Below are 121896 nucleotides of genomic sequence, written 5' to 3' on the forward strand. Positions count from 1 at the left end.
TAATGAATATTTATGTAGTATGGAACCAACGCAAGACATTACACAAATTGTTCTAATGAAATAACAATCATTAACTGTAGGTAATATAAAGAAAATGTTCCTTTAGAATTCAATTTAACGCCACCTTGTAGGAACTGAAGATTTACGTCTCGTTTTATTGCCAAACTTTTAGTTCTCTCCACTACAATAAGTTATGAATGAATTGAAATTATGTATGAATGCAATTTTATTATTTATGTGAATACTTCGTTACGATTGCAGTAGGTACGGTGCAGAATAGTGCACAAGTTGAGAAAATACCTTTTTCAATTTGTTTTATGTGGGAGAGAGGAAAAATATATTGGCATTTTTCTAAATTGAAATTACGCTCGTTCTATTACAAACAGTATTTTGACTTCTATGCAAACATTGTTAATGTAATAAAGTCGAAACTTTATTTGATTAAGAATATTGTACATACTTATAATAAGAATAATGGAATCTTGCCAAGTTTTATAGGTATTGCAATGTACTTTATACAAATAGACTTTATAAAAAGTCGTCTATGTAGATGTGTGTGAATCGTAATGGTGAGTAGTGGATGGAAAACTCATTTCCCGCTATTTAAGTTACTTAAAAAAGAGAATGTAGTTGTTATATCCGACATTTCACCAATCTAATTTATGACAATAAAAAAATAATGTGTAATCATGATCTAAAATCAACTATGTGTTAAGTTTGACCTTGAGGCATAAGATCTTCTTCAGTTTAATTTCAAGAAGTTCGCGATCACGGGTAGTAATGCCATTTTTCGTATCTCGTTTTTTTTTTTGTTGTTTGAAGACATTCTCTTTGATACGAAACTAAATATTCAGATGCTTCGTGGCGGAAAAATGGAAAATAATACAATACCAAGATAATACATATTAGGTAGGCCTGCGAGGCTTGCGAATGAAAAGTAAATTGTTAATTTTAATATAGACATTTAACCATTTTTGCAAATTACATAACACTTATCTCCTATTGGCTGTTGGTTTTGGTATACTATTAATTGAAAGAGTTGGAATACCTATTTCAATATATAGCTTTAATCTTAACAACGAACGGTCTTATTTTTCGAGTGTACAATAGGTAACTAACCTAATTAGTCTACCGTTTAAAATTTTTGTTAGGGTTATTTATTAATGTAAACATTACGGAATATTTACCATGACAATATTATTTATGAGCTCCCGATATTTCGACGGTAAAGCGCTGTTACAAACGTTTTAGTGCAAAATGTTTAAAACTGTGTTTATCAAACTACCGGAGATATACAACATAATATCGACGTCATCTTGAACAAATGCAGAAATAAAGATTTTTTTACGGAAGTCAGATTGTTTTGTTTTTTATGTGGTCCAAAAAATATAAAATTGTTTCAGTACATATAGAGGCTATAAATAGCACTTCTGAAATAGACCGTAATTTTATTTGCATATTACAATTTTAATTACTTTATTATTTTGAAATTGAAAGGTTGCTTCGTATAATATAACAAACATTAATTTTAAATCACTTCATAAAGTAAAAGCTAAGCTTTCAAGTTAAATTAAACAGCAAATATTATTTCCCCCGAGATTGTACTGTACTAGGGAATAAGCACCTCGTTTTGAGTTAGATACGCTAATTTAACTAATCTTTGATCCTAATTATGTCAATTTTGTAATATTAAGATTGTTCCCCAATTACATTTGGCTTAGCAATGTATTTATAGTATTTGCTCTTTAGTATTATTCTGTACTACCTACTTATTTCTTTATGGACGAAAATTACTATTGTATCTACTTTAATTCTTCATTATTATGATAGATACTATAATTTTATATCAGGTCATATTTTGTTATATATATATATATATATACTATATATGTATATATATAACTATTTTTTTTGATTGATACTTGATACCACGCTGATTATTACTAACGATAATAATAATTTCTCAGGACAACATCATGCACCATACCTTAGCTAAAGCTTGTGTTTTTAGATCACAAATACATAGATAGTAAATACATACTTAATATTGATACCACGACACAAACAATCTGATTATTACTAACGACCATAGCGGTATGCATATTTTTTAATATCGTATAAAGTAACGATACCTACGATAACCTACGATACTAATTGTGAGAAATTTAAAAAATAAAAGAACTTTATTTAAAAAGTAAGATATTATCTTTAAAAAATCCAATTTAGCATATTACCAGTCCTGTCATTGTGTAAAGTAATAACTCAAAAAGAGTATTTTAATAGAACATGATTATGTAAATTGCGTATCCTTTATAATGAAAAATGCACAAGCGTCGCTGGCAGACTAAAAAGAAAGTTATTAAAATGCTAATTGTTGTGTGAGAAAGAGTAAAGATTTAATATAGAGTCATGGACATGAGTTTCTTATTATATTTTTTGTTCAAATTTTATTTCCATAAGTAGAGTGAAAAGTTTGTTTTAATAAAAACATTTAATCGCCTCGAAAGTATAATTTGCATTGTGATATAATTATTTCCATCGTCAGTCGTGAAATGAGTAATAATTCTTATTCACGAATTTTCTAAATGATAAGTAAACCAAAGAAATCAATCATTTGATGACCGTATCTTCGGTTTAGCACTTCTGTGTATAATAGATAAATATACCTAATTCGCATATTTATTATAGCATTAGAATAGTGTTAATCTATTTACTATATTGTCAACATTCTAGGAATTCAATTTCATTGGACTACGAGTATGTGCAGTTCTTAGAAAGTGATTGATGAACAAAAATCAAAACATATATATATATACATATGTTTTGATGTTGTTCGAAAGAGGACTAACTAATTATAAATATTAAGTAGTCCCGATCCTTATTATTCAAACAATGGATAATCTGAGCATCAAAATAATTAACAACTAGCGCATTGCAGTAAATGCAATTGAAAAGAAAGATTTTTTTCTTTTCATTAATTCAATAATGTCAATCGCGTAAAACACTAATTATCTTCTAAATCCTAACTAATCCTAAATTTCATAGAAGTTGATAATGTAAAATAAATTTATGACCACACTAATATGTGTCTATCAAACTGGAAATCAATAAATCTATCAAAATATCTACAATAATAAATAATAGGTATAGGTATAATAGACAAAAATCTAAATAAATAATAACATACTTACTTACCAACAAACTTCGACTACTCCCCTGAGTCTTTTTGCGTGTCTCCCCGAGCGGTTATATATTTCTTTTCCGTGATGTTTGCACTTATGTTTTTGGTATACTCAGTTGAATTCCCATACCTTGATTTATTTAGGTTAACAAAACAATATTAATTTTGTGTGTTCTATATATCATTCATGTTACTTTCGTTATATAACAATAATAGGTACCTAGAATAGGCTTATATTACAGAAAAATTCTGAGCCCATGAATCAACTAACTGCCGAAGAAAGGTATTTAGTAGTTTCTAAGTATATCTTGGCTAGAATTGGACGAATTAAATTGATACTTTTTACAATTCATGTACGTTAATCTCGTATAGATTTTATTAGGATTGTTGGGCATTGTAGCATTAAATATAGGTATACTTACGGCTCATTAGATGTTAAAAATGGAAGTTGAAAGTATTCATTATGGTATACATTTTAATTAAATCATAAAATATTATTATTTAAGGTTATGTAAGTAATACAAACGAACATAGTCGACGTTTATTTTAATGTTGTATACGTACGTAATTCTGTAAGGAATGCCGGCCGGACCACAAATTAATGTGCTAAAACACATTACCCACCATAATTATTGTATGTAATACAAAGGTAACAGGTACCCATAAAATTTTATTTGCTCTGGCGTTCATTAAGCCATTTCGTTGGGCAATACACGTAAGTATGGTTTTAACAATACAATTTATTTATTACAAGCTGTATCCCGTAGTTGCTTTGCTCACGTGAATTAATGTAAAAAATAATATATGTCTGTTACTTTATAATATATGAGTAATATTTGTATTACGTAACATTCAAATTTGGTCCATAGTTTAAGCTTGTATGAGTAACAATAATAAAATTAAATTTAGTACATAAATAAAGAAGTTTATTACACTACGACTAATAATAATAACCCTGAATATCTAAGTAAATAATAACAAACAATGGCTAATGAACTTAATTTCATTAATAAATTAGTAGCTGAAACAGATGTAAATGAATAATGTCTAGATATAGCCATGACAATTCATATTCTGAACATTTAACTTATTGTAACTGAATTTATAAATTGTACAAAATTTTCGTTCCACTTAAGTGGTTTTAAAGTGTTACTGCCATTAGGAACCTTTTTAAGAGTAGAATTTCTGAAACCATCTGTTGCTTTTTATACTTTTCTATTATTTGTATTACGACAATCGGACACAAAAGTAAATCCAATTTAAACAAATCCTCATACAAATAGTCGAATTACGCATAAAACACGAAAAATTAACTTTTAATGTCATTAAGGTCAGAGGCTTTGTCGGTCTACATTGAGATGAGCCTACCTGGTATGTTGGTAGGTAATTAAATAATTTCGCAAACAAAAAGCCTCTCCACTTCTCTTGAATAAGTTATCATTACATCACGAAGTATTTACCGACCTTTTTTGCTTGCACAGTATAAATTTTGACAGTAAATTTACCAGTTTATTAAAGTGGCATTAATAAAAATATACTTATTTCTTCTTCCATTAATTGACAATTAAATTCTAAAATAATTTCAATTATTGTTCGAGTGAGAATCTTTTTCGGTCAATCAAATTAGTGGTATAATGCAATCTATTTTTTTATGCAAGATGTAATCTACGAAATTATCTTTTCGACACTCGTTTTTTTTCTATTAATTTGTATATTCAACCAAATATTCTCGTATCTTCAACCTCTATCAAACATTCGCATGTTTCTAAATCTATATTTCGATAAATACAACCTAGTGTATGTTTCTTTTAATAAATAACTAAACTAAACTAAATAAATAATCTATTGTCTGATTTTCCATTGTTTGCGTTTCGAAAAATACTGGGTATATATTTTGCGTATCTGATATAAAACAAAGTCTAAATAGAAAAGATTCCGGGTCCCGTCCTGATTTATTCAGGCTGTCATATGATAAGGTAGCCGAGGCCAGGTGTTCACTGACTAAGCATCGACTCTGGATTAAAAGAGTAGCATTTATTTATAACTTCTGCCAAAATAATTTATGTTTGCTCATATTGACTGATGCGTGCAGGTAACAAAGTAGTTTATACTCGTATATATAGAATATGACTATAGGTTTTATAACTTTAGTAAACAAAGCGTTATCTACTCATGTGTATAGATTACAGCAATTTATTCATTCATTTATATGGCATTTTAATTAAATTAAACTTATTATATATATGTCAATTTATCATCTTTATCTAAATATATTATTTGTAGCCCTTTTATTAAAATATTTTTATTTTATATTTATAACAAAACGCAGTTTACGTTTAGTGTATTATTATTTAGTAAACTTTTTAATAATAGGTACGTATACTCAGATAATATATATAAAATTAGCATTTATAGCTGCTATACCCAATAATTACTTAAAGGCAAAAAGAGACTTCATGAATACCAAAATACATTAAAATTACATTTTTCTCTATTCGGCCGTCGAATTACAAAAGGACCGCTTTACAGATATCTATATAATTTGACTATTCGGTTCATTCTCATTCATCAGGTTTGTCGCTTGTTACAAGAATAAAAGTGCCTTTGTATTGTTAGGAGTTTCGGAATCTTATAACGTATATAAGTTGGAAGAAAATAAGGTTTTAGGTCAAGTTATACGTATACTATATATTGGAGGAGGAAGAAAGTATGAAGTTAAAGAATTTGGACACATTAAAAAAATAAGAATAATAAAACATATTCATCTTAAGAGTCACATTATTTACATTATAAAATATTTTTTTAGGTGAATCAATTTATTACACCATTAAGGACATTATTTAACAGTACGAGTTTTGTTCTCTTATAAATTAAATTAATTATTTTTAAAAGATGTGAAGAACACCTTATGTAAAAGATTATATTGAAAATATTATATCTATTTATATAATTATATAAATTTGCTTGTACTGATTGATTTATAGCAGTACAATCACAATCACCAGATTTATAAACTTTTAATTCGTTGAAGAATTTGTAATAAGTTGTAAGAATGCTTATTATTGAATGAATTAATAATTATATTGTAATATGAATACGTTATATTTCAGTCCTACCAATAAAAACGTTAGTTTGGCTGGAAGAGATCTATTTCCGAGATAAGCCAACCCTTGCTCACATTCTTTCCAATATTCATGTACTATTTTAAGTTACAAGTGATTAAAGTAGTAGTAAGTAAGGATCATATAGATAATATTTTACATTAATTAACATTGGCCGATTTTAAAGTTATAAATAGTCACAGAACAGAGAGATCTCTGTTCTGTGTACGCATATATAGTCATTACTTACCCGTGCGTAAACGGGACAGGTCAGCTAGTTTATTTATAAATTATTTTAAATGTTAAATAATATTAATTATTATACTAATTATTATTAAATGTTGAATAGCTATATGTTACCATATCTATTGATCGGCGGCCTTCCAACGCATTAAGCTAATCAACAAAACTTATATCCTGGATTGCATATTAGACAAGGAATTGTATCAAATCGTTGGTTATTAAATTATACAATTTTTGAAATAATAAATTTTGTAAAAATATTAATATGATTTTTTAATAAGTATTTAATTTTTAAAATTTGCTACCTTAAAATGCAATTCAGGATACAAGTTTTGATGATTAGCTTAATGAGTTGAAAAGCCGCCGATCAATATATTTGCTTCCAAGAGATGATTAATGGTAATGTTAAAACACTGCCTACAAATACATTATTTTCCTTAAGTTATGAATGACGTAGTCGTAAAACTGGAGAGTTGTTAATTCCGAACATCAAATGGAGCACCTGGGCTCTTTGAAATGTGGATGGTATTAAGTGTTTGGCAGCGCCGTTGTACTCGCCTTTGTTTTGAAGTTTACTTTATTGTTTACTTTTTATCAAAGCCTCGCTTGATGACAACCGAAGTCATCTTACTTACTTTCGCTTTACGTTTATATTACCTTTCTTAGAGATTTAGCGTAAGAGAGATGTTTGTGTTCGCTCTATATCTCAGGGTGGATTAAATTCACTCTCATTTCCTACAGTTATATTAAAAACTAATTAAGTATAAAATAAAGTAAACAGGTATAAAATTATAATATACTCGTTTCAGTAATAACATCTGCCTGTAAGTTAAGAACACCAAAGTGTGTTTATGTTTGAAATAATTAATTAGTTAAAATTAAATAAACATTGTATACTTGTACGTTGTTGTAAGTTACCATATTCTTGTACATGAGAACTTCTTTTGAATATATTTTGGGAAATTATTTTGTATTATATTATTTTTAAATCTTGAGTTATTTTTGCACTAATACTTTATCACTATGTATGATAATATAATGTGTGTAAATATAATGAAAAGCTAACTGTGTTTTTAATCTTTCGAGAGATTTCACACTGAAGTAGACTTCCGTATAAAGTCAAAATAATTATCGCGAAGTCCGGATAAACGTAAATATATTAATGTCATTAATTTACTGTTCATACTTATAAACTATTGTTTTACGTTATTAATAAAATAAAGTTATAAACTTTACTTAACGCCTTCGCACATCATAAAATTCAACTCTTTTTGCTTGTAAACTTAACTCAAACTTTCTAAATTCAAATCTTTCGAAGTTGAAAAGTCCCTAAGCCATTAATAGATCTTTAGTTTATTTTTTAATGGAATAATTTCAGTTGGAAGAGATTTTTTTTAAAGATTAAGCCTAGGTTTGCTCGTAAATTATATTCATTATGCTGTCAATGCTCTTTTCAAATTCAATAAACAATGTTTTAATTACTTTTTCTGGTCGTGTGCTTGTTACCTAATTCCTCCTAAACGACTATATGGTTCCACCATTCCACATTATGGTTTGTACGACGTATTGTATAGATATATATTCAAATGGGTTTACAGACGATTTAAAAACACAAAACGTGCTTGATATTGTAAATTCCTAATTATTTAAAATTAAATTTAATATTCTTTTTGGTATTTAAATACCATAAAAACTACTAAGCATTTTATAAAGGAATATTTAATTGAATATTCTTCATGTGTACAATAGGTCACAGGTTCATGTGTGATAGGTCTTGTAGGTAAAAGTGAAATAAATTATATATATGTTTTATATAAAGGCACTGAGAGTTAACATATGTGTTCATTATTACATTAATTTCCATAACAACGTTATCAACATATAAATAAAGCCAAACAAAGGCAAATAAATATGGAATCCAAGGCAAATAGCCAGAGAATATTTACATTCGCATTTCGTATGACTTTTTGAAAAATATGGAAAATGCACCTGCCTGATTCTCTGATTTAAATGCAAAGCCTTGCAATGGAATCGCGTCCAGGCGATCCAATCATTTATCCATTTTCCACTTTATCTCTATTGTCATAAAACCTATATATCAATTGACGCTTCTTGTAAATACAAAATATTTTATTTGATATACAAATTTGGATAAACAGGTTATTTGTGTTGTTTAGCTTAATACTATAATTAAAGTTCGTTTTAAAACAGAACTCAGTGCATTCATATGTAACGAGGTAAGTAAAACGCTCGCTAGATATCGATATATCTATTCCCAGTGTGACAAGATTTATTGATATGAAATTTACAAATTACATTTGGTTTTAAATTGATGAGGTACAAAGACTTATTAGTAAACTGTATTATAGATTGCATTACAATTTTACATCTTCTATTATATATAGGTACTTACTTAAATATCAATTGAATATAATTTGTAAGCGTATTACTTAAGAATAGCTTTACCTGTTTGGCAAAATTGATGTAGTTAATCAATTTAGTTTTTCTTTGTTGTAGGCATTTGTAATTATTAGAATAGTGACAGAAACTGTTTAAAATAGTTTATAAAAAAGTTATAGGGACATATATATATATGAATAAATAAAAATATCTCTATTAAAAAACTGGTCTCATTTTCCCCATTACCCGTAATACGAGTTTATAAAGTGTTACGTATTTTGTTAAACTACTAGCTAGTAGAACCTTATTAGATATAGGTAATCCTAATTTATTACTCAAACAGTAAAACCTGTGTAGATTTTGTAACAGAATTAGGAAACATTAGTTTTCAGAATGCTACCCATAAAGGCTAAGAAGATTGAATCGCAACATAGTGACCCTCCAAGCCATTTCTGAAGCCAATCTAAAACGTTTAGTGGGTTACATACAAAACAAAATGGACAGTAATGGACACATAAAGCTCTGTCAACCTTCACGCACAGATTCGTTGTACTTCATTAACCTGAGGCATTATATCTTGTTTATTGCGCTGTACTATTCATACGTAATTATAAAAAGAGTATGGCAACAGTTTATCTTTTTTCAGTGTATTTACAATGGCAAACAAACTATGACGGTACATTGGATGGTAAGTGGTAACTGTCGCATACATACGTGAACGCCATCACATCGTCTTGTGATTGCATAGGTATCATACCCTGGTTTATTCGAATAAACACTAGTAATATTAATCTTATAAGCCCTTATCAAGTACACTTACTCTGTTTAATACTTTTAACATAATGAGAGACCATAGCAGGGATGCTATGGCTATTTATTACAATATACAAAATAATATTCCCCATAAACAAAGCTACATTATACTCTGAATTACTCTGAATGGAACAATAATAAAATCATTCATAAAAGTTATTTATATCAGCAAATGAAAATCATGCCGCTTTTATCTCATTGAAAATTCTTTCTGAGCTTAAAATTCAGACCATGAATAATGTAATTAACGAAGCATAATGTGTTGTGATTAACGTCGTGATATCCAGTAATGGTGGTTAACCGTGTTCCGAATTTGTGATGAAGGGAAAAGGACTAAAAGCGTTGCACTCGGCATAAATTTGGGACGATCTCACACGAAAGCAACCCTTATCTCTAAGAGGACAAACTAATAAAAATTGTAGGTGGAAGCCATTTTAGAACATTCTCTATTTACTTTATTTAAGAGTAGGTATGGTTGCGAAAACATGACCCGTTAATATTATAGATAGATTCTTGTCGCAGTGCCATTAATAATAACAAGTATTTTTACTTATTATTAATTTATTATTATTATGACAAAGTACAAGTTTTAATATAATTAACGCTTCTTATACTACAGTGTCTTATATTCATAGTTTTACTTAACGTTTAGATATGATAATTTTATTGTTAAGTAGATATAATTTGGTGATCTACTCGATTGTTAAGGTATACGGTGAATATTAAATAGAATCAAGAACAAATACTCATGTATCTACAATATTTATAACAAAGCTCTTACCGATTTTTTGTGGGATTAAAAACATCTACTTATTTTTTATTGTCTCTCTCTAATTTAATTTTGTAATTGTTAAACTGGAATGATAAACACACTAAAAAAACAGAACTACTACTATATCACGTTATCATGTGATACCATTTATGAGTTACATTTAAAATATTTAAAATATGCCATTGAAACGAAAGAAGAAGATTTAAAATGACATGCCTCGGGTCCTTTAATTTTAAACGGCTATGCAAATATATTAATAAAATAAGTAACCATAAATAAAATATACAAGTATAACGAATCTGTGATGATTGGAAAACAAGTGCCACTAGTCAACTGTAAGTTGTCTGATGTAATGAACGTAGCACTCGACATGACCACGACTGGATGAGCACATTTGAATTCAGCGTAACTGGGAGCGAACCCACGTCTGCTATCAATTTGGTTTTGCAACACTACAAAGTCAGTTGAATTTTACACTTTTTTTTTATAAACTAGTTTGTAGCAACGACTCTACTTCTTATATTCCGGATATATAATCTGATTTTTATATTATATAAGTCGGGATATTTAAGTACATCTCAATGTGAAATTTTGTGGTGACTAATAGTTGATACTATAATGACCTGTTTGAACAGGTAATAAAGAAATTTAGATTGACATTCAACATCTAATTTATTTACACTAACTTTTAACACACATTTAGACATGTATAAGATTTATAATTTAATATGAAATTTAATATTAATGTAATAGACCGTGTTTTTGTTATATTTTCACGGCTAAGCGGATAATAATGAAATTTAATATTAAAATAGATGTATCACGAACATGGGCTATCTTAAAAATAGCAGGCCAAATCGCGGGTGACAACTAGTATTATATCTAATATTTAAATTATTCTATATTATACATTTTTATAATATTTTAATTTAATAATAATTTCAATTTTATATAACCAGTGCAAAGTTGGTTTAGAAATAGTCGAAGTAAGAATCTTCACTTTTATATTTTTATATTATGAAGAGATATTTTTCGAAACGTATGTATAGATGACAATATATATAAGTAATATTAGAGTTTCATTAATATGTATACATAATGAACATATATAGCTTTACTCTATTATATAATTATTAAAGTTCAATAAAACCGCTGTAAACTACTTTTACTAGAACTGAAACAGGAAAAAATCGTATTCTCTAGTATTAGAATCCACTTCGCACCTTCTATAACTGTATTATGAAAACTAATGTAATTATCAGATTGCATCAGACAGCGGAATGGAAGCAAGACATAACTTACGACACTTGGTCTCTGGACTAATAAATGGCTCGCAATCTAATTGAATTATGTCACCTGGCTACAGTTGGGGATCCGTCTCAATTTAGTGTAATTTATAACTAAACCACACCTCGACGTTCCTGACTGGACATCCCGCCGTGCTAAACATTGTTTTGATCTTAATTCCTAGAGTTATTTTTTGTTTTGTAATTTTAAAAATATTGAAATTTATTTTATGACTAAAATATTATTATATAGAACAATTGGCAGTAATGTTTGATGTTTTATGTTTTCCTAGTTCCTTAGTTACTTTGCTCCTCCCTCTTAAAGTAGTTCAATTCTATTCTGTTGAACGATTTTTTAATTACTATATCTTTCTAGATTTAAGAGAAAGTAACAAAATACACTAATAATTGAAATAGATTTGTGGGATATTTTAGTTTCTATTACTTCTTATACCTTCAATAATACTTTACCTTGAATATAATATGTCATGTTATATACCTACAAGTAACTATTGTTTAATTTTTCCTTCCTTGTCATGACTTTAGATGGTCATGGGTTTAGATGAGTCATCTATCAACGCACAGTACAAAGCACTGGAACTAGAAATTTATTTTTTTATGTAAGTTCATTATAAGTGCTAAAAATGTATTATTTGCTATTTTTACGGGAATCAGAAATAAGAAGTTACTATGGCAGAGTTGCACTAAACACCTAATAAAATAAATTAAAGTATAGTCCTAATTGTATTTTACTAGCTGTTCTTTCATGTCAAGACTGTTTATTATGGTTACATTTTTATAAATGTACAATAGCGTACATTTTTAATTAAGCAAATATCAAACGGTTTCATAAAATATGCATTGTATGTACTATAGATTGTAAATATATTTGAAACTGACACTTGTTTGATAGTAATGAAATAACGTTTTCAATTCGAACTACCTGGCAATATTGATAAAGCCATCCCTTAAGGGCACTGTAACTTTGTTAACAGTAAAGTATATAATGTAGGCATATAAATGACTTAATACGGAAAATCATTGTTTGATCTTCATCCTACGAAATACATAAGGTTAATCTAATTATATATCTACATCAAGCCTGCATATCGTAATGTATAAAATACTTACTCTTTAATCTATATGTAATTGGTAGACAGCGTAGAGTAGCCAGTATTTAAAAATCGTTTTCAAAAAATTATAAAGTGACATATTTACAAAATTCTGATTTAACATTAAAATGTAGGTCAACAATATTTATCGAAACTCAAATTAAGTTTGTCGAATCCGCACGCACCATATTCGGATTGCAACTTGATTGAATAAAATTACTGTGTGTATTTAACAGTATAAATATATTTATTTTACTATAACATTTGGTTTGTTATGATTTTATATTAGTACTAATATTTGCAGTTCTAATGTCCTAACTAGGTATTTACGAGTAGTTATTTATATTTTATTTTATTTGAATTTTTATTGTAAAATAAAGAAAACAAATGACATGTAATATCATCTGTGATAAGCATAAATAACATCTTTGTAGACTATTTAAATTTTCTTTATTTATTTACTACATCTTGTCTGTTGTCTACTGTTGGTATACATCGTTAGATATTTTAAATTTCAATCACAAATCGCTCCCAAATCATACCATAGTTACCATAACATCATTTATGTTATGTCCTAATTAATTATATTTATACAAAATGTATTATCACTCGGTGGTGATAGCTAACGTATTATACGTACATATATGAACACCAATATTATTTGTTCAATTCTTTTCACGAACATATATGTTACTCGTACATGGAACTATACTTTGAATAATTCTATGTACTAATTCTACTAAATATTCTACTCTCTATTATTTTAATCCGATCTTCCTAAATGTCCGTGGCAAATTATATCTTCATTAATTAAATCATGTATGTATCAGTTTTTTTTTAATTAATATACTGATATGACACTATACTAACTTTAAATGACATGAACCACATCATAACACATTTCAAAGTGAAACAGTTAATTAGTTTCGCTACTAATTATACCAGTTGGATGAATATTGAAATCGTGCTAAATAAATATTAAAATACAGTTAGCTGCTAGTAGTGTGACATGTACTCGACTTTCCATGTTTGGTATTTTGTATTCGTATGATAATAAAACATGTTTCGTAACTTTTGTTCAAAGCAGTTGCTAAGTAGCCCATTTTTCTTGGCTGCAAACTGTATTCTGAAAGTGTTGGTAGAAGAAAAATTCAATTTAATTTTTCGAAATAGTTTAAAATTTTATTAGATCATTTCTTTTATGCAATTCTTATGATGCAAGGAATGTGTAGTAAGTTATGTAGTAAGTGACGTGCAGTTTCCCTTCACCAATTCAGGCGCTGGGTTCGATTTCCGGAGCTGCTGTCAGTCCAATTTCAAGCTGTTACATCAATCTGTAGAGTTATATCTACTATTGCTATAAGTATGAACTTGGAAAATTAAAATTACTATTCCTAAAGTAGGTAACTCTAATATCTAATATCTTATATGTATCTGCAGTAATTTATAAATATATTAGGTCTTTATTTGTTTGGTTATTTTAACGGGCTTGCTACGAACGGTAACCTCTGAAACTACCAATCGAATATGATTTTTTCTCTATTTGATACCCCAATTCTGGAAGAAGTTTATAGGACATTAAACATCACACTATGAATTAAACGCTAACGCTAACGCTAGGACGTTGAACAAAACGCTATTAGAACCTAAGAGAAAAATAAATAAGTTGAATTTAACGCAACGCGTTTTAATTTAACTTAGTTTTACGAGTCACAATTGCGCGAGTAGGTTGCTGCAATGCAATACTGTGAGTCAAGAGACGAAGATAGGAGGTTTCTTTTAAATTAAACGGCATATAATTGGGACAGTATGTGTTTTCGTGACTTCGTCAATTCATCTCTGAACTCGGTGAAATCCACCCTATTTGTATATTTTTTATCAAAGCATTCACATAAACTTCATTCTAAATATAATTTTATTATTTATTAAGCTTCGCTACTTTCTATTATTTTTACATGTCTAATAATTGCAAGTCAATTTATTCAAAAGGCAGTTCAGTTCAGATATTTGTGAATTGTAACACAATTTGACAAGTTGAAATTTAATGCAATCAACATCAATATATAAGACATTTTCATAAGCTCACTGTATCTTTTGACAAGCTGTTTTGCGTGATTGTGCACTCAAACGGAAATTTGTTTACCAACGTTCAAAAGCTATTTCTTCAACATGCAAATGTGCTGCTTTATTTGCTACAGATATTCTAACCAAAAGTTCCTTTATGTAAATAAAAAAATACGTCTTTCTTTAAATATATAATAATATTTCGTTAGTATCAGCATATTATACTTGCTTCTTTTTAAAGAAATGTAAATCATCTCTGTATATAAGCTTGCATATTTTATGGATTATAATGTAAACGTCTCATTTTTTTAAATACATTTCCTGTAATTTTAATTACTGGTATATTTCTATTAAAAAGACATCTTCACCCTGTGGTTATGTAACTATGTACATGTATTTCCAAAAAAGCTTTTCAACCTTGTTCTTTCTTTGTGCTTCAAATTGTAACTTTTGCTCTTTTTATGTTAAAAATCTGAATAATGTTTCTATCTACTGTCGACTAAAATTTAAAGTCATCTTCCTTACTTTTGAAGAAAATTCCTCATATCTGATAACCAAAAATTTAAATATAATATTTTTATAACAAATTACTAACTTATTTTACTGAAAAAAATGCACTGTGTTTTTTGGCAAATAGTTTCAAAAGTTTGCTTATTCAATACTGAATTCATATTAGTATAACCACAGATAACATAATATTACGTATAACACAAATAAAAACATTTTTCAAGGTACAATAGTAATCAAATAATTATAGGCTATTGTTAGGATTTAATACCATGTTTTTTCAATGTTCTTGTGATATAAGTGAAAGTGAAAGAGAAAGTGCTACTGCCAAAGATTTCTTTCATCAATTTTAGTATAGCTATTTTACAGCTAGTTTTATTAGGTACTAGCTCGATAAGCTAAGATAAGTTTAAGCAGCTAAAGTACCTAAACCTATTAAAGTTTGAAAGACTAATTTCAAAATGATGTTCTTAAAAATACCACAGATAACATAATATTACATATACTTTAATAGTTATCTTTTTTACAAAAGGTTTAAATAATATGTCAATTCTTATATTTGAATTTTATTTTAAATTAAATGTTCTAATTATACTTTTTCCTTCTTTATGAATGTAAGCACGATATCTTCGCCTAAATTTGTTATAGTTGCTAACCCTGAAACATATCTGCGCCTCACAATTTGCTTCTAGTTTCGTATAATTTACTTGCTGATATTATTATGATCTCTAGCGATAATTGATCGCCTTCGGGCATTCACTGGAAATGACATACACATTATTTCTGGAACAAATCTCTCCGCCACTCTTTTGGGCGGTGGGGGTATTGTTTTGAAGTGTAATACATAGGACGCTCTTTGAAAACAACGTTATTGTGAAAATATGGATATATTATGTAGCGGTACCAGATAAATTACATTGTTTGCAAGATTTGTTATGAATAGTATACAACCTACCTAACCTTGAAGGTACGTAAGTTAAAAAGAGATTTTATAAAAAACCGTCTACGTGGGTACTTTAGATCACCTGTTACAGCCGCTAAGCAGTTTGCCTTGGCATAATAAAAGATAAAAGGAATAACATTTTAGTCCTCTGAAATAGTAACTCATGAGTGATATCACGGATTCATTCATCACAAATCATCATGATCATTAGTGATACAACATCTGTAATATAGAAGTGCTGTTTAGGCTGTATGTAACATCCGTGATATCACTCACGTCGCCTATGTGATGGTTACTGTTGACTATCAGAACCGTCAGCTTGTTTGGCATTCTAATAACATAAAAAAGGGGGGACTGTAATTAATCCAATTGCTGATACTCCGTTTGTGACTAAACTGATGGCTCCAATACCGTACCGTAATGGTCTTCAATTCTGCTGGAGAGTCAAATTTTCCAATACAATATTTGACATACGAGTTACTTCAGATAAGGCTATAATGTACGTCGACCATAAATTATAGTATTAACGAGAGGGACCGCTGATAATTATCACTATCCTACTTACGGTTTATACTTCTAACAATTTACATTTACAGCCTCTCATTATATTTTCAACAATACCGTGCATGTTTCAGCCCGCAGTGGGTTGTAACCAATGTAATCCTATTAACAATAGAAGCCTCTAACAAGGCAATGTTTTAGATGTTTACGGTATCCGAAAAATATAATTAAGTATATAGTTACAACATAACATATAAAACTGTATTTTTATTTTATTTTTATATTTATAAATTAACTACCCCACTAAATAAATCAACTATGAAAAAGACTACAACAATTATATTAATTGTTATACAATTATAATATTCATATATATCCATGATAAAGCTCAATAAGACATACTCGTAAAATGTCATATCTTTTATGATACAAATAAGCGTAGGTAATAAACGCGTAAGTGAATGTTCTTTGTTTTATTACAGAAAAGTTGTTTTATGCAGTAAACATGAAATCATCTCCGGAACGTACATGAAAATAAAAGCGAAGCATATCTTGGTTGTTATAATTCCTATGTATTATGTGTTTTTATGTGTCTCTTGCAAAACTTTTACAACTGTTTACACGTACGAATATAAACATGAATTATCTATACAATAGAAACGCCAATAAATGTAAAGAATAATTAAATCTCACTGAGATTATAGTCTATAAAGTAAATTTATTGAAATAATTTAAAAATTTAAGAGATATGATTATTTATCACAAGGATGAAAATATTTTATATTTTGACTAGAAAAGTAGACCAAGTTGCGAATATTTATAGCATACCTACATACTACAGTTGTTCTTTACACAAAAAGTATAAAAATTTTATTTAATCGTAACGTTGTTTTTTGATAATATACCTAGTGTCTGTAAATTCATATGTTTTATATGACAATGAAACTTTGTTTTCGACATTTCATTCAAAACTTCTATCAACGGGTTAAGTCCGTGTATCGTCTTTATTGGCGCCCTCTTCTGTATAGAGGCCTTACAAACTTGGGCGATTAAGCGTCGTATTCGGCTTGAATACGCCTGCAACTTGCATTAACCGTACATAATGACTTGATTTGCTGTTTTGGGCTGTACGTCGTATATAATCTTGAGGGATTTTCTTGACTTTAAAGTTTACTAATTGAATTTACTCAGAATCATTAATTATTACAATATTTCAATTACAAAATAAGTTTCCTTTTAAAAAACGTTTATATATAACCTTTTATTATTATTAATTATTTAACCCAGTAATTTACTTCTTCTAATTATTACAATACTGTGATCTGTGAGAATATATAGGAATAGATTTTGGCTATATTTACTTTGTTAGACTCCAATCACTGAACTATTGAATTCGATTAAAAATTATATATAGAATAATTTAATTATCTAAACTTTGCTAGATAATACTTACCCGAATTTACGTCAGCCGCACAACGGGATATAAAGTAGTAATAAACAATTAAATAAGATTATAGTTTTATATACTGTTATTATTATACAAATTATATCTACTTCCTATATAAAAAGAACTTGTCCTTCTCTATACATTTTGTCCCTACAGTATATATTTATATAATTATATCCAAAATAAATCAAAATCCAGTTTAAGATCCAGAAAAAGACCTTTAAAATTGAATGTTCTACCATTAATCGTAACTACAAATCCACTTATTGGTCAACAACCATGAAAAATAAATTTAAACAATCATGGCCACATAAAAGATACAAAATTAGATTCTACTCAATGTTACATAAATGATTTTACCTAAAATATTATATAAATATTTTGGATATAATTACATTATTCAACATTGAAATCAGATAACATACGACATTCCAGCAGGCAGCAGTGGTGTACCACAAACTAAATTGCGTTTTGGTGTGTTCACGATATGTGGTGGCACTAACAATAGTGCGCTTGTAGCGCACTATTGTTAGTGCCTTATTAAATTGCAATTTCATGTACACGCAGTCACGTCAAACAATGAAATTTATAACATTATACAAGAGGTAATACATTGACATATGATGTTTAGGTACTAGGTATCGGTTATCGTTTACTGAATCAGCCAAAATAACATGAAACATTGTAAATATAAATAAGTAAAAAATGACGTCCTTTTTTCATTCTTAACTTATTAAGTTATATTAAGCTTTTAAGAGTTATTTTCTTTACTTGAAATAATAGTGTAAAACACTTCTGATAATTATTGAGTTTGTACTATTTATTGGAATTTTATAATTGAGTAAGGAACAGTTTAAACCTGTGAAAAACAATCCATCATATATTATTTTATGTATAAATATTTAGATTTTACTGTGTCTTACTAAGGTTTTTTAATAATATGTGTTAAATTTATTTAAAAAAAACCTTGACCTTCATGTTAGTATGTCATGTACCTATGTTAGTATTACCTACTTTTATATAATGCAACCAATTGGATTTGGTGAGATGCCACAAATCCAGTAATAGGCAGAGTGCTAAGGCGTACCAAAAGCACACCTTGTTTGCCAAAATCCGATAAGTAGTTCAGAAGCTAAGGGATAGCGCTGCATTATAGCATAATGATAATCTTCCACAGTGAGATAAGATTAAATTTGTCTATTGTATGTTATACTAATAAAAGAACAGATTACATATAGTTTTTCAAAATAAAAATTAGGAACTACCACGATACTTTTTTAATTACAAAAATATTCAATGAATTAAATTTCATTGACTTTCTAAATCAATGCTTTTGATTTCTGCTAAATCCACACATATATTTCCTATCAATTATACTGTTGTTGTTTTACTTCTAAAGCCATGCTGAATTATCTAGTTATTCTGAAAGAGCTTTATTTTAGAGATAATTTTACCTATTCAGATATCTAAAAGTTAACACTTTTGCACACTACTACATATATATCATTACATAGTATAAAATAAAGTCGCTGTCGCTGTCTGTCCCTATGTATGCTTAAATCTTTACAACTACGAAACGGATTTTGTAGCGGTTTTTTTTTAATCGATAGAGTGATTCTAGAGGAAGGTTTATATATGTAATACATGTACAGTAATGTACACCCGTGCGAAGCCGTGGCGAGTAGCTAGTATATATATATTACCTGTGATATTACACTGGCTAAACCGGCTACTGAATAACTTTAAACGACGTGGTACAAATCTGTATGTGTTAAACTAGCACCATAATTCAGAGTTCGACGATATTTATAGCCTAGTTGCGAGGCTTAACACGTTCGTAAGTTTGCGGTAACATCAATAAATTCTGTATATATATATATTAGTTCATAAAACTTAATTGATTAATTGTTGATATTATAATCAAATTCATACAACAGTTACTGTATTAATTCATTCTTAATAATCTTAATTAATATATATCACTTAGGTGTCTATAATCACAGATTAGTAATAAGAGTGTTTGACCTTAAAATTGATATATTATTTATTATATATATTATTGATATGGTAAAAAAATAGGATATAATAAAATAATAAATTTTCCAAAAGTTTCATTCCCTTATGTAGGTACGTTTAGATTGAGATGTTACAAGATTATATTATTTTTTTACTATTAGTTCTCATAGGAAGACGTAGTTTCGTTGATAAAATTTCTGAAGGAATATAAAATCTAAAGTTAAACTGCAGTTCACCATAATTCAGAATTTCTTTAAGCACTATTTTATATAAATAAACATTTGTACGATCATTTATAGCCTGAAAGTTATGGACTAGAATGCATTAATTGTGAAATCTCACAATTCTTTTGATGCTTTAATCCCATCAAAAACAGCCGAGTTTAATATTCGATATATACCTTGATTCTTGACTTCTACGACAAAAGAGATGAGATCTAAATGGGTGCCAAGTTCAATGATCTGTCCTGAAATGTATTTATAACAATATAAAATCTTATAACTTAGGATAATATACCGTAGCCTAAGATCTAACTGGCCAGTTCATTATTACTTTCTATTGCTAGTTAGTACTAATATTAAAAAGTTGTGTTTTGGGGCTGCATTCATAGTTCATAAAACTTAATTGATTAATTGTTGATATTATAATCAAATTCATACAACAGTTACTTTTTGTGTATTAATTCATACCAAATTATTTTTGATAAATTCTGTAATTAATATATATTGTCTTTTTTTGTGTTATTTTCTATAATCACAGATTGCCAATTAGTATAGGAATTTTTGGGAGTGTTTGACCTTAAAATTGATATATTATTTATTATATATATTATTGATATGTTGAGAAGAGGACTGCTAAAAAAAAAATAGTAATAGGATATAATAAAATAATAAATTTTCGTATTGATAAAAGTTTCATTGACTGTTATCTATTGAATGTAGGTTAACTATACATTCCTACTTACAACTATACTAAAATTGTTATTAGATTGAGATGTTACTAAAATAAGATTAATATAACCACAAATATATTTTTTACTATTAGCATAAATCTCATAGTTAGAAGACAAAACATTGTAGTTTCGCCTATTATTTAATAATTATTGATAAAATTTCTGAAGAAACAATAATATAAAATAACATAATAAAAGAAATGTAAATTAAATGAGTAACATCTGCAGTTCGTAGAACAATTTACATAACTTGAATTCTAAACGAATTTCTTTAATGCACTATTTTATATAAATAAACATTTTTACATATTTTGTAGGTTTATTAGTTACATATTGATCGTGATAAAAATGACGATTTTTGGACATTAATATCTAAAAAGTTATAGAATAGAATCACAAGTATGAACCAAATTTGTCATTAAGTTTTTGTGAAATCTCAAATGGTTCGTGTAAAATTCTTTTGATGAAACTTTAATTTTACTTCAAGATCTATCCTTTGTTTCGAGTTAAGATTCATCTGCATGCATTACGATGAATCCATACTAATATTGTAAATGCTAAAGTGTATCTGTCTGTTGCTTTTTTTACGACAAAACGGTTCATAGTATCATAATGAAATTTAATATAAGGATAGAGTGTATTATGTGTACCATGAGAACAGACGTAAGCTATCTTTTATCTCCAAAAAGGATAGAAAGTCGCTGGTAATAGCTAGTATTTCATGTTATTCATATAAATATAGGCACAGAATGGTTGATAATTAATTACTTCACGTACTCGTATTTGATTTTTTGTCTAGTGATATCTGCTGAACCCTTATCATACTCAAGAAGAGTTTTTTTCTCAATGACGCCGCTGTCAATATTTATTTTCAACAACGTGTTTATTTATCTAGGTATACAGTACATAACATGTATCATATTTACCATCATTTCATTTAATGTATATTTTGAAAGATCCATAGTTTTGATTGTGTTTTTATATGTTCAATTTTGTTAATAATTCCTAGTAGTTTAAATTGCATTTTAATATACAATCACAGCACCATGTTATCAGTGAAAACTAATATTTACTTATAGCAATACATTTACAGTATTATATAGATAATGTATAGATAGTTATAGTTATAGGTATTATACTATAGTTACATAGGATTTCAAAATGTGGAAGTCACTCATTCAGCGCATATTTATGGGTGAAAGCTTTTCTTTATGTAATAAGGGACCCTAAAATTTCACCCCGAAAATGTCTGACTCCAGAATTTTTTGTCCCGCTCCACCCTTATCATAATTTGTCACATTTTTCTTCAGAGTTTGTAGCTGCAATTACAACAGACAAACCTTTATATCTAAGCGAGTAATACAATATAGCAGGAAACTTAATAGAACCCTCATAAGAACTGTCTGGGTATTATTTTTATAAAAAACTTTAATTTTAGCAACATTTGTCATCATAAGTAGACAAACTTTCTACAAAAATTTAAGTTTATAACTTAATTATATTTCGATAAATAGTCAAAATAGGACTTAAATTGGTTTCCTCAATATATTAATTAAACTTTAAATATATTGTTATTGTACTCAAACATCGTAAATTGAATTACAAAGTTTCTGCGATATAGTGATACTTGACGTTCTTTTACGAGTTCAACTCGCTTAATTAAAATATTTTTATCGGATTCTACTAATGTCACAGATTTAAGGTAACTCAGATAAAAACAAGTCGTGAATTAAACTAAACTTGTTCTATTTTTAAGATAAAAATAATTTGAATTGGGAATCTACTTGCCTTTTGTAATCGTGGAGTGCTAGGTTCTGTTTACATTTTTGAAAAAATGCATTTATATGTTTTGACTAGATAAGATTTACCTAATCGAAACATTTGATTGTATTCTCTTATACTAAATCAAAACTACTTAATATTACTAAGCCTGGTTTCACATTAGGTTTATTTATTGTATATATTATTACATTCACTTTTTTAATTCAAATATGGAGTTAAGAGTTCTTTCTTGACTTTATTACTGTGTATGAACCTATGTATTTCATATGATTATAATATTAATAAGAAAATTTGCGAATTCGTAAATTTACTCCAGTTGATCAGCTATTCAGCGTAGTATTTAGTATTCCATCACCAATCACATCGTTTCAACGAGGCCGCTCCAAATACTTCATTAGCCTACTTCACGCCCTTCCCCGCACTCTGTATCCTACCACCCATTAAAGGCCAGTTCTGACGCTCAAAGTAAATTATTGTACATCTAAAACATTCTATAGTGACCTAATACAAATATCAAGTAATGGGTTTTTGTGGTAGAGAATATCTGCTTGTGAATAGATCTAGTTATATATTATCAGCTACAGATAACTCGTAATTTATTTATTTATAAAAGAAAGTAAGTAATGAAAGTAGTTTCTTGTAGCATTACCGCAATTCAATTCAGTCAGGATGCGGAACATAATCATATGACACAATTCATAATGATAATTTTGTAGAGACGACATAAAAAATTTGCACATACAATGACACTCTTTTTTCTCACCTTTTTAGCCCTTAATGTAGTATACTTTAAAAGTTACTTTCCAGCATATATCGTAGCTATAGTAGACATTACGAGACATGACTATTTAGTCCTAAAAATATATGAGTTAAAAGAGCTTTAACATACATTAGACTATACAATCAAGGATATGCTATTCATGTCTATGGGGACGGTAACATATACTATAGATTTCATCAATTAATTCGTCAGTTTCTTTGCAATTGCAGGTTGTAAAAATACGATCCAGTATGATTTTGCCAATCAAGTCTTTCAACTTTTTTTAAAAGTAGTGATGCTTAGCCTTAACGGGGATTGAGCTTATTTGAAGCAAATAAAATGTAGCCTGTCGGAGCTTCCAATTCTAAATGCAAAGAGTGGGCCCTTGTTTACAATCGAAGACAAGTTAATTGAAGTGGATTGAGAGCGATTGATTTCTAACCCAATTGTTAGTTGCATTTTATCAATAAGCCTTCTTATTCAATATATATAAAAAAATACAACAAATAAAAGTAAACACAATCGAAGTATTATTATATTTTACAAGAACAAGGGGCCAACAATTAAGGGGCGTTCTATGATGTCGCATGAATGTCTGAATAGGTTAGTAATAAAAAATGATTTGCCCACCGACCTCTCTTCTCTTCAGTTATTAAGTAGTTATATAAGTAGATTGCTATGTATCTATTAGTGCAACTGCATCAAAATATGCACATTTACGTTATTTACAATGACAAATTTTACAAAAATTTTACAAAAATAATATAATAATAATATATTCAGTACTAGATTTATCAATACAATTTGCTTTTTAAATTGTATAGGTCTGATATACAAAATATAGTATAAAAAGCAGCTATATTAAATTATTTTCTTTTTAATGTTTATATAGATTCACTTCACTTACACTTCACACACGTATATCTGTATTACGATCGTATATTACTTAAAATATTTCATTAAAGTCTAAAAATGCAACAATACTTATTTCAATTTTCTAAATACACATTGTTTAAACAGTATTCATACCCAATTTAGTCTCTATATATTATTAAGCTCATATAAAGTTCAAAGTACATTACGAACATGACTATAAATAGATACATGTAAGCCGTCATACAAAAGATAAGCGAAATCCTACAGTAATAATAATATAATGTCTGTACTTAGTATTTCAGAGTCATTAAGTAACACACTAAGTATGAAGTTCAAGAAGCTCTTATTACACACCTAATGTGTATTACACGTGGGCTGAATAGAAATTACAGAATATTTGTGTTAAAAGCTACATCGTTCCGATATTTATCCAACTGAATTTCATTAGGTAATCTTATACTGTAGCGCTTCCGATTACAACGACAAGTTATTGTTACGATGGAGAAAACATCGCTCTCTTATTCTAATTTGACAAAAATTCAAAGATACATTTACGTTGTTGTAGATTAACGTCACGGTTACGTTTCTAAAAACACAGGTACCTATACGAATGGTATTTTATATTAAATTTGTTTGCGTTCCCAAAGAAGAATTCAGATTGTAAGAAAATGTATAGTGCACTAGTAGTACTGTAAGTGCGAGCGTATAAGGTTGCGCTAAAGATAAACAAATATTTTAATACATAGGTATTTCTTAGAGAAGTGCTCACGCACTCCTTACTGGTTAAGCTTGTAGGCTATCAATCAATTTACTGTCACAACGAATACATAACAAAGGCACTTTGCGAATTAAAACTGAGACAAATGTCCCCATTGCTAAAGATATGCTCTACTAAATCAGGTAAATAGCCTGACTACAATATACCAGACTACAATATATTCTATTACATAGAACTCTCTATTCAGAATTAAATAATTTAAAATATTTTAAAGCGGCATGTTCTACGTAATTTTTATACAGGCGTTCCTCATATCAGTACCAAAAGTTTTTTTTCTTCATTTAGAAATCTTGCTATCAGTCACGTGGACCATAAGCATATATGACCTCAAGTAAGGTGCTCCTTTCCTAAGGGAAAATGTGACATGATTGATTCAGACACATTGGCAAATATTATATACTTAGTTAGCCATTCTTCTGCATTGTTTAAGTTTTTTTGTAAGAATTAAAAAAAAGTGGAATCTAATAAAGTCGTAACATTAGCAAACGTTGGTGTTATAATTTCAGTAATTTGAAGTACATAGGTTAGAAGTATATAAAGTGTATAAGACAGGCCCTAGTACAGAACCTATAAGGATTTCATAAAATCCGGAGGTGCAGTCTCACACCTGAAATAACTTACTGGATACATAAGCGTTAAGCTTTAATTAGGATGTGTGTGGAAGTAACCATTTTATTTCATGTCATAATAAAGTACCAAAAAAAGGAAAGAATAAATACTTATCAATTGTATGACAACTAAATAATCAAATAAAAGTAACAACTAGGAAAACGGCCAGTTTATTATTAAATTTAAAGTATTATTTATTAATGTGAATCTGATATTTGGTCTGTGAATTAAACATTAATACAAGGCATTTATTTCTTTGCTTGAAATCCATTTGAGGATTCAATTAGTACAACAAAAGGTAGTCAAAAACTTTCATGGCTTATTAATAGATGATGAAATTAATTATACCTCTGTGTTAGTTTCAGAATAGATTAAATATAATAGAACTATCTCGTACTCATATTATCGTTAATGGTCTCGGCCGACGTTGTTTTGAAAGTTGCTCTGAAATAATAATACAGAATCTAAGCTCTTAGGATGCGGTCCAAGCAACAAAGAGAGATCATATAATCAGGGATTACTGCATTATATAATTTTTTATACAACTGCACACAATACCTGAAAATAAACATACCTATTTAGAAATTCTAAAACTTAATTCATATAACTTAAATAAATCAGCAATTCGTTTTATACTCGAAGTTACATACTAATATATATTATTAATATGTAACTTTAATTATTCAACGCAGTTGCTAACAATTACCCATTGTAACAGATTAAAATCGACAGGTTTGCGATTAACTATTAACCATTTAAGAGTTGCTGTTACGGATGTAACGTATATAAGATATATAATTGAAAAAGTTAAATTTTTCATAGATTTTATTCTAAAGTTCCTAATAACTGTACTGTATAGTAAAAGCATAATTATAAAATAGTTAGATATTTCTTAACATACTCTTTAGATTTAGAAATATTTATTAATATTTGAACAGAAATATTACCTACATGCAAAAAGATCTACATTAGATACATTAGATACACCTATTTGTAATAAAAGTAGTTTAGGAACAATAATTTTTAATTAATATTTTTGGTTTTACTTCTTATCCCACCACCCAATCCAGGTAATAGTTGCAACCAACGATTTCATTTTGTTCAAGCCGATTATATCCCGTTGTGAGAGTCTTGTACAATCTCGTTCAATAAGAAAAGCTCTCTGCATTCAACACGTGCGATCGTTTGGAAACATTGTTAAATATACGTACTTTATCCCCTAAGACCCTCTTCTGTATGCTGTATGATTCAATAAATCTAAATTGAATTTCACTTCAGCTACGGATCAATTAAGTGATGGTACAACCAAAAGCAAATAGTGACATATTTATCAGAATTTACACAATTCATCGTAACAATTCTACATAAGATTTTTGTATTAATTGTAACTAAATTCGTTTACGCTTAAATTATGTCTATGTCATTGCACAAAGATATTATTTTAAATCCGTCCTATAATATTTTGATTGTGTATCATCATCATCTGTTATCCCATTTATTTGGGGTCGGCGTAATATGTTTTTCTCTTATTCCCTTTTTGATTGTGTATATGAAATTCAAATATTATATGTTGATATTTTTAAGAATATTGAGCAGGTAAAATATTATAATTATTGTAATGACTTGAAATAATAAATACCGTATTTCAATAAAATGACTGTATTAACAAAATGTAAATTTACACTTTTAAGAGACTTAATGTTTGAAGTCGCTACTCGGCTCTATTTTGAACCGTTTTTAATTGGCTTGCTTTTTGAAACCCATTTAATAGGTAGTCTATCTTTTTAGTCCTTTCAGCAACACATAAGCCGTCTGATCGGTCGTTTACGGCGCATTCGCCCCTAGCCTCGTTCTTTTTATTGCACGATGGTCTGAATCCTTCCCTATATCTCTACGAGTACATTGACTCAACCCGTATTACATTGGATTTAGTACAAAATTAAAAATTATAAGCCTAGAGATTGTTACGATTAGTTGCAGTATTTTACGACTTGCAATTTAACTGGTTCGTCTTCCACTAAATCTATCACGATCTAGTTCTACTCTTTGTTCTATTAAACAAAGAGTAGAACTAAGAATAAATAAAATTCTTAAAGAAAATGCACTATGACAAATATCAGACAAATGTGTATATTAGTATTCAAAATAAATTCTAAATAAAGGAGTTCAGAGATTTATTAATTAATGGTTTTTAAAAAAATTACGATCTAAATCTACTTACGAATGTACATATAGTTAAATAAAATTTATGAAAATTTTAACTAATAATAAATACTGAATCGTAAGATCTACAGGACTGAGAGATCATAAAAAATATATTCAGTTTACACAAACACAAAATCAAGTTTACTTTCGCATCTAATAACTTCCTTGCCTTTACCGTTTAAGTCCACAAAATTATTGAAACGTGCGAATGAAATATTTGAGCCGGATTCATATTATTCAGAGATAAAACCGTATTACCATAGCTTTGAATTAATCAAACGTCATCGAAAGCCTTTTGCATGTCTTCCAAGAGTTCAATAGTGTCTGCCACCGCTGCCAGTTTCAGAGAATTTTCTAAGGAACCATGTCTTCAAACGTCTACCCGCATCAAAGGTGATATTTACCTACAATACTGCGAGCAACATTGCTATTTCTTGATTTTTATTTTACCCTTTTCACATAACCATGTAGTCCTGCGGTCAAATTGACTTTAGGGTTGACTGAATTCTTAGTATGTATCAAATCCTCCTCCAATTTATCTTTTTAAGATTTCGTTATCCTTCTTCAACTGAGTATAAATAACTATTTTACTGTTGTAATATAAAACAGCATACCTATAAATAGATACTTATAAATAATGGTAATGAATGAAACCAAGAGACACTATATTCGAAAAGTGAATATATTAAATATCTAATTATGTCTAATTTCTATACTAAAAATGTTTGAATAAATAAAATTTCGATACTTTTATATTTAATCTGCAAGCGCTATGTAATAACAGAAATATATAAAAATATAGTTCCTTCAGACCATTTTTAATGTATGTACAGTACGCACAAACGAGCATTGGCAGTAGTTGTTCATGTATGATTTTTTTTCATATAAGTATTCCATGTAAATAAACTGGCTTTAAAAAAACTAATTTAGTTGAGTTTCTTGCCAGTTTCTCTCAATTGAACGGTACATTAAACTGGACAGAGCACAAAAAATGTATCATAAAAACTTGACGTGCATAAGAGGATAAAATATCCTACATGATAATTGATTCTTTATTTGATTTGATTAACACACATTTTGATAAACACTGATCTGATCAACTGGGCCCTATTAAAATATGTAATTATTATTCACTAACAATATTTCTCTAAATAAATGTTAATCTTGCTTAATATAATGATATATAACTACATAAATATAAATTTTAAATTTGAATCAATTTTATTCCTGACAATCTCTATATGAGGAGGAAATGTAATGAATTTGTATGACGTAGAGATAACGCGTTTTATTGTCACAGTTAGTAAATAAATTCTGTCGCATTCACGAATCATGTACAGGGATCACGTAGCACACCAACCCGATGAAAGGTATAATCCAATCAATTATTACACTCGTGCCCCAATTCTGCATCAGTCACACGCGAAGGGAATGATTTAATTCTGAAATTTCGAGTGATTTTTAATCATCACAATTCATTTTACAGAATTCTAAGAATATGCACTTACTCGTATCATTCGATACTACAAATTCGTAGCTTAATTTTTGATCTGCACGTTTTTATATTGGTATATGGGAGCCATATGTTTTGTTATTAATTACACATTGATGATAGTGTACGTAGTAAAAAACCCATATGATGAATTAGCATGTTACTTAAAGTTTTGCATTTTTGTTATCACAGATAGTGAATAAATATCTTAAGGCAACACACACAATGTCTAACAAAGTAGACTTTGTACTATGGGTATTAGACATGATAAATCATGAACATACTAGCGTATATTTTTTGTAATTATTATGTATGTGTGTATATATATATATACAACATAAAATGTAATTATTAGTATTGCAGTCATACTAAGCCGCTAGATTATCGAGAACATCATTAAATTCAATGTTTATTAGACGCTACTAATTATTTTGGGTGAGCAGAGAGAGTAATGGTTTGATGTGATTACTGACTCGTTTAGAGTATATATTTTGAATTCACAAATCAGTAAAACTTTCAGTAACTGATTGGCGAGTCCTTCCACTGTTACCAATCAAAAAGTTCTCCGCCAGAGAATGTTAAATGAAAATTAAGTGAGTGCCTGAGTCCCGCACGATAGTTAAATGAAGATGAATGTGTTTTGATAATAAATGGGTTTCCTTAACTATACAGTTAAGGACCAAATTCATTTCATATAACTATATCATTCCCATTTTATTTATTTGTGTAAACTAAAAATTAATTCTATAGTTTATCTATCTTATAGTATTATTACGAAGAATAAAAAATTGCTGGTTTGTATTGGTAGAACTCTAATGCTATTAGATGTCCCATTTTTAAATTCATATCACTGTTTAAACTACTTAATTGATACTTAAATATTTAAACTATATAGGTTAAATTATTCTTGTGAATCTACAGTATACTTAGTTTTATATATTGGTAATATATCCAAAACTCAAAAATTTACGAGCACCCGGTAGAGGCTGGGAGATATGTTTAAATGGCATAAAAAAAAACTAGGTTATACCTCGATTTTCAAAAATCTATATCTATATTATAAAACTGAAGATTTTGTTTATTTGGTCCAAGTAATTAATTGCTTGAACTACTGGCCCGAATAGGTTTTATTACGAAGGAAACCATTTACGAAAGAAAATATAACATTACGTTACATATTTATCGAAAGTATTATTTAAATTAAACGTAAGTGTCTATTGGAATGGGTACTGTACGTATAGATAATGTTTTCAAGTAGTTTATTAAAAATAAAACTAATCTCATTTAGTTCTGTTTTCACTATGCCTCGATGGGACACGTTTTCCCTCTTACTTACTTAAGTGTATTACATTACTATTTCCTAGCACTGTAATATTATAGCAATAATTTATACTGAAATATTAGATGATAACATTGGTTTGACACAAACAAATCTAACTCCTCGCAGACAGTATAGGGAAAAAAATGGAGTTAATTACTTATCTAAGAATTATTAAAAAAAACTGAAGTCTGTGTAGGTATCACATTGAATTGTAGGTCACTGCTCCCAAAATAATGTAGATAAATGATTCTCACTGTTGATGTAAATCTAGGTAGGTACCTATATTAACAATTAAAAAATCTACAATGAAAAATGACTGGAAAAGGGAATGAACAGTGATTAAAAAAGATACTGTAATATATATTTAAGAACAGGAATTTATAAGTTATAATATAGAACACAGCATTATCAAGTATAGATGTTAGGATTTTTTAGAAGTGAGTTTTCTCCTATTAGTTATTCATGATTAAGATTTTTCGAATGCATGGCACATACAATTTTATTGTTCTATGTATACTATAAGTATCTACCTAGATTTGAAATTTAAATTTTGAAAGTGTCTATAGTCATTGAGGATCTTTGACGTAATAGTAAAGGAAATTTTCTCTCTAGGAAAATTAGAAATAATTATATAGAAGAAAAAGTAAAGTAAACTCGCATTACAGAAAATCTTCTTATATAAGAGTTCATCTACGAAGAATTTATCGACTTACCCTCAACCAACGAAGCAAAAATCTTTCTAATACAGAGTACATACACTAAATAAACGGTATCGTCTTCTGACACACGTAACACGGGTCAGCAAGACAAGCATAAAAGATATATTAAGGCTGTCCAAACAAAAATATTTGCAAATCTAATTACAGGGAGGAAATGCTGCTAATATTCTGAAAGTTCCCGGAAAATGCGGAACGTGACGGCACTGTTCACGCAGCGAAAAGAGTTTTTCAAGGAAATGAGTTAACTTTCCCAGCTGGCGAGCTAATTCTACGCATGGTTGTTGTAAATTGTGGTTGTTTCAGGTCCCGTTAGTGCGCGACAGACGCTTAACTGTAATGACTGCAGGGACAACCCCTTTCTTAGTTTCATACTATACAATATTATAGGCGTTTCTAAGTACTCCTTACGAAAGTCAGCAATAATAATAAACATTTATGTTTATGGACTAATTTGAGAATGTCTTACGAGTTTAGTTTTACGAATTAATTATTTTATTAAAAAATATACATTTAAAATTTTGTTTTTTTACATAAGCAACAAAATAAACATTTTTATTCTTGATATTTGTGCAATATAAACTCGGACATGTCTGTACAAACATTTCTTTTTTTTTTTTATCTCAGGACAATTCACACAGCGCCATCTAGACCCACGTTAAGCTACCTAAAGTTTGTGTTATGGGTACTAGATAACTGATACAAGTACATAGATATTTTTTTTTCGTAAATACATACATATTATACATGGAATACACCCAGACCGATACAAACAATCATACTCATGAATACAAATGTTTGTGCCGTGCGAGGAATGGAACCCGCGACCATCGGACGTAAAGCGGTGTGCTAGACCGCTATACCACCGAGGTCGTCAAATTTCTTCTCATGACCATTCAAAATAACATAAAATAAACTTTTAATATTAATTAAGTGATTAATTTTTTTAACATTGTTAGGTATTACTATGTAATATTATGTTATCTGTGGTATTACATTCTAATATCTTTAGTAATATAAGCCATTATCATATATAGTAAAGGTCATATTAAAATTAGAGTTTTATTTGAAGAGGAACTTGTAGATGTTGGACCTTGGATCACAAAGCTTCTTTTTTTACCTCTTTGTCTTTAAAATATATTTATTTGTTTCGGGCATAATCTGTCTTGGATCGCTAGGAGATGCAACTAACCCATTTCAAGGGTGAGGATGCCTTCGTAGTCATCTAAATTAGCCCATGACTGATTTTTGTACCGTGATGCAATAACATTTTAGTTCATTTATTTTTTCTTAATTCTCCATTTAAAATTAATAACCATTTCAATTATATCCATTATTTCATTAACTAGTAAAACAAATTAACATTTTCTCATTGATCACTCCAATGCCATTTAAAGTCCAAATTGTAAAGGTTCATTGTGTAGTAATGATAGCTTTCACGTCAGTAAATATTATAAATTTCATCAATAATAAAATAAACAAGTCGCAACAAAGTCGTTGCCTTCCAATATCGCGATCTTATTTCATCACAAAGAAAAGGAACACAACAGTAAATTATAATATCTGTTCATAACTTCTGCAAATTTTCGAATCCTTTCAGCGAACTTGATCAAACTTTATTTGAACACAAAATAACCGTATTTGTTCCATACTTATGTAGAATTCGTATTATATAATATGTAGGTATAATTATATTCTCAAACATATCACAACATGGTGTTAATAATGATAACGATCACTGCAGATTTCAGCGTTCATAACATCACGTTTTTTATCCCAATATGCGAGTACAGAGTAATGTAAGCACATCAGTATATGGTTGTATTATCAATCCGTAACTACTGAAAAAATATCTGTAGATACATATACATTTTCAACACAACTATAATACTATAACAATTAAACAAAGTGGGTGTATACTAGTAGTAGTAGTAGTCTTGAATTTTTGCACCCGTGTTTGAACATCACAACAACATGGAATCCGTATCGCTTGTTACTGAAATTTGTATAATTTTTAAAACTGTACGTGATTGCGTGACTTTGCATCTGATCGGTAGCGTATTCCATTTCTATAACGATCCTAAAGATTTGATGAAAACTAAGTAATTATAAACTTTTGGTTTGGTACTCTCAAATCTTACCTTTAGAAATCTTCCATGCATTACTTGCAAAAAGGAGAGGTTGCAGAAATATGACACATAGCTAAGAATAGTGGCCCCTTAATCTTAAACTAATGGCAACTGTACTCATTTAAATATTACGCTCAAGCATTGGCATTCCGGTAGACTAAGGTGTTATCCATTTCATCCTAGAATTTCACTGCGTTATCTCACTCTTCAACCTCTTACTTAGCAAGCTGTTTGGCAGCTAATATAGGTGGGACTGAGGTCCCTATGCAGACTAATTATTACAAAGTCGATCTCGATGAATTTTATCAAAACATTCGCTTTATTAGTTCTGTTTCGTGAAACCAAACATGTCGCCAAATAATAATCGGATTTATTTAAATTATAAAAACTCGCGCAAAGTAAAAATGTTTAAAGTATTATATATGAATATAATATATTATATGTATTATGAAAATAAATGTTTACATAAGATTTTCTTCCTGAAACTGAAATAGTTTTTTTCTTATTGAAGGGTTTGCACTATTGTTTTGTAGTATTGCGACGTGCATTGATCTATTGTGCTCGCTTTATATTTCAAAGATCGCTATCTAGACCCGTTAAGGACAAGATTTGAAAGACATTGTTGGGAGCGATGGTTTTATCTCCTCGGGATGGAATGTATAGTTTGCAAAGGATATTTCTCGTTTATGCGTATCTTCAACATGGCAAAATCTGCAGATTATTGTTAAGCTCAGGCATAAGTTTGCCATGTATTTATTCAATTTGCAGTGACCAGTGAGGAGGGTTCTCTTTATTATTGATACTTTAAATTAAATTACTACCAATCGAAATTAACATTATTATTATTGAATAATTTATTGAAAAAAATTGATATGATTATATCTGGCTAAACAAAAATGTACGTTTTTATAAGATTTTATTGAGTTTCCTTAAAACATAATTTACAGAACACTATTAAATACTTACCAAAATTTAAATTTTACAGTAAGCCGAGTCATTAAAGTATAATACACAACTAAAGCTAAACTAAACCAAACACGCCAAAGTTCTAACATACGAGAATAATAGAGATCGACCCTTTACTCTCCTTAGGAGTCGTAGTAACCAACTTGCATAGCCATTAATACTATTCTACATGAAAACTTGCAAAGTGCAATGTTACAAATTGCTTTTGTAATAAATTGCAAAATTGAGAACAGCGCCCAATTTAAAGCAAAGAAAGAGAATCCATGTCTTCGTAATTGATTAGGTGGAAAGACCCCAGTGCAACCTATCCCATTAATTGTGGAGCTCCATTGCGATCGCACCTTTGAAGATATTAACAACCCACATAAATCCTATTGGGATATACTTTATAACTAATACAGTGGGGTACCGTGGTATAGCATTACTCGTTAAACTTAATTTCATGAAACTAAAAGTTTAAACTAATTATTATATGTAGTGTAAACTAATTATTTGTAGCAATTAAGGCAACTGATATTAAACTCACCTGCTCCTTTTGGAAATCTATTCTAAATACAAACTACACCAACTTAACATTACGTTTAAATAGAAATAATCTTTATTCAAATTAATTCAATGCTTGTATTGAGTTAATTTGAATACTTTTGAATAGTTATACATTTTTAAAATTTACATTTATATTTATTATCATTACATAAAACCCATAGGTTTATACATACGATGAAGTATCGCAATATATTTATATATAAAATTCAGACTAACTTTACTAGAAAGTCACAGAAAGAAACAGGAAATAGTTATCTACGAGTTATATAAAATAAGCAGTAGCTCATAAAAGTAGTTGTACAAAGCGAGCCTTCACTACAACCTAAGTTTCTTCTAACCTAAGTTGTGAGAAATAGTATTATGTAGCTATAGATAAAATCAATAAATCAATCTTGCTGCAAACTAAAATATTAGACTCCTAAAGCAATATTTTTAACTTTAAATTAGTATACGGCACTCATTAGAGAGCGGAGAGCAATAAAACAGTAATGACTTCTAAAAAAATAGTCAAAAAATTACAAAGACATTTTATAACACAGTATGTACTGAAACCAACATCGTCTTTATGTAGTCCGTTAAAATATATTGTTATTCCATTTTTTTTCCTTTACATATAGATTTATCTATTATTCTAGATTTATCTATAGGATGTTGCAAATGACTACAAGATAGCCACTTTTTATTTAATGATAATAGTGCCTGCCTGAGTTATGGATATTCGCTGACAAGGCAGCAAGGAAGGATGATAGGATGAGCATGAAGTCAGATCAATTAGGTCATTGTAATGAATTCACCAGGAATGAAGGACTGACTACGATAACACTCGAACACTTACACAAATTGACGACCAACGGATAAACCTTGTTTGTGGTTCGAATTGTCTAATAAAATTTATTGAAATTCCGTTCATATGTACCCTTATATCTACATATAACACACAAATCAATTGGTAAAGTAACTGAAAAACATAAACAAAGCAAATATTATGATAAAAATAATGTGGAATACAAATGTTATCTACAAAAAACATGTTTTACATTTCATGGCAATTTATTCTGTACAATTTTCACATAAATGTCGCATTTTTATACACATCCGTGAGCAATCTGCAATATAGAAAGCAAATAGCCTCCGGTGTCAGCTGCTCAACAAAAAAAAACATAAGTACCTACTCCACAACTCCATTCTCTAAAATGAGCCATTGAGCCATTTTCAAACCGGAAAAGTTGCCAAAGAAAAAAATGTTTGATGCAGTGAGCGCGGCACTTTAGCCGATTAATTTAGGAGACCGAGTGTGAGGGGCTGGTTTCCCAGTTAGATATGCTTCTACTATAAGCGATTTAGCAGTATACACATAACTGGTAAATGGAAAATATGTGATGATTTTATTAATGAACTGTTTTATAATAATAATAATTGTTGATTGTTCTTTTAAATATATTTCAGAACATTTCATAAAAACCATAATTTGAGAATGAAGGAGTCAATTAAATTTATTTGTTGTTAAAAAATACGATCTAATTTTGTTTTTTTTTATAAGACGAATTAATTTAAGTACAGCTATTTGTTATAGCTGTATACTATAACAATAATACCTACAGCAGTAACGGCGTAGAAACTTCTAGTTTTCTTAAGCATAAAGGATTTTGATAGATAGATATTATTATAAATAGGTACATGAATATGCCATTGTCTGAAATTTTGTTTGTTTGTTTTTATATCTTGACATCGTAATGATTTGTCTATTATAATGAATTCGATATATAATAAAATGAAATATATAAAAAGCTTTTTCACATTACGTGTCAACCTAAAAATAGTAAAAGAAATATGTAATTCAAACATCAAAATAAGGTAAATCAGTATATAATCAATATTAGCTCCATTCTCATAAAATATTGATTAACTTATATTATATTATGATATATGTTCATACTATTTCAACTTCTACTTTGTTCTAATTTAGAAAATCTATGTTGCATCTAAAGTTAGCAAAACAGTTCATAAGGTCGGCAACAATGGCGCGGTGCGGACAAAATGCAGAAACTTTTCATTTTTATTCGCACGTATATTTTCAGACAGATATGACCGACTTTTAGTTTTAGCATCATATGTTTATGTACATGCAGCGTTCATAAGATATTCATTATATGTATCACTTTATTCTCGGTAGATTTAGATCTAAAGTACTTATTAGATATTGGTTTACTAAGTTACCTGAAATATTTTTTTAAGATTATAAACATATTATTCTATTTCTACACTTTAAAATATTCTTATTTTAAAGTGTAGAAATAGAATAATATGTTCATTTTTGTGATTTAGATTAGTCATTTATATCTTTCGAGTTCCATTTACGGAGGTTTATTGTATAAGATTATTATCAGATAGGAATCATTTAATTGACTTTTTCTAATTTCACTGCTGTTTGGATATGTTACTCAGATAAATATCCTTACTAGATGTACTTGTATGTCACGATGTTGTTTACCTGTAATAGTGTGTTTGACTCGCTGAAAATACATAATAATTCTAATACTCGTATATGTGAATGACTTTCAAAATAGTGTTTTTTTTTATCTATAAATTATTATTTATAGATAAAAAAAAGAAATTTGATTTGTTATATATTTGTTAATAAACAATTTTACTATCGGTAGGTCAGATACCAGTTCATACTTAAGTATTAGGTAGGGGCCACAAATTAAGTAATAATTACAAATTATCTGTAAACTCCATTCTTCCCACCCCAAGGATATACACTACTACAATAAAATACGAAAATAATACGCAATTTCTTTATTCTTCCAATAGAATAACCTATAAAAGACTATGTCTTTAAATACGTAAAAATATCTAGTGGATACCAGTTTTGGTAGATACTAATAAAATCTCTATAATATATAAATTGCTGAATATCTACAAAAAAAATATTTTTTACAGCGCTTTGGTTTACCTTAAGTAATGCAAAAAAATGTAGATCTATTTAGATTGTATTGCAACACAACCATAATCCTTACATTAAAGAAAAGAATACTCATTAACAATAAATTAAATTTTCAAATCCTATATCATACACTTTTACATTATGTTCATAATATAATTAGGAATTTTTAAATAAAAAATAATTGAGTAATAGATATTTTGATTATATTTAAGAAAAAAATATATGGCACTTTCAAATCCAACGCTTGTAATAAAAATATCCCTTCATACAATACTAGTAAACATTTATCTTTCCTATATTATGATATTGATATGTTGATATATTATATCTATATATATAAAAAACAGGGCAATTAAGACATAGAATCTAATGATACCATACCATACGATTTTTATAGTATTCCCTTATTTTGAAATTATATGTTATAATTCCAGAATAAGGGAATACTATAAAAAAAACGTAACAGGCAAAAAGACTATAATTAAGAAATAGTATTGTATTAGTCCTTCAAAGCCTCTGGAGGTCTTATACCAGTGCCTAAATAAAATAAAAAAGATCAGCTAAAATATAAAAATGCCCATCGAACAACCGAATCATTTTACATAGATTTTCAATATATATTTTTGATAAAATTATTACACTACAACAAAACTTATATGATATACATTGACTTTAAACAGAATTAGATAATATTAATTCAATTTTACACTTTTTGTAAGTACCTACTTAAGTGCAATTTTATTGGTTCAGCAATTAGTATTATAATAACGTTGCTGACTAAAATGATACTATTATCTGATGGTATTAAAAATAATATCATTATATAAATATAAAATGAATTCATGAGTAAATTATACGGACAGGTAATTACAAATCTGCCAAGAAATAATTTGCAATTTGGTTGGCAATTTGCAAAATTGGTGGCATAGTAGTGTGTATGGATATAGATGCGTAAAGAAATTATTTATATTTATATATATAGGTATACATCTAAATAATTTATTCTTTACGCATCTATATCATAATAAAATATTTTTTCCTCTCTTTAATAGGCTATATGTATATATATACACATATATATACTGAAATTATGGAGTTTTAATTATATATATTGTATAAATTTGAATTTAGTCATGTTTGAAATAAGGATACAAACAATTTCATTATTACTTAATAACTACAATAAGAAATTTTGTTACATATTTACATACCTACAATGGAATGAAAGAGAATTATTTGAATACTTATCTAAATGAATTTCTAAATACATTTCGACTAAAACAAAAGTTCAGTGAAAATCACAAAAATCTCACAAATAACTCATAAAATAAATCTAAGACAAAGTATCTACTGCCAAAAATATATTAGTTGTTTAGTTTGATTATTTGTATATATGTATGTATATTGTTTACTTGTTACATGTTTTGAGCACATTGTATCATTTTCATTTGACACAGAATATTTTATTGAAATTTTAATAAAACTAATAAAGGTAAAAATATAACAAAGTAAATCATCAATTATTGTAATAAATGCATTACAAAAGGTTCTATCTTTTTGTGTTGGATTTATTACAATAATATTGACTATTATCATTATAACTATAGATATTACAATAATCATGGTATTACATATTCTTAATAATTCCATAACACATAATTTTTGAGCAAATCTTGAATTTTTATATATGACTACAACTTTACAATGTGCATAGTGCAAATGTCCATTTTCATATAAATGTACTCGAATAATTTTACAACAACAATACAATATCCAAAGCGCTATGTATTGTAAAATATTCTGCAGGTTTTTCTTCGAGAAAACAACATTATAAGAATATCCGGTAATAGAATAACGACAATTATAATGACTTATCATTATAAAAAAATGTACTTAAACAAAGATAAGATTTATACACTGAAATAACATTCTTACTTAAATTGATTAAAAACAACTATAATAAATTCACAATATGATAAAATTAAATGACCCCCTAAAATACCTTACAATCTACCTACGTATGGACGAAGAACCAATTAATAACAAAAGTCTTTTATTTTCATGTGAAATATCAATATCACATACTTATTTTTACAGTTTTCTTCAAGTCTTTTATCATTTGTTTTGAAAAAGACTAGATCATGAACATGCATTAGACGTCTACTCAATCTGGCACAATTCGACTAATTAAGAAAAGGCTAGGTTTTTACTTCAGTTTGAATGACAGTTACTTGATTAATTCGAAGTTACCTATACATAATATATATTTAACAATATTTTAGTTTTACACAATTTAACAATACTTATTTCAATTTGATAATATTTCATAACCAGCACTAATACATCGTAGTAAAAGCATAATATTTTTTGCACTAAATATGTCTACCTACTATTAATAAATATAATTTGAAGACTACACACAGTATCAATACAAAACATTGCAAAATTGCACTCATCGACATAAATTATTCACGGTTTAGTGCGCATTGCAACTTTACAACAACTCCTGCCACTTTAACTAACTTATTGCCAACAGCTACACTTTTAGGTGTTACTATTTCGAATATATTCTACATGACACATTACGTTGGAACTAATAATTTTGACAAGTACGCAACTGCTAGATTTGCTAAAATGGCAATGCTGATTGTTATCACTTTGTGGTCCGACGCTCTACTGCCAGAATTACACTCTGCTCCGCGAAATTCGAGGCAATAGTTCTGCAAAATAATAAAAAATAAATAGATAGATCTCTATTTTTTAACATTAGAAGTAAGTAAAAGAAAATTCCAAATACTAATCAATTTAAATTGTGTGTAATGTTGAAAAGTTACTGCACACATCTGTCCGTACGTAATCAAACCTTTTTGTTAAATTTTACAGTTACCCGTCGGACAAAGTTTACGAAACTTCGCACTTATACCTAATACATAATTTTGTACTTTATTTGAAGCAAGTTGAATTATGTTATGATATCAAATTATATGTTATAAAAAGTTCCTTGTAATTCTAACCAGAGTAAATATTGTTGCACAAAAACTATCATAAAGTAATAAGAAATAATATTCATTTTATGTAGATATCCCCGCAGAATTATTCTGTCATTTTGTGTAAATATAACTTACCTTTATAATGTTTGAAGCCATCCTCTTAAGAAACGCACTGGTGAACAGCGCCGCTTCATCACCACATGAACTCTGCACTGTCAGCTCAGAGCACTTCAGATATTCTTGAAAGGAACTGAAAAATAATAAAGAGATATAAAACCTACACGATTACAGTTTTTTATTATTTTACACCTATTATTGGTTTTTTCTTAGCTTTTAATGTACCTACATACATACTTCAACGTCATAGTCAAATTTATACAGTTTTATTATTACATTAGTTTATTTATTGTATTCTGGTCTATCAGGTTTATTAGGTATGTGTATCATCATCTTTTTTGGCCAATTACAGTCTAATGTTTAACTGAAGTGTTTTTTATGATATACTTACACAAATAGAAGTTTACTAACATTCAGATAAAAATAAATATTATATCTAAATATGTACCATTTAAAATACATTTTCTCAAAATAACTTTTTTTTAAAATGTGCAAAATCAAGGAATGAATAGGTATGTGTTTTAAACTATGTGTAAATTTAGTTCACACAATTTTATTCAGGTTGGCGTCCCGTACTTTATCCGCAGAAAATAAAACTGTTTTTGTTCTTCTTTCCATTGTCAGTGCATGAGCAGCGATGTATGAATCCTGTGATAGTGCAGGTGTATTTTTAACAGAAACACTGGGCACATAACCTTGATATTTAATTTTTATCTTTTTGAAAATGGAAGCAAACCATTTTGTCTACAATAAGAAATGTTACACGATATATCTTTATATTTTTGTTTACCTATATACCTACTTATAAAGGTATTCGATTTTATGATCGGCTATGTGAATCATATACCTACAAAGAAATATAAATTATATATCTGACGCTTTCAATAATTCTTCCTGTTTACTTTTTAATATATATTAACCTAATCATGAGAAATGTTATAAAGTAATTAAGTTATTACGTATCTACAAAGATTAAAATCAAATTCATGAAAAAAATGGAAAATTTAAAATTCAATTGTAAAGGCGTGGATAACGAAGTCATTAACACATCGAAAAAACCTTAAGTGCGTCACTTAATCCGATAGAATTCAGGCAGAATCTTAAATAGAGCTTAATGGTGTAAGAGGGTAGAAGAAATAGACGGCCAATTCGAATAAACCCCTAAAATTTATACACGAATGATAAAATTAATGAATGAACATTTATTGGGGTTATTATTTTATAATAAGTCCATTCATGTTATTATAAAATTATTTCGTGACATTAATTTCTTGTATACTTTAATCAGGTATTTTTGGATCTAGTCTCACCTGACCTATAATACTGAAACAATATAAATATAATTACCATTAGAAAACCGATTTTCTAATAGTATTTTAAAATTTTAATGAGACATCAAATATTGTACTATAATACAATGTTGTTACATTATTATAATAGATAGATAGACATTATATTCATATTTTGATTATACATTCATGTTCTTATAACACATCATACATATACATCATCACTATTAATTGAATTATGTCCCTTATTCTCTATATTTACTTGAAACAACAGTCTATTGTAATACGAATCTACTACACTCTATGACTCGAGTATCTTTATTAATATCGAATTATATTAATTAAATGGATAGGTAAATAAAACTTTTATTAGACCAATTTTCATCGAAAATGTCTTATATATATCACAATGACACCATGACACCATGTAACGCTGTCACCTGTACCATCATGTATCACCATGACCGACAACAAATGCTAAGACTTAAGAACAATGGACTTGCTAAATACTTCTATAGGGGAGGATGGGATTGTTATTATTGTGGATTAATATCCCAACGCTAGATTGCTAGCATTGGGATATTAAATATTACATTGGTACTAGGTAAGGTTGACCTCCACGCTTTCCCCCTGGAAGCCTTTAGCCACGATGGGCAAACTGACCTCAACTCATGTTCATCTTATCATCCTTCACTAGTACCCCGCCAGCGTATACCGTTAGCGCAGGCGGGTACACCATTACATAAAGATCCATTACAAAAGATACTTGTATTACAAATTTCACAAAATTACTAACTCTAAATTAGTAGTATCTAATTAATTGTTTCTCATTAAATTATAATTGGAATTTTTAGGTCAAATTTATTATATATTTAGAAAAAAAAAATAAGACCAATAATAAGAACAACATCCCAAGTAACATTTTAATAGTGTTAGATTCAATACAAGTCATAAACACAAATTGTTGTGTAGTAAAATATAGAAGACTTATTTTCATTTCAAACTATTTAGTTGCTATACAATATATGTCAAGATTTACTATTACCTGATTTATTTATCTTTCGATATTAATAAAAACTTAATAACTAAAACAAGTTAATATTGAAAATATGAAAAGACGCCGTAAAACAGTCGGTAACAGGTTGCATTAATGTCTTGTTTGAAGTGTTTTCACCTGAATAAGTTGATCGTAAAAAATGTTTCAAGCCGCATATGAATCAAGTTTTACCTATAATTTTTAATATAATATTTTAACAAGTATATTGTCTCATACATAAACTATATTGATGATATTAAAATAGCACATATACTAATACAGTAGCATAATAAACCTTTTTCTATTTTGAGGCCAAATATATATATTATTGTACAGCAAAGTTCAAAGGAGAATTGAACAAAAAAATTTCACAAATAATTCTATTTCATCACTTTGACCCGCGTTTCTATTTCGATCTCTAGTTACAGTGTCCACGAATTGGTATTCGGAAATTCAAATTAACATTTCTTATGTCACTAGGCAATTTTGAAGTTTCGGTACTCAAGTTGACCTCTAGAACTAGGAATTCACTAGGTCGTAACTCAAACCCTCAGAATTATAATGACTTTTTAGTTTGAATGATATTTTTAAATACTTTGAAATAATAATTGAAAATCTATTGTAATTTCAAATTAATTAAATTATCATTGTAAAATCTTATTCGAAAAAGGTTTGTCATACAGGTAAAATAAAATTTTCAAAATAGCAAAATAGAAAGTAATAAATAATCTTATTTCACTAATATTCCATTAATTACGACACAGGCTCTAAAATCTTCCCCGTCTGCTGCTGAAACTAGACATACATCATCAGTAGAAATAATGAAAATATTCAAACAGCTTAATTAAAAAAACAGAGGAAATTTCAACAACCGCTTTTTAAATCTTTTTTATTTATTACGCTATATGCTCACTAATTTCAAATATTGATTTTTTATGAAAAGATAGTGTGTCATTTATATTTCCATGTTGATGTTATGACGAATGTATTTAAGTGTTATTCCTTTGTTAAACAGAATCTTAAATTACATAACTATCTACTGATTACTAGACTAGGTTCATAAAAACTTATTATCTCTGTCATTAAGATAGGTGTATCATACACATATCTAGAACCAATTTTTTATAAGTATCATAGATAATTAGTACGACACAGACAAATTCGATTCGTTGAATATTTTATTAACAAGCGACCTATTCAATAATTAAAGCTCACTCGACTTATTGAGTATCTCTCTAGTAGGTACTCTTAAAATTACTGTTGTAACAGTTTAATTTTCAGGACTTTATTATTTATTACAATAATAATGTAATATTTAATAACTGATATAGCTACTCATCTCTCTAACAGTTTAATTTTCAGGACTTTATTATTTATTACAATAATAATGTAATATTTAATAACTGATATAGCTACTCAAAGTGATCTTTAGGGAGGGATACAATATAACGTATGGTAAAGTATAATACTAGTTGCTTTCTTTTCCATGTTTTAATTCATAAATTATTGTCCTACATAACTACTGCAACTTAATACCACTAATAATGGAATCAGAAAAATATAAACAATAAAAAAATCTATAGTCTTTAAATAAATATAAAAATATAGAATAGTCAGTTAGTGTTCTTGTCGGCCTGCCACCAAACCTGTGACACCAATACTCGAAATGACTATTTGTTGAATGAAATTTCTCTAAAACCTCATTAAAGGTTCTCTCTGCTGGAAAAATACATATAAAAGAGCTGTAGTATCACAACAAAACTAAGTAGTCGTAATATCATCTTATATACAGTTGACATTGCATTGTACCTTGTACATGCTAACTATTTATAAGTAATGTGTAAAAATGTTTGAAAATCTCAATAATGTTACTGACATCGTACTACAGTATATACATGCATACAAAGCAGGTGACTGTGATCTGTACATATAAATACATTTATAGTACTCACCAACAAACTATCCTAAGATAATCTTCACGGTTCCCCAAAGCAAGAGCCTCCCTCCTATCAGTCTTATACTGCTCATTGACCTGATGATTGCTCAGTTCACTTAATCCGGTAAGGGTAACTTCATACTTATGACTACATTTTTCGTACTCCGGCCGAACGTTCTTGACACAGTTCGCGTGTTTCAGATACTCTTCTTGATATTTGCCGCGGGTACAAAGTTCCTGAACAACGTCTGTTATCCCCGCATATATTTTGCGGAAGACGATTTGCTCGTGTTTCTCCATACATACTTCCGTGTAGTTGTCTATGCATTTGATTCCAGCGCGAAGTTCACTGAAAAAGATAAGAAATATTAAATAAATAATACGTAAATACTAATACTATAGAAATACAGTAGAATTTGGCGAAGGTGATAGGGTACTTTGTATTGCTTCAAAAGGTAAAGAATGAACTAGTGGACATGTACATATTTGTATGAGGAATCAATAATCTTAAAATCAAGATAATAATAACACTGAGGTCATAATGTTCTCTAAATAAATGAAAACTTGTAAATACCTTTCAATTACGAATTACGAGTAAAATCGCAAGCTCAAAATATCTTAGGTCATTAAACTAAAAACAGCAAAGAACTCTTGCTTACGTACACAATTTGATTGATATTATTTTGATAATAATCAGTTGAATAGGTACCCAATCATTCACCAGGGTATCGAATGAGCAGTTAAATTCAATACCGAGTCGAATAAAATCTAACACAGGACACTTTCGTGACTGGAGCCAATAGATCGACATTTTATAAACTTAATACATATAAAAAATTATCTATACGTAGAACCACCAGGCCGATAATACAGAAATTCATTCTCATTAATACAAATGTTTGCACTGTATAAGGAATCGAACCAGCGAATTCGGAAATAAGGAGGCGTGCTAAAAAACATTCTATACGTTTTAGTCGGAAAAATAAATTACTTAATTCAGCTGAATTTATTTTGGACTGGCAAAAAATATATTATGCAACTTTATCAAAACTATGCAGGCTAGTGTTGAACCTCATGTCCAACATACATATGTAGTAATAACTAAAGACAGTGTTATTTTTGGAACCACTCATTGAAACTGTAAATTGTGCAGTAAAATTACGGTCCACTATACTATTTATAATCCTCGGAACTGGTAAGCATGAGGTTCTCTATTTTTTGTAAAAAAGAAATAATTACACATTATGTTCACATAATGACACTATTAAATTTTAAATCTTTCATTTTTTGCTGTTGTCAAGTAAAATAAGAGTATTATAAATCAGTTATATTTCCTAGTACTTACCTATCCTCTAATGTAGGCATTTGGTGAATATTATATAATGCCTAGTTTACAGATATCAAACAAGAGTGGGTAGGTAAATTAATAAATAACATTCGTTAATAGGTCTACTTTCTCGAATATAAATGGAGAGGCCTTTCATCTGTTCTCCAAATATTTGTCTAGTGTCTATTTTCTAAGTGTTCTGTTTTAACCATTCTGATATCTTTCAGCGATATAACATTTATATAAGCTAAGCCAATAATAAAATTGTATCAAACAAAAAGACTTGTAAACGTAGAGAACACTTTAGTAAAAAAAATATATAAATAGTATTTCTCCTAAGAAATCATTTAGGTCCAATTTCCATGATAACTTATTCTTAGTGCTTCTTTCACTCTACAATTCATGTATTCAAGCAGTGTTAATTATCAATTATTCTGTGACTCTCAACAATCGTCAAACTTTTTACCTTTAATATGTATTTATTCCCTATGTGGCTCTTCGTGTGCATCTGAAATTTTCAGCTTCCCTAAAGAATATCAATAATAACTACACTTACTAAAATCGTGCTCTCAAATAGTTATGTATAGCAGCTAGAGAGCATATTTTTAATATCAAATAACGAAACAAATTGTAAAAAATCACAAATAATTATATTTTCTACTATCAATATTTACACTATTATTATTTGAAAAAGTATTATTATTATTTAAACGACTTCGAGTGAACTACCATCGTATACCGGTAAGTATTCGGTTACTAGTATTTTAGATGTACATTGAGTATATATTATGTTTAAAATTTAAGCCGGGATGAAATGGCAATGGGCTGTCAGTCCCTATAAGACTAAGTGTACACGAAAGTTACAATAATTAATTTCTAAATATACACGCATGGTCCGACGTTGCCTTCAATATGATTTGCACTAATTTCAGTAGAAACACTCAATGAAACGTATTCACAAACAAATTTATATAGTAATTGGCAACAATAACATTTGACTAATATATACCTATATATATATTAATGACCAACATACAAATAAAATAACAAACTGTCTTAGCCTCCATGGCGATAAAAACAATACGTAAACCCTACTTGATACTGGTGACGTGCCTGCAAACTCTCATATGTGTTGGTTATTTAGACATTTTTCAGTTTTATAGGAACGGAGCTGAAGTGGAAGAAGCAGCTGAATCCTGAAACCTATCAGTTAGAGTCGGTAGTGTCGAGTTATTCTCATTTCAAGTTTAAGTTGTGACAGTATATGGATATCCAATAAAAAATGCAGATATCACATATTAGTGAAGACTGTGACTTGAACCAAAGCCCTAATAAATTAATCTATACCATTAATGAATTAATCTACATATATTTTAACTTCCAGGTCGAGGCAAAACTTCGCCTTAATTCAACCATTTATTGAGTAGCATTTTTCTATTTAAATAAATAACGTAGACAGGATATCATCTAGTAAATTCCTCGACAGATACTATTAAGTGGTTCATTGACTATTCAGTACTATATTATCTCTGTCAAGCGCAGCGCGAAGTTCGCAGTCCAACAACTAGTTTCAAATTGCTATTTACCGCAAACAAGAGTACCAAATTGAGATGAGCTAACTGCGTCAGAAGTTCGTTTCTGGCAAGTCTTAGAAGTTATCGAGTTTTCGCAGTTTTACAGAAAAATAAACATAAAAATGTATAAAAGAAATAAGTAATTGGCAAGTTAACTGATTATATATTTTATAGGTATTCTCATTAAATATGGTTATAAAAACAAATCATTTTAATATTCATATATCTTACAGTTTTCTGCATAAACACACTCTTTTTGGGGGTTTCTCGCCTTGATACTTGGCATACAGTTAATGTATATATATATCTTAAATAAAAATACTCGTATAGGATAATCGTCTAATTCGTGTTACTTTAATTAATATTAAAGGCAAATATCCAATTAATAAAAGCTTTAGAAGAACAAATCACGTTCTCTTATTCAAATACTCTTAAAGTAATCTAGTAGTTTATGCGCAATTGGGTGACAAACACTGAAACAACTATTTATTTATCGTGTGGATGAATAAGTAGTAACGTAGGTACATTACAAAATTACACATTTGGAATTTTTTATCAGTATTTGGTCTTCGTTCGTTGAAGATCGAGTGAGATGAAAAGTGCAGTAAAAGTGCAGTCTCTTTATATTTATTGAAACAAAGTTACTTTTGCTATTCTAATATTATATACGGTTATATTTTCATTTGTAACTATTGAGTATGATGTAATGATATTTGTAAACATAGATTCAAAGGTATAAGCGTCCTTAGTTAATACACGTACGTACCGATTTATAGTTCATGACCATAATAGTAAAGAAATCTGATTGAGGGTACAATTAAGATTGTTATGATACCATAACACAAATGATAATAGGTGGGTCATTATCATATCAATTAGCTTGCCATCCGAGCAAGCAATTCCTTACATAACAATTTTAGCTCGTACGTACGTACCGGAGCAAACAAAATAAGACGCGCAGACAAAATATGATAAGGCAGTGATAGGTATATTATAGTAGTAATGATTCAATATATCACATAAAAATAATATGGCGGAAAAATACTACTACATAGTACGTACTATCATTTTTTTTAAAGATCAATGTGGAATGATGTCTCCTTATATTTTTAACTGACTGGTCTATACTTATGTGGAACCTGCTAGGTCTAGGCTAGGGTGAGGATGAAGCGAGAATATACCACAATGATGTGCATAGTGAACCGCGTAGAAGTCAACCTGATATTATTAACATTGCTATTAATTACTAGATACATTATTAAAAATCCCTTCTCACTGAAGTACTCAGTGCTATATATAGGTACGATGAAATGATAAAGTATACAGAAGTTCTGAAAACAGACCTTTTATAAAACTGATTAGATTACGATGAAGTAGTCTATCATAATATTTAAACATTTTGTATTACCAACCAATAATCGATATTATTTCTAACTTTCTCACCATTAATATTTTTTTTTATTTAACAGAAATGGCACTCGAGCTTTCGGCCCACTAGATGTGATTTCATCATGTGACATCAGTAGTACTCCTCCCATGGATCCTCCTCCTTGGATGTATCATGCGTCTGGACCGTGTAATTTAACTGCCAAATGTCGCGCATTAACCGAATGATGGCCTAAGAAGTAAAGTGCTGGGCAGCTGAAATAGATGAGACAATGGTCCACGCAGATAATTACATACAGGGACTACTTCGGCACCTTTGGTTGCTATCTTAAGTATTATTTAAATAAACTTAAATTTTCATAATGATTTTTTACATTTACCGTAATAACAAATTGGTATTTGTTACATAAGATGGACCGGATTGTTACTCCATTCACATACATAAAATTGAGATGCTAAAAATAAGACATTTTTATAATTGGTGTCTTACTATTTGATGACGACATCTTCATCACCATAAATAGACAAGTCAATCATTGTTACAGATTGAGCCATTTTATTGCATATCTACCTAATGTAGAACCAACTGGTAGATAAAATTACACTCGGTTTTCTTATAACATACGCTATATTCCGGGTTTTAGCCTAGTAATCCAAAAACTTATATTTCTCAATTATACTGTATTTTTGGTAACTAACAAAACTTCGTCAATTGTAAACTAATTAACAATTATTTTTATACGAAAGGATTTACTGCCTGTTGGCCTTACCAATGATTAAAAAAAAGTTTTATAGAGTATATTGTTAAATAATGTGAATATTAACTGAGAACAAGTGACCTCATTTATAAAAGACAAAGTATCGACTACTTCATTACATCATCATCAAAATAAACCAAATAAGCTATAATATGATTAACAAAAGTATGATAAGAGGACAATCATACTTACACACAGCTCTTATCCAATTCTTCTTGGGTCAGTGCGAATGATATCTCTGGCGAGCTGAGTACGGGCAAAGACACAGAACATCTCTTTAACAAATCCTCTTCCTGGCTGCAGTGAGCTTTTATTGCATCTGTGGACAAATGTATAAACATAAATACACAAATTTAATTATTCCCTTTTAATTACTTCCGGTGTTTCATCTTTACGTCTAGTAATTATTGTGACAAATCCCATTCATTACCCAAATGTTGTCGGATTATATTATTATTAGTTCTTATGTTATATTAATTCTTATTATATATTATACCTTTAATCTTCAGCGTCAGTCTAGCTCATTATGACTATAATACATGCTAACGTTATACATGCGAAAGTTTATCTTTCTATCTGTTTGTTAACTTTTTACTACTAAAGGAATCAATAAATCATATAGGATAACTTTGAATTCAAAATAGAAGACAAAGTCTCGAGTTACAGCAAGTATAACATTAATATAACAGCAATATAACATTATTTAATATTTATAAGTGAACTGGTAAGATGAACAGCAGATTTGCGTATAAATCAAATAAAGCTAGCAATAATAAAATATATCTACTATTAAACAGCGTTGAACGTGTCTCCCGCGCATAAAACTGCGTCATTTACGTTAAAAGTAATCAGTCAGTTATGATAAATTATTTGTTTAATTAGTTAGGTTGGTATATATAATTTTAGATAAAGGAATGAATTTTTTCAGCTGCTAATAAAACTTCCATATTTACATTAATTTACCCCAATTATCATTATTGCGGATGAGTACTTTTACTTTTTTTACGTTTGTCCACCCTGTAAAATATCGTTGATGCTGAATTCCGAAACGGTAAAATTTAAAATTTCAAGCAGTGATCCAGATTTTATGTTTATCTTACATATATAGTCCTGTAAAATTTAAGTTTCTAACTCAATTTTAAAGATAGTGAACGGATAAGTTTCTTATAATAGAAACATTCATACTCGTAGTCTAGTCGAAGATTGCCTGATATTTTTTCCTAATTAATTAAGCATTATTAAAAGCTTCATCACCAGTCGGTTTACATAGTAATTGACAAGGTTGCAATAGCATATGAATGTATTATGTAATTAATAAATATATTTAATTACGAAAATATCTCAAATTCGGATTCTTCGAGATTGTATGAAACACTTCAATATCTTTTAAATATCTTATGTATCTTTTATGTATGTATGCTATAACTTGTGGAATTGATCCATAGGTCATACCATACTGCTGTGTCTTTAACGTTTTCTCCTAGTCAACCATAGGGCAGAAATTTATGTTGGCAGTACATTAAAATAAATTAAAAATGCTATGAATGAGATTAAATATATACATAAATATTATACATATCCATAAGCACATATGTATTATATTTATAAATATAACTACATACTCATACTTGTAATGCATATACATTCAAATAAATTATACAAATCAACAGTTAATGTTCAGATTCTGTTTCTAGGTATCTTCAAATAATCGTTATTTATTGAGGGCTACCTTGTAATTAATTATCTACTCGTTTGTACTAACTTTTTAATTAGAGGGGCCGATTATGTAATTTAAAGGTGCCGATGGTACCATTATCTGTTTGTCCGCCTTTATTATGCGCCTAGAAATATCAAGATCAAATCTATTCTATCTTTTCTAACAATACAGAACAAAGTCGCTGTTTCCGTCTGTTTCTCGCCTTACTTTTTGAAAGAACAAGATGAATTTTGATGTAGTTTATAATAATTTTAAAATTTATTTCTGTAGATTACAGATCCGACTTCCATAATATATGTCCATATACCATACGCCTATATGAAACCAGTGTGGGTGTTGTTTAATAGTAATATGTCGTATAATGTAATGATAATCATGTATAAATATCATACAATATAAATAAGACATTCAATTCTCCCATACAGGTTTAAAATGAATTTGTTTTACTATTACATTATACCTATGGTTCACATAGGTATAATGTAATAGCAAAAACCTATTTGGATTATTGGTTCCACGGGTAATTAGAAAATGAGAATACACCCATTTTTTCGAAGGTATAACTTTTGCTACTTACAAAATACATATCGTGGTATATGGGATATCCCCAGATACCCTACTAATACTTTACAAACTCCAAAATAATATCAGTTCGAATATAATCTTAATACTTTTAATAGTTATATCATATCTATGTAATACTCGTACGATTTGAGATATTTTTATAAATACGCATAGGTACGCGTCAATGCGGCAGATCGTGAGTATGTTGAAATGACGAGATCAGCTGTTTGCACATACATGTACATGTATAGTATGTATGTAATTTTAACTTGCAGAGCTGTGTACACACGTCTGGACAAAAAATATTATAAATAATCGTTTTATAAGAAATGTTGGAATCATTAATAAGTCAATAGTCAATTCCTTTATTATTTATGTATATCATATCTAGTGGTACCCGCGATTTCGTACTCTCCAAATACAACACTAATTAAAGCTTCAAAATAATGTACTCTTTTTTAATGAATAAGTTAATTCATGAAATTGTAGATGCACGTATTGAAAATTTGAAAACAATAATTATTTTACTCTTTTTAGGAAAAGAGCAAAATAATGAACAAGTATGGCTAAAAAAAGTTGGTAAAAATAGGTTTTTACCAACTTTCTTTAGCCATACTTAACACATATTGTACGTAATTCCATTGTAATTCTTGCAGCGATACAGAAACAATATTATTATATGTAAAGATTAATATAATAAAGAAGAATGTATTAGCAAGAGAGACAGGAGATATAAATGTCTTACTCCATGTAGAAACTGCGTACCTAGAATGTTCAATCCCATCACAAACCATTATATATTTTATGTTATTGTAATAAAGTACAAATACACCTTCACGGTACTGCAGAAATAAAATTATACAGAACGCAGAACTAGAATTTATTTAGATTGATGTTAAAATCTGATAAAAACCACCCATGCCTACAAAATATATATTATTCCTTATAAAATAGACTGTATTATGAGGACGGATATACGGTTTTATTTTAAAAAATAATTTGGAAGAGTTAAAGTCAGGGTAAGGTAAGTAAGGGATGATTTTTGTGCAGTTAGAGTCGCGGATAAGAGCTAGTTAGAAAATGTAATTATTATTGTACACTTGAAATTATTCATGGACAGAGTAAAATAGATTTGTTTAAGTGTCATGAAAATATTTTTATTTCAGTCTGAAACGAATTTGTTTTCATATAATTCCGCATTAATAAATAAAATGGCAACATAAATGTATATATTTAATTTAAATAATCTGTTTCACGATATCTTGGCAATGGCCTCGGCTGACGTTTCAGTTGTGACTGTGTGACGGTGCGTGTGTCCTGCTGTCAAACAGGTAGTTATTTTTAACAGTGCTGTTCTAAGAACGTGCATTCCGACATTGTGGTGGGGAGGCGAGCCCACCATGCTGTTTACTGTCATTGGCTGCTAGAAATCGTACGATGTTTTTGCATGTATGTGTGTCATACGAATACGTTACACGCTCTCGTACAAACAAAACATAATCGAGTATCAATTTATGCAGCATCGTCGGGAGAACGTCAATTGACTGATTAGATTGGTCCAATGGATGCCATAGCAAGACAATATCGCCTTGACACAATGACGTTACCAGTTCTGATTAGTCATTAACCTTCCATTACGTCAGTTGTTAGTCAGTGAGTGAGCAAAATAAGAATGTTATTGTTTATATACCTCGATCAGCAAAAAGTGGGAAAAGATAATTATTTGGAATGGGGACGATAGACCCATTAGTTCGCATCAATTTCAATCATTTTTATCATCTTTAAAATTGTGTGTTTTAATATTAAAATTAAAACATTAAGTCATAAAGTATTTGCTATAATTGGCACTTTTGAAAACGAACAAATGAAAATTTCTATAGTTTATTTATTTACCGAATTGTATAAATTACAAGCCTACAAAACACTAAAACTACCTGAAAGCAGGGCGTAGGCTTGCGTTAGCCGTCATCCGGATCAAGCAAGAACATGCAAAACATAGGTGTACGACGCAGAATACCTCTAGGCACAAGGAAAACTAGATCTAATATGAGACATGAAACGGCTGGTGGTTTATACAGTGTAGTGAGAGTGTAGCAAAATTCAATATGTAGTTCATATCCTCCTATTATTCGAAAAAACCCGTGTTGATAGGGCTAACCACACTATTTTCAAACGTTACAGCCGTTTTAGTACTAGTTTTAGTTCAGCTTTAGCTGATGTAAAAAATCGGTAACCTTAAATACAGTACAGGCCATATAAAAGTTATACTTTGAGAAAGGCTTTTAGCCAATATTTTTCCCTATTTTTAGCTTAAAGAACATATCATAAGATAAAACGTCAACTGTAAATGGATTGCTTAAAATGTAACTGAATTGATAAATAATCTTTCTTTTCTGTCTGATTTATTTGTAATTTTTATGACTTTATTTTTATTGTATTCTTATTTATATACTTTATTACATACAGAAAAATATTAAATAATATAAAAATTTCAACTCTCCAAATTAAGTGAAACTTCGCTTTTAATTTACCGGTTTGTAACACAATATTAGTCTCATAACAACTAGTGAAAATGGAACAAAGATACCTTGTAAGAGGAGCTTTAGGGTTACAAGAGAAGGGTCCAGTGTGACATACGTATATTATAATACCTCTAATGAGGTATCAGATGGAGATAGTAGGTACTGAAGTCACATCTAATTCTGTCAAAAGCAAGTTCAATCAATAAAGTTTATCAAGTTAGTACGAGACTGATATGAAATTTCTATACATCTGTAATAATAATCATTAAGTGTAAAATACGAAAATAAAAGTTGCTAAGAATGATTTCGTATCGAATTTATATGTAGATGTATACTAAAACAACACAGTTTAAAATACACCAATTGAACAAACATCTATTATAATTTTTCTTCGTTCAATGGCAAAGTAATGAAGGAATGTTTATATCGTAAGACTATTAGTAATATATTATGTAAATGACACCACAACTAGGTAGGTATTTTAGGTAAAGGGGAACCCTGGTCAATCTACTTTTGGTATACGGTCTAATATTTGACAATGAAAAAAACATTTTTAAAAGTTAGATATATCGTATTAGCAAAAATATTTGAGGTAAATTTTGTTAAAAATAGAAGATACTTTGTTAATTATTCATGGTTATTGTCATGATAATAAACATTGAATAGCCCTGGACATTCTAAGTCTAGATTGGAAAAATACGCGCAACGAACCAGTAACGCAAGGTCAGTGGACGTTAATGAATACGAAACAATCACTACCTGATATAATCAAAAGATCAACGTAGATAAATGGCTAATTCCATAAACAGGTAATAATAATAATAAAACATAAAATAATTAATAATAATAATAGTAATCAGAGGTGTCAAAATAAGTTAAATATAGATTTTTTATGTTATTAAAACAACGCTGACGACCCTTATATGAACAACACCAAGGACAACACGTTATCTTATGAGCCCCGTGGTATACCTCATTCGTTGCCATTTCAGAGGACGAAGATATTCCCCATACCCTGCACTTTCACAGCCATTTTGTCACCTTTCAATGGAAATGCAGCTTAAAAAGCGAGCAACTGGACTGTTGAAATATGAGGGAGAAGGTACTAACATAAACGACACATTTGTACAAAGTATAATTCGGTAAAATATAATTAAGAACTTGCTTCTGCTTAGTGCTTATTGTTCAATTAGTTTAAAAAGTGTTAATATTTTAAAGAAATAGACTAAAAGTATTTTAATGTTTTATGTAATTATGATACCTATGTATATTTCCCCTTAGAAATAACTTTTACTAACGAATGTAATATTTTATTAACTGTATTTAATATAATCCTTGATTTGAATAGAACCCTAATAATTAATTGAATCAGTTTAATTTACACAGTATGTACAATCAAATTATCTAATTAAAAATTTTAAGAAAAGCTATATCACTGATGACCTTTAACTATAAACTATCCAATGTTTTAATATTGCATTAGCGATAAATTATTTTAGTATAAGGATGTTATAAAAATTCGACTGGATAAATAAAGATAAACATTTCATAATATTACATGTCGGTCAAATGTCAACAAAATATTCAGTACATACTATAGTATATGTATACTAAAATCAGCTGGAAAGTGCATGCAATATGAATACGAGTAAAATCAACCGACCTCAAAAGTGTTAATTTATATTTTACTTGTCACTGAATTCATACCAGTTACTTTTTAAATATTCCCGATATTTGACAAAAACGAACGTAGAAATCAAATCTGACTTCATTCTCATGTTGTCATCTTCCTTCTTCTTGCTTCTCGTACCTATACATAAGCACAATTGATAACGATCTCGGCATCATCATTAAAAACACACGTTTTTTCAGAGACTTAATGTTCACACTATTATTCAGGTATATAGGTGACGGTTACTGCTTACCATTAGGCGTGCCATTGCCATTGCCATTACAAAATATTTTTTATTTATTTTTTAAGTACAAAATTACTTTTATATTCGAACCAGCAAGACAAAGCTGAAAGCTAAAATTATTTAATTTGGCGTCTTCCATACTATCCAACGAAATGAACTGGAATTTGGACTTAAAAATATAAACATGGACTTTGTGTGGCCTGGACTTTGTATTTGTTTGGCTATTTCGATATCTAGACCTTATGATAATAACCTATTCTGTGTCATTGTTGTAGATATAAAAAAAACGTAAATTTGTTTGGAACACTGTTATCAGAATGTCCACTATTATAAAAATAATAATAACGTTTGAATGTTGGCTAAATTAAAAACAGATTGATTCACTGGATCTTAAATTAGTGTTATTGAAAAACAATACATTTAATATATTTTGTTTGAGTTGACAAAATTCTATTAAATGGAAATCGTTTTATTAGCTAGCGAAATTTCAGTCTTAGATAGGATTTATGATACTAGATCTTTCTTCCGAGCGACAATGACGTAACCCTGAATGAATGAAAGCCTGAATAAACCCTGATGATGCCCGACCTCCGAGTTAGATTCTTGAGCTGAATAACTAACTCACTCTCTTCAGTAACAGGAATTATCAAACCTTGTATATAAAAAGTTACACAGGTATATGCAACGTCGACTACCATCGTTTAAATGCAACTTAAACAAAGATTAAAATTAATGCACAAAAAAAACAAGTATGTTCTGAGAAAAGTTAACTAGGTAGATTCTGATAGGTAATCGAGGGGAGACTACAACATACATAAAGTGGTGTAAATTTATTATTTGTATGTATGTGATACAATTGTTATGATACAAGTATGAGATACAAATGATTCAACAAACCGATTACCAACACCTACAATATTTGTACGAGACCTACACACAATTAAATAAATCCTATTGATTACATAAAAATCTTTAAAGCTTAGAAACGCTATGTGACATTTCTTTCTTTAATCGTTTTATGATTTTTTTGATGATTTACTCTTATTTTGACACTCACTTAAAAGTTATTTTTGTCCTATGTTGTTTGGTGTGATTATTATATCATGTGAATATATATACCTTCATTTTATATATTATATTTAATGTACCTTATAAGCTTATGCCATATTTTGTCCCATCAAATACCTACAAATGTTAAATTAAGGAGGAAATTTCCGCATTAAAGAGATACGAATGCGACCTAGTATAGATAATGAGATAAGATATAAATTAATTGTAGTAGTTCCCACCTAAGCTTATGTAATGTAAATTCAACTGAATTTGGCCAAAATATATCTTATCTTTGCATTTACTTATCATTTTTTCCGTTTGTTGTTATTTAGGCGTTTTTTTATGTCGTAGATGCATTGTTAAGAGAATGTTTGCAAGTTATACTCTTGATAATATTGATAAATTTTTCGCAAAATAATTATAGCTTTATATTACAACAATTAAAAATTTTATAATTATACAGATAACTCACATTATTCGAATTCCTTTAATAAAACTTATTTTATTTTCTGTCTAATAAACTAGTTGCCTACATACAATACAACAAAAAATAAAGTTTACTCCTGTTTTAAGAAATTTAATTACTGAACTAATAGTCCATTAGGTTCCTTCTGGTTTAAATTAAACTTCTAGCGGAAAGCTGATCTTAACTTGAGTCAATTTAAAGTTTAGTTCTGCTTAAAACACTTAACTTTCTTAGTTTAATACAAAGGTTGCGGCTCACATAAAACTCTTAGATATAACAAAAACAAAAGATTTATAGTCAATATCCTGAGAGCATAATGCGTTTTGTTGAAAGGCGTTATATAAAAAAAATTGCTGAAATGTCCCGCGTAACGACTCAATGAAAGCGCGTCCCCGAGGAATCAGGCGCGAATGCCGGCCTACATAAAGCTGAGAATGATCGCGAAGCAAATCGGCCATTTCACTGATGTCTCAACGCTCGCACAGGGTCATTTGTCATCGCACTCAGATGGGATAACTTTTTGTACGGACCGCTGACTTCATCCCAACTTTTGTAAGGAAATTGTTCCTTATTATCGCGTCCACTAATGCTTTTACAGCTAATCATATAATTTGTGCATTCTTAAATTAAAACAATGGGATTACTAATATTGCTTTACTAAACCTATGAATTGAATAATTTAGTGACCCTATTGCTAGTAATGCATCCTATAACGGAGGTTAAATATGAACACCTATATACTATTGTGGTTTATCCCTGATAGATTCACCACGAAAGGCTCTACAGGTGCTCCACCAGGATATTTAGTTCGCGTAGGCGTTGGTACCATTTCATATGCATGAATTAAAAAATGGGAGGCGTAAATTATCACCAATGCGAATAAGCAGCTCCGTTGCTAGCAATATACCTACATGTAAAATATACAGGTCCACTGTAACTAGTTCCCATTGTAGTTAGTATATAATAATAACTTAAAATGATGGTTCATCCCCATCCTTATACTTTGATTCTAAATTGATACCCGCTAACTTAACTACGTAATTAGCATGTCGAGACCATAATTCCGTTATCGTCCACAAAAAAGCTCTACTGCCACCATAGATTACAACTATTCATATATATGTCACATAAAATAGAGTTGAGATTACGCACAAAGATAAAATGCTATTGCCAGATAATTTACGCATGTTTTACATATTTACTTATTTATGGATTACACATTTTGTGTCGAAAACATTTAAGCTAGCCTCCTGTGGGTAATAAATTTGGATAAAACAATTTCGTTTGACTGAAATCGCACCCCAAACTATGCGGCTTACCTCATAAATCCCGATTAGCCCTCGGCTGAAAGAATGAATCAATAGATTATCTGCAATAATATTTATTGTAAGAATAGGTATTGGCAATGCCTACATATTGGATAATTTCTTTGTTATGTTGATTCGGCTGTATGGGGACCACTTGAATAGTAATTAGAAACACTGTTCATGTACGCATTAGTGAGTTTGATCTACAACTAGTCAGTCAGCTCGTTTGCTGACTAAGCAAATTGGTAATATAGTAAATGCTAGTAATGATTTATAACCCAACTATTCTCAATTCCGAGGCAGTTTAAACAAAAATATATGGAACTGTTGTGTATACAATTATGTAATATTATGTTATCTATGATACAATTAACACTGGCACAGTAAAGAAAAATTATATGAATATCTTGTATATTTTTACTTAAAATATCCAAGTACATATTTTCTTACTTCATTCCTTTATGAATATATTAGCTAATCCTTATTTAAACTATGCGCAATCTATATAATTTATATTGATAGTTCTATACTCATAGGTATTTTATGAGAATGATTCCTTTCGAATAACATACTCAACGCTACCGCTATGTAAATATTATTCCAAAAACTTTTCAAGGCCCAAATATTTGTGGCGACTTTCGATAAATTATTTCCGGTAACCTCGAGAACGAGCATTGTTTTTATCATTTAACAAATAAATAGATTACCGTGTATTTTACAGAGTAGAATAATTGAGGTAATTTCTAAACGAGGTCACAATATTGTCACATAAACCAAATTGTAATAGTTTCAAAAATAAACTATAAATTATTAAACAACACAATTTAAGATTTCATATTTCAAAATAATAAATCGGCCACGACCAAATTAGTACTAGAATATTCAATATACAACCTGTTTTACATATAGCCGCGCCTACACACAAAAAATAGAATGAAACTGAAAAAGTGCTTGAAACAAATTTTCATTGCGGAAGGCTCTTCACTTGACTAGAAAGTCCTTACTCTTAGTATATTATAATTTAAAGCAAATTTCTTAGTGAGACATGAATTTTTTGCTTCCGTCTCTTTGTCAGTAAGGGTCGCGAATTCTGTAACCGTAGCATTTTTCGTGACAAAGGCAAATCTTTTGAGGCCATCCCACCTTTATCGGAACATTGAGTGTAAAAGGAACCCCATGGTCCATCTATCAAATTGATAATAAAAATGGAAAAAAATGTATTTCGGTATATCTAGCAGATATTTAATAGGTATATAAAATATACATTTTCACCCATTATTTTAAAGACTGCTTAATTAGAGACTTGGTGGCGCCGCACAGTGTCCTTGAGTATTTATGCACTAAGCCTCTACAATATACATGTATTATATACTAAATAACAAAACTATATTTTTTACATGTTCGTTTCTCTACTTCTTCCTTGAATCCAATGAGAAACAACTCGACAGATTTAAAAAATTCTTACACCTATACAAAAGTACATTATCAACTCATTCAATTAATCACAGGAGGCGCCGCGTGATAAAGTCTGTCTATAATATTCAGTTTAAAACACTAATTCTTTTTGGCCTACCCATGATCCGAACCGGACCCAGAATCTCATTCATATGCAGATATTTATTACATAGGTCCAAAAAGATATAGATAAATTTTAATACATTCATTTAATTAACATAACAGTTTCTATTAAGTGTAAAATGATAATAAATCAGTACATATTATTTGCTAACTTTAAAAATCCTTCATAAATCATAGTCAACTCGTGCGTACCTACTCGTACTGTTCCGGTTTCATATTTCAATGTTTTATAATCGTATTAATTATTAATATTCAATCTAAAAACTCCGTGGGAAACGGGACTCAGATTTTTAATATATAACAACACCCTAATCCATAGACATGGCATAACGGGTACTACGAGCGTTACACATTGTATTTTGGATGTCCGTAGTACTGTTCATAGCCATAAGCAATGGACACCGCTTTCCATTAGATGGGCCGAGGGTTTGTTTTCAGTTATAATGGGTCTTCTAAATTTAATTTGTGTGATAAAATTATTTTATCAATTACCAAAGTTAAAAATGTTAGAAAGACAAACAGACCAGCGCTGTCACGAGCGCTGATACTGATGATTGAATTTTTCCACATATTTTTTTTATATTCGCTTGCCAACTCAATGGCATAAAAACGTAGCAGGATATTTACTTTCCAATAATTTTAGCAAGAATGAGATTCGCCCACACACGGTACACCTACTATTTTTAACTTTTGGCTGGCGACACCGTTTGTTTACTGGTTTATCTAAAGTTCACGTAGTAAATCTAGTAAATATTGTTCACGTGTTGCGAAAATGTTTTACGAGAAAGCATTTTCATGAATTGTCCTATATGACAAATACGACGATTTTTAAGTAAATATGTTTATAACAGTAATTACAATACAATTTAGTTATTGAAGATATAATTTATTCCCTTTGTTGGATAGATTGCGTTTAATGAATTTTCTTGGCTTTGTCGAGTGGTAATGCAGAACTAAAGGAATAATTTTCAATTCCATTTCGGTCTCTGAATTTAAACAACTTGATAAAGCTATAGCTGAATAAGTAATGCACAGTATTCCAAATGGACCATCATCGATATTCATCACAGATCTATTGAATCAAATAGGGTATAATTGCGGACTATCGAGCAAAACTGAATAGTAAGTAGAGTTCTGAAACTTTTTATGTATCGTTTCGTTTTTTTTAATAAGTACTTCATACTTGTTTATACTATTTTATTCATTTAATATAAGAACGATCTAGTGATGGAGTCTTGTGTCGGAGAATTCAATTCATCAAAAATTATTGATAGTGGCTAGATCGTGCAGTTACGAAATATGTTTTTTATGCCTGCAGCTATTCTAATAGTCTAATATATGTAATATAAATATAATGTATATGTATGGGTTTTTATACCTTTAATTTGACAGTTCTATATTGACTTAAGCTGCGATTTGATACAGTAGAAGTTTTCGTAGGGCAATTTATGTTTCACTAAGAGGGCTTTATTATTAACTATTGTTTTAGCAGGTAAATCAAAAGAAGTCAGAGTTTCCGGTTTCGTAATGATGATGGTCAACTTGTAAAGGGGACACAATTATATGCATTTGACAGCTTGTGTTTCGGTTAAATGGTGTCATAAGACATTAAATTACAGAACAAGAAGATAACATCTTAGTCCTCTGGAATGACAATGCTTGAGCCCATGTGACTGTGACAACCATTATTATACCAATAATGGTTGTCACAGTCACATGGGCGTCCGTAGTGCTATTCATGTATAGGTATAGCTGACGGTCACCGTACCATAAGGTAAGCCATCAACTTGTTCGTCATTCCAATAACATAAAAAATGTATATCACAGATATTCTAAAAATAATAAAAGCAATCACACATAATGCTACTTATGCTTCCTTATTTTATTGTGCTCTAACATAAATTATGTAGGTGGATACAAAAGGTTTTCCGAATATAATTTAATAACAACTTCAGGAACCATTTAAATCTTACTATTATATTATTTACATATATCTACATTATATTTATATACCTAGGTACTTTCTTATTTGCTTTGAGCGTCATAAACTTGTAATAAATTTCTATATTATATTATACTGTTATATTATATTTAATCCAATGTTCAGTTCGTCAGCATGACAGGCGGCGAGCGTGGGCGCTTGGACAAGAGCCCGGGATGCCACGCCTCGAATCAATTCGAAAACAACAAAAAATAGCTTTCAGCAATAGTTTTCACGATGAACTTGAGTACTGTCAACCAAAAGTAATATAATCATTTCAATTTTAGAGATACACAAATTTTAACAGACTTTAATCGGGCGCATTTTTATTTAGTACTAGCCGTGCCCGCGATTTCCCCCGCGTGAAATTTATAGCCTATATGTTATTCTGATGTATAAGCTATATTATTGGAAAGTTTCATCAAAATCCGTTGACTAGTTTTTGCGTGAAAGAGTAACAAACATCCATCCATACTCACAAAATTTCGCGTTTAAATATTATGATCAGAATATCATTGGTACCAACATTACCAAATCCACTATATTCATTATTATTTTTGCAACTGATAACCTTTTTAGGGGCGATAATGGATCGGCATAACAGCCAGTGCTAACGGTTTACGCTGGCGGGGCATCAGTGGAAGATGATGATAACATGAGGTCAGGTCAGATAGCCCATTGTGGCCAATTTAACAAAAAATTATCACGATGATTTCCAAACGGAACCGCGTGGAGGTCAACCTGTACATTGCATGGACGAGTCATTATTCAATTACTAACAATTTCCGTCCCTTCTCGGAAGACTAAGTTATACCTCTTATCCTGTAATTTCACTCTTTAATCTAAACACGGCTTCAAAGCAATCTCCCTGATAGTCGAACTATATAGGTGGGATCAAATAAACCTTGTAACGATAATTAAAATACAACAAACAAAATATTTAGCCTAAAAGATGCGCCGTTTTAAAGTGATGGACGTATAAAATGTTTCTTTTTAGATATCTATACCTATTAGTATAAAATTAAATTTCATACAAGAACAATTTTTGTACACGTGAATTAAAAATATTTCTAAACGTGTGTACAAATGATATACCTTAAATTGATGTTTAATTGCATTCAAATCAGTAATTGTAATTTTTAGTATATTTTGTATGGTTACTACGCATTAATTTTCTGTCATAAATACAATTTATACCTAAAGATATAAAAGATAAAAGGCATGCTTAAAGTTATTTTATTAAAATAAGTAACCTTAAATTAATTATAGGTAACTCAAAAATGTTTATATATTAAAAGATTTTAAGGTCTGTTAAAAATAATAATATACCTACATTTATAATGTCGTCAAATAGTAAAGTATCGGTAGCCATATAAATATTTGATTTGATATAGGTGTAAAAGAAGTAAATATAGCATTACCTACCCACATGATTACAATTTCGTATTTTTATAATTTATTAAGATTTTCAATAACAAATTGTTTAGATAGTAAATGTGTGTATTTAAGTATAAAATCTATAAATCTATGCTTTAAAAATATATATATTTTGTTTATTCTATGAATATTAAATATTTTTTATTTATACTTATGCACATTTTTTATTGAAAATTACTCATAAATAAACATAAAATACACCAGGTAATTATATTTTTCGTAAATATTTACTAATTAATCAAAATAGAATACATATGAAACAGCTTACCGGCTACATTCATTAAGAATAATACGATGAAAATATAAACTGTGAACATTTTTGAAACCCACATAATCACACGAATATTCCCGATTTACTTTCAATTATCACTTTAAAAATATAACTAATACGCCACAATTATTTACACTTGATAAACAACGTGAAACAACATTGCATTATTTTATATCAAATAGATATAAAGTATTCCTTAATTTATTTATCGTCTGTAAATACGTAAAGAAGTTTATTAGAAACGAAACAACAGCTTCCATATATGACACAAACTCAACTGATGATAAATTTGGAATGAATGAACGTGAACTGAGTGTTTACTACGAAAGAGTGAACAAACTCATCTGTAGACCGAATGAAAAATTGCTAAAATACAGATTGGATAATATAATTCTCTGTTTCACTGATATTTATAAGTACTACGTATGCGTCCTACCACAAAAATATGGTACTAATACCAATCTTATCTTCCTAATATATTAATTCATTGAGTAAATTTTATTTCAAGTTGTTTTCTTCATTTCGGAACTTTCTTTACGTTATAATACAAAACGCTCTCTATCAGAAAAAATAGTAACTAATGGAATTGCGCTTCTCTAATGAATGTATTGAATGGATATGACCGATACGGGGGTGTTATTTATTTTCATTCCTTGGCTTATAGGTTATCTGTCATTGTCCAAAGTTTCTACTTATTTTCATGCCTTTTTATATGGTTATATCTCGGTATTTGTGATTTAAGGACAGTTTAAGTACAGTACAGTGGCTTACTGTAATTAAATTTCGCATGTTATAGTAGAAAATAAATATCTACTATTTCTTGAACAATGGCTACAAGGTTCATAAAAAATATATTAAACAGAACTCCTACTATTTTATTAAGAAGATGGAAAAATACTGAAAGACAAGTTACAGTATATGATCCATTTCAGAAAATAGAGAAGAATAAAGAATCCTACTTAGATGTTATAAAAATATTCGAAGGGCGAGACCAAAGGCGTCGAGGTCATGTGGAATTTATTTATGCAGCTTTATCTAGAATGGCAGAATTTGGTGTTCAAAAGGATTTAGAAGTATACAAAGCTCTTATCGAAGTCTTACCTAAAGGAAAATTTATACCGACAAATATATTCCAAGCTGAATTTATGCATTACCCAAAACAACAACAGTGTGCTGTAGACTTGCTGGAACAAATGGAAGATAATGGTATTATTTTATTTGGTTACAATAACAATATAACTTAGTTTTTTATGGATACTGTATAACTGGGTGCCAAAACATAGAATATAGTAGCATAGAACTACCTATTGCAGCAACCAAAATGAGTTTCAGTTGAAGGGTGAGTTAATGCAGACCTCTGAAATGGCAAAGGATGAGTGTACTACTTTGTGAGCAATGCCACATGATAAGATGTGTTTAATGCTATTCATGCATATAAGTGACAGGTATATTGGTATTACTTGCATCATAATGATAATAACAACACACAGCTGGTGCTGTGTCCATTGTATATTGTATATAGTCCCAAACTATGCAAAAATTGTATTATGAGTATACTGGTTAATGGTGATAGAAATATTTCAATACTTTATTTTTATTAATGTACAATCAAATTTATGAATACAAATGTTTGCATTGTATGAGGAATCAAACAAGCAAACATTGTAAGGAAGTTTGTATGATAATCTGTCAGACCACCAAGATCGTTAAGTATTTACCATTCAAATTACCTTAAAAAGCATCCCTTCTGAATAATTATAATTAAATTCATTACCTCCAATAGGTGTAATGCCAGATTCAGAAATGGAACAGATGTTATTGAATGTGTTTGGTCGCCGTGGGATACCTCTTAGAAAATTCTGGAGAATGTTGTACTGGATGCCAAAGTTCAAGAACCTCAGCCCATGGTATTTACCAGAACAATTACCAAATGACACCTTAGAATTAGCTAGACTTGCTATTGAAAGGATAACTTCTGTTGATCCTAGTACTAAAATTGAAATTTGGCAGGTGAAAACTTCATTATTACTTTTTAATTGTATTGCTAATTTATACAATTTATAATTTATCTTGTGATAGTTAGAATGCACTATAATTGTTGTTAATAGTAATCATTATGCACAGATCACTTGAAGTACACATATGCAGAAGTCAATATATATATTAAGTGAATCATTAATTTGTTTACCAATACAGTTACATAATATATTATTTTGTGGTTTCACACACATTAAATTTCAATAAAAAATTGTTGTGTAAAAATTGTGTTTTTAGAGTAATTTAACAATAATAAAAATCTTGCCAGACAGATGAGATAGAGGCATCAATTGATAAGACATGGATTGTAAGTGCCCAAAGTGAAGGTCAAAAAGCATTGCTGGCAGAGCAACCTGTTGATGATCCATTGATTGTGAAGGGGCCTTATACAGTCCACCTAAGGGAACAAACAGTAACATATTTTTTACTAATAGGAAAAATTAGGCCAGATATGAAAGATGACACGGATCCAGATGGTAAGTACCATTTATGCCACATTATACATAGGACAAAATATCACACAAATGCCAAACTAAGCATAATTAATAATGGGGTCTATTTACAACATTGATATTGTAATGTAGTAATATTTTTTATGAAACCTAACATTTATGCACTCCTTACAAAAATCATAAAATTTTACTGTGTGTGCACAAACTATGAATAGATGAATATATACAGATATATATTATAATAATAATGATTATTCTTACTTATCAATATTTGTATTATTTAAAAAGAAAACTGCAATAGTTTGAGCAATGTTACAATTGTTATTGTAAACCAACAACAAATAGCATCACTATTTGTGCTAAGCATTCAAATATGTATGGTATTCATAATTAAAAAATATATTATTTCAGATGTTTCTAATATAAGAAAACCTCCCGGTATACCTGGTTTTGTTGGAAGTACAAAACTTCCATCAGTGAAATGTACAGTACATGAACAGGATGATGGTACAATTGTTTCCGTTTGTGCAACAGGTAATCAAAATTACTTCATAGTTTCTAGAAATATAATAAATATTTTTATACCATTGTAAAATGTTATAAAATATATAAGAATAAATAAATTACATTGCACTTTAAGGAGAACGGAAGGGTGTCTAGTCATAGTGTGACAGTAGTGGGATGAGTCACAAGTTTTGTGACGTCTCATTATTAATAATGTGACATAATTAACATAATTATGTTAAATGGAAATAAAATTAATTTTGAAAGTACGAAAATATGTGACATCACAGTAGGCAGTGGGAGTTCCACAAACGCCACTATGACAAGGATGAGGGAAGTAAAAAATAATGAAAATCACATAATTTATGGCCCCCTAAATTACTTATGGGCCAGTGTCAGACCAGGACGATTCAGTGTGAAACCTGACTACCACTACTGCTAGTGGAATAAAATAAAAACAGAAATACATTGTTGCTGACATACTGACCATATAATTTTATACTTCATATTTACAATGTATTTCCTATTAAAAATTAATATATTTTTATATAACCAACACAGTCTAACAAAGAATTGTAATAGACAACAACTTATGTTGTTGTGAAAAGGAATTTCGCAAAATAATATCTAATTCGATAAAATATATGGATCCTTAAATGTATTTTGCAAATTACAGGTAGCTCGTCAAGAGACTCGCTATTGTCCTGGATACGATTATTAGAAAAAAATGGTAATCCATCCCTAACTAGCACACCCGTAATATTTACGTTAACTGCTCCATCAACTGACATCTCAATACAAGAACCTCCTCCAACTGCAGAAGATACGAGCAAAGATAAAAGGATAGAATCAAATTAATATATAAATTAATATTGTAAATTGTATAAATAATATTTAATTTTATTGTTTATGTAGTGTTAATAAATAGTTATTGTTATACACTAAATCTTTAACTGCCTTCAAGACAAATTTTGTACTATTTGTCTGTAAAAGTACCGCTTTCTTATTTTAGCACCCATACATAATAACTCCGTATAATTCACATAGCGTTAATTAGTCCAAAGTTAATCAGAGCTGGTGTTATGGGATATGATATACATGTATTTCGTAAATATATACTTGATATACAAAGAAACATCCAGACTGATACAATCATGATCATGAATATATGTATGCATCATTCGAGGAATCCAACCAGCGACCATCTGAAAATCCCTAGACCACTGAGGTCGTTCATTAGCATTCTATTTCAATATGTATTTTAAAGATATGTTAAATTCTCATGTGTGCTCATAGGCGGCGGTAATAACTTACCATCAGATGAGCCGCAAATTTGTTATTCCCCTATGCTATAAAAAAAACTCAGAATAGCGACAAAAGAGAGGTAAATACTTTCAGTTGGCTGACGAAGATCTAGCAGACATTGGAGTTCGTTAATATACTGCATTCTTAATCTAATTAAGTAGGTATATTATTGTCTATTTACCAATGCCTAAACTGAGAATAGAACTAAGGATCTATTTATCTCATTTATTTAGACAAAAATTCTACGTTCGGTAGATTGAGGAAATTATAAGTTGGAAAATCCACTATGAAATACTTTAAGTCTTAAGACTAATTTGTCTTGTGTTGTACTAAGTAATAGGTATAGGATATACGCAATAAATAGTATGGACGAATTCATGTTGATATTGATATAAGTATTTAATAATGACTACTGAATGTCGTGATAAAAAAAAACCTGTAATATATAATATATTCTATTTCATATCTACAATTTTGTTAGCTATATTACATTGATACGGTTATTATCGAGACCGTAATGTAGAATACATTATGATAGTCTAGAATGTTTTTTTTTATTTAATCCCATTTCAATTCATTCATTTTCAGTATTCTGCTCTTCTAAGAGAAGCTTGACTGGCTATTTTAATAGTCTCAAGTCTACACATTCACAGCGGCCCATATGAGAGGCTAAATACGTAAAATGATCATACATTACATTAAATAATTTCACAGTAATTTATAATTCTGTACACCACCCACTTTTTGCCCAGTATTCTGCTCATTGAAATATGGTGTTATTTATGTTTACCATAATGGCAACAGTTAATCAAATACTTAAGTCTGGGTTTAGTTGTGAATGTAATATTTGCTTTTTTCTTATGACTAATTCAGCCTTATTAAGCAGTGCACTTACTTTAATATGTATTTTATTTATATACAATTTGTATGTACAGTAACAAAACTTACATCTACAGGTATTATTAAAATATATAAGTACAAAGTGTAAGCAACAAATTGTGTACAGCAAAAACAGTTGACACAATTCTAAGTCAGACAATGGTAGACTTCAACAAGTAATGACATCACAGTGTGATTATATGCAGTGGCATGTTTTTAATCATTTAGAAGTCAAGTAATAATAATTAAACATGGCAGAAGGGCTTTCAGAATAGGATAAATTATAATTAAGAGGGATAAATTTCCATAAATATATATAATATATAATTATAGGGAATAAATTTCCACAGTATTCAGTTGAGCTCAGAATGTTTTTAACAAGGAGTTAAAAACATTCTGAGCTCTCAGTTTCAGTTTTGTACAATCTATAACTTACACCCAGTATAACATTAAAATATGGAACACAGATCACATTTTGGTGGTAGCATCATTTATAACTTAAGTCCATTCATAATCTTCATCAACCTCAAATGATATAGTACCCCACTGTCAGGTAATGTTGTGCCAATCAGCTTGTGGCAGAAGGTAAGTTTCATTGCAACTGCTAATTACTGTAACTCCTGCTCCATAGTAGGGGATCACATAAGCTGAACCATCTGATGGGCCTACTACCTGTAATTGAAGAATTAAAAATAAAACAGTGTATTCATATGAATAAAATATCTGTTTTACATCTTTAAGAATTATTTTTATAAACTAAAATTAGGCTCTTTACATAGTAATGAATAATCTAATGGAACAAGGAACTATGTTTTAAATATTTTTTGAGTTATATGAATTATCTTATAAATAACTTTGTTAACAGTTGGTATTCAAGTTTAAAAATATAATAAATGGGACACCTCTGGAATTTGGTTTTAAACTGTATGAAAAATATGTTCACTATTTTTAATGCAATCATACAAATCTTATTTACATTATTGGTGAATAATGTAAAAGATTAGTAATTAATACTTGTTGTTTTAAATAGAACTTTCAGGACAGATACTTTTGTGTCCTACTATTATTGTACTACAGTACTACATACCTGAGCAGCTATAAGTATAATATCCAATAATTGTCCAAGAAACATGAAGCCCAGTGTGCAAAGTTTAGCTAGCCCTATACCAGGATAGCCCAAATAGAATCTATCCAAACCGAACATCCCCAGAAACACTGATAACAGTAATGCAATCTCCAAAGAATATCCATTCCTGTAACAAAAAATATATGTATGAAGTGTGTAACGAGGAATACAATGTCTAAGATAACAAAAGTACAGTCATTCTGCAAACATAGAAGTTAATTAAAGAAACATGATTCTGATAAAAATATAGCTAATATGCTAAAATTATGTTCATGTATATGCACTTGTCTATACAGACAAGAGTCAAAATGTATGATAAACCATCTAATGGTATTTGTAAATATTATAATAAAATAATGTTAATAACTAATTAAACTTGGAAATACAAACACACACGCACACATACACACACATGCTCAATGCACTCCACGTTTAAACTCAAAACTAGATGTATAACTAATTTATATGAAGAGGAGACCTGGTGTCTAAGGTACAGGCTATGGCTTAATTTGGGCTCTAGATTTCCCACAAATTATATTTGTGATTTTTATTTGTTAGCATTTATATAATAAAACTGGAATTATGTAATTTGTGGAGATGAAAAAAAATATATTTAAATTTGGAAATATTGTTTTAGTGATAAGTTTTGATTCTCCCTTTGTTCTGAAAGAGATCACATAAATATTTTATACTCAAAGTATTACTATTAAATCTGCTTTTTATGAATGAGTTCGTTTAGGAGTACCCTAGTACAAAAAATATTATGTAAAATAAAACTTACGTCCATTTACATGGTAATTTCTTCTTAAATGTGGAACTTTTTGTATCTTGACAAATTATTCCATCTGCTGCAATGCACTGCACTGAAATTGTAAAATAATTGTAACAGTGAGTAATATTATTGGTATTGTCACAGATAATATAATATTACATAGTATTATATTTAGGGGTTAGTCAGTACTAATAAACCACTTCTATTTCCACGTCTCTGAAAAGTACTTTGTATTATATCTCATATCTAATATAACTCAGGATACAACAATTCACAACACCATTTGGATTAGCCGAGGATATGCCTGCTAGAGTATGTGTTATGGGAGAACACATACAGACAACTACAGATATATATACACAAGATACATATGCTTTATAAATACATACATATTTTGCATAGAAAATATCCAGATACAATAGGGTGTGAAGCACTGTGGTTAAATCCTAGTGAATTTCCCATTATGGAACTAACTTCATCCTCCACTGGTGCACCACCAACGTTTACTGTTAGTGTAGGCTGGTGTATTATATCATTATTACAGACAAAAAAACTATAAAAACCTACACTGCACCTACGCAGTAGTTCGGGAATATTTGGCAACTCATTATCCGTATAGCCTGTCTTTTATATGAGCACATAATATTACACCATGAATACATAATAAAATTACGTACCTAAAGCTTCTCCTTCGGAAGGTATAACATCTCCTTTCATGCAATCACGGTATTGTTGTGTGTTGGGATCAATTTGATCAATACTGGGATCTGGACAAATGTATTGCCCTAAGCGCAAAGTATTACAATCAACCTCTTCTACCAAGGAATCACTTTTTGATTCATCGGAACATTTTACAAATGAGTCCACAATAGTTAATAATAAAATAGCAAAATAAATAGGCGCAATCATGACGATGAACGACGATACGGTATATTTTATTTATGTGACGAATTGTGACGATGAAAATGAATGAATGAACATACTATTTGACATTGACAACTTTGTTTGATAAGTTTGACAACATCAACTAGAGATGTGCTAACTCGTAATAAACATACCTCAGTTAATTCGAGTTGAAGTTCAGGTAACTCGAGATGACTCGAGTTAGCTAGAATAAACAGTTTTTTTTGTTGTTTTTTTTAATTTTTCGAACAAATCTAATGTTTTTGGTCGCAGCTAGCCTTGAAAGGTTCACCGAACCATAGGGAGCGAGTAGAAATGGCACTTCAAAGCCGCGGAAGGACTTATAGAACGCATAATCATTTTAATGATAACATTGATTTAACATAACCGGACAAATATGCAAAAAACAACCTCAAATCAATTTTGAAGCATTTGTGACGAGTGAAAATTTGTATGATATGAAATGATCGGAAAATTTCATGTCATTCTCGGTTCGACGACAGAATTATGCTCTCGCTCTTTCACTTGATTCGTTCATTTACCAGTTGAATTCGTCCAACTCAAGTTGGCAGAATTCAAATCGAGTTAACTCGAATTCACCGCAACTCGAGTTAACTCGTGTTGACACATCTCTAACACCAAACAAACTTCCTATTTTCTGTTGAGGCCTTGTTTAATGAATCGCTTGATATTGACGTTGATACTTTAATTACAACCGTTTTTTAATATAAACAGACACTCCAATTTTATTTAGATATATGTACCTACATAGATATTATATCAAATTTTAAAAATGGCCACAGTTCCCTTACTTTCCGTAAAGGATTAGCAAGTAAGTAATAAGAACATAAAATGTGAATGCAACAGAGAACCGATTTAGGGATACAATAATTGTTATTTTTAAAATTGTAATACAATTATGTATTTCTACAAAACATTTGACAGATGGAGATGCAAAATAATAAGTATGTACTATTTCCAATTGCATTGTTAAATTTAAAATTGTAAATTTCAATCAGTTACAATTGACAATTGTTACTAAACATCGTTATGTAATTAAGGGCAGGTACCTACACACAAACTATGTACCTAATAATTATGTAACCACCTAGTATTCAAATCACTTCAATGGTAGGTAACTCATATTAATGTATAATATGAGTTACCTACCAGTTGCGATTTTTTTTTTTTTAATAGTTGCGATACCGATTAAAACTCCCTCTATTCATTTTTTAATATTCGGTAAGTACCTACAACGATAGCGGCAGTTTATCTCAGACCAATAAATGTTAAAATAATAAATAAATTAACTGTTAGCTCGGAACTTTTAAGCATAGGTATAATAACATTACATCTGTTTTCTTAATATTGTTAGGGTTCACATCGATATTGTCGAAAAATCTGATATTTTATATTAAAAGAAGGTAGTTTCATTATTACTCGGTATCGTTAAACTAGTTGCATATAACCCCCACTTATATCTCCTCTGTATAAAAGGAAGGGTTTTTGTAGGCCGCGGCATTCGGTCTTTGAGCACAGGATGTGTTGGCTGTATTTTAATTGCTAAAGTGAATTGTGTTAGCACAGATAACATAATATTACATACAGATACCCCATCCCATACAAGAAAATGGTTCCTTCCTAACTCGGGCTATTCTTCGGGCTATTTTATTTCGCCACCGTAGCCGCTAGATGTCGCTAGATCTGAAGCAGTTCGGATTACTAGTAGGTGCTTAGTAACAAAGCATGAAAATAGATGGCAGTCAATTCAGTCTACATGACATCTGTTTTGCAAAGATATGTATATAATAGATATGTAGGTAACTGTATCGTGTACCTCATTAGGGACGATTCAAGATTCAATGTAAATGTGTAGGTATAATATCGTTAGCCGACACTCTGCAGATATGGCTTATGTGCCAATGTATATACCTATTATGTTATGGTTTATTTTACATTCCATGCCTATTTTTTTCATATGTTGTAACGCGTCTGCGCTATACGTATAGCCTGATTTTGATACGTTTATACTCGTACGTATCAAAATCGGGCTATACGATTTTTTATTTCAATCATCGTTATATGTATGAGACTGATTTTAGCTACAATTAATTTACTGGTATATACCTCATGTATTCTACGATGTACCCCTCTTTTACCTAATGAGATTTCCGCTATATCTTATATATAAATTTTGTATCACAGTGTTAGTTGCCATATTTCTCCCACATTTTGATGAAATTTGATATGTATACTTGCCAGGTCTGAGGTAGGTGTTATAAACTCTTTAGTTTTAATAAAATATATGATGTGTAACTTGACGTAGATTGTCATCTATGAATTCAATAAACTGTTACTACTAACTATTAATCCTTATTTTAATTTATAAAATGTTGGCGACGAGGATATAAAATGGATAAAGAACAATTTGAACAGTTCCTGCAATTACAACGCACACAACATGATCAATTAACTGAAGTAATAAAACTTCTAGCTACAACAACTACGCAACATGCACATTGCCCCACGGAGACGCCTGTGGTGGCTTCGAACAGCCAGGATACGCCCTGCACACCTATTTCTAGCACATCAGGTATTCACAAATTATCAATATTGAATAATTTCAAATGTGAAAAATTTAACCCGTCAACGACTACGGTTGAAAATTTCTTCGATTACTTTGAAATAAAATGCGAAATATTAGACGACAACATAAACAACGGGGTTAAAAAAGACCTATTATTTAACTGTTTAACACCGGAAGTTTTCCATGAAATTAAAGTAGCACTTATACCTCATTTTGAATCGAGCACTTATGATGCTATTAAACAGAAATTAATGGACTTATACCGCACTAAGAAAACCAGATATCGAGCACTATCTGAATTCTGGAATTGTATACGACAGGATGATGAATCAATGGAACACTATGCAAATAGACTAAAAGAATTAAGCAAAGATTGTGGGTATAACGACACACTACTAGAACGACAACTTCGTGACCGCTTTGCTACTGGTCTTAACCACACACAACTTGAAATAGATTTAAAACAAAAATGGCCGGATCTCGTAGAAAACTTTCAGGACACAACAAAGGAAATAACATTTGCGCAAATATTTGCAGTCGCACAATCACGTGAGTTAGCGGAAGGGGATCAAAATAAAAAAATAATCGGCATTTACAACGTTAACAAAAAAAAGAATAATTATACTGGTCAAAAACAAAGACGACTAAGCCCTGGTCAATGTCGTCGTTGCGGAAAGAGAGAGAAACATGGAATAAATGAATGTCCAGCTAAAGATAACACTTGCAAAGAATGCAATTACAAAGGACATTTTGACAGCTGCTGTATAAAAACAGGTAGAGCATACTTAACCTACGAAAGTAAACAGGAACATAAAGGCAATAAAAGGTTACACAAAATTGAAAGAAGCTATTCCCCACGAAGCAACAGCTATACGTCAAGGAGCTCAGACCGTAGCGATGACGACACGGAGGATGAACATCATTCCGTGTATAAAATTCAAAATAAATGTGATAAAGACAGTAAAAAAATTGACGCTATGATCAACGGAAAGTCATGCACAATGGATTGGGACTCAGGATCTCTTTATTCTATCATCAGCGCCGACTTCTGGAAGCAGATAGGATCTCCTCCGTTAGGCGATGCACCGCGACTACGAGCTTATGGAAATTTAAAACTTAAATCACTGGGTTTGACAGACGTAACAGTAAAAATACAGGATAAAGAAAGGATTTTGCCAGTAATAGTTATGAAGAAAGCTGATCCTATGCTCTTTGGTCTACAATGGAGTGAAATCTTTGAAATGGAATTTCCCAAACCTGTCTATACAATACGTACACTACAACAACCTACGACCCTTAATCAAGTTTTAAATACGTACAAAACACTATTCGATGATCGTCTTGGCAAAGTAAAGAATTACGAAGTTAATATTCATATTAGGCCTGGTACACAGCCAAAACATCTCCCTCCAAGACCTGTTAAATTCTCTATGAAAAGAAATATTGAATCTGAATTGAAACGACTGGTAGACACTGGAATAGTAACTGAAGTCGATCCTAATATAACACCCGTTGAATGGGCAACACCCACAGTTAATGTCGTAAAGACAAATGGACAAGTTCGAATATGTGGTGATTATAGAAGCACTATTAATTCCGTTCTTATAACACATGCACATCCAATACCACTGTTTGATCAATTACGACAAAAATTAGCAGATGGTGAGAAATTTACCAAAATAGATTTAAAAGATGCCTATTTACAGTTTCCAATTGCAGCTGACTCAAAAAAATACCTTACCATTACAACTCATAAAGGATATTTCCAATATAATAGAATGCCGTTTGGAATCTCGACAGCTCCATCTATATTTCAACATTTTCTTGACAAACTACTTGATAATATTCCAAATGTTGCAGTATATTTTGATGATATCGCTATAACCGGTAAAAATGATTTGGATCACCTTAGAACACTATCAGTAGTACTTGGAAAGCTGGAACAAGCTGGTCTTAAAGTAAATTTAAAAAAATGTACTTTCTTTCAAAAAGAAATTGAATACCTTGGACACACTATAGACAAAAGTGGTATACGTCCTACGAAATCAAAATTAGAAGCTATTTTGAAAACACCGTCTCCGAGTAACCCACAAGAACTTAGATCTTTCTTAGGATTAGTTAATTTTTACGAACGTTTCATACCACATTTACATAGCATATGCGCAGATTTACATACCCTAACTGGAAATCGCCGTAAATGGCAGTGGACAGAAAAAGAAGATACAATATTTAGTAAAGCAAAAAAATTAATCACCCTTTCTAAACCTCTTGCTGCTTTTAATGAAAATTTGCCATTGTTTTTAGCTTGTGATGCATCTGAGAAAGGTGTTGGCGCTGTTTTGTATCATAAAACCAACGATACTGTACAACCAATTGCTTTTGCATCACGAAAACTTAAACAGGCAGAAGTTAAGTATTCAGTTATTGATAGAGAGGCACTTGCGATCTTCTTTGGTATTAAAAAATTTGATCAATATATACGCGGCGGGAAATTTACTTTAGTTACTGATCATAAACCTTTAATACATTTACTAGGGACTCGGCGTAACTTACCTAAGTTATGCAACAATCGACTAGTCCGTTGGGCTCTTTTGATCGGTAGTTACAACTATGATGTCACATATACAAAAGGCAAACTGAATGTCATGGCTGACTATCTATCGCGAATGCCTAATCCATATGAAAAACCATCGACTGCTGAAGAAATAGTTCGCAAAATAGTGACACGCCACCAATCAGACAAATTGCATGATCTACCTATATCCGAAGAAACTCTCAGAGGCGAAGTAAAAAAGATCCTATTTTGAAAAAGGTCACTGAATTCCTAAAGACTGGATGGCGTTTAGATGGTTTGTCAGAAGACTTGCGGCCATATTCACGAAAACGTTGTGAATTATCATTAGAAGATAAGATCCTGATGTGGCAAGGTCGAATCGTAGTTCCATATTCACTAAGAAGATCTATAATGAAATTCCTTCACAATGGACATCCGGGGATATCTGCCATGAAAGCACTGGCCCGTTTTTATGTGTGGTGGCCGTCAATCGATGATGACCTTGATATGTGGGTAAAGAGATGTTCTAAGTGCCAAGAAAATCGCCCTAACGTGGCGGAGCTGCCGGTGTACTCGTGGTCTGTGCCTGATGAGCCATGGGAGAGAGTTCACGTGGATTTTGCGGGTCCTTTTGAGGGCAAATATTGGTTGGTGCTATGTGACGCACTTTCCAAATGGATCGAAATTAAACCAATGTCTACAATCACAACAAGCAGGCTCTGCAGTGAACTAGATACTATTTTTACTTCACTTGGACTTCCACAAATTATAGTTTCGGACAATGGTCCTCAATTCGCATCTCAAGAATTTCATGAATACTGCAGATACAATGGTATCAGACACGTTAAGTCTTCACCTTACCATCCAAGAACGAACGGGTTGGCTGAACGGCTAGTTCGTACTTTCAAAACCAGGATGTCTGCTAGTATTAGTGACGGATTAAGTTTAAAAAAACGTTTGGAAAACTTTCTGTTTACTTACCGTATTACTCCTCGAATCGATACTGGTAAATCACCAGCAGAAATACTTTTAGGACGACAACTACGTTGCCTCTTAGACAATATTAAACCAAATCCTAGAATGTCCCTCCGCTTCAAACAATTTCAAGCTAACATTGAACATGACAAGGAAATATATTTCAATCCAGGAGAAACTGTTTTTGTACGCTCTCGAGACAATAAATCATGGAAGCCTGCCACAGTAGCCCGTCGTACACATCGTTATTCATATTTAATTAATACACCTATTGGGGTAAAGAAATACCATGCGGATCAAATAAGAAAACGTGTAATTGAATGAGAGGATGTTCCGTTAAGTCAGTCCTGTAATGCCCATACCCAAGATGTCCAGAATATGCAACACAATACACCAATATCTCCTCAAAGAGACAGGGAAATATCATTAGAGACTGCTCCTTTAGAGTTTAGAAACCAAATCGAGACTTTGGCTACTGCGTGTAATAATGAAACACCGAAACATTCGAGTGTATTAGCACCCAATTCAAATGACGTGGGTAGACATATTGAAAAACCAGCAGTTGAGGGGTTACGTCGTAGTAAGCGTGAAGTCAAGCCACCAAGACGTCTAATTACAGAACTGTCATAATTTGATGGACTCGCATGGTAACGAGTCTTTTGTTAGGGATGGACGAATGTTATAAACTCTTTAGTTTTAATAAAATATATGATGTGTAACTTGACGTAGATTGTCATCTATGAATTCAATAAACTGTTACTACTAACTATTAATCCTTATTTTAATTTATAAAAGTAGGGTTGTTATCTATTTTTTATACCCCTAAGTCATAGGGGTGGCCTACCCGAAAAAATATTTTTTTGTATTATGGACAATTTTTTATTTATTTATAATGTTACATTGAAAATACATACACGCCTAAATTTTCACCCGTCTTTCACCAACCCCTATTTTTAATAGCGATATTGTTACAAATATTATAAATGCTAAAGTAACTCAGTCTGTCTGTTTGTCTCGCTTTCACGCCAAAACTACTGAACTGATTTAATTGAAATTTGGTAGACAGATAATGTAGACCCTGAGAAAGGCTACTTGTTAATGCGAAAAAGTATTGAAAGGGGAAATGAAAGGCTATATGAGGATATCGTAATTTTTAAAGTCAGATCTTGTAAGATTAAGTGAACAGGGTCGGTCTAGGTTTTTCATTATTATAAATGTGTAACGGGGTAACACGTTATTTATTGCGAAATTGTGTATAATACAATAAAATTTAACGAGAAAATATTATAATGATGTCACTGGGACACTCATTGCCTTACTACTATATCGTCCGTTAAACACGAGAGGCGCGCTCCTATTGGTCGGTCGGCGCGGTTACCGCGCGTAGATGAGTAGATGACGTAGACGAGTCTCACCTATGTACCTACATAAAAAGTTCATTTTTGAAATGTATGAAATGTATGAAAGAAATGTATGTACCTACATTAAAATATAATTTTTGAAATGTATGCACCGTACAATAACAATACACGTTAAACATCATACCACAGAGTCATACGCAAGTTAAAAACAAACTGCTATGATATTAATGAGAAAGGAAAATCAACTTTATGGTATTCGAGTTAGGGTCGATTTCTCTCTTTTTTTTAAATACTATTTTAATCTTACCAGTTGCCAGTATTCGAAGACAGCTACGATTCGTACTCGATATTTTAAATTATTATGTAATCGATTTTTCAGTACAAATGTAAATAACCAACGACACTAATAATGTACTACTATATTCCGTTCTTTGAAACGGAACACTGCTATAATACAAAATAATGAAAATTTACTGTTCACAACGACTCATTAAAAGCATCATCGAATAATGCGCTGTAATAAAATCCTGTTATCGATTATTAAAAAAAATCGATAATACATGTATTTATTTTTAATATGACAACACTTCATACATAAGTATTATTGGAAATAGTATTACTTGCTTGTTCGGCTATTTTTAATTTACTTAAACTTTTTTTATATGTTTAATTTACAATAATAATATATTAAGTGCTTATTGTTGGAAAATATAAAAAAGACATTTAATTAGGCCGATACAAATGACGACAATGCCATCTATGAAAGCATTTTGAAAACATTGAGCCCCATATTAGCACTGATTAAAGTGTAATTAAGTACTGGAAAATAACAAAATGAGTAAATATATGAAAATTACTTTTCTAAACGCATTATTTAATTTTAACATGTATATATAACTTTTTAAAAATTGATTAAACATTTTTGAAAACACAGTTTTGTTTTTTAAAACGTTTGCAAAACTATGAAGAATTCCATCGATACCAATCACGCCATCTATATGCAACTTTTAGCAATAATAATGGCTACTTCCTCTTGAGTGTCACTGGTGTTAGAGACATAGTTAAATTAATGTTATATAGTTGTTATTTTATTATAAAACATACTTTTACTAGTACATAGAGTTGATATATCTAACAATATGATACTTCTTCATGTAAAATTTAATTACGTTCTGTTAGTCTTAAAATGACACACAGATCTACACACTTTTGCATTTATATAATATATTAGTGTGGATGGATATATAGACAGTATAACTATACTGTACTTAGCATGCATTTACATTTAGCTAGCTACCTTACATTTGAAATCAACGGGGTCATTCAGCAGATGTACTGTCTTCTATTTCAGCCGCCCAGTAACTTAAGCTTTATAAGCTGTATGCCAGCATGCTGCATGTAGTAGTGTGCCATTAGACAGTAAAATTAAAGGATAATGGCATGACATCTTATTACATATAGACATCTTATTCAATTCCATATTCTGTGGCGACCCATTTCATGTGTCGCGTTCATTATTTCATTTATCTCGCTGCGCCTCTGGACACAGAGGTGTAACGACAGTTTACACAATTCTGGAACAAATATTTTGGTGTAATCAGAACAATGTGCAAGTGAATTTTCAGTGGATTCCATCACACATAGGAATAAAAGGGAATGAGGAGGCAGATCGGTTGTCCAAATCAGCAGTCTGAAATGGCAGACCAACAGAGATAGCTCCTTATTATTCCAAAGTTATGCATAAATTCAAAAGAATTGTATTTGAGAAATGGAAAACCCATTTTGATAGTATATCTCATTCTAAGGGCATTTGGTACAAGACAATACAGAAAGAACCTTCCCGGGCTTGGTGCAATTATGTGAAGGGTACACGTTCTTACATTGTAAAAATGCATAGACTCCGTTCTGGACATTATCCATCGGCAAAGTTTGCATACCTGATGAAAAAAAGTAATTCAAAAAATTGTGAAGTATGTGGTACAATAGAGGATGTATATCATTTGCTGATGGAGTGTGTCAGGAACGAGAGTCTACGACATGGAATAACGTCAGACCATGAAATAAATATATTAGATGTTGGTGCCATACAAACTGTTTTAGCCGATCCTTCGGGCGGTGCGGTTAAGGCAATTTGTTCACTGGTGAGGTAATGCAGTGATTGGTTTTAGGGTACAATGGGACTGACATGCACTTAGATGGTACAAAAGACCCTAAATTAAAAAAAAAATATAAAAAAAATATGTTGCGTTGGTCAGATTTCTACTTACGATCTATCAGTCCTTTCTACATCGTGTTAGCTTCAATACATAAAGAACACTCGGTTGACTAATTTGTTACTTACATTTTATTCATTTAAAGCCATAGTGAGTCACGTGATGTTGGTGGCGTCACGATTATGCCGCCACCAATAGGAATAGAGATAAAGAGGCCGGGAACAAGGAGTGAGCGGGCTGCTCCCTCTTTGTTCGAGGCGACCGCGACGACCAGACGTGAATGTACAGCGACGCAATTTATGTGGAGTGTAATTTGAAGAAAGGAATAAACTAAATGTACTGCTGCATCGACGTATCATTTCTGAAACTTCCCAATAATCGGGTAGGAAATTACTAGACCACACCGCTATTAATTTCTAAAAAAAAATTTATTTAAGTAAATAGATTTATAATTTATGTGAGAAATTATGATCGAAGTATGACGGCAACTATAGGTCCATCACAAACGGATGTAGATACTCTATACATGTTTTTGTGATATACATTTTCTTCTTAACGATAACCACGCACTATGTTGCCATCGTTATACGCCAAACATATCTTCTTATTGTTAAATAATATAACAATAATAAAGGATCACTGATGAAATGATAAATAACGGTAACGGACAGAAGTAGTCCAGCATTTTTAAATCTTGTTGTTACTTATAAACCTGTCTCAGGGTTTTCAACTTAAGAACTTTGTAAGTATAGTATATTTAAGGAAAAACTGAACATTGAACTTACGTGAATGAAAACTTCGGTATGTTTTATTATTACTCAAATAAAAACGCGGAATACTATATCTACAAGCAACTTATTGTTCTAAAATTAACTGTCGTGTCAAGTGCCCCTGTCTCGATTATTTTGTAGTGGATAGTGTTGAGAGTCCTTTAGAGTACAGCTTCCCTCTCGACACGTCGCTTTTATATGACCCTTAAAATTTAATTGAAATGTTTATATTTCATTACATCAATAGATATAACTGTAGGTATTTCCATGCCTCGTAGGTTGGGCATTGCATATATTTAGATAGGAGTTACGTATAATAATATAATGTACTAGCAATATAATGAGTTCAATAGTATAGATATAGTCGTGGACTTTTTTTAGAACAATTCCGCCATAAAAATTTTGAATTGTTTACCCAGGGCTCTTTACTGCTCCTCTCCTATTGGTCGTAGCATGATATTATAAAGCCTACAGCACTCGGGGATAATATACCATTCTAAAATGAGATTATAAATTATAATACCGATTCTTATGTAAAATTATTTATTACAAATTATAATCGGCTTTTGGCCCCATTACCTGTAGTAGTAAAAATGATGAAATTTAAAAGTAGATTGGGTTGTATGGTCCAAGGATCTTTGCTTGTTCCGTCGTTGAAAAGGAGATAAAATATGGGTAATATCGGATTAGTAGAACCGGATATTACCTCTAATAAACAAACATACAAACTTAAACTCTTTATAATATACAGCAAATAGCAATATTATTATGGAAGTAGGTACTTGTTCAATGCGCATTCCATAATTTAGACAATTCCGAAAGGATTATAATGATTTTTTTTTTAATTCTTACAATGATTATTTTGCTAAGTGAATTAAATTAAACATTTTATTAAACGTCACTAGTAGTAGGATATATGGAAATATGCTCAATACATTTAGGTACAGCATTAACATTCCATAATTTGGTTGACGACTGAATGCAACTGCATCTATTGAATCTCCCGCTCGTTGTTCCTTGTACTTGTGTGAATCCATTTGTACTTATCTATAGATAGATATGATAAAAAAACCTTTCTTCTTCATTATTTATGTATTACTTGAGACTATGTGATCAGTATTTTCATATATTGGCAATCCTAAGGAATCGACACTCTATACTCTATACGAAGCTATGAAGTGTAAACGTAGACACATATAATGACGAGTGCTCTGATTTTATCGTATTTTAAATATTGTACTGTACCTAATGAAGCTCAACTTTTCGGCGGCTACGTTCGTGTTAGGAAAGTATTTTTAAAAGTTACATAAAACCTTCAACAATATAATCCATATCCCCGCGCTCGTTAGTGAAGTGTGAAACTTCCCCGATGAAGCTACCAAGTTTTGCAGTTCGAACATCCTCTCATTATACAGTCAGATAACTTGATAACAAACTGTGGGATGTCTTACAGTTGGCATCCGGACAGCGAGCAACTAATGAATCAACTTCGTAAAAGTTGATCGGCTCTACTTTTATCGAGTCTCGCTTGACGGTGCATCCACGGACATCGTCCAGATACTATGTGTAAATGTTACCGAGTGTTTTTAGGATCTTTACCGTTTTATATTACTGATAGGTATCATTTAGCTGAATATTTAATATTAACAGCTTGGGTAGATGAGTTATATAATATAATAATATATACAAAATTATGTGAGGAAATATGGCGTGATTGTAAAGCAAAATAGTTCTAGTAATTCTATGAACTACTTAGAAAGTATACTGTATCTGATTTATTAAAATCGAAAATTGAAAACTAGGGGTTGTGTAGGAGATTTAGTAATAAAGATCGATCTTCATACAGTCTTCCCTGAAAACTATCGTTATTATGATATATATGGAATACTTAAATTTAAAAATTATGTATATCGTGTAAATAAATAAAATTATCGATTTGTAACTTTCTTTATTTTAGAACATTGTAGGTAATTGTTGTATATGGTATTTAATATCTATTATATAAGGTAATTAATGTTTAGTATTTGACATAGTATGTAATACATTAGTTTTTAATCATAAATATGCATAACACCACGTGATTCACTTTTCAAATTGTTTATTCAACACATAATCATTCACAATATCCTGTTAGTGATCATATTTCGTCTTCATTGACCTATCCTTCCAAAACTGTCATCAGCCACGCCAACCAGTGAATGATGGAGATCTGTAAAAATATTTGAAGTTACAGTATATCGGCGACGTTGATGTAATACTGTAATAATGATCCGACATCCAAACCCTTGAATATTTATAAATGTTTCTTACTTGAAATAGAATGAAATTTAACGATTTGCGATATGTATAAGGTATAAGTCATCAAACTATTACTGTCTTTTAATGATGTAACGTTACAATTCTCATTTTTATAGGAAGAAATTAAGAAACATTTTAATTTTTGTAATTACCGTTGGATTTATTTGTAAACTTTTTCAAAATTGCAATAATTAAATAATCCGTATAATATACCGCAAAAGATTTTAATGCTTCAAATGAAAACTATTGAAGTAACCATCTATACAATGAACGGCAATTAAAGAATATAAATGTTGAGTTTAAATAATAGACAAATTAATCGCATGGAAAATATAACCATACATTCTGTTATAATAATAATAATAATGCGCTTAATTCCTGATGAATTTGTCCCCGTGGTGCCCCGCAAGCGTATATCGTTAGCAGATGGGGGTGCATCATTCCATTATCTTCCATTAAAAGAATCGTCAATGCATCAACAATGGTGATGGCACTAGAGCTCACGTAAATAGAGGATGGTAGCTACTTACCATCATGTGACCATAAAAAAATGGCAAAAATCCATTGTAATTTTAATGTTATGACTTACGTATTGAATGTAGGTTGCTGTTGTGGCTGTGGTGGTGATTGTTGAGCTAGGTTGCCAAATGTGAGGGTATTCTGAGTGGCTAAGCTTTCAAATGTCGCATTTGATTGAGTAGGGGAGCCGAAACCTGTACAAAGAGAAGAATTTCTTAGTATTCCGTGAATTTCCCTTGCGGGTGCCGGATCTTTAGCGTGGTAGAGAGAGAAACTCCCGAATAGTTCCCGAGACTCGTAACCCAAGTTTAAGGGGCCCCCTTGCCGACATACGTCAACACTCACATGTACCGCACGTGTCTCCCTGCCCTGCTTAATCTGATAGGATCCTGCTAATGCAGTTTTAAATTAAAGTACTAATATCATGTCCAATATAAAAAACTTTTTGCTGTATTTCAGGTTGAAGGGTAAAGAATGTCAATGAAATTACAGGGTACAGAGGCTAACTGCTGAAAGGGAACAGTTCTCAGGAATGGCAACATTATGTAATGCTGTTTATGTATTTGGGCGACAACTACCACTCTCTATTAGATTGGCTAATAGCTTATTAGCAATTGAAATTACATAAAAATCATTATTTTATTCACTGCAGATTATTTTATGTAGAAAAGTTTTATTTTATGTTTACATACCAGGACTAGGAGATGAGCCACCAAAGACTTTACCCGGTGAAGAACCTCCAAAGGCTGGTCCGCCAAAACCCGAGCCTCCTCCGAAAGAAGCGGGGGCACCAAAGCCGCCGCCACCCGGGCTCTTATTAAATCCAGCGAAAGAGCCAAACCCGCCGCCGCCCGCAGGGGAACTGAAACTCAAAAGGTTATAGAGAACGAATAGATGAGACTTACTTATATTATTTACTATATATTATTATGTATAGACAGATTTTAAGGCCTGACGTGGTAAAAATCGGACGTAAAATTGTACAAACAGTAATCCACATTCATTTAAGTAGTACAGTAATATTAGTTTTTGGACAATAGACATGGAATTTCTTAATTGTTTTAAGACTGTTTTAAACTTAAGATAGTATATATAATATTCTTACGCAGTTGTCTGTCCAAATACAGGTTTAGATCCAAAGACAGATGAACCGCCAAAAGCTGATGCTGTAACAACAGTAGTATACATTACATTGCTATATATAATCTGGGGTAAACATCGCGCAAGCTCCATATATCAATAAACGAGTAAGATATGAATCCATAAAGATATGTACTAACCGCCACTCTTAGAGACGTCTAATGTTTACTCAAGGAACTCACTAGTGCAGATTTGAACAACGTCCTAATGATTGATGTTGTTGTACAACGTCACATTATTTTGAATTAGATTTCTACCTTTAAGTTGTTATGAGTTGAATTTATAATACAAACGCTAATTATATTTTATTATAGTTACAGGTTTACCCCTGACATTGTAAAAATATACCCCCATATATATTAAACTGTCTCTTTTTACTATTTTTTGATAATTCTAATTTAAGCGCGAAATAACTAACGGAACTTTGATAGATAGAAATAGCCGTAAAAAAGAATATTAAAAATAGCTATATCGTATTGTAACATGCAACACCATCGCTTTATCGAATTATAATGGATAGCATGAATCATATTTTTAACTGTCGTATCCGCCATTAAAGGCGAATTTAGTTACTGAATAATTAAATTCTGGGAAGAACGCTCATTAACAGATTTAAAGATCCTTAAATAAACATCCATTACCAATAATATAATTTATGTAACGTCTTTGAGTGCGGATGAAGTCTGCTACCTGAAGATTGGATCATTTTAAACAATTGATTTTTATTATTCTGATAGATTTTTTTATACATCTATTCTACTTTGAGCAAACAAATGATGTCGTCGTTTTATATTACAACTAACAATAACCTGATTGCTGTTGTGGGGATCCAAAGGCGGAAGGTTTGCTTTCTCCGAAATTTGCGTTCTGTTGTGGACTGCCGAATGGTTGTCCAGCGCTTGCCGCACTGAAGTTGCCTCCTGGACTACCTCCGAATATCGATGATGCTTGAGTTGTAGCTTGCTGACCTGTACATTTATGCTATACAATAAGTTCATTTGCATAAAAAATAAGTTTCAGACATCGGTATATTCATTCACTTAAATATCATAGTAATCAACATCAAATCGGCCTCAAACATTTAGAATACTTGATTACCTACTATTATCAGCGAATTGAGATAAAAGTTCGTCTTGACACAATCTGATCTTTACATCTTTTTAGTTATTATTAAGATCCAGTTTAATAGCTGAACGCCGTTTAATCGTCAAAATATAACAAACGGACAGACATATTTGGTATTTATAATATTAATAATAATATGGAATCTTGTTTATAAAGGATAAATAAAATTGTAAACATATAAACAACAATCAAACGTATTAAACATACCGAAACCAGATCCAAAGCCTCCACCTCCACTTGTATTCCCTCCAGACCAGAAGTTATTAGTGGACGCCTTTTGCCCGAATGCGGCACTTCCTCCGAAAATAGATGATGCCGTTGATGTGTTGCTCTGATTGAGTGCTGGTTTGGCACCAAATATGTTTGTATTTCCACCAGCAAAAACAGATCCAGTTCTATATTAAGATTATTTAGATTAATATTTGTAAAATGAAACACACGTCTATAAACATTTGAACATTATCTTACCCCCCTCCAAATATATTTCCTCCGCTCGACTGTGATGGAGCAATTGTTGTTGATATACTTGCTGACGCAAATAAATTTGCTTCAGCGCCACCAAATAACGACCCGCCTGATACAGTAGTAGTTGGAGTACCTCCGAATACAGATGCTTGTGTTGTTTGTGTAGGGGTCCCAAATACAGATGCCTGTGTCGCTTGTGTAGGGGTACCAAATACAGATGCCTGTGTTGTTTGTGTAGGGGTACCAAATACAGATGTTTGTGTTGTCTGTGTAGGGGTTCCAAATATAGAAGCTTGAGTGGTTTGTGTAGGAGTTCCAAATACAGATGCTTGAGTTGTTTGTGTAGGGGTTCCAAATACAGATGCTTGTGTTGTCTGCGTAGGGGTACCGAATACAGAACTTTGAGTTGTTTGTTGAGTTCCAAATAATGAGGTCTGACTTGTTTGAATTGGGCTACTAAATATAGATGCCTGAGTAGTTGCAGTTGGTATACCAAATGCAGTAGATTGCGTAGAAACTGCACTAAATATTGACGATGGTGAAGTAGAACTAAATCCGGCAGAACTATTGGCCGCTGAATTTCCAAAGACAGATGCTTGAGTTGTAGTTGCAGGGGTATTGCTAAATAGAGAAGCTGATGTTGTGGTAATTGTATCAAATACTTTTGTAGTAGATGTTCCAAAAACAGATGTTGGACTAGAAGGTTGAGATGCAAAAACAGAGGTTGTTGATGTTGAAAATATTGAAGATTGAATAGTAGTCGTTGGTGCAAATACCGATGAAGGTGATTCAAGAGCAGTTTGCGTTGTTGTTGCTCCAAATACGGAAGATGGGGCAGCTACTGATGGTTTATCTGCAGCAATGGTAGTAGAAGTAAAAGCTGATTGTGTAGTAGCAGAACTGGCAGTAGTAGTTGTTACAGAACCAAAAATTGACGCTGTGTTTGTAGCCGAAAATACACTAGTCGGTGTGAGAGAAGTACTAAAAATTGACGTAGATTGTGTTGTAGGTGTTTTAGGCGTTGAAAATGGTGATTGCGAAGCTACCGCTGCGCTAAATATAGAAGATGCTGAAGTTGTGGATTTATCAGTTGATGATGTAATAGGACTGATATCTGACGTAGAAGTCACGGCTAGAGTAGAGTCTGGAGACCCTAATTTAGACATAGATGTTGGAAATATCGGTTGCGGTTTTGACACTGGAATAAAAATAACAAATTTAAAAAATAACAACATCTAACATTTTATGTAATAAATAATATTATAGATTAACGTACTAGTAGGTGTTGTGGCGTTAGCTGAAGAAAATAGGGATGAGGCGCCTGTAGTAGCAGTTAGATTTATTGATTCAGTATTTCCAATTGATTTAGGAATGTCTGTTTTATTTTCAATTTTACCTTCTGGTTTTAAAGTCTGGCCTGAAAAAGTAACAATTATTTGTTTAAAAATTAGGAAACAATACATTATAATGTGTTTTTAAATTAATACAAACCTGTAGATACCACTGGACTAGTGCTTATCACAGTTGGCTGTACATCGAAGATTGACGTTTTATTTATAGCTTGGGTTCCTAATGGTTTAAGTCCATTGTCACTTTTTACTGTAGTGTTTTGTGTCGGTGACACGTTTTCAATTGCTTTCTCTGCTGTAATTTGTTGTGTCAAAGGAGTAGTTGATTTTAAACCAAATAAATTTGTGAGTTTGTCTTCTTTTTTAACTTCTAATTTGGGCATTACTTCTGGTTCCCCTGTTTCAGATGAACTTGGTTTGAAAATTTGAGGTTTTAATTCTGGCATGAATGTTTGTGGTTGGAATTTACTGAACATGTTACTTATATCTGATATCGGTTTAGCTGTGAACACAGCAGATGGCGCCGATGTCATTTGAGATGGAGAACTACTATGCGAATATCCAGTAGATGCTGAAAATATATAGCATATTAAAACAATTTGAATGTTCGATTTCTAAAGATTAAGATATCTGAAATATTTAGCAAAAAATAAGTTCTGAATTTAAAGCGAATCTTGCAAAACTTACGTGTAAATGCAGTAGGTGAACATATTTTCTGTCCCATAAATGTATTGCCATCATTCTTGGTGTCCACATTTGCTTGAGATTTGCTTTGTAATAAATCTTTTAGTGCACTGCGCGTATTTGCCGAAGTGCCTGTAGGAGTAGCAAATGTAAAGGTTTGTTGCTTTGGCTTTAGAATTGGTTGAGGTTGTATTTGTAATGGCGGAAGTTGAGCTTGAGGTTTTGATGTTTCTAATTTCGGTTCTGAAATGAACGAGCATAATTTAAATATATATATTAGGAAAAGATTTTTTAAGAATACTTATTTTTATATCATATTAAAAATTGCTTTAAGTAAATCAACTTCTACTAAAGGCTGTCAGACATTGTTACAATGATTCTGCGATTTTTTACTCACCATCAGTAAATAAGGTTCTAGCTACATTAGACTGCGCAGGAGCTGGTACACTTGGCCTGAAGTTGTTTACGGGCGTAAATGATGGTATAGTTATAGGTGCCTGCTTTATGATATCTGGCTCCGATGTCTTCTCAGTTTTCACAATATTAGCGGTTGGTGCTTTGTGCGAATAAAAATAATAATTAGATAAACAATGACAATTAAATATATTAATCCATGCTAACAGATAAATTGATAAACATAAAATTAATAAACTGATATTTTCAAATATACTAAGTCCCAGTTTTAATATACTAGGTATATGTTACTGAGTAATTTAACTTGTCGTTTAAAATAGTAGTAATAAATGGAAGTGCATAACCGACTAAATAATAATAATGATTATTATTAAAGTCTGCAAACTTAAATTGGCGTGTACCCATTAAATTACAAAATTTGATAAAGATTTATGTACACAAGTAAGAGCATTAAATGTCTGTTAATTGGCTTAGCATGGGTTGATTGTATATATATGGGTTGTATGTATGCCTAATGTGTAATAAAATATGTAATATTCCATACCTATAATGGGTGGAGAAAATGTTTGTTGCAAGGCAGGTTCCGAATTTGCAACTTGAAGCTGGGGTTGATTTAATTTCTCTTTTGCACTCTTTTCATAACTGATCCTCATTGCCGCCAACTGTTGTCTCATATCCACACTCACTGGTTTTATCTTTACAGTTTTATGATTTGACAACATGTCTCTCAATGCGTCGAGTTTTTGCGCACTAAATATTGAGTCTTTGGATTTTGATGTTTGCGGTTCAATACTCATGTTTAAGATGTTCTTAGTTAGTTTCGATAAAGGATCTCTGTAATATACAGACATATTTAGGCGTAGCAATATAATTATTTGCTGATGAAGCTAGAATTCTGTTAAGTAGAGATAATTATGATACACAACTACATGTAGGGAAGACAGAAAATTAATTAGTTGAATAAAGAGAATACTTAATAATAATACAGTTTGTAGTGAATCTCCACAGGTCGCAGTTATACGGTGGGACCGTATGCCTCAATAAAAAGAGCACGGTTAGGCAGGCAAGAAAACTTTTTTAACTCAGTGCCCAATAATTTAAACACAATCACAATTGGAGAATTTTTTAATTCTAAAATGTCGATGATTGATGAACTATAATTACCAACACTTACTTATTTCTAAACGGGGTACTCCTCAATAAGGATGTGGACTTGAACACTGGCGTTACTTCACACTCCTTCAGTGTGTTTCTCAGCGTCCTTAGCATAGCTTGTTGGCGACACAGTATCTCTTGTTGCTTCACCAAAGGTTGATATACGTCATCCAATATTGGGCGTATCATGTATTGTCCAGGCCTATCACAGCAAAACGTAAGGTAGAAAAAATTACATGATTTTATTGATTTAATGATACATATTTTGTATAAAATATAAACAATAGTTGATTAAAGGCAGACCAGGGCCTATTTTGGAACTTCGAATTAAAAAAAGAATCACGAAAATGTCGACAAACTTTCTATGCCATTTAGAAAGTAGCGAAAAACAAAAATACAAATATGAAATTAAATTTTATAAAATATTTTTTTATTACTTATTCGATTTTAAATCCTTTGACAACACTTCACTCCATTTGTAGTCAAGCGCTTTGTGTGCTTGTTCCACTTGATTCTGCACATAGTAAGCTAATTTTTTTACTGATGCCACGCGCTTTGTAGTTAAAGGGTCAGCTTGTGTCCACTCGTGAGAGTCTTTTGATCTGTAAATTAAATAGACAGAATACTTTAAAAAAAAGTAAGAGTATGCTTTAAGCGATTAGGCCGCCTTTTGTTGGCATATTTTTATATTAAGTTCATTTTTGTAAATATTTGTTTTTTATGCACAATAAAAAGTATTACAATTATTATTATTAAATTCCCTTGTAAACGGCATCATGCGTGAACGACTGAACGAACGAACGAATTCTTTTTTATTCTGTTTGTTATTGTCAGGAGATTCTAAAGATATAAAACAATAAATTGCGCGGACCATTAGGAAAGTTAATATTGTATTGTTCTGTATGATGTACTCTATATTCTGTTTTTAGCCACAACAATATTCACGGCTACTATAGCACTTTTACAAAATACTTTTGTATATAATTTATTTTCCAATTCATGAGTGATTTATAATTTCACGGTTTAATAATTATTATATTATAAACAACCGAAAATTAGTACATTATACCTGTAAGAAGTGCAACATTATTCGTGTTATTGATGATTTGCAATTTCGTGATTACAAACTAAATCTTTATAATATTAATCTATATCTTTCTAACACGAAAGTTTGTAAATATGGATGTTTGTTACTCTTTCACGCAAAAACTACTGAACGGATTTTGATGAAACTTTACAGTAATATAGCTTATGCATCAGAATATTTGCAAATGCAATATTTTATATTGAAATTTAACGAGAGTGAAACCGTGGGCACAGTTAGTAAGATCATAATTTTATGGTAACACAATCTAAAATCGCCATACATTAATTCAAAATTTATATTACAAATTAGAATTCTGTAATAAGTAACAGACAATAATATGTATTCGCATTCAGGCAATAAGTTGGACAGCTATGTGAATTACAAGATTTATCATTTTATAATATTATATAACAATTTTATACATTTTAATTTCTATCCTTAAAATTAGCAATGCAACTGAATTAGAATTGCATTGCCAATTTTAAGGAGAAAAAATACATAGATAGTTCTATGGATTTAGCATAATATTGAATACTTACTCAGCATGAGTACGGGCCTCTGCTACTACGGCACATGCCTTCACTAATTCTAATTTAAGTTGTACAATGGCAGATCGTAGTTCATCTAAAGAACATTCTTTTTTTAGCTGCTCAGTGTCCATTGATTGTAGATTGAAGTTAGAGTTGATAGACTGTATATCACATTGCAACTATAACATAAACATATCCAATAAGGGAATATTACCACAGAAAACAAAGGTATGTTCTAAAAAGAGTGAATAAACAAACCTTGTAAAATAGTTTTATTTTTATTCAATTAACAAATTGTGACCTGTAAGCATAGATGCTCCAGAGTTCATGTAAATGATATTAGAATTGACTAAACTACTACAATGCAGAAAATTTCGTTGCTCATATCAATAAAAACAAAAAAAATCGAAGGTGATTTACAAAGCTAACTTACATACCAAGGTCGTAAGTTCGAAATTAGTCACACAAAAACTTTGATTGTCTTATTTCTTATGGTAATACCGATTACAAATCAAAGAAATTATCTTGAAATCTGAGAGATTACTGCCCCTCTACTATGTCTACCTCATTAGATTCAAGTATACCCAGCCAGTGAAATGTGAACATGTTAAATGTTGAATTCACCACGATGCGACGTCGAGACCGTCTATACCCCATCTCGTGTGAAATGCTTCTCACTACAGTATCTCGAAAAGTTGTAATGATATATTATTTATTATTTTAATTACCTTTGCTTGAGTTTCTCTCGTTTTCAGCATAAACTTATATAACTCCATTTGGAACTCATTGACTTCTCTGACGAGCATATTCTTCAGTTCTTGATTTGCTTTAATTTTATTTGCCTGCTCTTGTTCTGCTTTTAATGCTGCGCTGGCTTCTTGCGCCTTAGCTGACGGCTGTGGTTCCGATGGTGCGGGTGTGTGTTGCACCTTTGGTAGGAAAAGGTGAAAATGAAAGTAACTAAAGATGTATATTAAAGAAGTTTTCTTCGTTTTCGAAGTTCTGCGTTTCATATTATTATTGTACACTATTTATAATGCTAAATATATATTGCGATAAAATACATATTTAAGATGTACTAGTATAATACCAATCTTGCCAAAACCATTTGCAGAATTTTTGGTAACATCAAAATAGGGTTAGATACAATCAATAATAACAACATAGTCATAAAAAGAAATCAAACTAGATATTTTTTAAATTTAAGTGCATGGCTCTATCACTACTTTCCAATAAATTCTTCTGATGCTGAAATCATTTCGATGAATTTCTATAGAAAAGTATAAAATAAATTCAGAAATCAATATTTACCGGTGCTTGTGTTTGAGGTAAAATTGGCGGTGCTGGTTTGATGTCGACTGGTTTTTGGTCGATAATTTGTGGATTAGGCCCTGAAATTGTAATAAGTAAAGAATGTGATTAGAATATTTTATTGGCTTTAATTCGTTTTATGTAGCACCTACAAACCTGAACAATATCTGTGTATATATTAATACATACATGTTAAGAACTAGAAGCAAGAAATTTGACAGGAAGTATACACTAAATAAAGAAAAATATATTATGACAGAGTAGCCTACTACTCTCTAGAGAGAGAGAGAGTGTGAGTGAGAGAGATCTCACTCACACTCTCTATCTCTCCTACACACACACACATCGATATACAGTTTTTTTGTATTTATGTAAGTTGCTATGGACATAACACAGAACCTTAAAATATAAAATAATACGCGAAGGATTTATTAAATGTTTTTATTTCGATGTGAGGTTCGTGAAAATTAAATAGTTATATAAATAGTACCTGTAGAACTGATTTGGGTTACTTGTAGTGTTTGTAAAGTGGCAGTTTTCGCAGTACTGGTAGATCCAAACAAACTAGTAGAATGTGGCGGCATCGGAGTTGGTACGACTATGGGCTGGGCTACCGCTACTTGTAGTGGCTAAAAGCAAATATTATATAAAGACGTCTGTCACCTATCATCATAAATAATTCGAAATGACATGTATTTTATTTAGTTATTCCCATAATACTATCCATAGCTAGCTAGCATAACATAGCATAGCATAGCTATCATTGTTTTATTGGAATAACTGAGAATACCTTCACATTGCTTTAATTAGAATTCGAAATACATACCTAATTGTAAGTAAGTAAAATAGTGCATATTATTATATTATTTACTATACTTGACTCTATTCCTATTATCTATTTCTTTTTTTTTTTATAACACAGGGGACAAACGAGCTTGCGGCTCACCTGATGGTAAGTGATTACCGCCGCCCATGAGCACCCGCAACACCAAGGGAATTACAAGTACGTTGTCGGCCTTTTAAAAAGGAATAAGCCCTTTCCTTGAAGGTTTCAATATCGTATCGGTTCGGAAATACCATTGCTGGAAGGTGATTCCACAATGTGATTCGCAATATCCAGACTAACAGATAGGGCCTCCCCTTACCCTCAATAGCCTCTGCCCATCGATGTGTCAAATACACTAGAAGATCACCAGTTGACCGACCCTGGCGAAAGCCATACTGACGATCAGAAATCAACTGGTTCACTTCTAGGTATCGTAGGAGTTGACGGTTGACAATCGACTCCATGGTCTTTGAGAATAAGGAGGTGATGGCTATGGGCCTATAGTTAGCTGGATCTGAGCGATCTCCCTTCTTAGGGATCGGATGAACCAAAGCCGTCCTCCAAAGTTTCGGGACTACACCTGTAGAGTAGCAGTACCGGAAAAGACGCGTTAGTACCGAAGCCAACTCAGGTGTACAAGTCCTAAGCACAATAGCAGGAATACCGTCAGGCCCACTCGACTTGTGGATATCTAGGGAGAAAAGAGACCTACGTACCAGCTTTTGGGTAAATTTTACCTCTGGCATAAAAGTCTCACAGCGCGAGATGACCGGCGGTGATTGCTCCCTATCGTCCAGTGTCGAGTTGGATGCAAAAAGAGACCCAAGGAGATCGGCTAACGAGTTATCCTCTCTGCGCAGTGGTGGAAAAGATGGCTGACAGAAATTTCCCTGAGCAGCTTTGGCAAGAGACCAAAAAGCCCGGGATCTAGATGGAAGACTGTTCAGTCTCTTACCAATTCCGTTGATGTGCTCCGACTTTGCTGTGGTTATAACTCTTTTGAAGGACCTGGAAGCGGAGTTATACTTCCTTTTATGAGCTCTGGTATCTGGATCACTCGACTTCATAGCTGCAATCCAGGCACGGAAGCATTCCTGCTTATGGCGAGACGCCGATCTACAGGATCCGCCATACCAGAACTGAGATCTACCACCGACAGGTACCTGGGAATTTGGAATAAACATCTCCATTCCCTGAAGTACTACATCGGTGACAGATTCAGCTATTACATCAGGATCGTCCAGTGCGAAGCAAACTCGCCCCCATGGGTAAGACGCAAAAAAACTTCGCATCTCATCCCCATCTGCCGATTTAAAATGCCAAACACGACGTCCACCAGTAGATCGCGGCAAAGAAGGACGCGTGAGAGGGACTTCGCTCCGTATCAGACAATGATCAGAGGTTCCCAGTGGGGCTTCCACAGAGATCTGATATCCGTCCGGATGAGAACTCAGCAGAAGGTCCAACAATGAAGGTAGATGGTCAACAACATCAGGAATTCGTGTAGGCGAGGATACCAGTTGCGTCAAACCATACGCCAAAGCAAAGCCATGAACAGATCTCCCCGCATAGTCGGTGGTACGTGAACCGAGCCATTCAGCGTGATGGGCGTTAAAGGCCTAGAATCACGACCTCAGCGGAGGGAATCTGTTGGAGCAAAAAATCTGTAGCCATTTGGACGTATTCAATGAGTCGGTCAGTTTCGGTGTTACCGCTATGGGACCTGTACCTGTATCTATTCATGCTTATACAGGTATAAGCATGAATAGATGGGGTGGTCATCGCAATCTACACGCAATCATAAAATGGACAGGTCAGTACCTTCAAGTGTACCAAGACGGCGACAGCAAATATCCTCTCTGACATAAGCGCACACACCGGCCCGTGGAATAAAATAGTGTTCCAATTTATATCCAGGGTAAGGCAGGGCGTCTCCGTAAGGAAGAGCAAAGCCGGTCTCGCCGTCTCTAGGTGGTGGTGGACGACGTTGAGATTGGAATGAATTCCCCTGGTGTTGCTAAAACTGACTATGAGCAAGAGAAACGCCGATGGAGATTAGCTCGGTTTCCTTTTGGCCAAATTGAGCGGAGTATTGCTCATCCCAGAATACGCAGTGCAGCCTGAGTGTGATCTCTCAGGGGTGGATTCTCCAGTAACATGGTTACTGGTACCACCCTGGGGTAAAAATCTCTTGTATTCCGCTGCCATGGTATGTAAGAAAGGGGTGGGTAGGGGAAGGAAGTAGGAAAGGGATAGGGGGGAGGGGCGTACGGAACCTACAGCTCACCATGCGAAACGCGTAACGCTTAACGCCGGTTTTCTGCCGAGGTGTGGTATTTTCCGGTTCGAGAGGCCCAATCGAGCTGAACAACCACGTATGGTCGTACAGCTTGCTCTACTACTTAAAAATTTCTTCCAAATACCCAGGTATTTGTTTTATTAATGTTAACTTGGAATCCGACTATTGCGCAAAAGTTATGACATACTAGTGCCCACATGAAATTTATAGTCTGTGTTATTCTGATGTATAAGTTTATATTACTGTAAAGGTTCATCTAAATTCGTTTAATAGTTTCTGCATGAAAAAGTAACAAACATCAAACTGTCCATACTCAAAAAGTTCTGAGTATATAATATGAAGTAAGATTGTGGTTGTTTATATAGAGTGAGCGATTCAATATGTGAATAATGTTTGGGTTTAAAAGTAGCACTGCATTACTTACAGGTGGTTGTGCTACTGGTACTGGGGTTGGTACCACTGGCGGGGGTTGAACTTGAGGCGCTTCACCAGGTATAGACGCGGTCATTGCTGTAGCGGGCAACACGAGACCTTGAGGCGGTGTACATAACTGAACCGCTTGTCTGTTCAAATTGATAATGTTGAATATTGTTAGCAAACCAGTTTGCGAGACCACAAATAACAGTGGCATGTGTGGTAAGACTTCATTCTCTCCTGAAATAGAGTTGCAGTAATGTTATTAATGATTCATTATTCTTTTTAAGATTTTCTTATTTATATTATTTAAGTTTAGATTTTTCTTAAGAATTTTAATCCAAAAAAGATACATGAAAGTCCTATGTTTTTCTGAATTATGACGTTATTGTTTTAATGTAACATTAGAACGGTTTACACGTCATAAAAAAATTCTTAGTATTAGATGACATGCAAGTTCATACAAGAGGTATGAAGGTTAAAAATATTATTATTTGTCAGATAAAATATACAAACCCCATGGCAATTGATGTATAGCACAAGTATCAATGCATATTCCAACTGGATAGTTTTCAATCTTTTTATCCGTCAGAGGTAGTTCTGGCCTGGCTTCGTCTGACTGGAATATAAAGATTGAAAGTAATAAAAATGTACCATGAAGAATTGAATATTATGTAGTTAAGTAAAATTGATCACATTTCTAAATTTACTGCACCTATTTTTTTATTTACACGGCGACCACGGACAAATACACTTATCAATATATGTGGATACTAATATCTACATATATGTATACTTATGTCTATATAACATTGCATTCATTTCAAAATACCCACTCAACTTTAAAAACAATTTTATTCATTTAGTGATTAATCAGAATTTTGAAAGAAAAATTTCTAATTATTCTATTGAAAATAATAAATTAACATTTTACCTGACACCATTGCTGCCAATTAACACCATCTGCAGACCCTAATGTTGCTAATTCCATACTATTTGATGAGGAAGATAAAATAATATTCCTGAAATATCAAGACTAATTAAAATATATTTTTATACACAATTCACAATCAAGTTCATACATTCTGTTATACAAAAAAGAAAGACAAATTCTACCATTGTGGCTCATATGTTGAAAAACCCACAAATAATTATACAGTCAGAGAAAAAATCCTTCTTTTAATAGTCAGTTGGAAAGTAATTGTAATAGTCACATTTTCTGAAGACATAATAGACTTACCATTGTGGTAATCCTTGTAAGAAGTAGAACCAAGGTCTATTTGATCCCATACTATAGCAAATATCTTCATAATTGAGACATGACGGTTGGCCACCCTTTGGTGTATTAATTATAGTCACAGCTGTAAGGATAATTATTTAGAAAATATATATGATAATTGTAATTTAACACTTTACTGTCACTACGAATTTATTACACAAATTTATAAAGTGGCTATATGGCAAATGTTTAATGTTGATGTTATATTACAAATATTATCTGTACTTCGGAAAGAAGTTAATAAAAAAAGTGGTGCTATAAACAGGCCCAAAATTATTATATGATAGGATTTGCATGAGAAGACCTAAGGAATTGGTTTAGCGGTAAAGCGGTGAGCTTTACCGCTAAACCGTCTAGGCCTTCCTTTCCTTAGGTCTTCTCATGCCTTACTTCCGGTGAGACTATGATGTTGAGTGAGAGTATGACTGTTTTTATCGGTCTGAGTGTATTCTATGTTTGTATGTATGTATGTATGTATCTATATGTGGTAGGCATACTTAACAGTGTGCCTACCACATATACCACCTAACTATACTACTTACATTTGCTATGTGTAATTAAAATATAACCTATATCTATTATTTTGTTACCTGGCCGATTGTTTTGAACAGCATTTTTATAAACAACGGCAAATTGATATGTGGCTATCCAGTAAATAGCCAGAGCTTCGACTGGTGCTCCATCAAATAAATTTGGGGCTGGGACCATCTTGGCTGGTGTGAGATTAGGTTTGTACTGACAAAGAGCACCATCACTGTTGCCAGTGACCAGTTGTTTTCCTTTAGGACTCCAACATATGCATCTGAAATGAACATAGGTTAAAACTAATATCTTATTTATGGTACCAAAATAGTTACATACATTTTTACAAGATATAGCCAGCTTGCATTATTTTATAATGTTCCATGATGATGGAAAATGAAGTCAGATAGAAGCCAGTACATTAAACCATTCTATATGATCATAGAACCAATCTGAAAATATATCCATATAAATATAAACTAATATAAAGAGTTTGAATAGGTTTGAAATACTTACCTTGCGTTTGATTGCACTTTGTTAATTTGTCCTGTAGAAACCTGTACACCCAGCAGTGTGCCATCATAAAATGCTAAAGCAATGGAATCTGGGATACACGGGTTCCATTGTAGTGCACTTACACATGTGCTTGGGTTGACATCACATCTAATTGATGCTGCCACTGACACATTCTGGAATATTAATTTTAGGTGAGAATAATAATTCTACAGATGAGATTACAATAATATAATAATATATAAGCATGCAATAATTTATCTCAATTGATAGAGATGAAATGTTAATGATAGAGAAAAAAGTTACTGCAGAAATAATGTAAATACAAATATGATGTGTGAAATAAGTAATTTGTTCTAATTACTTTGTGGGATAGATAGCCAATTTATATTTTTAAATATAATGTGAATTATAATTTATACTTTTATATATTATTATTTATTTAAGTCTGAAAAAGTTACCCTCACTATTAATTTTGAATGCCATGTTCCCTACTATGAGATTAATAAATTAGCTACTATTATTCTTCCAAGTATAGAGATTGACCATCATTTACAATATTGTACATTCATTATTTATCTTTCATTGATTACATTCACAATAATTTAGCTTAACTGTAACTAAAATTAAAAATATAGATGTAATGGAAATATATAAGTATATACCATAAATAAATCAAAAGAAAATTGTGAATCACTAAGAAATAATGAAAAATATACCTGATTTTGAAAGTCAATAACTTTATAAATGTTTAATTGTTGCCCACCAGTAACTGCTAATAACTCTTGATCACAGCTGACAGCAATATGAGATGGTTTCTCTGCTAGGTTTACCGAGAAGTGTTGGGGCGAGTTCTCTTTGTCGATTAGTTGAGTAATTTGATATACTGCAGAGTGATAAGAATGATTTTAATTCATATGTATATATATGTACGTATATATAATTAGTCTTAAAATATAATTTAAGATATCTTGTCTCTGGATTGTAATAAATAGAAATTATTTATTACAATTTGAGTCATTTGAGTTTTTACTAAAATGTAACTAGACTTAGTACAATTAACACTATATACCAAGTGTAAGTATAGAACAATCAGTACCCAATCACATACTACTTTAGTAATTCATACACTGAAGAAATACATATAATATTACAGTACATGTTATATGTATGTATAACATGTACTGTAATATTCAGAATAAACATAATGATCATGAATACATATTTAGAATATTTATTGGCCAATATTATATTAAATTACTTAAAAGTTTATAAATATTATTATACATACCTGATAAAGTTGAATCAGGTGAAGCAACAAAAACTATACCATATTTACTACTACTTGTCACAAAATTATAGCCAGGGTTGGAAAGCGGGTCGTTGGTGTGAAAGACTTGTATTTTACGATGTAACTTGTAGAGCAGATTCTAAAACGAAAATGTAGTATGAAGTTAACCTCTTTGACTATATTTGGCTCCAAAAATATTTAAATCAATAAATAAGCGTTTTCATAATTAATGAAATAAATAAACTCATTAGCAGACAAATAAAAGAAATACATATATTATTATTCATATATAAATATCAAGTCATTTACCGGTTCATCTACAGAATTAGGTCCAAATTGAATATCCATGTTTTTAAATTCAAAAGTATAATCAATAATTCTTACATAAATAACAGGTAATTAAAATCTATGAATTAAAAATACTAATAATAATAATGGAGATATTATTTTTGGTAACAAAATTATTATATTCTTTGAAAAATTGACAAAGACAAAACTGGAATAATGTGACAACTATGTAAACTAGCCAATAGGATAGGAGTAATGCAAACTTTATGTTGGTGACAGTTTGAGGTGACAGTGATAATGTTTATGACAGTGACTTTTTTTTTTTTTTTTCTCTTGTGGTATGGCATTCACCCCGATTTTAGGGTACAAGATCAGTGACTTTAGGTAATTAATTTGTTTCGGTATTTTAGGGCAAAGATGGCGGGAGCGTGGGATGAGCTCTTTGCTGTAGTGGATTCCGGGGGGATTTCCGGATGGGGGGCCCATTGTGCAAAGAAGTTTTAACGCTTGGGGAGTGTGTGCTAATGTGTCGAATGTTTCTACATCGTATAAGGAACTTGGTGTACAGCATGCGAAACCGGGTAAACGCACTATCCAATGGAAGCACGAAAAGGCAATACAAAGTATTAAAATTCAAGAAAATGATAATGTTGTATATATATGTCATGTTTCCTATTTGTGTTTTAAGGCGTGATCAGCAGATCTTTTTCTTTATGTAATTTTTAATAAATTAAAATGTAGTATAAATTTTATGACTTTTATTTAAGAGGTATTATATTGTCTATTAAACACAATTTATTTCATTAAGCTAACATTCTTAGTTTCCGAGATATATAGGTTTTTTTAAGTGACCCGAATTCATTGCTCTCGAGTGTATATTGCGAGCTTTTCTGCCCGAGAGACTCCTTGGGGTCTGACATGGTTGGGGACGTGTCCCGCGCTCTCTTCAGCAACTATTGAGAGACTCAATAACATTTTCATTCATTTATTAAGAATCTCAAATATATTTTTTTTCACTTTACGATTACATTAACTGAATAATAAATTAAGAAGTATATATAAAATAAACTAAGAAAATTAAGAACCTCAAATCATGCAGACATGGTTGTATAGGCACTGTTTCCATAAACTTTCCGTTAAAGCATAAAAGAAAACTTGTTTCATGTAGACAGGCCATTGAGAAAAAATCATAAAAATACAAAAGAAATGAATGAGATAAAACCAATAAACAGTATAAAATAATAAAAAAATATTTTATTAATTAGAATTTGAACAGCACTAATTGGCACGCTGACATGTAAATAAATTTATGATGAATATCAATCGTGTGTTTCTCTTACATACATTTCGACTTAGATACACAATAAACAAAATTTTCTGCTACAAAGAGATAATCGAAAATTTTATAATGTAATTCATTCTTAATCTTATATGCCAATATTGTTGTAAGTATTAGCACAGATAATGTAATATTACATAGTATTAGTAATTTTGTCATTTTTATTTAATGCTTTTTGCAAGTTGAAAAAAATAATATACACATAGACGACGCGGACGTATTTATAAATCTCACGTTTTAAAAAATAAAATATACATTATACTATAACAACTTTTTAATATTCTTCAGGAAAATTTAGAAATTGTCTGATTAACCATAGATGAATCTCTTCGGGAAGGGGTAATTTTAGTAAATTGTAATAAAACATATATCTCCATGATTCCACAACATATAAGTTCTTCGGGTTTTCCTCAGTCAAGGCTTTCATAAACGTTTCTATAATTTTTTGGTCTCTTAATGTGTCGAAACCAGAATTGTTGGATGCTGCTCCTAGATAGTTACTTAACGCTTTAATTCTTGTGCCATAAAACACTTTTTGTTCTTCATTTAGTTGTTCAAACATTGCTTCACCATGAGATCTCTGGTTTAACATTATATTACTTGAACCAATAAAGCCACCTGAAAGAGTGTAAAAAAAAATGTTTAATTAGGTATTGTATATTTATGAGCACCGTGGCGCTATGTCTCCGTAGGTATACCTACGTTCCTTTCTTTTACAATGTTTTAAAAACTGCGTTATATTTAGATAGATAGTTTTGATGTTTATACAGTTAAAGGTGAAAAGGCACCTTTACGGTTTACTTTAATTGTCACAATCACCAAATAATACTTACAATAACGTATTTCTAATATGTTTAGAAATTGGGGACTGTAGTTACCTTTATAATAATATTTTGGATAATAAGTTTACCTGGAACAAATGCAACAGCTTTTAGACCATGTGATCGGTGTTCGAGTCGTAAAGATCTCGTCCAGGCTAGCAAACCAGCCTTGCTCGCACTATATACTCCAAATCCAGGGAGTGGATGCAAACCACAGTGACTTGCTACATTTATTATACGAGGTTTAGTTTCGCTCTGAAAAAAAAAAGCTTAATAGTTAGATTTTTATGTAACGGGAATGACAACCGACGTGACATATATATACAAAAGTCACGACCTCCAAATATTGGGGGTAAGTTCGTCGACAGAAGCCACCAACTTTTCAATAGCCGTGGAAGTGGTTTCTGCCTCGTGGATATCTAAACGGAAACGTTGAACCAGGTTGCTACACCAAGATCTATTCGTGCTGTAGAAATTACGAAAGCTGTTGTGCACTAATGTGCATTCATATCTTGGATATCGTACCTACTGTGAATGAGTTCTGGACGCATCGAAGTTGTCAATCAGACAGGGCTCTCGACAATCGACGCGGACACAATTTTAAATCTAACTAACTCGTACTACCAAGTACTATTAACGTCGTATTTTATTTTCGTATAGTACCTACCTAAATCTGTGGCATTTTCATATTTATAATAGTTTATTATAGAGAAAAGACGAAAATGTACTTATAATAACAATATTAAGTCATATTTTAAAGATCTAGTTGTCTCATTATTTTATTTCTATACTTCTATTGATAATCTTGTATAAAGATTCATTTCTATACTTTTTTCAGACAAAACTATACTTAAACTGTATCCGTCCAGAAAAACCTTTATCTGTAATCTTATTATTGTCTTTCTTGGGCAACCTTTGGATGAAGACCATTAATTCAAATCATACTTACTTTCAAAGCTATTTTCCTCAAATCTGGTAAGAATGCCGTTACTACCCTCATGGCGCCCATTAAATTCACGTTTATGGTATTTTCTATAATTTCTGGTGTTTGCCATTCATAGTTACCAATAGTCATTACACCGGCATTGTTCACAATTGCATGAAGTTCTGAATAAGATAAAGGGATTAAAATAATTAGAATAAATAATTGTTTCAAAGAAGATAACTTCTTCTTGACTAAAAAAATAAAATAATGAGTGTTGGATAAAATATATTTTAATTGAACATAGGAGCATAATAGAACACAGTGGAATTGAAATTTTTTTTATTCGGTTGGTACCGAATAATAATATGAACAATAATAATGTTGTTACATTATCAGATATAACGGTATCGGTGTAGCGGTTTAGCACATGACCGATGTGTGTGATGTGATGACCGCGCGTTCGATTCTTTATAATATATTTGTTTGTATTGATCAGGATGTTTTATTTTATATTTTACCAATATGTTATGTAGATATTTATAAAGAAAAGGTTTTTTAATTACTTCTATCAATTGTTTATTTCATGTTTAGCTTAGGACTAGATAACACTGTGTAATAAGAAATAAAACGAAATTATGTTACCATAACTTCATTTATAACGCCATTATAAATTTCATATATTATTTTATAGGTACAGCTTGATTTATTGGGCTTGGGCGTTTTATAATAACATGTAAGTAAGACTCATTTTCATTTCTACCATATGGTATCACTTTAAATAAAAGCATTATAGTAAAAAGTCTATGATCCCATATATGACAATGTAATGAGTGTATAGGTCAATACATACTGTTGTGAGGGTTATCTGCTAACAGCGACATGACATAATCTTTGAATTTGGAAACACTTTTTGAATTCGTGACATCCAGTGAAAATGGATGTGCATTTAACTTGGTCAATGCTTGAGCTGCTTTAGTATTAGTGCCGTTATACATTCCTGCCACGGTGACCAGACCTTCTCGAGCTAATCTTGCAGCTATTGCCCATCCTAGTCCACTGTCACATCCAGTAATGACTATAACTCGATTAGACATTTTTTATGTAACTATGAACAGACTGGCCCTGAAGATAATGCATGTTAAATATTAAAGGTAACAAAAAAATAGACAATAATAGCTTAGCAATAATAGTTTTAGGGACACGTTTTAGGATAAAAAAATAATACCTAATTCATAATTTTATGCGCTGTCAGGTCATCTTATATATAAAATTCTCGTGTCACAATGTTAGTTACCATACTCCTCCCAAAGGGCTTGATCGATTTTTATGAAATTTCATATGCATATTCAGTAGGTCTGAGAATCAGCTACTATCTATTTTTCACACCCCTATTCGACTTTAATTTATATTGACAAAACAGTGTTTGCGGGGTCAGCTAGTTTTATAATAAAATATTTCGTTGTTATATGTCATATTATATGAAAAGGTATCTGTATCTCTGTCTTGTCTGACTTTGTCACGACTAGTAAACCGCTTAATAAATGTCAATGTTATATAAAGACAGATTATAGGTATATGCTTTGTTTTATATTAAAAAAGAAAAAGGGATCGCGAGGCATAGCAAGTGTTATAAGATTTAAGTAAACTTTTAGATAAAGAGAAAGGTATTTGTATTTCTTTTTGAATACTACTAAACAAAAAGTATACCAAGAATGCTTACCTTAGCCAAAGAAAAGCCAATACACGTATAATAAAATAATAGAAATTAACACAAAGTCCATACAGGAGGAAGTTTAAACAGTAACTGGAGTCCATACGTTCTCGGACGACTTGAATATGAAACGAGTTTCGTATTTCGTTGCATATGTACAATGAATTTCATGTTTATATTGTCCCATAAGATCATGGTCAATAGCAAGAATCTCGAACAACAAATCTGCTAGTGCCTACATACATAGGTAATAGTCAGCTATAATAGCTACATAATATGTAGTTAGATATTTTAGAAGTCCTAAAATTGTTCTCGGATTCAATCAAGTAATAAACGCTAAAATTTTTTTTATTTATTTTAGTTTTTTTAATTATATCATTTTCATACTAATCGTCATTCGACTATTCAACAGGAGTACTTTATAATTAAAAAATAATATGAGTACCTACTTATAATTATTATTTCTATACTAATTAAATTATTAGACAACGTACCTATCTATTAATTTTTAGTAGTAAAATCTTTATTGATATTATGGTGGTTTTTTTAACACGACATTTGAGCGTGTTTGAACGCAATCTCACTTGATGTTAAGAATAGATAATGCAAATCGGTTGTTACGAAGGCTAGGAAACTCTATATGGGTGGATTCACTCTCTACTTCTTGTTGAACTGTGGTGGAACGGTGCTGGAGGTATGATTTTATGGAGTTCCTGAGCACATTTCCCATTTTTCACATCGAAACTGTATAAGTAAACGGCTGATCGGATCCAACAAAAAATTTATGAGAAGATAGCCATCACGAGAACTATATATAGCAAAGGATATATTTGCCCATTTTATACAGTTAACTATGAGATTGTAATTTTGATAGATTTTTTAAAAAGTTTAGTGCCTGTGTTGTTTTTCAGTAGTTTATATTTCCTAACAACTATTTTCAATCTGACTTTATTATCTGTTTCTAGTCTGTTATTCCATTCTGTTATCTTCTCATAAACATTGTTCTTTGTTGTTGTTACAGGTAACGAGCTAATTTCTAGGAGTATCGGTAAACATTAAAATTAGTCCGGCGATGGGATGAAAATGTCGAACACTTTAGCAAAGAGATGCCAATAAAAGAGGATCGTTTCGGCACGAATACCCATCTGAGAGATTAGACCTATTGGACGGAAACAATCTTGTATTTCTGGTTGACTTAATTCAGGATCCGATCTCTACTAAAGTGTTTCAATATAATACACCACAAATAATTAAACGGTTTTCGGTCTGGCAAACATTTTTCCTGTAGGTATTGTAGCTAGGATATCAGAAAAGAGAAATTTACTGGATTAGTGTAGGTATTGAAAAGATATATATTATAAAAAGTAAGGCATCTTCTTTCAATAATTCTGGACAATAGCTGTACTAAAATATTTTTATTATTATTTATTAAATACATATACCACCAAATACGGAACACCTAAATTGCTAACAAATTACATGTCATGTCTGTTTACAAAACATATACGGCCTGCATAAATAATATATTTTCAATCAAATGCTATAAAAAGAAGTGTTATGGACTCCGTGGTATGTAGCTGGCTACAAAAAAGTAATTTTATACTATAAACCGTATTATATTTTTTTTATGATTTTTAAAAAGCTTTTATAACAGAGTATTTTTTTAGAATAAGAGCGAAAGTGTAAAACGTAGTTATTATAGTAGTTAAATGAATTAACCAAAAAGTTTTATTTATTTTGTAGCTACTTCCAAATAAAGAGAAGAATAAAAAATATACTACAAAACGTATTTGTCCCAGCGGGGTGTCCGCTAATTGTGATGTGGCGTATATATTTACAGCCGAATCGTTTTTTATTTGTTGCATTGATTTTACATAAATTTACGCGGTCCGGTGGGGCGCCACGGTCCATACCTACATTGTGAATATAGATCGATATGTTTTTAAAATATAGTCATAGTCTGGTTTACGAGATTCAAATACGACCAAGAGTTAAAATCTGACCGAAACTAAAAAACTATATTAGTCAATTTATGTTTCTGACAGACTTGCTGGGGAAGAAAACAGAGATATAAAACCAAAAAAATATTCCGAAAGACAGCAAATATACTAAAGTTGAGAAATGTGGGCAAGTTGTTCACCTCTATATCGATAGTTGAGAATACCTCTGACTACACCATCTGCGATAACAGTTGTGACAGTACGTTTGTATATTTAGTGGGATCCGAATTTAGTAATAATAAGGACAAAGTAAATTTTATAGCCAGTAATCTACTTAAGCTTACTACGTTACCTGAATACGAATGAAACAATAAACGCAAACGTATCGCATAAATATAGAATTTTATCTCATTATTTATATGACACCGCATTTCTTTATTATGTTTGCATCGAAAAGAATATTTTGTGCTTTTTATGGCAGCATCCAATTTCCGACGCTTTATACGAATTGATTAGATTTTGATGTTTATGACCCTGTCTATAGGTAACATATTATACCTTTAGATAACATTAATAATTTAAATTTTCAAAAATGTTGAATATTAATTATGTAGTAAATTAATGTTTGGAAAATGACATTACATTAAGTAAATTTTGAAAGCTATTCTTTTAGTTTTTTAAGGAATCTAAATGCATACTAACATTTTATAAAGACGAAAGTATGTCTGTCTAACTGTACCTTAATAGATTTTCACAATGAAACGGCTGAATGAATGAAATGTAATATGAAAATAGACTGTATCACAAGGGCAGAAATAGGTTATCTTTTAACCCAGAACAAGCATAGCACATAATAATTACGAGTTATTGTATAATACACATATCACCCAAATTTTATAATTCTGGAAGATATATTAAGTATTAAGAAAATTATATTGTAATTAATCACAGAGGTGTGGTGTAATTCTAAAGATCCATGCCTAAGACCACATAGAAAAATGTGTTGCTTAAATTGATTTTGAAAATAGAACTTCATTATATCATCTCATCTTATCTGACACTGCGTTCTATTATCTATTGTATGCATAAAACAAATTTGAAATAGTAATTATTTCACATTTAATCTAGATAATCGAAATTCCGCAATATTCTATATAACTTAGCCTATTTTGTTTCTGTTAACTATAGTATAGAAACACGTCTGGCAGACAAGTTGAAACGTCGTTTGTGGGTTTCAGTGTAACGAGCGTACAAGTGGTCCCAAGTGGAGTGAAGGTTGAGAGCATGAGAACCTAAATGGAAAAGAATGCTTGCAGAAACACTATTACTAGTTTATTCTTACGTAAATATAAATAGTGTATTACATTGTAAACAATATAAAACAATTGAATAATTCAGTACACAATAGTGTGCTCACTGCTCACCAACAATGTAAAGGTGTAAAATAGACATTCTAGTTTTTGTCAAATATAATTATGCAATTTTCTTTACAATATAATGAAATTAATTGAGTATTTAAATTAGCGGTTAGCAGTAGTTCAAAACGATATTTCTCGACTATCGGAATCTGCGACTGCGTATTTACTACAATCAATCATCCATCATCTTTACATACATAGAAAAGGTATATAAATGTAATTGATGTATTTGTATGAAGATTTATATATTCTGTTATATTTGTGAACTTGTATACAATATAAAATATGGTTTTTACTTGTCGAGATTAAAATGCCGCGGTACCCGTTTCCAGCAAAATTAATCTCGTAGTAGATGTATGCTGCAAATATACATAATATGTACATAAAACCTGTAATTTTGTAGTAACAGGAAATTTATAAATAAATATTACAGTAATAATAAAATGAAATTATCGTGGGATCTGTCTAGGAGAGTTCAATTACGTCCGAACTTTTTCCGTCTTAAAACAATCAATATGATTTTTGTATATATATGATATGCATATGTATTTGCAATTTATTTTACCACGCCCATCAACTCCGAAACCTTTGTCCTTACTGTCACATCTATTTAGGAAAAAATCCGTTCACGCATCGTGCAGCGAATAGCGGTCATTCGTCCGACACTTTTAAGGAGAAGGGCACTCTTGGGAAATCTGCACTCCCTCTGATAATAGTGTTTACTCATTTAAGTGTACTCCAACCTCCTGCCGGATTGTGTTGCTTTGTATATGGTAAGAAGAGAGTGGTTTCAAGTGCTTCCGTTGCGTCAACGTTGCAGCTAATAGTTATGCAGTCAATTAAAATTAAACGATTGAGTTCGTTGAGAATATTGATGCGCAATTAATATTTCAACAAAAATGCGCTTTGGGTCTCGTCAATATCGGTGTCTATCTATATTAAGATATACAATATATATATGATATAAAGCAACTACAGGAGAATACCCATCTACTATTTATTTTTAATTTATGGCAGTATTTTCGAAAGTACTAAACTATAGTTACTGTCCCTCCCAACCCCTTATTATTCTAAAGTATATTTCCTATAGATTTGTAGTTCTCTAAATACATTTACTTAGTTGTAAGTACCGCTAGGTACTTATACATACTAATGTACATAAATAAGTTATAACATGAAAGTACTTCTTTATATTAGATATCATTCAGAATACGACTAAGACTTACATTTTATCCCTTTTTTAAATAGGTAATATGTAAAAACAAAACTTAAACATAAAGTTAGGTGACATTCCTTAGTCAATTTAGATAACTATTGCTTAATATATATATATTTAGATACGTTATGGCTGTACGTAGTAGGTAGCATTTTATTTTGATCAAAATAAAACTCGATCGTTGTCCCTTTACTCTTTTTTTGCATCGTTGCATTGCACCTATATTGCTGTAGATGCGATTAAATAGATTCAAAACAGTAAGGTATTTCTGCAAAATTTATAGTTAAATTGCCTGTAAAATTTATCTATATATCTGTACCTCTATGTATAACCTACCCATGTATAATACAATTTTTATTTTGATTTTTATGTATATAATTCAACAAACATTTGATTTGTGTTCACTGTGAGTTATATAGACTATGTGAATATTTTTTCTTTTACCTACGTATATAGTAAGAAAGCTACAAAACGCGCTACGGTGCTAATAGAAAATATTGACAGCATTTTTTTCTGTTTAACTCTCAGTAATACTAATCGTATTTTATCTAAATAATAATATTAGAAATAAATGTACAGCTATATCAAAATAAAACACACTAATCATAAATGTACATGTCAGTCATATTAATAAAATATTGAACACAGTTTACTTAACGCGCACTACTGTTTAATTTCTGATGTGGTCACGAATCCACTGTAGGTACTGATATACATTGGTGTAAAGTGACGGCACAGATGTACCACATGGCGAGTCAGCTCTCTTACCACTAACAACACCGGCTACAAAGTACTTTCCTTCGTAAACCATCATTAGTGGACCTCCGGAATCCCCTTTGCACGTATCTTCGCCAGAATGTCCCGCCGCGCAGACTTGCATTTTCGACAAATGTGGATAATACCTCTGACATTGTCTTTGTGTTACGAGGTTCACAAATGTATATTGCTTGATGTCGGATTTGTATTTACCATTGCGACCCCAGCCAGCGATCGCTAGTCGTAAATTGAAGAAATCTGGGTCGTCAATATTGATAGGTGGTAAGCAGATAGGTCGGATATAATCTAAAAAAGAAATTAAATTACAACAGAATAGCGAAGGAAATAGAAGAAATGTGTTATTTAAATTTCGCACTCATCAGGAAGTAATGTTATCTACATTTGTTGTTTACAATGTTACAATGTTATTTAGATTATACCTGTGTAAGGAGCGGATCCACGGAGCCGTATTAATGCTATGTCATTTTCGAGCCTATTGTTGTCGTAATTTCGATGTGGAGTTACTTCTTCAGCGTGCAACACTATATTTTCTATACATTTCTGACCTTCGCCGAATACAATTTTACAGTCTCTTGGGAATGTTCTTTTATCAAACTCGGCTAAGTATATTTCGACACTGAAAAATAGAGTTGCAGTTAGAAGATTAAATAAATATTTAATTCTAAGAGGATTCAAGGGCCATCCTTAGGCTGCTAGTTAATATTTTTATTTGAAGATGAAGTATTGAGATCCATTTACTACTACTTGTTACAAGTATTGTAGTCCCACAATTGACTGAAGTCCCTTTTGGAAACTATTGTATAACCTGCTAAGACCATGGTTCTTAGTAAGTGCACAGATAATATAATATTATATAGTAGGTAAATGGATCTCATCCCTTCATCTTTAAACGATAATTCGTAGAAAGATTAAGCGATGAGACGAGTACGCAATAAAATCAAGTTAATGAACACTTCTGACAGCCATTACAAGTAAGTAATATAAAACTTGTAAATTAATTAAAGTTTTTATTTCTAGTTTATCATAAAGTATAATAAATTACAACTACAAAACTAAACATATTTTAATAGTATTTGAATCACATTAGCATACAATACGATTGTTAGGCAAATCATTAGGTTAGGTATAGTAATAAAGAAAAGCTAATTACTCTTGAACTGTGGCTCCTTCGTCAACGACACAATGTGCAGCTGTTAACACATAACGGGAACTGATAAGTGAGCCCCCGCAGCTGAAAGCGGCTATATTTGTTCCATAGTCGAATGTAGTTTTCAGTAAAACTGTCCACGGAAATTGTTCTAATTCTGTTTCTTTACCACCTGTATAAGATATTAATTGGATATAAGTAGGTATATCTATACAACTATAATAAAACGTACATGCATTAATTCCGATTTGGTACAAATTTTATATAAAATAAAAAAACTAACGAACTATCTAAAAACTCAGAAGCTACTTCTTTTTAAAGTAGGCTTTAAATTAAACACTTAGTTTAAGTAACACGCATATATAATAAATACTGATTATTTTGCCATACACACATACACAAAAACCTACATGACCAAAAAATATATTTGTACCCAATTGTCAATTTAGTAACCCATATGATAACCAAAAAATAATAATTCTCTCAACCTGCTATACGGTTGTCTATAGTGATATTAACTTTTTCTGATTCTGCGGCGCGTTTTTGTCTATTATAATTTCTATAGTCATCCATTGGAGATTTTCGCTGCCACGAGGGTAAATCTGCTCTAGGATATATCCGGCCATTACGAGAGTTCCAGCCGTTTTGATTAAAATATGCTGATGGTGCTAAAAAGGTGAACAAGCATTAACATAATTTGTGCGTTACTGTGCAATGGTGCAGTTAAGTTACAAACTTGAATCTTCTAAAGAAATGAATTTGTTGTATTATGCTATAATTTTAGAAAAACCATTTATGTTTTAAAACTATTTTAGTTAATAAAGCATACAACTATAACAAAGAAATTAATAGGGTCTTAGATAAATGAACGATAAAATAGAGAATGATTACTTGAAAGTGAATATTTTCAGCCAGCACATAAACTCAGAATTATTTAAAGTAAAAGCTATATTTCAAAACATACCAGTAATTCTATCATCGTCGGAAGCCTCTAGTCCACAGCATCCAATTCGAGCATCGGGGGGTAAACTCGTAACAGGACACTGACCTTTTATATTACGTGACCCAAAAGGATTACCATTCATATTGTTATTTCTATTCACACTTTGGAAATAAGGATTCTGATTTTGTGCATCAAAACCTTGTCTTATAGGGTTTGACATTGGGTTTCGATTATTGTATTGCCGGCCATTAGGGTACTGATTAGAATTATCATAAGGATTCATAAAGAAATTGTCGTACATATTACCCCTATCGAAATATTTACTATTTTTAATGTCTGCATTTGTATTCAGGTTTTTATTATTTGAAAATGTACTGGGTAAATTTCCAATGTTAACATCTTGTGTACTATGTTCATTAGTATTTGATGAATTATAATCATGCTGGTTTTTTTTACTTAAATTGTTTTTGTCATTATCTAATGAATCTTGCGGCGTATCCGTCCCCCAAATTGAATTTGGACAACAAACCTGAAATAAAAAATATAGAACATACTGATATCTCTATTTGTCAAATATTTTTTATCTGAGTAAAACAATAGCAGATGATATGATGGTATTTAAATTATTATCATTTCATTACATAGTATAAAGTCGCTGTCGCTGTCCGTCCCTATGTATGCTTAAATTTTTAAAACTCCGCAACGGATTATGAAGCGGTTTTTTTTAATAGATGTTGTGATTTTAGAGAAAGGTTTATTATACGAATATAATACATGTACACCCGTACAAAGCCGGAACGAGTAGCTAGTTTAATATAAATACATTGTTATGAGTAATGATTAAAATATAAAGTGTAGAATAATTTGACTAAGTAATTAAAAAGTTTTCATATTAGTTTTATAAATGTTTCTTGATTCTATGCCGTAATATTTATTCGTAATATATCCTGTAGGAGTAGGAGATACTTATTATGGCGAAAACTACTGTATAAAATCTGTTTCTAGTGGAGTATATTTGGTTATAACGAATGGAACAAAATACTGCATTGATTGTTTATTTATGCCATCAATTTGTCACTTCGTAGTTATTATCGTTGCAGCGAAATAATGAAATGACACGTTTATTTTGTGATAAATTACTTCATTGTATACTGATAATGAAATTAACTTCCCATAAAACTGTATTTCGACCACTAGGATGGCGTTCCAATAATAGTTTATTAACAAGTTATTTACTAAATTAATAGGTACTATTTGTGGTTTATTACGTATGTAATTTGTTATCTGGGTTTGCTGTAATTATGGTGACGGTTTGATATGTTGTTTACTTGAGAAACTTTAAATTATATCTACGTAAAATTTAATAAGTTTCAATTTATTGATAAGATAGGAGATTATACAATAACCTCCAAAATTTTATAATATTTTTTTGAGCTATTTATATGTAGATGTATGTTTACCTATAACGTAATTAATATACCCAGGTAGGTCATGTCGTTAAGATACCACAAACCCGCATGAAATGGTTCGCTTCATTATTCTAAATGCGAATTTTCGGGAATTAAATTTCTATTTCTGTAATTCCAGAATAAAATGGGAGAATGGCGAATGTGTGATATGAGGTAAACGTCCTCTATCTTAGATTTTATCATATTGTGAGATAAGATCAAGAACATTTCCGTTATACAAAAACTGTAGAGTACACTGTTTTAAATTGAGATCGACAGTTAAGAAAAAACACGGTATCTTATCACGATTTAATTATTTTTATTGAGTTTTCGATATTTCGACAGTGTTTCAACCGCTAAGATCACGGGTAAACTGATTAACAGCGGGTAGATGATAAATAAAATCTTTTATACGCAGAAATATTCGTTTACCTTTACACGTCTTTGTTTGTGAATGTCCATTGAAACTCGATAAAAACAAAAATCGTCCTCAGAAAGTGTATTTAGTAAATAAACTGTCAAGGCTGGTGCTTAATTTCAAAAGCTACACTAATTAATAAGGTGTATCTCAACGCATATGGATCGAAATTCTTCCCTAAAATAAATCGGTAGATATAATAAACTCAATAAAATTTACATAGAATCGTTGATCAACCATTGCCTATTAAGCATTCATATACGTATGAATATATGCTTCCATAATTTGCATTAAAATAATTTTACCAGATCTCCTTTCGCTGATGACGAGAATCCAAATAGAGGGCCTGGTTTATTACTGTGTGATGATTGACAGCTAGATTCATATCTTTCCACCCATTCTTCTTTCTCCTTATTATTCAATTGACCATAAAAAGCACAATTTTGTGCAGGTACACATTCTTCACACGGTTCTGTAATCATATGCTAGTTGTTAGTTATGTTCATAGATAATAATAATTATATCCCTAGACAAATCAGCGCCGAAGCTAATCACAGAGGTTGTGTTATGGATACTAAACAACTGAGGATACTTGGACATTTTAAATTAAATAATACACTATGTATTTTATGCGCATGATATACATAGAATACACCCAGACCAATTCAAACAATCATACTTATGGATACAAATGTTTTATGAGTGTCGTGGCTCCGTGGAGTTCTTACATATAATACTAATGTGAGAATTCTGTAATGCTGGTAGACTGGAAATACGGTTTTTTGGAAGAAATAGGATTTTATTACATACTTATTAGCAACGTAAATTAGTAACCGAACAGAAAACGTACAGCATATGTCTACAAATACCTTTTCATCTGGTGCATAGTGAGCAAACCTCAAAGCCGTAAGAGAGCGAGTTCGAATCTAGACGGTATCATATAACATATTTATATTATTAGTTGAACCAATAAAAGACAAAAGGTAAAAAACGAATAAACTCAAATCTATAATATTATTAGGGCTGGCAGAATTATATTTATATTACTTGAATATAATAAAAGATTTGATAAAGATATACTTGTATGATACGATATAATACTTGATGTAGTTAGTGGGTTACTTATATCTTATTATAAGCGAAATTCAATACTGTCAATATTTATTTTTCTGTAGTGTATGATCTCTGACCTTGTTTCTGTAGTTCACCGATCTAATTTATTTACAAGTTTCTGCTGGATGTTACAATACGAGGATTGTACAACAATAAAGTCTAGCAAAGCGGGAATATATAAATAACTATAGAAAAAATACCTAAATAGTTCTGAAAATTGAGAACAATTTCTATTTTTCTAGACACGTAGCATATGCGACCACAGTCTAATGGGTTTGTTAATCTTTAGCACTTGAATATCGTAGCGGAACGCTGTTAGCTCAAGCAAAGCTTACCTAGACTGTTTAACATGAAAATTAGAATATGGCAAACTGTGTTAATGTTTTAGATTCTAACATTACTGAAATATCCACATTTATATAAATATATATAACATTTGTTTTTGATTGTTGAGTTTATTCAAGATAAATTTGCTACGATATGACTCATGCATGTGTAATAGTGTACAGTGAACCAGTGAGGTTCACTGTACACTATTACACATATATATCCATTAAAAATAAATTGTAATATTTATGTACCTGTTTTCATAAAATAAAATAATTAATTAATTGATAAAATAATATATAAATCATGAAACTGATGGAAAAATTATAACAAAATTCAAACAAAATGTGTTATTGATTTGAATGCCTCGTCATAAATATTATCTAAATGTCAACACATCATTTATACAAGGGTAGGATAGATAATTATGAAAATAACTAACCTTTAGGTACGCCATTTACAGACAATAAGTTTAATGTTAGTAGGGTACAAATCCAAAAGCACACCATATTCCTAATTTAAATATCACAAAGTTACACAACAGATGACAATTATTTGTCATCGCACCCCAACGACGGCCAACAACTGAGTTATTGTAAGAGAGCCGTCTTAATTATCTATAATCTCGTTTGTGGGTATTTGCCACTAATTATATGCTTTACCTACCTGATGTTGATTGGTCCATTTAATTTGATGACATGCGATTATAGCATTTACTACCGATCGGTATGAAAATCATATCGACGAAAAAATAAATGAATGCGTCAATGGAAAAAAATGCATCGGTTGACATCTATTAGGAAACGAAGACACTTGTCTCTGATAGTTACATTTTCCCTTTTAATAAATGAATCATCAACAAAATATTAATCATTATGACAGAGTAATTTTAACTGAATATTGTATTCTATTTTTGTGGATGTTACCATATACATATTTAATATTAGCAGATTTCGCCTATTCTTTTTAGACAGATAAGTCCCATATATTACATAATTTTAAGGTCGGATGTTCTGTCTTAATTGGTAAAATCGATTATCGAACTGTAAAACTATCCTTATTATTTAATTTTGACATTGACTTTGTAGTCAATTATCAAATATTAGTCTTCATGATTAGCAAACCAACGCACCGCTGGCATTATAATTTATCTATTTATGTTTAATTTGTTTAATATTAATATTGGTAATGGTTACCACTTGCTATCAGATGATAACCCAATTATAAGCATGTTGAATGGTCATTTTTTATTTTATCACCATTTTTACAAGATACTTCAATACATTTCATTCAGAAAAACGGACAAGAATATGAGCCCAACTGCATTTTGATAAATAAATCATATTTGTTTATTACCATTCGTAACTCCATTTAAAAGGTAGATATTACGATAATGAATAAACTCGTAATACTTGTAATTATCTATAATCAACCAATTACATATACCTAATCCCTCATTATGCATTGTTCATACTGCATTCCTCAAACCTAATTAGATTGTTTACACACACAATTACAACAAAAACGACTTCAACTGCAGGTACTATGTACGTACTTTTCAATGCAATGCTGCAAATCTCAGGAATTTGCAAAGTGAATTCAATAGTAGCAGTAATTGGTTGCTCGAATGTAAAAACGAAAACGGAATGACGCACGCAGTAACAGACCCCGTCGGAAAATCAATTAGCTGGGTAACATCGACTCTTTACGATAAACACACATTACACACAGAATCAAAAAGCCCATACTCGGCGCAGAACTCGAATATGAGGTCCCCTCATGCCCTCTCATCGTGTGGACGTTTCGTTAATGCAATTGTCAATTACCGTTCTCTGTCTACGTTGTTATTTGTACTGTAATGAATTTAGTTTAAGAGTTGAAAGGGACGATAAGAAATGTCAACTTCCAATGCAAAGTTACATGTTACAGATTTTTAATTTTTGCATAATGCATACCTGCATAATGCATCGAGTAAGCCCATTTTTAAAAAGAAATTATTTATTTTTCTCTTGAGTCACAATGTGTTATAACTGTATTGCACTGTATTAGTGTTATATTTATCTATATTTAGCATTAATGTATGACATTATATAATATCAGATATACTACATATATATATTATTATATGTTTATATTTATTTGCATTTCATGTATATTATATAATATTTATTAGTAACCTTGTGATCGTTTTTTGACATAACTGCCCCACAACGGTTTCTGTATACCTAAAGGTTAGCTGGTGGAGAATGCCATACGGCATTAAGCGCGCCTTTGTAAAAGTTATATTGTGCATAAAAGAATAAATAAAAAAATCAATAAATTATTTTCATGCAATTGCATTAATTTCCTATTTAATTACTTTAACCTATGTTAGAATTGTATAGTGTGTATGTAATAACCTACAAAATATTTGAATCGAATTGTAACCATTTACTTGTCAATCTGAAAATTTGTTATGTAAAGTTACAAAATTCACTTAACATTAGGGACTTTGTAACCCTTTTGTTTAAACGGGACTTGCAGCCAATTTAATTTACTTTTTAAGCGCTTGGCTGCGTTCCAGTATCAACGGTAGGTATTATAAAATGTGAAGTAATTAAACGAAATAACTATCGTCCCAAGATGTATCTTAAGTAGATAGACCAGCGAAATGTTCTTAATGAATAATGAACTGACTAGTTTCTGTTTTTCAGCGAAAATGTATTTCATTTAAAAGGTA

The 121896-nt window shown here is 30.8% G+C and overlaps 7 protein-coding genes across 7 annotated transcripts; 2 read left to right on the plus strand and 5 right to left on the minus strand.

Annotated features, from left to right (window-relative positions):
• Positions 1–41034: 41034 nt before the first annotated feature.
• LOC131842538 (uncharacterized) lies at positions 41035–65959 on the minus strand. Its single transcript, XM_059191109.1, has 5 exons — positions 65685–65959; positions 51071–51197; positions 45850–46182; positions 41591–41705; positions 41035–41185 (listed from the first exon to the last, which is right to left on the minus strand). The coding sequence occupies exons 1-5, from the start codon at positions 65746–65748 to the stop codon at positions 41048–41050; spliced, it is 777 nt and encodes a 258-aa protein (XP_059047092.1). The 5' UTR covers positions 65749–65959; the 3' UTR covers positions 41035–41047.
• A 398-nt stretch (positions 65960–66357) lies between these two features.
• LOC131842481 (evolutionarily conserved signaling intermediate in Toll pathway, mitochondrial) lies at positions 66358–69626 on the plus strand. The gene is made up of 5 exons (XM_059191016.1): positions 66358–66893; positions 67471–67697; positions 67993–68200; positions 68588–68710; positions 69357–69626. Exons 1-5 carry the CDS (start codon positions 66515–66517, stop codon positions 69536–69538), a joined length of 1119 nt encoding a protein of 372 aa, XP_059046999.1. The 5' UTR covers positions 66358–66514; the 3' UTR covers positions 69539–69626.
• Positions 69627–70449: 823 nt separating this feature from the next.
• On the minus strand, positions 70450–73710 carry LOC131842482 (TM2 domain-containing protein CG10795). Its single transcript, XM_059191018.1, has 4 exons — positions 73440–73710; positions 72772–72853; positions 71952–72117; positions 70450–71536 (listed from the first exon to the last, which is right to left on the minus strand). The coding sequence occupies exons 1-4, from the start codon at positions 73669–73671 to the stop codon at positions 71414–71416; spliced, it is 603 nt and encodes a 200-aa protein (XP_059047001.1). The 5' UTR covers positions 73672–73710; the 3' UTR covers positions 70450–71413.
• Positions 73711–79217: 5507 nt separating this feature from the next.
• Positions 79218–80105, plus strand: LOC131842629 (uncharacterized protein K02A2.6-like). The gene has a single exon (XM_059191203.1). The coding sequence runs from the start codon at positions 79218–79220 to the stop codon at positions 80103–80105; it is 888 nt and encodes a 295-aa protein (XP_059047186.1).
• A 5948-nt stretch (positions 80106–86053) lies between these two features.
• On the minus strand, positions 86054–103821 carry LOC131842541 (nuclear pore complex protein Nup214). The gene is made up of 27 exons (XM_059191112.1): positions 103656–103821; positions 103347–103485; positions 102775–102941; positions 102059–102231; positions 101611–101822; positions 100982–101102; positions 100676–100763; positions 100258–100360; positions 99752–99981; positions 96693–96831; positions 96203–96282; positions 95620–95820; positions 94901–95070; positions 93712–93876; positions 93294–93476; positions 92664–92953; positions 92103–92261; positions 91709–91948; positions 91164–91592; positions 90949–91089; positions 89676–90870; positions 89415–89602; positions 88892–89050; positions 88048–88108; positions 87635–87804; positions 87013–87136; positions 86054–86334 (listed from the first exon to the last, which is right to left on the minus strand). Exons 1-27 carry the CDS (start codon positions 103692–103694, stop codon positions 86304–86306), a joined length of 5397 nt encoding a protein of 1798 aa, XP_059047095.1. The 5' UTR covers positions 103695–103821; the 3' UTR covers positions 86054–86303.
• A 1095-nt stretch (positions 103822–104916) lies between these two features.
• LOC131842573 (D-beta-hydroxybutyrate dehydrogenase, mitochondrial) lies at positions 104917–108518 on the minus strand. Its single transcript, XM_059191146.1, has 5 exons — positions 108440–108518; positions 107570–107841; positions 106744–106901; positions 105884–106049; positions 104917–105591 (listed from the first exon to the last, which is right to left on the minus strand). The coding sequence occupies exons 2-5, from the start codon at positions 107811–107813 to the stop codon at positions 105248–105250; spliced, it is 912 nt and encodes a 303-aa protein (XP_059047129.1). The 5' UTR covers positions 107814–107841; positions 108440–108518; the 3' UTR covers positions 104917–105247.
• A 5156-nt stretch (positions 108519–113674) lies between these two features.
• LOC131842697 (coagulation factor IX-like) lies at positions 113675–119686 on the minus strand. Its single transcript, XM_059191273.1, has 7 exons — positions 119620–119686; positions 118043–118209; positions 115893–116400; positions 115417–115596; positions 114932–115100; positions 114201–114397; positions 113675–114066 (listed from the first exon to the last, which is right to left on the minus strand). The coding sequence occupies exons 1-7, from the start codon at positions 119684–119686 to the stop codon at positions 113675–113677; spliced, it is 1680 nt and encodes a 559-aa protein (XP_059047256.1).
• Between the last annotated feature and the right edge of the window lie 2210 nt (positions 119687–121896).

This window comes from Achroia grisella, unplaced genomic scaffold, assembly GCF_030625045.1.
Source record: "Achroia grisella isolate CSIRO2021 unplaced genomic scaffold, CSIRO_AGI_Agris_v1 utg241, whole genome shotgun sequence".
Taxonomy (NCBI): domain Eukaryota; kingdom Metazoa; phylum Arthropoda; class Insecta; order Lepidoptera; family Pyralidae; genus Achroia; species Achroia grisella.

Excerpts from the sequence above, each read along its gene's own strand:
- LOC131842538 (XM_059191109.1), bottom strand. The coding sequence starts at position 65,748 with ATGTGGGTTTCAAAAATGTTCACAGTTTATATTTTCATCGTATTATTC. Across the intron at positions 46,183-51,070 it reads GAATTGGATAAGAGCTGTGT|TGAACTTCGCGCTGGAATCA; the intron begins GTAAGTATGATT and ends TATCTTTTTCAG. Across the intron at positions 41,706-45,849 it reads TATCTTAGGATAGTTTGTTG|TTCCTTTCAAGAATATCTGA; the intron begins GTGAGTACTATA and ends ATTATTTTTCAG.
- LOC131842481 (XM_059191016.1), top strand. The coding sequence starts at position 66,515 with ATGGCTACAAGGTTCATAAAAAATATATTAAACAGAACTCCTACTATT. Across the intron at positions 67,698-67,992 it reads CTAAAATTGAAATTTGGCAG|ACAGATGAGATAGAGGCATC; the intron begins GTGAAAACTTCA and ends AAATCTTGCCAG. Across the intron at positions 68,201-68,587 it reads AGATGACACGGATCCAGATG|ATGTTTCTAATATAAGAAAA; the intron begins GTAAGTACCATT and ends ATATTATTTCAG.
- LOC131842482 (XM_059191018.1), bottom strand. The coding sequence starts at position 73,671 with ATGATTGCGCCTATTTATTTTGCTATTTTATTATTAACTATTGTGGAC. Across the intron at positions 72,854-73,439 it reads TTCCGAAGGAGAAGCTTTAG|TGCAGTGCATTGCAGCAGAT; the intron begins GTACGTAATTTT and ends TTACAATTTCAG. Across the intron at positions 72,118-72,771 it reads AAATTACCATGTAAATGGAC|GAATGGATATTCTTTGGAGA; the intron begins GTAAGTTTTATT and ends TTTTTGTTACAG.
- LOC131842629 (XM_059191203.1), top strand. The coding sequence starts at position 79,218 with ATGAAATTCCTTCACAATGGACATCCGGGGATATCTGCCATGAAAGCA.
- LOC131842541 (XM_059191112.1), bottom strand. The coding sequence starts at position 103,694 with ATGGATATTCAATTTGGACCTAATTCTGTAGATGAACCG. Across the intron at positions 95,071-95,619 it reads CGAGAGAAACTCAAGCAAAG|TTGCAATGTGATATACAGTC; the intron begins GTAATTAAAATA and ends TTTATGTTATAG. Across the intron at positions 91,593-91,708 it reads TTCACCTACTGCATTTACAC|CATCTACTGGATATTCGCAT; the intron begins GTAAGTTTTGCA and ends ATATATTTTCAG.
- LOC131842573 (XM_059191146.1), bottom strand. The coding sequence starts at position 107,813 with ATGTCTAATCGAGTTATAGTCATTACTGGATGTGACAGTGGACTAGGA. Across the intron at positions 106,050-106,743 it reads TGAGGAAAATAGCTTTGAAA|AGCGAAACTAAACCTCGTAT; the intron begins GTAAGTATGATT and ends TTTTTTTTTCAG. Across the intron at positions 105,592-105,883 it reads AGCTGTTGCATTTGTTCCAG|GTGGCTTTATTGGTTCAAGT; the intron begins GTAAACTTATTA and ends ACACTCTTTCAG.
- LOC131842697 (XM_059191273.1), bottom strand. The coding sequence starts at position 119,686 with ATGGTGTGCTTTTGGATTTGTACCCTACTAACATTAAACTTATTGTCT. Across the intron at positions 115,597-115,892 it reads CGACGATGATAGAATTACTG|CACCATCAGCATATTTTAAT; the intron begins GTATGTTTTGAA and ends TCACCTTTTTAG. Across the intron at positions 115,101-115,416 it reads TATAGACAACCGTATAGCAG|GTGGTAAAGAAACAGAATTA; the intron begins GTTGAGAGAATT and ends TATCTTATACAG.